This window comes from Poecile atricapillus, chromosome W (assembly GCF_030490865.1).
Source record: "Poecile atricapillus isolate bPoeAtr1 chromosome W, bPoeAtr1.hap1, whole genome shotgun sequence".
NCBI classification, from domain to species: Eukaryota; Metazoa; Chordata; class Aves; order Passeriformes; family Paridae; genus Poecile; species Poecile atricapillus.
Genome location: NC_081288.1, coordinates 78066943 through 78211121, shown reverse-complemented (window position 1 = coordinate 78211121; position 144179 = coordinate 78066943).

The window sequence follows — 144179 nt, the reverse complement described above, 5'->3', positions numbered from 1 at the left end:
TCAAGGGAGAAGTTGACAAGGCTGGAGCCATGAGGGGCAAGCAAATGGAGTGGTAGGTGAAAGAAGGCCCGGAACTTCTAGGCAAGGATGGGCATAGGAAGGCCAGGCAGAAACAGGAAGGCCTAGGCAAGGCTAGGTTTCCCTGGAGGAAAGCAGTCAAGTGTGGGCAGGTCAAGTGTGGGCGTAGGCACTGGAGGGAGTGCAAGGCTAGGGAGGCAAGGCAGGGCAAGGCAAGGAAACTTTGGGGTCACCAAGGCAAGACAAATGAGAGGTACATTCAAAGACTGCTGGTACACAAAAGGGGCTAGGACAGACTTCTCTGGCTGGCCTTGATCTCACATGGGCCATCTCTAATCTGCACCTAAAACACTTGGATTACCTGCTTTCCTTGGTATACAAAAGAACTGTCATTCTGGTCCTGAAGCGCAAAGGTGAAATGGGAATTTTATGTCCAAAATTCAAGACATGTAAGGATAGGTGCCAGAAGCAAGCTGCCAGGACAGATGGGTGTGCTTGCACGTGACCTCTTTTGGGCTTCCTCTCACATGCTCCTGAAACGCTGGAGGTACGTGAAAGCCTTGAGAGTCCTAGGAGAAGCAGGCAGGGCAAGGCAAGATGAAGAAATTCCGCAAAAAGAGGGGTATTGAATTCCAGGTGGGGGACGAGTGAGCAAGGGAATGCAAGGCAAGGGAGAGGAGAGGTTCAAAGGGAACGCCAAGAAAAGTGGTGGCTTTGCCAGGCAAGACAAAGGAGAGGCAAGCAAGGCAATGAGAGTCCTAGAAGGAGAAGGAAATGAAAGATTGGAGCTGGACAAAGGGGAAGGGAAACTGGACAAAGTGGCAAGGGGGATGGTTGGTGTAAGGCACTGGACTGGTAAGAAGGGCAAGGGAAAGACATGGATGGGTCAGGAAGGAAGAGGAAAACAATGGCCAGGAATGACAAAGAAATGCAAGGTTGGATAGGAAAGGAAAGGCAAGGCAATGTAGGGAAGGGGTAGGCCAGACAATGGGTGTCTTAAGAGGAAAAGTATGCATAGCAAGGCCAAGAGAAAAGCGGTAAAGTAGTTAGCGTGGGGGATAGGTGAGTGTAGCTGAGAAAGAAAGAAAGTGCCTCATTCCAGTTTGTATGTATGTATGTGTGTGTGAGGTTTGCAGGATGTAAAGCAGAAGAAAGCAGTGACTTGATGGTGGAGTGAAAGAATGCTTCTGAATACACGTGGCAGGGTCCAAGCAAACTATTTGTCTTGGCACATCTGTGTCCCATAAACTTCTTAGTTTAGATTCAGACTGGAAGCGGGACAGAGAACACCCCTAAAATTACAGCTGAGCAAGAAAGCAGGTCGCATCAGCATGTTTTAAAGGAAGCAGTTTTTTTGTGTGAGAAGAAAATGGACATATGAGACTCCAGCAGTATCGACGTTCAGCTTAGAAGCAAAGTGCAATGATTCCGTACAAACTCTGAAAATGAAACGCAGCAATAAAAAGGCAATGGGACATGTCAGCGAAAGCTTTGTGGCCAAGCAGGGTGAGATGTTTGAAGCAGAACCACAGTTTGGTTTCACTAAGGATCCATCATGGTGGATTGCAAACATGTGCCAAGACAACACATATTCTGCAGCTGTTGCAGCTCTCCGCAGGAACACTAGCGCTTTCCCTTAGGCTCTAAAATGCAGAGAAATGGCCTGCGCAGCGCAGAAGCTATTTGTGCTGCTTGTACACCTCTTCCAACTGCTCAGTGGAAAGTATTGCGCCTGCCTTTAGACTCTGAGATCCAGAGAACACAATGGTAGAGGCAGTGGTGGAGAATGGAAGGAGAGAGTGAAGTTTGATGAGTGAGTTTGATGTGACTTATGTGGAGCACGCAGAAAATGTAGCCCCGTACTGGTTTTTACACCTGGATCCTATTTCTGTAAGACATTTCAGGTGGACATTTTATGATCAAGAAGCCAGAGTGAAAAAATTGACAGCAGGTGTCTGTGGGAAAGAAAAAGCAGCAAGGCGTCGTGTGCCATTTAAATGCTGCTATAAGAAGGGCGTACTTTAGCAGCATCTCTCTTGACACTTCTATCTGTGTAATCTCTAGCTGCTTGGACACAGCGACACTGAAAATAATTGTACTGCAAATACCAAGTTACACAGGGAAAAAGGGTAGGTCAGCAAATGCCTTCTGTCCTGGCACATCTCTCAGTCAGAACTCCAGCTGAAAAATTTTGCTGTAATGATGGACTTTGCCATTTGGAGAGAATTTATACAGTTGGGAAGAAGCATTCAAAGCCCTAGTGCAATTCGTCTATTTTACGGACTGCAAAGGCACTCTAAAGGCCAGCACTAGCTTTTTGTTGGACTTTTTCTTTTTGAGTAGCTGCTGGACGTTTTGAAGCGGTTTGGGATCTGCTAGAGTGCAAGGTAATACATAGAGTTTGAGGAAAGTGATATACACATTTTATATCTCCAGGGAGGTGGATGCAGTTCAGTGTGTGCGAGTTACATGTTGAGCAGCTGATCACACAGAAAAGAAGAGGCTGCGCTGCAATTGCCTTTTCATTTGCAGCTTATAAACTGCACAGCCCACAATGAAACAATTCCACTTCCTTCTGTGCTACATACAGGATCACATTCTCTCAGTCTCTAAGAGCCAGGACCCCCAGCGGAGCTCTTCCCTGCGCTGCTTTTACACCAATGAGGCCGGAGCCGCAAACAGCTTGGCTTTTTCCCTGGCACCGGCTGCCAGCGCTCATCAAAATAACCACACGATGGCGCTGTCGACTAACAAAAGAAGGAAACGCACCGAGGCCAGCTCCAAAGGACAGAGCCGAGTTGGAAACGTCCCTGCTCTCAAATTAACTGTGCCAGGAAAAAAAGACTTTGCTGATATTCCCCCTCCAAGTGTGCAAACACTTTTGCATCACACTCAAAGGGCAACACGAAATCCTCTGCCCTAACAAACATTTTCACTCTCGCAGAGTCCGGTAACAAACTCAAAGACATCCGCTCAACAAATGTGCCAGCTGAGAGAGAAAGTTCTTTGCTGCCTACAATTTCAGCTTCATCCATCAAACAATGAACACGCACCCTGCTATTGGCACTTTTCTTTTCTGCTCTACGCTCCTAAGCTTTCAGTCTCAGAGTCAAGATCCAAGCAGCATGGCAACAGGGACTACTCACACACTAAAGCTACAAGGACAAAAAGCTCAACAACTTGGTGTCTAGATTCCCACTGTCAGTTCAACAGCTCTAACCCACAGGGAAACCTCTTGGGAAAAACCTTTACATTCACTGAGACCACCCAAAGTGCCCATCCAAACTTAATTTCTTTGCCAAAGAGAAGAACAAGAAGCTCATTTCAAGAGAAAGGGCATCCCCTCCTCCAAAATCCAAAACATCCAGTGACTGATCCCATACAATGGTGTCAGAACACTCTTACTAGAGGCAGACAGCCTTCCAAAGATGGATACTGGCTCAATGACTGTACAAATTGAGGGAGTGCTTCCAAATATGCCGGCACAAGAAGCTGCTGTCGTCCTTGAGCTGCGCGACACAGCTTCTTATCTGCACCTCCAACTCTGGGGCTACGTGCTTTCCTTCCCATGAGAAAGCATTGCCATTCTCCTTCAGGAACTTACCAAGCCAAACTGTATGCCATGTCCTGTACTATGTCCAACAATGGCTCCTGCACAGAAGGGTCTACAACATAAATATCTTGCTGGACTATACCTCCTCATGGTACCTTTAACGCCTGCCCTATTACATTGTCACTATATCTTTTACTTGCCAAGGAAAGGCACTCAGAGTCACTTGGCCTTGCCTTGCCTTTGATGCTGTGGCTAGTCTACTCTTGTTTTGCTTGCTTGCTTATGTGTGCCTTGCCTGGCAAGACCTAGAAAGACCTTCCTTGCTTTGCTTTGCCTTGCCTACCGCTCTTTGCAATGCAAACCAAGTGTAGGCGCAATTGTAGGCAAGTCAAGGGAGAAGCTGACAAGGCTGGAGCCATGAGGGGCAAGCAAATGGAGTGGTAGGTGAGAGAAGGCCCAGAACTTCTAGGCAAGGATGGGCATAGGAAGGCCAGGCAGAAACAGGAAGGCCTAGGCAAGGCTAGGTTTCCCCGGAGGAAAGCAGTCAAGTGTGGGCAGGTCAAGTGTGGGCGTAGGCACTGGAGGGAGTGCAAGGCTAGGGAGGCAAGGCAGGGCAAGGCAAGGAAACTTTGGGGTCACCAAGGCAAGACAAATGAGAGGTACATTCAAAGACTGCTGGTACACAAAAGGGGCTAGGACAGACTTCTCTGGCTGGCCTTGATCTCACATGGGCCATCTCTAATCTGCACCTAATACACTTGGATTAGCTGCTTTCCTTGGTATACAAAAGAACTGTCATTCTGGTCCTGAAGCGCAAAGGTGAAATGTGAATTTTATGTCCAAAATTCAAGACATGTAAGGATAGGTGCCAGAAGCAAGCTGCCAGGACAGATGGGTGTGCTTGCACGTGACCTCTTTTGGGCTTCCTCTCACATGCTCCTGAAACGCTGGAGGTACGTGAAAGCCTTGAGAGTCCTAGGAGAAGCAGGCAGGGCAAGGCAAGATGAAGAAATGCCGCAAAAAGAGGGGTATTGAATTCCAGGTGGGGGACGAGTGAGCAAGGTAATGCAAGGCAAGGGAGAGGAGAGGTTCAAAGGTAACGCCAAGAAAAGTGGTGGCTTTGCCAGGCAAGACAAAGGAGAGGCAAGCAAGGCAATGAGAGTCCTAGAAGGAGAAGGAAATGAAAGATTGGAGCTGGACAAAGGGGAAGGGAAACTGGACAAAGTGGCAAGGGGGATGGGTGGTGCAAGGCACTGGACTGGTAGGAAGGGCAAGGGAAAGACATGGATGGGTCAGGAAGGAAGAGGAAAACAATGGCCAGGAATGACAAAGAAATGCAAGGTTGGATAGGAAAGGAAAGGCAAGGCAATGTAGGGAAGGGGTAGGCCAGACAATGGGTGTCTTAAGAGGAAAAGTATGCATAGCAAGGCCAAGAGAAAAGCGGTAAAGAAGTTAGCGTGGGGAATAGGTGAGTGTAGCTGAGAAAGAAAGAAAGAAAGTGCCTCATTCCAGTATGTATGTATGTGTGTGTGAAGTTTGCAGGATGTAAAGCAGAAGAAAGCAGTGACTTGATGGTGGAGTGAAAGGATGCTTTTGAATACACGTGGCAAGGTCCAAGCAAACTATTTGTCTTGGCACATCTGTGTCCCATAAACTTCTTAGTTTAGATTCAGACTGTAAGCGGGACAGAGAACACCCCTAAAATTACAGCTGAGCAAGAAAGCAGGTCGCATCAGCATGTTTTAAAGGAAGCAGTTTCTTTGTGTGAGAAGAAAATGGACATATGAGACTCCAGCAGTATCGACGTTCAGCTTGGAAGCAAAGTGCAATGATTCCGTACAAACTCTGAAAATGAAACGCAGCAATAAAAAGGCAATGGGACATGTCAGCGAAAGCTTTGTGGCCAAGCAGGGTGAGATGTTTGAAGCAGAACCACAGTTTGGTTTCACTAAGGATCCATCATGGTGGATTGCAAACATGTGCCAAGACAACACATATTCTGCAGCTGTTGCAGCTCTCCGCAGGAACACTAGCGCTTTCCCTTAGACACTAAAATGCAGAGAAATGGCCTGCGCAGCGCAGAAGCTATTTGTGCTGCTTGTACACCTCTTCCAACTGCTCAGTGGAAACTATTACGCCTGCCTTTAGACTCTGAGATCCAGAGAACACAATGGTAGAGGCAGTGGTGGAGAATGGAAGGAGAGAGTGAAGTTTGATGAGTGAGTTTGATGTGACTTATGTGGAGCACGCAGAAAATGTAGCCCCGTACTGGTTTTTACACCTGGATCCTATTTCTGTAAGACATTTCAGGTGGACATTTTATGATCAAGAAGCCAGAGTGAAAAAATTGACAGCAGGTGTCTGTGGGAAAGAAAAAGCAGCAAGGCGTCGTGTGCCATTTAAATGCTGCTATAAGAAGGGCGTACTTTAGCAGCATCTCTCTTGACACTTCTATCTGTGTAATCTCTAGCTGCTTGGACACAGCGACACTGAAAATAATTGTACTGCAAATACCAAGTTACACAGGGAAAAAGGGTAGGTCAGCAAATGCCTTCTGTCCTGGCACATCTCTCAGTCAGAACTCCAGCTGAAAAATTTTGCTGTAATGATGGACTTTGCCATTTGGAGAGAATTTATACAGTTGGGAAGAAGCATTCAAAGCCCTAGTGCAATTCGTCTATTTTACGGACTGCAAAGGATCTCTAAAGGCCAGCACTAGCTTTTTGTTGGATTTTTTCTTTTTGAGTAGCTCCTGGACGTTTTGAAGCGGTTTGGGATCTGCTAGAGTGCAAGGTAATACATAGAGTTTGAGGAAAGTGATATACACATTTTATATCTCCAGGGAGGTGGATGCAGTTCAGTGTGTGCGAGTTACATGTTGAGCAGCTGATCACACAGAAAAGAAGAGGCTGCGCTGCAATTGCCTTTTCATTTGCAGCTTATAAACTGCACAGCCCACAATGAAACAATTCCACTTCCTTCTGTGCTACATACAGGATCACATTCTCTCAGTCTCTAAGAGCCAGGACCCCCAGCGGAGCTCTTCCCTGCGCTGCTCCTACACCAATGAGGCCGGAGCCGCAAACAGCTTGGCTTTTTCCCTGGCACCGGCTGCCAGCGCTCATCAAAATAACCACACGATGGCGCTGTCGACTAACAAAAGAAGGCAACGCACCGAGGCCAGCTCCAAAGGACAGAGCCGAGTTGGAAACGTCCCTGCTCTCAAATTAACTGTGCCAGGAAAAAAAGACTTTGCTGATCTTCCCCCTCCAAGTGTGCAAACACTTTTGCATCACACTCAAAGGGCAACACGAAATCCTCTGCCCTAACAAACATTTTCACTCTCGCAGAGTCCGGTAACAAACTCAAAGACATCCGCTCAACAAATGTGCCAGCTGAGAGAGAAAGTTCTTTGCTGACTACAATTTCAACTTCATCCATCAAACAATGAACACGCACCCTGCTATTGGCACTTTTCTGCTCTACGCTCCTAAGCTTTCAGTCTCAGAGTCAAGATCCAAGCAGCATGGCAACAGGGACTACTCACACACTAAAGCTCAACAAAGCTCAACAACTTGGTGTCTAGATTCCCACTGTCAGTTCAACAGCTCTAACCCACAGGGAAACCTCTTGGGAAAAACCTTTACATTCACTGAGACCACCCAAAGTGCCCATCCAAACTTAATTTCTTTGCCAAAGAGAAGAACAAGAAGCTCATTTCAAGAGAAATGGCATCCCCTCCTCCAAAATCCAAAACATCCAGTGACTGATCCCATACAATGGTGTCAGAACACTCTTACTAGAGGCAGACAGCCTTCCAAAGATGGATACTGGCTCAATGACTGTACAAATTGAGGGAGTGCTTCCAAATATGCCGGCACAAGAAGCTGCTGTCGTCCTTGAGCTGCGCGACACAGCTTCTTATCTGCACCTCCAACTCTGGGGCTACGTGCTTTCCTTCCCATGAGAAAGCATTGCCATTCTCCTTCAGGAACTTACCAAGCCAAGCTGTATGCCATGTCCTGTACTATGTCCAACAATGGCTCCTGCAGAGAAGGGTCTACGACATAAATATCTTGCTGGACTATACCTCCTCATGGTACCTTTAACGCCTGCCCTATTACATTGTCACTATATCTTTTACTTGCCAAGGAAAGGCACTCAGAGTCACTTGGCCTTGCCTTGCCTTTGATGCTGTGGCTAGTCTACTCTTGTTTTGCTTGCTTGCTTATGTGTGCCTTGCCTGGCAAGACCTAGAAAGACCTTCCTTGCTTTGCTTTGCCTTGCCTACCGCTCTTTGCAATGCAAACCAAGTGTAGGCGCAATTGTAGGCAAGTCAAGGGAGAAGCTGACAAGGCTGGAGCCATGAGGGGCAAGCAAATGGAGTGGTAGGTGAGAGAAGGCCCAGAACTTCTAGGCAAGGATGGGCATAGGAAGGCCAGGCAGAAACAGGAAAGCCTAGGCAAGGCTAGGTTTCCCTGGAGGAAAGCAGTAGGCAGGTCAAGTGTGGGCATAGGCACTGGAGGGAGTGCAAGGCTAGGGAGGCAAGGCAGGTTAAGGCAAGGAAACTTTGGGGTCACCAAGGCAAGACAAATGAGAGGTACATTCAAAGACTGCTGGTACACAAAAGGGGCTAGGACAGACTTCTCTGGCTGGCCTTGATCTCACATGGGCCATCTCTAATCTGCACCTAAACCACTTGGATTACCTGCTTTCCTTGGTATACAAAAGAACTGTCATTCTGGTCCTGAAGCGCAAAGGTGAAATGTGAATTTTATGTCCAAAATTCAAGACATGTAAGGATAGGTGCCAGAAGCAAGCTGCCAGGACAGATGGGTGTGCTTGCACGTGACCTCTTTTGGGCTTCCTCTCACATGCTCCTGAAACGCTGGAGGTACGTGAAAGCCTTGAGAGTCCTAGGAGAAGCAGGGGGGGGGGGGGGGGGGGGGGGGGGGGGGGGGGGGGGGGGGGGGGGGCAGGGCAAGGCAAGATGAAGAAATTCCGCAAAAAGAGGGGTATTGAATTCCAGGTGGGGGACGAGTGAGCAAGGAATGCAAGGCAAGGGAGAGGAGAGGTTCAAAGGTAACGCCAAGAAAAGTGGTGGCTTTGCCAGGCAAGACAAAAGAGAGGCAAGCAAGGCAATGAGAGTCCTAGAAGGAGAAGGAAATGAAAGATTGGAGCTGGACAAAGGGGAAGGGAAACTGGACAAAGTGGCAAGGGGGATGGGTGGTGCAAGGCACTGGACTGGTAGGAAGGGCAAGGGAAAGACATGGATGGGTCAGGAAGGAAGAGGAAAACAATGGCCAGGAATGACAAAGAAATGCAAGGTTGGATAGGAAAGGAAAGGCAAGGCAATGTAGGGAAGGGGTAGGCCAGACAATGGGTGTCTTAAGAGGAAAAGTATGCATAGCAAGGCCAAGAGAAAAGCGGTAAAGAAGTTAGCGTGGGGGATAGGTGAGTGTAGCTGAGAAAAAAAGTGCCTCATTCCAGTATGTATGTATGTATGTGTGTGTGAAGTTTGCAGGATGTAAAGCAGAAGAAAGCAGTGACTTGATGGTGGAGTGAAAGGATGCTTTTGAATACACGTGGCAAGGTCCAAGCAAACTATTTGTCTTGGCACATCTATGTCCCATAAACTTCTTAGTTTAGATTCAGACTGGAAGCGGGACAGAGAACACCCCTAAAATTACAGCTGAGCAAGAAAGCAGGTCGCATCAGCATGTTTTAAAGGAAGCAGTTTTTTTGTGTGAGAAGAAAATGGACATATGAGACTCCAGCAGTATCGACGTTCAGCTTAGAAGCAAAGTGCAATGATTCCGTACAAACTCTGAAAATGAAACGCAGCAATAAAAAGGCAATGGGACATGTCAGCGAAAGCTTTGTGGCCAAGCAGGGTGAGATGTTTGAAGCAGAACCACAGTTTGGTTTCACTAAGGATCCATCATGGTGGATTGCAAACATGTGCCAAGACAACACATATTCTGCAGCTGTTGCAGCTCTCCGCAGGAACACTAGCGCTTTCCCTTAGACTCTAAAATGCAGAGAAATGGCCTGCGCAGCGCAGAAGCTATTTGTGCTGCTTGTACACCTCTTCCAACCCCTCAGTGGAAACTATTGCGCCTGCCTTTAGACTCTGAGATCCAGAGAACACAATGGTAGAGGCAGTGGTGGAGAATGGAAGGAGAGAGTGAAGTTTGATGAGTGAGTTTGATGTGACTTATGTGGAGCACGCAGAAAATGTAGCCCCGTACTGGTTTTTACACCTGGAGCCTATTTCTGTAAGACATTTCAGGTGGACATTTTTGATCAAGAAGCCAGAGTGAAAAAATTGACAGCAGGTCTCTCTGGGAAAGAAAAAGCAGCAAGGCGTCGTGTGCCATTTAAATGCTGCTATAAGAAGGGCGTACTTTAGCAGCATCTCTCTTGACACTTCTATCTGTGTAATCTCTAGCTGCTTGGACACAGCGACACTGAAAATAATTGTACTGCAAATACCAAGTTACACAGGGAAAAAGGGTAGGTCAGCAAATGCCTTCTGTCCTGGCACATCTCTCAGTCAGAACTCCAGCTGAAAAATTTTGCTGTAATGATGGACTTTGCCACTTGGAGAGAATTTATATAGTTGGGAAGAAGCATTCAAAGCCCTAGTGCATTTCGTCTATTTTACGGACTGCAAGGGCACTCTAAAGGCCAGCACTAGCTTTTTGTTGGACTTTTTCTTTTTGAGTAGCTGCTGGACGTTTTGAAGCGGTTTGGGATCTGCTAGAGTGCAAGGTAATACATAGAGTTTGAGGAAAGTGATATACACATTTTATATCTCCAGGGAGGTGGATGCAGTTCAGTGTGTGCGAGTTACATGTTGAGCAGCGGATCACACAGAAAAGAAGAGGCTGCGCTGCAATTGCCTTTTCATTTGCAGCTTATAAACTACACAGCCCACAATGAAACAATTCCACTTCCTTCTGTGCTACATACAGGATCACATTCTCTCAGTCTCTAAGAGCCAGGACCCCCAGCGGAGCTCTTCCCTGCGCTGCTCCTACACCAATGAGGCCGGAGCCGCAAACAGCTTGGCTTTTTCCCTGGCACCGTCTGCCAGCGCTCATCAAAATAACCACACGATGGCGCTGTCGACTAACAAAAGAAGGAAACGCACCGAGGCCAGCTCCAAAGGACAGAGCCGAGTTGGAAACGTCCCTGCTCTCAAATTAACTGTGCCAGGAAAAAAAGACTTTGCTGATCTTCCCCCTCCAAGTGTGCAAACACTTTTGCACCACACTCAAAGGGCGACACGAAATCCTCTGCTCTAACAAACATTTTCACTCTCGCAGAATCCAGTAACAAACTCAAAGACATCCGCTCACCAAATGTGCCAGCTGAGAGAGAAAGTTCTTTGCTGCCTACAATTTCAACTTCACCCATCAAACAATGAACACACACCCTGCTATTGGCACTTTTCTTTTCAGCTCTACGCTCCTAAGCTTTCAGTCTCAGAGTCAAGATCCAAGCAGCATGGCAACAGGGACTACTCACACACTAAAGCTACAAGGACAAAAAGCTCAACAACTTGCTGTCTAGATTCCCACTGTCAGTTCAACATCTCTAACCCACAGGGAAACCTCTTGGGAAAAACCTTTAAATTCACTGAGACCACCCAAAGTGCCCATCCAAACTTAATTTCTTTGCCAAAGAGAAGAACAAGAAGCTCATTTCAAGAGAAATGGCATCCCCTCCTCCAAAATCCAAAACATCCTGTGACTGATCCCATACAATGGTGTCAGAACACTCTTACTAGAGGCAGACAGCCTTCCAAAGATGGATACTGACTCAATGACTGTACAAATTGAGGGAGTGCTTCCAAATATGCCGGCACAAGAAGCTGCTGTCGTCCTTGAGCTGCGCGACACAGCTTCTTATCTGCACCTCCAACTCTGGGGCTACGTGCTTTCCTTCCCATGAGAAAGCATTGCCATTCTCCTTCAGGAACTTACCAAGCCAAGCTGTATGCCATGTCCTGTACTATGTCCAACAATGGCTCCTGCACAGAAGGGTCTACGACATAAATATCTTGCTGGACTATACCTCCTCATGGTACCTTTAACGCCTGCCCTATTACATTGTCACTATATCTTTTTCTTGCCAAGGAAAGGCACTCAGAGTCACTTGGCCTTGCCTTGCCTTTGATGCTGTGGCTAGTCTACTCTTGTTTTGCTTGCTTGCTTATGTGTGCCTTGCCTGGCAAGACCTAGAAAGACCTTCCTTGCTTTGCTTTGCCTTGCCTACCGCTCTTTGCAATGCAAACCAAGTGTAGGCGCAATTGTAGGCAAGTCAAGGGAGAAGCTGACAAGGCTGGAGCCATGAGGGGCAAGCAAATGGAGTGGTAGGTGAGAGAAGGCCCAGAACTTCTAGGCAAGGATGGGCATAGGAAGGCCAGGCAGAAACAGGAAAGCCTAGGCAAGGCTAGGTTTCCCTGGAGGAAAGCAGTAGGCAGGTCAAGTGTGGGCATAGGCACTGGAGGGAGTGCAAGGCTAGGGAGGCAAGGCAGGTTAAGGCAAGGAAACTTTGGGGTCACCAAGGCAAGACAAATGAGAGGTACATTCAAAGACTGCTGGTACACAAAAGGGGCTAGGACAGACTTCTCTGTCTGGCCTTGATCTCACATGGGCCATCTCTAATCTGCACCTAAACCACTTGGATTACCTGCTTTCCTTGGTATACAAAAGAACTGTCATTCTGGTCCTGAAGCGCAAAGGTGAAATGTGAATTTTATGTCCAAAATTCAAGACATGTAAGGATAGGTGCCAGAAGCAAGCTGCCAGGACAGATGGGTGTGCTTGCACGTGACCTCTTTTGGGCTTCTTCTCACATGCTCCTGAAACGCTGGAGGTACGTGAAAGCCTTGAGAGTCCTAGGAGAAGCAGGCAGGGCAAGGCAAGATGAAGAAATTCCGCAAAAAGAGGGGTATTGAATTCCAGGTGGGGGACGAGTGAGCAAGGGAATGCAAGGCAAGGGAGAGGAGAGGTTCAAAGGTAACGCCAAGAAAAGTGGTGGCTTTGCCAGGCAAGACAAAAGAGAGGCAAGCAAGGCAATGAGAGTCCTAGAAGGAGAAGGAAATGAAAGATTGGAGCTGGACAAAGGGGAAGGGAAACTGGACAAAGTGGCAAGGGGGATGGGTGGTGCAAGGCACTGGACTGGTAGGAAGGGCAAGGGAAAGACATGGATGGGTCAGGAAGGAAGAGGAAAACAATGGCCAGGAATGACAAAGAAATGCAAGGTTGGATAGGAAAGGAAAGGCAAGGCAATGTAGGGAAGGGGTAGGCCAGACAATGGGTGTCTTAAGAGGAAAAGTATGCATAGCAAGGCCAAGAGAAAAGCGGTAAAGAAGTTAGCGTGGGGGATAGGTGAGTGTAGCTGAGAAAAAAAGTGCCTCATTCCAGTATGTATGTATGTATGTGTGTGTGAAGTTTGCAGGATGTAAAGCAGAAGAAAGCAGTGACTTGATGGTGGAGTGAAAGGATGCTTTTGAATACACGTGGCAAGGTCCAAGCAAACTATTTGTCTTGGCACATCTATGTCCCATAAACTTCTTAGTTTAGATTCAGACTGGAAGCGGGACAGAGAACACCCCTAAAATTACAGCTGAGCAAGAAAGCAGGTCGCATCAGCATGTTTTAAAGGAAGCAGTTTTTTTGTGTGAGAAGAAAATGGACATATGAGACTCCAGCAGTATCGACGTTCAGCTTAGAAGCAAAGTGCAATGATTCCGTACAAACTCTGAAAATGAAACGCAGCAATAAAAAGGCAATGGGACATGTCAGCGAAAGCTTTGTGGCCAAGCAGGGTGAGATGTTTGAAGCAGAACCACAGTTTGGTTTCACTAAGGATCCATCATGGTGGATTGCAAACATGTGCCAAGACAACACATATTCTGCAGCTGTTGCAGCTCTCCGCAGGAACACTAGCGCTTTCCCTTAGACTCTAAAATGCAGAGAAATGGCCTGCGCAGCGCAGAAGCTATTTGTGCTGCTTGTACACCTCTTCCAACCCCTCAGTGGAAACTATTGCGCCTGCCTTTAGACTCTGAGATCCAGAGAACACAATGGTAGAGGCAGTGGTGGAGAATGGAAGGAGAGAGTGAAGTTTGATGAGTGAGTTTGATGTGACTTATGTGGAGCACGCAGAAAATGTAGCCCCGTACTGGTTTTTACACCTGGAGCCTATTTCTGTAAGACATTTCAGGTGGACATTTTTGATCAAGAAGCCAGAGTGAAAAAATTGACAGCAGGTCTCTCTGGGAAAGAAAAAGCAGCAAGGCGTCGTGTGCCATTTAAATGCTGCTATAAGAAGGGCGTACTTTAGCAGCATCTCTCTTGACACTTCTATCTGTGTAATCTCTAGCTGCTTGGACACAGCGACACTGAAAATAATTGTACTGCAAATACCAAGTTACACAGGGAAAAAGGGTAGGTCAGCAAATGCCTTCTGTCCTGGCACATCTCTCAGTCAGAACTCCAGCTGAAAAATTTTGCTGTAATGATGGACTTTGCCACTTGGAGAGAATTTATATAGTTGGGAAGAAGCATTCAAAGCCCTAGTGCATTTCGTCTATTTTACGGACTGCAAGGGCACTCTAAAGGCCAGCACTAGCTTTTTGTTGGACTTTTTCTTTTTGAGTAGCTGCTGGACGTTTTGAAGCGGTTTGGGATCTGCTAGAGTGCAAGGTAATACATAGAGTTTGAGGAAAGTGATATACACATTTTATATCTCCAGGGAGGTGGATGCAGTTCAGTGTGTGCGAGTTACATGTTGAGCAGCGGATCACACAGAAAAGAAGAGGCTGCGCTGCAATTGCCTTTTCATTTGCAGCTTATAAACTACACAGCCCACAATGAAACAATTCCACTTCCTTCTGTGCTACATACAGGATCACATTCTCTCAGTCTCTAAGAGCCAGGACCCCCAGCGGAGCTCTTCCCTGCGCTGCTCCTACACCAATGAGGCCGGAGCCGCAAACAGCTTGGCTTTTTCCCTGGCACCGTCTGCCAGCGCTCATCAAAATAACCACACGATGGCGCTGTCGACTAACAAAAGAAGGAAACGCACCGAGGCCAGCTCCAAAGGACAGAGCCGAGTTGGAAACGTCCCTGCTCTCAAATTAACTGTGCCAGGAAAAAAAGACTTTGCTGATCTTCCCCCTCCAAGTGTGCAAACACTTTTGCACCACACTCAAAGGGCGACACGAAATCCTCTGCTCTAACAAACATTTTCACTCTCGCAGAATCCAGTAACAAACTCAAAGACATCCGCTCACCAAATGTGCCAGCTGAGAGAGAAAGTTCTTTGCTGCCTACAATTTCAACTTCACCCATCAAACAATGAACACACACCCTGCTATTGGCACTTTTCTTTTCAGCTCTACGCTCCTAAGCTTTCAGTCTCAGAGTCAAGATCCAAGCAGCATGGCAACAGGGACTACTCACACACTAAAGCTACAAGGACAAAAAGCTCAACAACTTGCTGTCTAGATTCCCACTGTCAGTTCAACATCTCTAACCCACAGGGAAACCTCTTGGGAAAAACCTTTAAATTCACTGAGACCACCCAAAGTGCCCATCCAAACTTATATTCTTTGCCAAAGAGAAGAACAAGAAGCTCATTTCAAGAGAAATGGCATCCCCTCCTCCAAAATCCAAAACATCCTGTGACTGATCCCATACAATGGTGTCAGAACACTCTTACTAGAGGCAGACAGCCTTCCAAAGATGGATACTGACTCAATGACTGTACAAATTGAGGGAGTGCTTCCAAATATGCCGGCACAAGAAGCTGCTGTCGTCCTTGAGCTGCGCGACACAGCTTCTTATCTGCACCTCCAACTCTGGGGCTACGTGCTTTCCTTCCCATGAGAAAGCATTGCCATTCTCCTTCAGGAACTTACCAAGCCAAGCTGAATGCCATGTCCTGTACTATGTCCAACAATGGCTCCTGCACAGAAGGGTCTACGACATAAATATCTTGCTGGACTATACCTCCTCATGGTACCTTTAACGCCTGCCCTATTACATTGTCACTATATCTTTTTCTTGCCAAGGAAAGGCACTCAGAGTCACTTGGCCTTGCCTTGCCTTTGATGCTGTGGCTAGTCTACTCTTGTTTTGCTTGCTTGCTTATGTGTGCCTTGCCTGGCAAGACCTAGAAAGACCTTCCTTGCTTTGCTTTGCCTTGCCTACCGCTCTTTGCAATGCAAACCAAGTGTAGGCGCAATTGTAGGCAAGTCAAGGGAGAAGCTGACAAGGCTGGAGCCATGAGGGGCAAGCAAATGGAGTGGTAGGTGAGAGAAGGCCCAGAACTTCTAGGCAAGGATGGGCATAGGAAGGCCAGGCAGAAACAGGAAGGCCTAGGCAAGGCTAGGTTTCCCTGGAGGAAAGCAGTAGGCAGGTCAAGTGTGGGCATAGGCACTGGAGGGAGTGCAAGGCTAGGGAGGCAAGGCAGGTTAAGGCAAGGAAACTTTGGGGTCACCAAGGCAAGACAAATGAGAGGTACATTCAAAAACTGCTGGTACACAAAAGGGGCTAGGACAGACTTCTCTGGCTGGCCTTGATCTCACATGGGCCATCTCTAATCTGCACCTAAACCACTTGGATTACCTGCTTTCCTTGGTATACAAAAGAACTGTCATTCTGGTCCTGAAGCGCAAAGGTGAAATGTGAATTTTATGTCCAAAATTCAAGACATGTAAGTATAGGTGCCAGAAGCAAGCTGCCAGGACAGATGGGTGTGCTTGCACGTGACCTCTTTTGGGCTTCCTCTCACATGTTCCTGAAACGCTGGAGGTACGTGAAAGCCTTGAGAGTCCTAGGAGAAGCAGGCAGGGCAAGGCAAGATGAAGAAATTCCGCAAAAAGAGGGGTATTGAATTCCAGGTGGGGGACGAGTGAGCAAGGGAATGCAAGGCAAGGGAGAGGAGAGGTTCAAAGGTAACGCCAAGAAAAGTGGTGGCTTTGCCAGGCAAGACAAAAGAGAGGCAAGCAAGGCAATGAGAGTCCTAGAAGGAGAAGGAAATAAAAGATTGGAGCTGGACAAAGGGGAAGGGAAACTGGACAAAGTGGCAAGGGGGATGGGTGGTGCAAGGCACTGGACTGGTAGGAAGGGCAAGGGAAAGACATGGATGGGTCAGGAAGGAAGAGGAAAACAATGGCCAGGAATGACAAAGAAATGCAAGGTTGGATAGGAAAGGAAAGGCAAGGCAATGTAGGGAAGGGGTAGGCCAGACAATGGGTGTCTTAAGAGGAAAAGTATGCATAGCAAGGCCAAGAGAAAAGCGGTAAAGAAGTTAGCGTGGGGGATAGGTGAGTGTAGCTGAGAAAAAAAGTGCCTCATTCCAGTATGTATGTATGTATGTGTGTGTGAAGTTTGCAGGATGTAAAGCAGAAGAAAGCAGTGACTTGATGGTGGAGTGAAAGGATGCTTTTGAATACACGTGGCAAGGTCCAAGCAAACTATTTGTCTTGGCACATCTGTGTCCCATAAACTTCTTAGTTTAGATTCAGACTGTAAGCGGGACAGAGAACACCCCTAAAATTACAGCTGAGCAAGAAAGCAGGTCGCATCAGCATGTTTTAAAGGAAGCAGTTTTTTTGTGTGAGAAGAAAATGGACATATGAGACTCCAGCAGTATCGACGTTCAGCTTAGAAGCAAAGTGCAATGATTCCGTACAAACTCTGAAAATGAAACGCAGCAATAAAAAGGCAATGGGACATGTCAGCGAAAGCTTTGTGGCCAAGCAGGGTGAGATGTTTGAAGCAGAACCACAGTTTGGTTTCACTAAGGATCCATCATGGTGGATTGCAAACATGTGCCAAGACAACACATATTCTGCAGCTGTTGCAGCTCTCCGCAGGAACACTAGCGCTTTCCCTTAGACTCTAAAATGCAGAGAAATGGCCTGCGCAGCGCAGAAGCTATTTGTGCTGCTTGTACACCTCTTCCAACCCCTCAGTGGAAACTATTGCGCCTGCCTTTAGACTCTGAGATCCAGAGAACACAATGGTAGAGGCAGTGGAGAATGGAAGGAGAGAGTGAAGTTTGATGAGTGAGTTTGATGTGACTTATGTGGAGCACGCAGAAAATGTAGCCCCGTACTGGTTTTTACACCTGGAGCCTATTTCTGTAAGACATTTCAGGTGGACATTTTTGATCAAGAAGCCAGAGTGAAAAAATTGACAGCGGGTCTCTCTGGGAAAGAAAAAGCAGCAAGGCGTCGTGTGCCATTTAAATGCTGCTATAAGAAGGGCGTACTTTAGCAGCATCTCTCTTGACACTTCTATCTGTGTAATCTCTAGCTGCTTGGACACAGCGACACTGAAAATAATTGTACTGCAAATACCAAGTTACACAGGGAAAAAGGGTAGGTCAGCAAATGCCTTCTGTCCTGGCACATCTCTCAGTCAGAACTCCAGCTGAAAAATTTTGCTGTAATGATGGACTTTGCCACTTGGAGAGAATTTATATAGTTGGGAAGAAGCATTCAAAGCCCTAGTGCATTTCGTCTATTTTACGGACTGCAAGGGCACTCTAAAGGCCAGCACTAGCTTTTTGTTGGACTTTTTCTTTTTGAGTAGCTGCTGGACGTTTTGAAGCGGTTTGGGATCTGCTAGAGTGCAAGGTAATACATAGAGTTTGAGGAAAGTGATATACACATTTTATATCTCCAGGGAGGTGGATGCAGTTCAGTGTGTGCGAGTTACATGTTGAGCAGCTGATCACACAGAAAAGAAGAGGCTGCGCTGCAATTGCCTTTTCATTTGCAGCTTATAAACTGCACAGCCCACAATGAAACAATTCCACTTCCTTCTGTGCTACATACAGGATCACATTCTCTCCGTCTCTAAGAGCCAGGACCCCCAGCGGAGCTCTTCCCTGCGCTGCTCCTACACCAATGAGGCCGGAGCCGCAAACAGCTTGGCTTTTTCCCTGGCACCGTCTGCCAGCGCTCATCAAAATAACCACACGATGGCGCTGTCGACTAACAAAAGAAGGAAACGCACCGAGGCCAGCTCCAAAGGACAGAGCCGAGTTGGAAACGTCCCTGCTCTTAAATTTACTGTGCCAGGAAAAAAAGACTTTGCTGATCTTCCCCCTCCAAGTGTGCAAACACTTTTGCACCACACTCAAAGGGCAACACGAAATCCTCTGCCCTAACAAACATTTTCACTCTCGCAGAGTCCGGTAACAAACTCAAAGACATCCGCTCAACAAATGTGCCAGCGGAGAGAGAAAGTTCTTTGCTGCCTACAATTTCAGCTTCACCCATCAAACAATGAACACACACCCTGCTATTGGCACTTTTCTTTTCAGCTCTACGCTCCTAAGCTTTCAGTCTCAGAGTCAAGATCCAAGCAGCATGGCAACAGGGACTACTCACACACTAAAGCTACAAGGACAAAAAGCTCAACAACTTGCTGTCTAGATTCCCACTGTCAGTTCAACAGCTCTAACCCACAGGGAAACCTCTTGGGAAAAACCTTTACATTCACTGAGACCACCCAAAGTGCCCATCCAAACTTAATTTCTTTGCCAAAGAGAAGAACAAGAAGCTCATTTCAAGAGAAATGGCATCCCCTCCTCCAAAATCCAAAACATCCAGTGACTGATCCCATACAATGGTGTCAGAACACTCTTACTAGAGGCAGACAGCCTTCCAAAGATGGATACTGACTCAATGACTGTACAAATTGAGGGAGTGCTTCCAAATATGCCGGCACAAGAAGCTGCTGTCGTCCTTGAGCTGCGCGACACAGCTTCTTATCTGCACCTCCAACTCTGGGGCTACGTGCTTTCCTTCCCATGAGAAAGCATTGCCATTCTTCTTCAGGAACTTACCAAGCCAAGCTGTATGCCATGTCCTGTACTATGTCCAACAATGGCTCCTGCAGAGAAGGGTCTACGACATAAATATCTTGCTGGACTATACCTCCTCATGGTACCTTTAACGCCTGCCCTATTACATTGTCACTATATCTTTTACTTGCCAAGGAAAGGCACTCAGAGTCACTTGGCCTTGCCTTGCCTTTGATGCTGTGGCTAGTCTACTCTTGTTTTGCTTGCTTGCTTATGTGTGCCTTGCCTGGCAAGACCTAGAAAGACCTTCCTTGCTTTGCTTTGCCTTGCCTACCGCTCTTTGCAATGCAAACCAAGTGTAGGCGCAATTGTAGGCAAGTCAAGGGAGAAGCTGACAAGGCTGGAGCCATGAGGGGCAAGCAAATGGAGTGGTAGGTGAGAGAAGGCCCAGAACTTCTAGGCAAGGATGGGCATAGGAAGGCCAGGCAGAAACAGGAGGGGTTAGGCAAGGCTAGGTTTCCCTGGAGGAAAGCAGTAGGCAGGTCAAGTGTGGGCGTAGGCACTGGAGGGAGTGCAAGGCTAGGGAGGCAAGGCAGGGCAAGGCAAGGAAACTTTTGGGTCACCAAGGCAAGACAAATGAGAGGTACATTCAAAGACTGCTGGTACACAAAAGGGGCTAGGACAGACTTCTCTGTCTGGCCTTGATATCACATGGGCCATCTCTAATCTGCACCTAAAACACTTGGATTACCTGCTTTCCTTGGTATACAAAAGAACTGTCATTCTGGTCCTGAAGCGCAAAGGTGAAATGTGAATTTTATGTCCAAAATTCAAGACATGTAAGGATAGGTGCCAGAAGCAAGCTGCCAGGACAGATGGGTGTGCTTGCACTTGACCTCTTTTGGGCTTCCTCTCACATGCTCCTGAAACGCTGGAGGTACGTGAAAGCCTTGAGAGTCCTAGGAGAAGCAGGCAGGGCGAGGCAAGATGAAGAAATTCCGCAAAAAGAGGGGTATTGAATTCCAGGTGGGGGACGAGTGAGCAAGGGAATGCAAGGCAAAGGAGAGGAGAGGTTCAAAGGTAACGCCAAGAAAAGTGGTGGCTTTGCCAGGCAAGACAAAGGAGAGGCAAGCAAGGCAATGAGAGTCCTAGAAGGAGAAGGAAATGAAAGATTGGAGCTGGACAAAGGGGAAGGGAAACTGGACAAAGTGGCAAGGGGGATGGGTGGTGCAAGGCACTGGACTGGTAGGAAGGGCAAGGGAAAGACATGGATGGGTCAGGAAGGAAGAGGAAAACAATGGCCAGGAATGACAAAGAAATGCAAGGTTGGATAGGAAAGGAAAGGCAAGGCAATGTAGGGAAGGGGTAGGCCAGACAATGGGTGTCTTAAGAGGAAAAGTATGCATAGCAAGGCCAAGAGAAAAGCGGTAAAGAAGTTAGCGTGGGGGATAGGTGAGTGTAGCTGAGAAAGAAAGAAAGAAAGAAAGTGCCTCATTCCAGTATGTATGTATGTATGTGTGTGTGAAGTTTGCAGGATGTAAAGCAGAGACTTGATGGTGGAGTGAAAGGATGCTTTTGAATACACGTGGCAAGATCCAAGCAAACTATTTGTCTTGGCACATCTGTGTCCCATAAACTTCTTAGTTTAGATTCAGACTGTAAGCAGGACAGAGAACACCCCTAAAATTACAGCTGAGCAAGAAAGCAGGTCGCATCAGCATGTTTTAAAGGAAGCAGTTTTTTTGTGTGAGAAGAAAATGGACATATGAGACTCCAGCAGTATCGACGTTCAGCTTAGAAGCAAAGTGCAATGATTCCGTACAAACTCTGAAAATGAAACGCAGCAATAAAAAGGCAATGGGACATGTCAGCGAAAGCTTTGTGGCCAAGCAGGGTGAGATGTTTGAAGCAGAACCACAGTTTGGTTTCACTAAGGATCCATCATGGTGGATTGCAAACATGTGCCAAGACAACACATATTCTGCAGCTGTTGCAGCTCTCCGCAGGAACACTAGCGCTTTCCCTTAGACTCTAAAATGCAGAGAAATGGCCTGCGCAGCGCAGAAGCTATTTGTGCTGCTTGTACACCTCTTCCAACCCCTCAGTGGAAACTATTGCGCCTGCCTTTAGACTCTGAGATCCAGAGAACACAATGGTAGAGGCAGTGGAGAATGGAAGGAGAGAGTGAAGTTTGATGAGTGAGTTTGATGTGACTTATGTGGAGCACGCAGAAAATGTAGCCCCGTACTGGTTTTTACACCTGGAGCCTATTTCTGTAAGACACTTCAGGTGGACATTTTTGATCAAGAAGCCAGAGTGAAAAAATTGACAGCAGGTCTCTCTGGGAAAGAAAAAGCAGCAAGGCGTCGTGTGCCATTTAAATGCTGCTATAAGAAGGGCGTACTTTAGCAGCATCTCTCTTGACACTTCTATCTGTGTAATCTCTAGCTGCTTGGACACAGCGACACTGAAAATAATTGTACTGCAAATACCAAGTTACACAGGGAAAAAGGGTAGGTCAGCAAATGCCTTCTGTCCTGGCACATCTCTCAGTCAGAACTCCAGCTGAAAAATTTTGCTGTAATGATGGACTTTGCCACTTGGAGAGAATTTATATAGTTGGGAAGAAGCATTCAAAGCCCTAGTGCATTTCGTCTATTTTACGGACTGCAAAGGCACTCTAAAGGCCAGCACTAGCTTTTTGTTGGACTTTTTCTTTTTGAGTAGCTGCTGGACGTTTTGAAGCGGTTTGGGATCTGCTAGAGTGCAAGGTAATACATAGAGTTTGAGGAAAGTGATATACACATTTTATATCTCCAGGGAGGTGGATGCAGTTCAGTGTGTGCGAGTTACATGTTGAGCAGCTGATCACACAGAAAAGAAGAGGCTGCGCTGCAATTGCCTTTTCATTTGCAGCTTATAAACTGCACAGCCCACAATGAAACAATTCCACTTCCTTCTGTGCTACATACAGGATCACATTCTCTCCGTCTCTAAGAGCCAGGACCCCCAGCGGAGCTCTTCCCTGCGCTGCTCCTACACCAATGAGGCCGGAGCCGCAAACAGCTTGGCTTTTTCCCTGGCACCGTCTGCCAGCGCTCATCAAAATAACCACACGATGGCGCTGTCGACTAACAAAAGAAGGAAACGCACCGAGGCCAGCTCCAAAGGACAGAGCCGAGTTGGAAACGTCCCTGCTCTCAAATTAACTGTGCCAGGAAAAAAAGACTTTGCTGATCTTCCCCCTCCAAGTGTGCAAACACTTTTGCACCACACTCAAAGGGCAACACAAAATCCTCTGCCCTAACAAACATTTTCACTCTCGCAGAGTCCGGTAACAAACTCAAAGACATCCGCTCAACAAATGTGCCAGCGGAGAGAGAAAGTTCTTTGCTGCCTACAATTTCAGCTTCACCCATCAAACAATGAACACACACCCTGCTATTGGCACTTTTCTTTTCAGCTCTACGCTCCTAAGCTTTCAGTCTCAGAGTCAAGATCCAAGCAGCATGGCAACAGGGACTACTCACACACTAAAGCTACAAGGACAAAAAAGCTCAACAACTTGGTGTCTAGATTCCCACTGTCAGTTCAACAGCTCTAACCCACAGGGAAACCTCTTGGGAAAAACCTTTAAATTCCCTGAGACCACCCAAAGGGCCCATCCAAACTTAATTTCTTTGCCAAAGAGAAGAACAAGAAGCTCATTTCAAGAGAAATGGCATCCCCTCCTCCAAAATCCAAAACATCCAGTGACTGATCCCATACAATGGTGTCAGAACACTCTTACTAGAGGCAGACAGCCTTCCAAAGATGGATACTGACTCAATGACTGTACAAATTGAGGGAGTGCTTCCAAATATGCCGGCACAAGAAGCTGCTGTCGTCCTTGAGCTGCGCGACACAGCTTCTTATCTGCACCTCCAACTCTGGGGCTACGTGCTTTCCTTCCCATGAGAAAGCATTGCCATTCTTCTTCAGGAACTTACCAAGCCAAACTGTATGCCATGTCCTGTACTATGTCCAACAATGGCTCCTGCACAGAAGGGTCTATGACATAAATATCTTGCTGGACTATACCTCCTCATGGTACCTTTAACGCCTGCCCTATTACATTGTCACTATATCTTTTACTTGCCAAGGAAAGGCACTCAGAGTCACTTGGCCTTGCCTTGCCTTTGATGCTGTGGCTAGTCTACTCTTGTTTTGCTTGCTTGCTTATGTGTGCCTTGCCTGGCAAGACCTAGAAAGACCTTCCTTGCTTTGCTTTGCCTTGCCTACTGCTCTTTGCAATGCAAACCAAGTGTAGGCGCAATTGTAGGCAAGTCAAGGGAGAAGCTGACAAGGCTGGAGCCATGAGGGGCAAGCAAATGGAGTGGTAGGTGAGAGAAGGCCCAGAACTTCTAGGCAAGGATGGGCATAGGAAGGCCAGGCAGAAACAGGAGGGGCTAGGCAAGGCTAGGTTTCCCTGGAGGAAAGCAGTAGGCAGGTCAAGTGTGGGCATAGGCACTGGAGGGAGTGCAAGGCTAGGGAGGCAAGGCAGGGCAAGGCAAGGAAACTTTTGGGTCACCAAGGCAAGACAAATGAGAGGTACATTCAAAGACTGCTGGTACACAAAAGGGGCTAGGACAGACTTCTCTGTCTGGCCTTGATCTCACATGGGCCATCTCTAATCTGCACCTAAAACACTTGGATTTCCTGCTTTCCTTGGTATACAAAAGAACTGTCATTCTGGTCCTGAAGCGCAAAGGTGAAATGTGAATTTTATGTCCAAAATTCAAGACATGTAAGGATAGGTGCCAGAAGCAAGCTGCCAGGACAGATGGGTGTGTTTGCTCGTGACCTCTTTTGGGCTTCCTCTCACATGCTCCTGAAACGCTGGAGGTACGTGAAAGCCTTGAGAGTTCTAGGAGAAGCAGGCAGGGCAAGGCAAGATGAAGAAATGCCGCAAAAAGAGGGGTATTGAATTCCAGGTGGGGGACGAGTGAGCAAGGGAATGCAAGGCAAGGGAGAGGAGAGGTTCAAAGGTAACGCCAAGAAAAGTGGTGGCTTTGCCAGGCAAGACAAAGGAGAGGCAAGCAAGGCAATGAGAGTCCTAGAAGGAGAAGGAAATGAAAGATTGGAGCTGGACAAAGGGGAAGGGAAACTGGACAAAGTGGCAAGGGGGATGGGTGGTGCAAGGCACTGGACTGGTAGGAAGGGCAAGGGAAAGACATGGATGGGTCAGGAAGGAAGAGGAAAACAATGGCCAGGAATGACAAAGAAATGCAAGGTTGGATAGGAAAGGAAAGGCAAGGCAATGTAGGGAAGGGGTAGGCCAGACAATGGGTGTCTTAAGAGGAAAAGTATGCATAGCAAGGCCAAGAGAAAAGCCGTAAAGAAGTTAGCGTGGGGGATAGGTGAGTGTAGCTGAGAAAGAAAGAAAGAAAGAAAGAAAGTGCCTCATTCCAGTATGTATGTATGTATGTGTGTGTGAAGTTTGCAGGATGTAAAGCAGAGACTTGATGGTGGAGTGAAAGGATGCTTTTGAATACACGTGGCAAGGTCCAAGCAAACTATTTGTCTTGGCACATCTGTGTCCCATAAACTTCTTAGTTTAGATTCAGACTGTAAGCGGGACAGAGAACACCCCTAAAATTACAGCTGAGCAAGAAAGCAGGTCGCATCAGCATGTTTTAGAGGAAGCAGTTTTTTTGTGTGAGAAGAAAATGGACATATGAGACTCCAGCAGTATCGACGTTCAGCTTAGAAGCAAAGTGCAATGATTCCGTACAAACTCTGAAAATGAAACGCAGCAATAAAAAGGCAATGGGACATGTCAGCGAAAGCTTTGTGGCCAAGCAGGGTGAGATGTTTGAAGCAGAACCACAGTTTGGTTTCACTAAGGATCCATCATGGTGGATTGCAAACATGTGCCAAGACAACACATATTCTGCAGCTGTTGCAGCTCTCCGCAGGAACACTAGCGCTTTCCCTTAGACTCTAAAATGCAGAGAAATGGCCTGCGCAGCGCAGAAGCTATTTGTGCTGCTTGTACACCTCTTCCAACCCCTCAGTGGAAACTATTGCGCCTGCCTTTAGACTCTGAGATCCAGAGAACACAATGGTAGAGGCAGTGGTGGAGAATGGAAGGAGAGAGTGAAGTTTGATGAGTGAGTTTGATGTGACTTATGTGGAGCACGCAGAAAATGTAGCCCCGTACTGGTTTTTACACCTGGAGCCTATTTCTGTAAGACATTTCAGGTGGACATTTTTGATCAAGAAGCCAGAGTGAAAAAATTGACAGCAGGTCTCTCTGGGAAAGAAAAAGCAGCAAGGCGTCGTATGCCATTTAAATGCTGCTATAAGAAGGGCGTACTTTAGCAGCATCTCTCTTGACACTTCTATCTGTGTAATCTCTAGCTGCTTGGACACAGCGACACTGAAAATAATTGTACTGCAAATACCAAGTTACACAGGGAAAAAGGGTAGGTCAGCAAATGCCTTCTGTCCTGGCACATCTCTCAGTCAGAACTCCAGCTGAAAAATTTTGCTGTAATGATGGACTTTGCCACTTGGAGAGAATTTATATAGTTGGGAAGAAGCATTCAAAGCCCTAGTGCATTTCGTCTATTTTACGGACTGCAAAGGCACTCTAAAGGCCAGCACTAGCTTTTTGTTGGACTTTTTCTTTTTGAGTAGCTGCTGGACGTTTTGAAGCGGTTTGGGATCTGCTAGAGTGCAAGGTAATACATAGAGTTTGAGGAAAGTGATATACACATTTTATATCTCCAGGGAGGTGGATGCAGTTCAGTGTGTGCGAGTTACATGTTGAGCAGCTGATCACACAGAAAAGAAGAGGCTGCGCTGCAATTGCCTTTTCATTTGCAGCTTATAAACTGCACAGCCCACAATGAAACAATTCCACTTCCTTCTGTGCTACATACAGGATCACATTCTCTCAGTCTCTAAGAGCCAGGACCCCCAGCGGAGCTCTTCCCTGCGCTGCTCCTACACCAATGAGGCCGGAGCCGCAAACAGCTTGGCTTTTTCCCTGGCACCGTCTGCCAGCGCTCATCAAAATAACCACACGATGGCGATGTCGACTAACAAAAGAAGGAAACGCACCGAGGCCAGCTCCAAAGGACAGAACCGAGTTGGAAACGTCCCTGCTCTCAAATTAACTGTGCCAGGAAAAAAAGACTTTGCTGATCTTCCCCCTCCAAGTGTGCAAACACTTTTGCACCACACTCAAAGGGCAACACGAAATCCTCTGCCCTAACAAACATTTTCACTCTAGCAGAGTCCGGTAACAAACTCAAAGACATCTGCTCAACAAATGTGCCAGCGGAGAGAGAAAGTTCATTGCTGCCTACAATTTCAACTTCACCCATCAAACAACGAACACACACCCTGCTATTGGCACTTTTCTTTTCAGCTCTACGCTCCTAAGCTTTCAGTCTCAGAGTCAAGATCCAAGCAGCACGGCAACAGGGACTACTCACACACTAAAGCTACAAGGACAGAAAGCTCAACAACTTGCTGTCTAGATTCCCACTGTCAGTTCAACAGCTCTAACCCACAGGGAAACCTCTTGGGAAAAACCTTTAAATTCACTGAGACCACCCAAAGTGCCCATCCAAACTTAATTTCTTTGCCAAAGAGAAGAACAAGAAGCTCATTTCAAGAGTAATGGCATCCCCTCCTCCAAAATCCAAAACATCCAGTGACTGATCCCATACAATGGTGTCAGAACACTCTTACTAGAGGCAGACAGCCTTCCAAAGATGGATACTGACTCAATGACTGTACAAATTGAGGGAGTGCTTCCAAATATGCCGGCACAAGAAGCTGCTGTCGTCCTTGAGCTGCGCGACACAGCTTCTTATCTGCACCTCCAACTCTGGGGCTGCGTGCTTTCCTTCCCATGAGAAAGCATTGCCATTCTCCTTCAGGAACTTACCAAGCCAAGCTGTATGCCATGTCCTGTACTATGACCAACAATGGCTCCTGCACAGAAGGGTCTACGACATAAATATCTTGCTGGACTATACCTCCTCATGGTACCTTTAACGCCTGCCCTATTACATTGTCACTATATCTTTTACTTGCCAAGGAAAGGCACTCAGAGTCACTTGGCCTTGCCTTGCTTTTGATGCTGTGGCTAGTCTACTCTTGTTTTGCTTGCTTGCTTATGTGTGCCTTGCCTGGCAAGACCTAGAAAGACCTTCCTTGCTTTGCTTTGCCTTGCCTACCGCACTTTGCAATGCAAACCAAGTGTAGGCGCAATTGTAGGCAAGTCAAGGGAGAAGCTGACAAGGCTGGAGCCATGAGGGGCAAGCAAATGGAGTGGTAGGTGAGAGAAGGCCCAGAACTTCTAGGCAAGGATGGGCATAGGAAGGCCAGGCAGAAACAGGAGGGGCTAGGCAAGGCTAGGTTTCCCTGGAAGAAAGCAGTAGGCAGGTCAAGTGTGGGCGTAGGCACTGGAGGGAGTGCAAGGCTAGGGAGGCAAGGCAGGGCAAGGCAAGGAAACTTTTGGGTCACCAAGGCAAGACAAATGAGAGGTACATTCAAAGACTGCTGGTACACAAAAGGGGCTAGGACAGACTTCTCTGTCTGGCCTTGATCTCACATGGGCCATCTCTAATCTGCACCTAAAACACTTGGATTACCTGTTTTCCTTGGTATACAAAAGAACTGTCATTCTGGTCCTGAAGCGCAAAGGTGAAATGTGAATTTTATGTCCAAAATTCAAGACATGTAAGGATAGGTGCCAGAAGCAAGCTGCCAGGACAGATGGGTGTGCTTGCACGTGACCTCTTTTGGGCTTCCTCTCACATGCTCCTGAAACGCTGGAGGTACGTGAAAGCCTTGAGAGTCCTAGGAGAAGCAGGCAGGGCAAGGCAAGATGAAGAAATTCCGCAAAAAGAGGGGTATTGAATTCCAGGTGGGGGACGAGTGAGCAAGAGAATGCAAGGCAAGGGAGAGGAGAGGTTCAAAGGTAACGCCAAGAAAAGTGGTGGCTTTGCCAGGCAAGACAAAGGAGAGGCAAGCAAGGCAATGAGAGTCCTAGAAGGAGAAGGAAATGAAAGATTGGAGCTGGACAAAGGGGAAGGGAAACTGGACAAAGTGGCAAGGGGGATGGGTGGTGCAAGGCACTGGACTGGTAGGAAGGGCAAGGGAAAGACATGGATGGGTCAGGAAGGAAGAGGAAAACAATGGCCAGGAATGACAAAGAAATGCAAGGTTGGATAGGAAAGGAAAGGCAAGGCAATGTAGGGAAGGGGTAGGCCAGACAATGGGTGTCTTAAGAGGAAAAGTATGCATAGCAAGGCCAAGAGAAAAGCCGTAAAGAAGTTAGCGTGGGGGATAGGTGAGTGTAGCTGAGAAAGAAAGAAAGAAAGAAAGAAAGTGCCTCATTCCAGTATGTATGTATGTATGTGTGTGTGAAGTTTGCAGGATGTAAAGCAGAGACTTGATGGTGGAGTGAAAGGATGCTTTTGAATACACGTGGCAAGGTCCAAGCAAACTATTTGTCTTGGCACATCTGTGTCCCATAAACTTCTTAGTTTAGATTCAGACTGTAAGCGGGACAGAGAACACCCCTAAAATTACAGCTGAGCAAGAAAGCAGGTCGCATCAGCATGTTTTAGAGGAAGCAGTTTTTTTGTGTGAGAAGAAAATGGACATATGAGACTCCAGCAGTATCGACGTTCAGCTTAGAAGCAAAGTGCAATGATTCCGTACAAACTCTGAAAATGAAACGCAGCAATAAAAAGGCAATGGGACATGTCAGCGAAAGCTTTGTGGCCAAGCAGGGTGAGATGTTTGAAGCAGAACCACAGTTTGGTTTCACTAAGGATCCATCATGGTGGATTGCAAACATGTGCCAAGACAACACATATTCTGCAGCTGTTGCAGCTCTCCGCAGGAACACTAGCGCTTTCCCTTAGACTCTAAAATGCAGAGAAATGGCCTGCGCAGCGCAGAAGCTATTTGTGCTGCTTGTACACCTCTTCCAACCCCTCAGTGGAAACTATTGCGCCTGCCTTTAGACTCTGAGATCCAGAGAACACAATGGTAGAGGCAGTGGTGGAGAATGGAAGGAGAGAGTGAAGTTTGATGAGTGAGTTTGATGTGACTTATGTGGAGCACGCAGAAAATGTAGCCCCGTACTGGTTTTTACACCTGGAGCCTATTTCTGTAAGACATTTCAGGTGGACATTTTTGATCAAGAAGCCAGAGTGAAAAAATTGACAGCAGGTCTCTCTGGGAAAGAAAAAGCAGCAAGGCGTCGTATGCCATTTAAATGCTGCTATAAGAAGGGCGTACTTTAGCAGCATCTCTCTTGACACTTCTATCTGTGTAATCTCTAGCTGCTTGGACACAGCGACACTGAAAATAATTGTACTGCAAATACCAAGTTACACAGGGAAAAAGGGTAGGTCAGCAAATGCCTTCTGTCCTGGCACATCTCTCAGTCAGAACTCCAGCTGAAAAATTTTGCTGTAATGATGGACTTTGCCACTTGGAGAGAATTTATATAGTTGGGAAGAAGCATTCAAAGCCCTAGTGCATTTCGTCTATTTTACGGACTGCAAAGGCACTCTAAAGGCCAGCACTAGCTTTTTGTTGGACTTTTTCTTTTTGAGTAGCTGCTGGACGTTTTGAAGCGGTTTGGGATCTGCTAGAGTGCAAGGTAATACATAGAGTTTGAGGAAAGTGATATACACATTTTATATCTCCAGGGAGGTGGATGCAGTTCAGTGTGTGCGAGTTACATGTTGAGCAGCTGATCACACAGAAAAGAAGAGGCTGCGCTGCAATTGCCTTTTCATTTGCAGCTTATAAACTGCACAGCCCACAATGAAACAATTCCACTTCCTTCTGTGCTACATACAGGATCACATTCTCTCCGTCTCAAAGAGCCTGGACCCCCAGCGGAGCTCTTCCCTGCGCTGTTCCTACACCAATGAGGCCGGAGCCGCAAACAGCTTGGCTTTTTCCCTGGCACCGTCTGCCAGCGCTCATCAAAAAAACCACACGATGGCGCTGTCGACTAACAAAAGAAGGAAACGCACCGAGGCCAGCTCCAAAGGACAGAGCCGAGTTGGAAACGTCCCTGCTCTCAAATTAACTGTGCCAGGAAAAAAAGACTTTGCTGATCTTCCCCCTCCAAGTGTGCAAACACTTTTGCACCACACTCAAAGGGCAACACGAAATCCTCTGCCCTAACAAACATTTTCACTCTCGCAGAGTCCGGTAACAAACTCAAAGACATCCACTCAACAAATGTGCCAGCGGAGAGAGAAAGTTCTTTGCTGCCTACAATTTCAGCTTCACCCATCAAACAATGAACACACACCCTGCTATTGGCACTTTTCTTTTCAGCTCTGCGCTCTTAAGCTTTCAGTCTCAGAGTCAAGATCCAAGCAGCACGGCAACAGGGACTACTCACACACTAAAGCTACAAGGACAAAAAGTTCAACCACTTGGTGTCTAGATTCCCACTGTCAGTTCAACAGCTCTAACCCACAGGGAAACCTCTTGGGAAAAACCTTTAAATTCACTGAGACCACCCAAAGTGCCCATCCAAACTTAATTTCTTTGCCAAAGAGAAGAACAAGAAGCTCATTTCAAGAGAAATGGCATCCCCTCCTCCAAAATCCAAAACATCCAGTGACTGATCCCATACAATGGTGTCAGAACACTCTTACTAGAGGCAGACAGCCTTCCAAAGATGGATACTGACTCAATGACTGTACAAATTGAGGGAGTGCTTCCAAATATGCTGGCACAAGAAGCTGCTGTCGTCCTTGAGCTGCGCGACACAGCTTCTTATCTGCACCTCCAACTCTGGGGCTACGTGCTTTCCTTCCCATGAGAAAGCATTGCCATTCTCCTTCAGGAACTTACCAAGCCAAACTATGCCATGTCCTGTACTATGTCCAACAATGGCTCCTGCACAGAAGGGTCTACGACATAAATATCTTGCTGGACTATACCTCCTCATGGTACCTTTAACGCCTGCCCTATTACATTGTCACTATATCTTTTACTTGCCAAGGAAAGGCACTCAGAGTCACTTGGCCTTGCCTTGCCTTTGATGCTGTGGCTAGTCTACTCTTGTTTTGCTTGCTTGCTTATGTGTGCCTTGCCTGGCAAGACCTAGAAAGACCTTCCTTGCTTTGCTTTGCCTTGCCTACCGCTCTTTGCAATGCAAACCAAGTGTAGGCGCAATTGTAGGCAAGTCAAGGGAGAAGCTGACAAGGCTGGAGCCATGAGGGGCAAGCAAATGGAGTGGTAGGTGAGAGAAGGCCCAGAACTTCTAGGCAAGGATGGGCATAGGGAGGCCAGGCAGAAACAGGAGGGGCTAGGCAAGGCTAGGTTTCCCTGGAGGAAAGCAGTAGGCAGGTCAAGTGTGGGCGTAGGCACTGGAGGGAGTGCAAGGCTAGGGAGGCAAGGCAGGGCAAGGCAAGGAAACTTTTGGGTCACCAAGGCAAGACAAATGAGAGGTACATTCAAAGACTGCTGGTACACAAAAGGGGCTAGGACAGACTTCTCTGTCTGGCCTTGATCTCACATGGGCCATCTCTAATCTGCACCTAAAACACTTGGATTACCTGCTTTCCTTGGTATACAAAAGAACTGTCATTCTGGTCCTGAAGCGCAAAGGTGAAATGTGAATTTTATGTCCAAAATTCAAGACATGTAAGGATAGGTGCCAGAAGCAAGCTGCCAGGACAGATGGGTGTGCTTGCACGTGACCTCTTTTGGGCTTCCTCTCACATGCTCCTGAAACGCTGGAGGTACGTGAAAGCCTTGAGAGTCCTAGGAGAAGCAGGCAGGGCAAGGCAAGATGAAGAAATTCCGCAAAAAGAGGGGTATTGAATTCCAGGTGGGGGACGAGTGAGCAAGGGAATGCAAGGCAAGGGAGAGGAGAGGTTCAAAGGTAACGCCAAGAAAAGTGGTGCCTTTGCCAGGCAAGACAAAGGAGAGGCAAGCAAGGCAATGAGAGTCCTAGAAGGAGAAGGAAATGAAAGATTGGAGCTGGACAAAGGGGAAGGGAAACTGGACAAAGTGGCAAGGGGGATGGGTGGTGCAAGGCACTGGACTGGTAGGAAGGGCAAGGGAAAGACATGGATGGGTCAGGAAGGAAGAGGAAAACAATGGCCAGGAATGACAAAGAAATGCAAGGTTGGATAGGAAAGGAAAGGCAAGGCAATGTAGGGAAGGGGTAGGCCAGACAATGGGTGTCTTAAGAGGAAAAGTATGCATAGCAAGGCCAAGAGAAAAGCGGTAAAGAAGTTAGCGTGGGGGATAGGTGAGTGTAGATGAGAAAGAAAGAAAGAAAGAAAGAAAGAAAGAAAGTGCCTCATTCCAGTATGTATGTATGTATGTGTGTGTGAAGTTTGCAGGATGTAAAGCAGAGACTTGATGGTGGAGTGAAAGGATGCTTTTGAATACACGTGGCAAGGTCCAAGCAAACTATTTGTCTTGGCACATCTGTGTCCCATAAACTTCTTAGTTTAGATTCAGACTGTAAGCGGGACAGAGAACACCCCTAAAATTACAGCTGAGCAAGAAAGCAGGTCGCATCAGCATGTTTTAGAGGAAGCAGTTTTTTTGTGTGAGAAGAAAATGGACATATGAGACTCCAGCAGTATCGACGTTCAGCTTAGAAGCAAAGTGCAATGATTCCGTACAAACTCTGAAAATGAAACGCAGCAATAAAAAGGCAATGGGACATGTCAGCGAAAGCTTTGTGGCCAAGCAGGGTGAGATGTTTGAAGCAGAACCACAGTTTGGTTTCACTAAGGATCCATCATGGTGGATTGCAAACATGTGCCAAGACAACACATATTCTGCAGCTGTTGCAGCTCTCCGCAGGAACACTAGCGCTTTCCCTTAGACTCTAAAATGCAGAGAAATGGCCTGTGCAGCGCAGAAGCTATTTGTGCTGCTTGTACACCTCTTCCAACCCCTCAGTGGAAACTATTGCGCCTGCCTTTAGACTCTGAGATCCAGAGAACACAATGGTAGAGGCAGTGGTGGAGAATGGAAGGAGAGAGTGAAGTTTGATGAGTGAGTTTGATGTGACTTATGTGGAGCACGCAGAAAATGTAGCCCCGTACTGGTTTTTACACCTGGAGCCTATTTCTGTAAGACATTTCAGGTGGACATTTTTGATCAAGAAGCCAGAGTGAAAAAATTGACAGCAGGTCTCTCTGGGAAAGAAAAAGCAGCAAGGCGTCGTATGCCATTTAAATGCTGCTATAAGAAGGGCGTACTTTAGCAGCATCTCTCTTGACACTTCTATCTGTGTAATCTCTAGCTGCTTGGACACAGCGACACTGAAAATAATTGTACTGCAAATACCAAGTTACACAGGGAAAAAGGGTAGGTCAGCAAATGCCTTCTGTCCTGGCACATCTCTCAGTCAGAACTCCAGCTGAAAAATTTTGCTGTAATGATGGACTTTGCCACTTGGAGAGAATTTATATAGTTGGGAAGAAGCATTCAAAGCCCTAGTGCATTTCGTCTATTTTACGGACTGCAAAGGCACTCTAAAGGCCAGCACTAGCTTTTTGTTGGACTTTTTCTTTTTGAGTAGCTGCTGGACGTTTTGAAGCGGTTTGGGATCTGCTAGAGTGCAAGGTAATACATAGAGTTTGAGGAAAGTGATATACACATTTTATATCTCCAGGGAGGTGGATGCAGTTCAGTGTGTGCGAGTTACATGTTGAGCAGCTGATCACACAGAAAAGAAGAGGCTGTGCTGCAATTGCCTTTTCATTTGCAGCTTATAAACTGCACAGCCCACAATGAAACAATTCCACTTCCTTCTGTGCTACATACAGGATCACATTCTCTCCGTCTCAAAGAGCCTGGACCCCCAGCGGAGCTCTTCCCTGCGCTGTTCCTACACCAATGAGGCCGGAGCCGCAAACAGCTTGGCTTTTTCCCTGGCACCGTCTGCCAGCGCTCATCAAAAAAACCACACGATGGCGCTGTCGACTAACAAAAGAAGGAAACGCACCGAGGCCAGCTCCAAAGGACAGAGCCGAGTTGGAAACGTCCCTGCTCTCAAATTAACTGTGCCAGGAAAAAAAGACTTTGCTGATCTTCCCCCTCCAAGTGTGCAAACACTTTTGCACCACACTCAAAGGGCAACACGAAATCCTCTGCCCTAACAAACATTTTCACTCTCGCAGAGTCCGGTAACAAACTCAAAGACATCCACTCAACAAATGTGCCAGCGGAGAGAGAAAGTTCTTTGCTGCCTACAATTTCAGCTTCACCCATCAAACAATGAACACACACCCTGCTATTGGCACTTTTCTTTTCAGCTCTGCGCTCTTAAGCTTTCAGTCTCAGAGTCAAGAACCAAGCAGCATGGCAACAGGGACTACTCACACACTAAAGCTACAAGGACAAAAAGCTCAACAACTTGGTGTCTAGATTCCCACTGTCAGTTCAACAGCTCTAACCCACAGGGAAACCTCTTGGGAAAAACCTTTAAATTCACTGAGACCACCCAAAGTGCCCATCCAAACTTAATTTCTTTGCCAAAGAGAAGAACAAGAAGCTCATTTCAAGAGAAATGGCATCCCCTCCTCCAAAATCCAAAACATCCAGTGACTGATCCCATACAATGGTGTCAGAACACTCTTACTAGAGGCAGACAGCCTTCCAAAGATGGATACTGACTCAATGACTGTACAAATTGAGGGAGTGCTTCCAAATATGCCGGCACAAGAAGCTGCTGTCGTCCTTGAGCTGCGCGACACAGCTTCTTATCTGCACCTCCAACTCTGGGGCTGCGTGCTTTCCTTCCCATGAGAAAGCATTGCCATTCTCCTTCAGGAACTTACCAAGCCAAACTGTATGCCATGTCCTGTACTATGTCCAACAATGGCTCCTGCACAGAAGGGTCTACGACATAAATATCTTGCTGGACTATACCTCCTCATGGTACCTTTAACGCCTGCCCTATTACATTGTCACTATATCTTTTACTTGCCAAGGAAAGGCACTCAGAGTCACTTGGCCTTGCCTTGCCTTTGATGCTGTGGCTAGTCTACTCTTGTTTTGCTTGCTTGCTTATGTGTGCTTTGCCTGGCAAGACCTAGAAAGACCTTCCTTGCTTTGCTTTGCCTTGCCTACCGCTCTTTGCAATGCAAACCAAGTGTAGGCGCAATTGTAGGCAAGTCAAGGGAGAAGCTGACAAGGCTGGAGCCATGAGGGGCAAGCAAATGGAGTGGTAGGTGAGAGAAGGCCCAGAACTTCTAGGCAAGGATGGGCATAGGAAGGCCAGGCAGAAACAGGAGGGGCTAGGCAAGGCTAGGTTTCCCTGGAGGAAAGCAGTAGGCAGGTCAAGTGTGGGCGTAGGCACTGGAGGGAGTGCAAGGCTAGGGAGGCAAGGCAGGGCAAGGCAAGGAAACTTTTGGGTCACCAAGGCAAGACAAATGAGAGGTACATTCAAAGACTGCTGGTACACAAAAGGGGCTAGGACAGACTTCTCTGTCTGGCCTTGATCTCACATGGGCCATCTCTAATCTGCACCTAAAACACTTGGATTACCTGCTTTCCTTGGTATACAAAAGAACTGTCATTCTGGTCCTGAAGCGCAAAGGTGAAATGTGAATTTTATGTCCAAAATTCAAGACATGTAAGGATAGGTGCCAGAAGCAAGCTGCCAGGACAGATGGGTGTGCTTGCACGTGACCTCTTTTGGGCTTCCTCTCACATGCTCCTGAAACGCTGGAGGTACGTGAAAGCCTTGAGAGTCCTAGGAGAAGCAGGCAGGGCAAGGCAAGATGAAGAAATTCCGCAAAAAGAGGGGTATTGAATTCCAGGTGGGGGACGAGTGAGCAAGGGAATGCAAGGCAAGGGAGAGGAGAGGTTCAAAGGTAACGCCAAGAAATGTGGTGCCTTTGCCAGGCAAGACAAAGGAGAGGCAAGCAAGGCAATGAGAGTCCTAGAAGGAGAAGGAAATGAAAGATTGGAGCTGGACAAAGGGGAAGGGAAACTGGACAAAGTGGCAAGGGGGATGGGTGGTGCAAGGCACTGGACTGGTAGGAAGGGCAAGGGAAAGACATGGATGGGTCAGGAAGGAAGAGGAAAACAATGGCCAGGAATGACAAAGAAATGCAAGGTTGGATAGGAAAGGAAAGGCAAGGCAATGTAGGGAAGGGGTAGGCCAGACAATGGGTGTCTTAAGAGGAAAAGTATGCATAGCAAGGCCAAGAGAAAAGCGGTAAAGAAGTTAGCGTGGGGGATAGGTGAGTGTAGATGAGAAAGAAAGAAAGAAAGAAAGAAAGAAAGTGCCTCATTCCAGTATGTATGTATGTATGTGTGTGTGAAGTTTGCAGGATGTAAAGCAGAGACTTGATGGTGGAGTGAAAGGATGCTTTTGAATACACGTGGCAAGGTCCAAGCAAACTATTTGTCTTGGCACATCTGTGTCCCATAAACTTCTTAGTTTAGATTCAGACTGTAAGCGGGACAGAGAACACCCCTAAAATTACAGCTGAGCAAGAAAGCAGGTCGCATCAGCATGTTTTAGAGGAAGCAGTTTTTTTGTGTGAGAAGAAAATGGACATATGAGACTCCAGCAGTATCGACGTTCAGCTTAGAAGCAAAGTGCAATGATTCCGTACAAACTCTGAAAATGAAACGCAGCAATAAAAAGGCAATGGGACATGTCAGCGAAAGCTTTGTGGCCAAGCAGGGTGAGATGTTTGAAGCAGAACCACAGTTTGGTTTCACTAAGGATCCATCATGGTGGATTGCAAACATGTGCCAAGACAACACATATTCTGCAGCTGTTGCAGCTCTCCGCAGGAACACTAGCACTTTCCCTTAGACTCTAAAATGCAGAGAAATGGCCTGTGCAGCGCAGAAGCTATTTGTGCTGCTTGTACACCTCTTCCAACCCCTCAGTGGAAACTATTGCGCCTGCCTTTAGACTCTGAGATCCAGAGAACACAATGGTAGAGGCAGTGGAGAATGGAAGGAGAGAGTGAAGTTTGATGAGTGAGTTTGATGTGACTTATGTGGAGCACGCAGAAAATGTAGCCCCGTACTGGTTTTTACACCTGGAGCTTATTTCTGTAAGACACTTCAGGTGGACATTTTTGATCAAGAAGCCAGAGTGAAAAAATTGACAGCAGGTCTCTCTGGGAAAGAAAAAGCAGCAAGGCGTCGTGTGCCATTTAAATGCTGCTATAAGAAGGGCGTACTTTAGCAGCATCTCTCTTGACACTTCTATCTGTGTAATCTCTAGCTGCTTGGACACAGCGACACTGAAAATAATTGTACTGCAAATACCAAGTTACACAGGGAAAAAGGGTAGGTCAGCAAATGCCTTCTGTCCTGGCACATCTCTCAGTCAGAACTCCAGCTGAAAAATTTTGCTGTAATGATGGACTTTGCCACTTGGAGAGAATTTATATAGTTGGGAAGAAGCATTCAAAGCCCTAGTGCATTTCGTCTATTTTACGGACTGCAAAGGCACTCTAAAGGCCAGCACTAGCTTTTTGTTGGACTTTTTCTTTTTGAGTAGCTGCTGGACGTTTTGAAGCGGTTTGGGATCTGCTAGAGTGCAAGGTAATACATAGAGTTTGAGGAAAGTGATATACACATTTTATATCTCCAGGGAGGTGGATGCAGTTCAGTGTGTGCGAGTTACATGTTGAGCAGCTGATCACACAGAAAAGAAGAGGCTGCGCTGCAATTGCCTTTTCATTTGCAGCTTATAAACTGCACAGCCCACAATGAAACAATTCCACTTCCTTCTGTGCTACATACAGGATCCCATTCTCTCAGTCTCTAAGAGCCAGGACCCCCAGCGGAGCTCTTCCCTGCGCTGCTCCTACACCAATGAGGCCGGAGCCGCAAACAGCTTGGCTTTTTCCCTGGCACCGTCTGCCAGCGCTCATCAAAATAACCACACGATGGCGCTGTCGACTAACAAAAGAAAGAAACGCACCGAGGCCAGCTCCAAAGGACAGAGCCGAGTTGGAAACGTCCCTGCTCTCAAATTAACTGTGCCAGGAAAAAAAGACTTTGCTGATCTTCCCCCTCCAAGTGTGCAAACACTTTTGCACCACACTCAAAGGGCAACACAAAATCCTCTGCCCTAACAAACATTTTCACTCTCGCAGAGTCCGGTAACAAACTCAAAGACATCCGCTCAACAAATGTGCCAGCGGAGAGAGAAAGTTCTTTGCTGCCTACAATTTCAGCTTCACCCATCAAACAATGAACACACACCCTGCTATTGGCACTTTTCTTTTCAGCTCTACGCTCCTAAGCTTTCAGTCTCAGAGTCAAGATCCAAGCAGCATGGCAACAGGGACTACACACACACTAAAGCTACAAGGACAAAAAGCTCAACAACTTGCTGTCTAGATTCCCACTGTCAGTTCAACAGCTCTAACCCACAGGGAAACCTCTTGGGAAAAACCTTTGAATTCACTGAGACCACCCAAAGTGCCCATCCAAACTTAATTTCTTTGCCAAAGAGAAGAACAAGAAGCTCATTTCAAGAGAAATGGCATCCCCTCCTCCATAATCCAAAACATACAGTGACTGATCCCATACAATGGTGCCAGAACACTCTTACTAGAGGCAGACAGCCTTCCAAAGATGGATACTGACTCAATGACTGTACAAATTGAGGGAGTGCTTCCAAATATGCCGGCACAAGAAGCTGCTGTCGTCCTTGAGCTGCGCGACACAGCTTCTTATCTGCACCTCCAACTCTGGGGCTACGTGCTTTCCTTCCCATGAGAAAGCATTGCCATTCTCCTTCAGGAACTTACCAAGCCAAACTGTATGCCATGTCCTGTACTATGTCCAACAATGGCTCCTGCACAGAAGGGTCTACGACATAAATATCTTGCTGGACTATACCTCCTCATGGTACCTTTAACGCCTGCCCTATTACATTGTCACTATATCTTTTACTTGCCAAGGAAAGGCACTCAGAGTCACTTGGCCTTGCCTTGCCTTTGATGCTGTGGCTAGTCTACTCTTGTTTTGCTTGCTTGCTTATGTGTGCCTTGCCTGGCAAGACCTAGAAAGACCTTCCTTGCTTTGCTTTGCCTTGCCTACCGCTCTTTGCAATGCAAACCAAGTGTAGGCGCAATTGTAGGCAAGTCAAGGGAGAAGCTGACAAGGCTGGAGCCATGAGGGGCAAGCAAATGGAGTGGTAGGTGAGAGAAGGCCCAGAACTTCTAGGCAAGGATGGGCATAGGAAGGCCAGGCAGAAACAGGAGGGGCTAGGCAAGGCTAGGTTTCCCTGGAGGAAAGCAGTAGGCAGGTCAAGTGTGGGCGTAGGCACTGGAGGGAGTGCAAGGCTAGGGAGGCAAGGCAGGGCAAGGCAAGGAAACTTTTGGGTCACCAAGGCAAGACAAATGAGAGGTACATTCAAAGACTGCTGGTACACAAAATGGGCTAGGACAGACTTCTCTGGCTGGCCTTGATCTCACATGTGCCATCTCTAATCTGCACCTAAAACACTTGGATTACCTGCTTTCCTTGGTATACAAAAGAACTGTCATTCTGGTCCTGAAGCGCAAAGGTGAAATGTGAATTTTATGTCCAAAATTCAAGACATGTAAGGATAGGTGCCAGAAGCAAGCTGCCAGGACAGATGGGTGTGCTTGCACGTGACCTCTTTTGGGCTTCCTCTCACATGCTCCTGAAACGCTGGAGGTACGTGAAAGCCTTGAGAGTCCTAGGAGAAGCAGGCAGGGCAAGGCAAGATGAAGAAATTCCGCAAAAAGAGGGGTATTGAATTCCAGGTGGGGGACGAGTGAGCAAGGGAATGCAAGGCAAGGGAGAGGAGAGGTTCAAAGGTAACGCCAAGAAATGTGGTGCCTTTGCCAGGCAAGACAAAGGAGAGGCAAGCAAGGCAATGAGAGTCCTAGAAGGAGAAGGAAATGAAAGATTGGAGCTGGACAAAGGGGAAGGGAAACTGGACAAAGTGGCAAGGGGGATGGGTGGTGCAAGGCACTGGACTGGTAGGAAGGGCAAGGGAAAGACATGGATGGGTCAGGAAGGAAGAGGAAAACAATGGCCAGGAATGACAAAGAAATGCAAGGTTGGATAGGAAAGGAAAGGCAAGGCAATGTAGGGAAGGGGTAGGCCAGACAATGGGTGTCTTAAGAGGAAAAGTATGCATAGCAAGGCCAAGAGAAAAGCGGTAAAGAAGTTAGCGTGGGGGATAGGTGAGTGTAGATGAGAAAGAAAGAAAGAAAGAAAGAAAGAAAGTGCCTCATTCCAGTATGTATGTATGTATGTGTGTGTGAAGTTTGCAGGATGTAAAGCAGAGACTTGATGGTGGAGTGAAAGGATGCTTTTGAATACACGTGGCAAGGTCCAAGCAAACTATTTGTCTTGGCACATCTGTGTCCCATAAACTTCTTAGTTTAGATTCAGACTGTAAGCGGGACAGAGAACACCCCTAAAATTACAGCTGAGCAAGAAAGCAGGTCGCATCAGCATGTTTTAGAGGAAGCAGTTTTTTTGTGTGAGAAGAAAATGGACATATGAGACTCCAGCAGTATCGACGTTCAGCTTAGAAGCAAAGTGCAATGATTCCGTACAAACTCTGAAAATGAAACGCAGCAATAAAAAGGCAATGGGACATGTCAGCGAAAGCTTTGTGGCCAAGCAGGGTGAGATGTTTGAAGCAGAACCACAGTTTGGTTTCACTAAGGATCCATCATGGTGGATTGCAAACATGTGCCAAGACAACACATATTCTGCAGCTGTTGCAGCTCTCCGCAGGAACACTAGCACTTTCCCTTAGACTCTAAAATGCAGAGAAATGGCCTGTGCAGCGCAGAAGCTATTTGTGCTGCTTGTACACCTCTTCCAACCCCTCAGTGGAAACTATTGCGCCTGCCTTTAGACTCTGAGATCCAGAGAACACAATGGTAGAGGCAGTGGAGAATGGAAGGAGAGAGTGAAGTTTGATGAGTGAGTTTGATGTGACTTATGTGGAGCACGCAGAAAATGTAGCCCCGTACTGGTTTTTACACCTGGAGCTTATTTCTGTAAGACACTTCAGGTGGACATTTTTGATCAAGAAGCCAGAGTGAAAAAATTGACAGCAGGTCTCTCTGGGAAAGAAAAAGCAGCAAGGCGTCGTGTGCCATTTAAATGCTGCTATAAGAAGGGCGTACTTTAGCAGCATCTCTCTTGACACTTCTATCTGTGTAATCTCTAGCTGCTTGGACACAGCGACACTGAAAATAATTGTACTGCAAATACCAAGTTACACAGGGAAAAAGGGTAGGTCAGCAAATGCCTTCTGTCCTGGCACATCTCTCAGTCAGAACTCCAGCTGAAAAATTTTGCTGTAATGATGGACTTTGCCACTTGGAGAGAATTTATATAGTTGGGAAGAAGCATTCAAAGCCCTAGTGCATTTCGTCTATTTTACGGACTGCAAAGGCACTCTAAAGGCCAGCACTAGCTTTTTGTTGGACTTTTTCTTTTTGAGTAGCTGCTGGACGTTTTGAAGCGGTTTGGGATCTGCTAGAGTGCAAGGTAATACATAGAGTTTGAGGAAAGTGATATACACATTTTATATCTCCAGGGAGGTGGATGCAGTTCAGTGTGTGCGAGTTACATGTTGAGCAGCTGATCACACAGAAAAGAAGAGGCTGCGCTGCAATTGCCTTTTCATTTGCAGCTTATAAACTGCACAGCCCACAATGAAACAATTCCACTTCCTTCTGTGCTACATACAGGATCCCATTCTCTCAGTCTCTAAGAGCCAGGACCCCCAGCGGAGCTCTTCCCTGCGCTGCTCCTACACCAATGAGGCCGGAGCCGCAAACAGCTTGGCTTTTTCCCTGGCACCGTCTGCCAGCGCTCATCAAAATAACCACACGATGGCGCTGTCGACTAACAAAAGAAAGAAACGCACCGAGGCCAGCTCCAAAGGACAGAGCCGAGTTGGAAACGTCCCTGCTCTCAAATTAACTGTGCCAGGAAAAAAAGACTTTGCTGATCTTCCCCCTCCAAGTGTGCAAACACTTTTGCACCACACTCAAAGGGCAACACAAAATCCTCTGCCCTAACAAACATTTTCACTCTCGCAGAGTCCGGTAACAAACTCAAAGACATCCGCTCAACAAATGTGCCAGCGGAGAGAGAAAGTTCTTTGCTGCCTACAATTTCAGCTTCACCCATCAAACAATGAACACACACCCTGCTATTGGCACTTTTCTTTTCAGCTCTACGCTCCTAAGCTTTCAGTCTCAGAGTCAAGATCCAAGCAGCATGGCAACAGGGACTACACACACACTAAAGCTACAAGGACAAAAAGCTCAACAACTTGCTGTCTAGATTCCCACTGTCAGTTCAACAGCTCTAACCCACAGGGAAACCTCTTGGGAAAAACCTTTGAATTCACTGAGACCACCCAAAGTGCCCATCCAAACTTAATTTCTTTGCCAAAGAGAAGAACAAGAAGCTCATTTCAAGAGAAATGGCATCCCCTCCTCCATAATCCAAAACATACAGTGACTGATCCCATACAATGGTGCCAGAACACTCTTACTAGAGGCAGACAGCCTTCCAAAGATGGATACTGACTCAATGACTGTACAAATTGAGGGAGTGCTTCCAAATATGCCGGCACAAGAAGCTGCTGTCGTCCTTGAGCTGCGCGACACAGCTTCTTATCTGCACCTCCAACTCTGGGGCTACGTGCTTTCCTTCCCATGAGAAAGCATTGCCATTCTCCTTCAGGAACTTACCAAGCCAAACTGTATGCCATGTCCTGTACTATGTCCAACAATGGCTCCTGCACAGAAGGGTCTACGACATAAATATCTTGCTGGACTATACCTCCTCATGGTACCTTTAACGCCTGCCCTATTACATTGTCACTATATCTTTTACTTGCCAAGGAAAGGCACTCAGAGTCACTTGGCCTTGCCTTGCCTTTGATGCTGTGGCTAGTCTACTCTTGTTTTGCTTGCTTGCTTATGTGTGCCTTGCCTGGCAAGACCTAGAAAGACCTTCCTTGCTTTGCTTTGCCTTGCCTACCGCTCTTTGCAATGCAAACCAAGTGTAGGCGCAATTGTAGGCAAGTCAAGGGAGAAGCTGACAAGGCTGGAGCCATGAGGGGCAAGCAAATGGAGTGGTAGGTGAGAGAAGGCCCAGAACTTCTAGGCAAGGATGGGCATAGGAAGGCCAGGCAGAAACAGGAGGGGCTAGGCAAGGCTAGGTTTCCCTGGAGGAAAGCAGTAGGCAGGTCAAGTGTGGGCGTAGGCACTGGAGGGAGTGCAAGGCTAGGGAGGCAAGGCAGGGCAAGGCAAGGAAACTTTTGGGTCACCAAGGCAAGACAAATGAGAGGTACATTCAAAGACTGCTGGTACACAAAATGGGCTAGGACAGACTTCTCTGGCTGGCCTTGATCTCACATGTGCCATCTCTAATCTGCACCTAAAACACTTGGATTACCTGCTTTCCTTGGTATACAAAAGAACTGTCATTCTGGTCCTGAAGCGCAAAGGTGAAATGTGAATTTTATGTCCAAAATTCAAGACATGTAAGGATAGGTGCCAGAAGCAAGCTGCCAGGACAGATGGGTGTGCTTGCACGTGACCTCTTTTGGGCTTCCTCTCACATGCTCCTGAAACGCTGGAGGTACGTGAAAGCCTTGAGAGTCCTAGGAGAAGCAGGCAGGGCAAGGCAAGATGAAGAAATTCCGCAAAAAGAGGGGTATTGAATTCCAGGTGGGGGACGAGTGAGCAAGGGAATGCAAGGCAAGGGAGAGGAGAGGTTCAAAGGTAACGCCAAGAAATGTGGTGCCTTTGCCAGGCAAGACAAAGGAGAGGCAAGCAAGGCAATGAGAGTCCTAGAAGGAGAAGGAAATGAAAGATTGGAGCTGGACAAAGGGGAAGGGAAACTGGACAAAGTGGCAAGGGGGATGGGTGGTGCAAGGCACTGGACTGGTAGGAAGGGCAAGGGAAAGACATGGATGGGTCAGGAAGGAAGAGGAAAACAATGGCCAGGAATGACAAAGAAATGCAAGGTTGGATAGGAAAGGAAAGGCAAGGCAATGTAGGGAAGGGGTAGGCCAGACAATGGGTGTCTTAAGAGGAAAAGTATGCATAGCAAGGCCAAGAGAAAAGCGGTAAAGAAGTTAGCGTGGGGGATAGGTGAGTGTAGATGAGAAAGAAAGAAAGAAAGAAAGAAAGAAAGTGCCTCATTCCAGTATGTATGTATGTATGTGTGTGTGAAGTTTGCAGGATGTAAAGCAGAGACTTGATGGTGGAGTGAAAGGATGCTTTTGAATACACGTGGCAAGGTCCAAGCAAACTATTTGTCTTGGCACATCTGTGTCCCATAAACTTCTTAGTTTAGATTCAGACTGTAAGCGGGACAGAGAACACCCCTAAAATTACAGCTGAGCAAGAAAGCAGGTCGCATCAGCATGTTTTAGAGGAAGCAGTTTTTTTGTGTGAGAAGAAAATGGACATATGAGACTCCAGCAGTATCGACGTTCAGCTTAGAAGCAAAGTGCAATGATTCCGTACAAACTCTGAAAATGAAACGCAGCAATAAAAAGGCAATGGGACATGTCAGCGAAAGCTTTGTGGCCAAGCAGGGTGAGATGTTTGAAGCAGAACCACAGTTTGGTTTCACTAAGGATCCATCATGGTGGATTGCAAACATGTGCCAAGACAACACATATTCTGCAGCTGTTGCAGCTCTCCGCAGGAACACTAGCACTTTCCCTTAGACTCTAAAATGCAGAGAAATGGCCTGTGCAGCGCAGAAGCTATTTGTGCTGCTTGTACACCTCTTCCAACCCCTCAGTGGAAACTATTGCGCCTGCCTTTAGACTCTGAGATCCAGAGAACACAATGGTAGAGGCAGTGGAGAATGGAAGAAGAGAGTGAAGTTTGATGAGTGAGTTTGATGTGACTTATGTGGAGCACGCAGAAAATGTAGCCCCGTACTGGTTTTTACACCTGGAGCTTATTTCTGTAAGACACTTCAGGTGGACATTTTTGATCAAGAAGCCAGAGTGAAAAAATTGACAGCAGGTCTCTCTGGGAAAGAAAAAGCAGCAAGGCGTCGTGTGCCATTTAAATGCTGCTATAAGAAGGGCGTACTTTAGCAGCATCTCTCTTGACACTTCTATCTGTGTAATCTCTAGCTGCTTGGACACAGCGACACTGAAAATAATTGTACTGCAAATACCAAGTTACACAGGGAAAAAGGGTAGGTCAGCAAATGCCTTCTGTCCTGGCACATCTCTCAGTCAGAACTCCAGCTGAAAAATTTTGCTGTAATGATGGACTTTGCCACTTGGAGAGAATTTATATAGTTGGGAAGAAGCATTCAAAGCCCTAGTGCATTTCGTCTATTTTACGGACTGCAAAGGCACTCTAAAGGCCAGCACTAGCTTTTTGTTGGACTTTTTCTTTTTGAGTAGCTGCTGGACGTTTTGAAGCGGTTTGGGATCTGCTAGAGTGCAAGGTAATACATAGAGTTTGAGGAAAGTGATATACACATTTTATATCTCCAGGGAGGTGGATGCAGTTCAGTGTGTGCGAGTTACATGTTGAGCAGCTGATCACACAGAAAAGAAGAGGCTGCGCTGCAATTGCCTTTTCATTTGCAGCTTATAAACTGCACAGCCCACAATGAAACAATTCCACTTCCTTCTGTGCTACATACAGGATCCCATTCTCTCAGTCTCTAAGAGCCAGGACCCCCAGCGGAGCTCTTCCCTGCGCTGCTCCTACACCAATGAGGCCGGAGCCGCAAACAGCTTGGCTTTTTCCCTGGCACCGTCTGCCAGCGCTCATCAAAATAACCACACGATGGCGCTGTCGACTAACAAAAGAAAGAAACGCACCGAGGCCAGCTCCAAAGGACAGAGCCGAGTTGGAAACGTCCCTGCTCTCAAATTAACTGTGCCAGGAAAAAAAGACTTTGCTGATCTTCCCCCTCCAAGTGTGCAAACACTTTTGCACCACACTCAAAGGGCAACACAAAATCCTCTGCCCTAACAAACATTTTCACTCTCGCAGAGTCCGGTAACAAACTCAAAGACATCCGCTCAACAAATGTGCCAGCGGAGAGAGAAAGTTCTTTGCTGCCTACAATTTCAGCTTCACCCATCAAACAATGAACACACACCCTGCTATTGGCACTTTTCTTTTCAGCTCTACGCTCCTAAGCTTTCAGTCTCAGAGTCAAGATCCAAGCAGCATGGCAACAGGGACTACACACACACTAAAGCTACAAGGACAAAAAGCTCAACAACTTGCTGTCTAGATTCCCACTGTCAGTTCAACAGCTCTAACCCACAGGGAAACCTCTTGGGAAAAACCTTTGAATTCACTGAGACCACCCAAAGTGCCCATCCAAACTTAATTTCTTTGCCAAAGAGAAGAACAAGAAGCTCATTTCAAGAGAAATGGCATCCTTTCCTCCATAATCCAAAACATACAGTGACTGATCCCATACAATGGTGCCAGAACACTCTTACTAGAGGCAGACAGCCTTCCAAAGATGGATACTGACTCAATGACTGTACAAATTGAGGGAGTGCTTCCAAATATGCCGGCACAAGAAGCTGCTGTCGTCCTTGAGCTGCGCGACACAGCTTGTTATCTGCACCTCCAACTCTGGGGCTACGTGCTTTCCTTCCCATGAGAAAGCATTGCCATTCTCCTTCAGGAACTTACCAAGCCAAGCTGTATGCCATGTCCTGTACTATGTCCAACAATGGCTCCTGCACAGAAGGGTCTACGACATAAATATCTCTCTGGACTATACCTCCTCATGGTACCTTTAACGCCTGCCCTATTACATTGTCACTATATCTTTTACTTGCCAAGGAAAGGCACTCAGAGTCACTTGGCCTTGCCTTGCCTTTGATGCTGTGGCTAGTCTACTCTTGTTTTGCTTGCTTGCTTATGTGTGCCTTGCCTGGCAAGACCTAGAAAGACCTTCCTTGCTTTGCTTCGTCTTGCCTACCGCTCTTTGCAATGCAAACCAAGTGTAGGCGCAATTGTAGGCAAGTCAAGGGAGAAGTTGACTAGGCTGGAGCCATGAGGGGCAAGCAAATGGAGTGGTGGGTGAGAGAAGGTCCAGATCTTCTAGGCAAGGATGGGCATAGGAAGGCCTGGCAGAAACAGGAAGGCCTAGGCAAGGCTAGGTTTCCCTGGAGGAAAGCAGTCAAGTGTGGGCAGGTCAAGGGTGGGCGTAGGCACTGGAGGGAGTGCAAGGCTAGGGAGGCAAGGCAGGGCAAGGCAAGGAAACTTTTGGGTCACCAAGGCAAGACAAATGAGAGGTACATTCAAAGACTGCTGGTACACAAAAGGGGCTAGGACAGACTTCTCTGGCTGGCCTTGATCTCACATGGGCCATCTCTAATCTGCACCTAAAACACTTGGATTACCTGCTTTCCTTGGTATACAAAAGAACTGTCATTCTGGTCCTGAAGCGCAAAGGTGAAATGTGAATTTTATGTCCAAAATTCAAGACATGTAAGGATAGGTGCCAGAAGCAAGCTGCCAGGACAGATGGGTGTGCTTGCACGTGACCTCTTTTGGGCTTCCTCTCACATGCTCCTGAAACGCTGGAGGTACGTGAAAGCCTTGAGAGTCCTAGGAGAAGCAGGCAGGGCAAGGCAAGATGAAGAAATTCCGCAAAAAGAGGGGTATTGAATTCCAGGTGGGGGACGAGTGAGCAAGGGAATGCAAGGCAAGGGAGAGGAGAGGTTCAAAGGTAACGCCAAGAAAAGTGGTGGCTTTGCCAGGCAAGACAAAGGAGAGGCAAGCAAGGCAATGAGAGTCCTAGAAGGAGAAGGAAATGAAAGATTGGTGCTGGACAAATGGGAAGGGAAACTGGACAAAGTGGCAAGGGGGATGGGTGGTGCAAGGCACTGGACTGGTAGGAAGGGCAAGGGAAAGACATGGATGGGTCAGGAAGGAAGAGGAAAACAATGGCCAGGAATGACAAAGAAATGCAAGGTTAGATAGGAAAGGAAAAGCAAGGCAATGTAGGGAAGGGGTAGGCCAGACAATGGGTGTCTTAAGAGGAAAAGTATGCATAGCAAGGCCAAGAGAAAAGCGGTAAAGAAGTTAGCGTGGGGGATAGGTGAGTGTAGCTGAGAAAGAAAGAAACAAAGTGCCTCATTCCAGTATGTATGTATGTGTGTGTGAAGTTTGCAGGATGTAAAGCAGAAGAAAGCAGTGACTTGATGGTGGAGTGAAAGGATGCTTTTGAATACACGTGGCAAGGTCCAAGCAAACTATTTGTCTTGGCACATCTGTGTCCCATAAACTTCTTAGTTTAGATTCAGACTGTAAGCGGGACAGAGAACACCCCTAAAATTACAGCTGAGCAAGAAAGCAGGTCGCATCAGCATGTTTTAAAGGAAGCAGTTTTTTTGTGTGAGAAGAAAATGGACATATGAGACTCCAGCAGTATCGACGTTCAGCTTAGAAGCAAAGCGCAATGATTCCGTACAAACTCTGAAAATGAAACGCAGCAGTAAAAAGGCAATGGGACATGTCAGCGAGAGTTTTGTGGCCAAGCAGGGTGAGATGTTTGAAGCAGAACCACAGTTTGGTTTCACTAAGGATCCATCATGGTGGATTGCAAACATGTGCCAAGACAACACATATTCTGCAGCTGTTGCAGCTCTCCGCAGGAACACTAGCGCTTTCCCTTAGACTCTAAAATGCAGAGAAATGGCCTGCGCAGCGCAGAAGCTATTTGTGCTGCTTGTACACCTCTTCCAACCCCTCAGTGGAAACTATTGCGCCTGCCTTTAGACTCTGAGATCCAGAGAACACAATGGTAGAGGCAGTGGAGAATGGAAGGAGAGAGTGAAGTTTGATGAGTGAGTTTGATGTGACTTATGTGGAGCACGCAGAAAATGTAGCCCCGTACTGGTTTTTACACCTGGAGCCTATTTCTGTAAGACATTTCAGGTGGACATTTTTGATCAAGAAGCCAGAGTGAAAAAATTGACAGCAGGTCTCTCTGGGAAAGAAAAAGCAGCAAGGCGTCGTGTGCCATTTAAATGCTGCTATAAGAAGGGCGTACTTTAGCAGCATCTCTCTTGACACTTCTATCTGTGTAATCTCTAGCTGCTTGGACACAGCGACACTGAAAATAATTGTACTGCAAATACCAAGTTACACAGGGAAAAAGGGTAGGTCAGCAAATGCCTTCTGTCCTGGCACATCTCTCAGTCAGAACTCCAGCTGAAAAATTTTGCTGTAATGATGGACTTTGCCACTTGGAGAGAATTTATATAGTTGGGAAGAAGCATTCAAAGCCTTAGTGCGTTTCGTCTATTTTACGGACTGCAAAGGCACTATAAAGGCCAGCACTAGCTTTTTGTTGGACTTTTTCTTTTTGAGTAGCTGCTGGACGTTTTGAAGCAGTTTGGGATCTGCTAGAGTGCAAGGTAATACATAGAGTTTGAGGAAAGTGATATACACATTTTATATCTCCAGGGAGGTGGATGCAGTTCAGTGTGTGCGAGTTACATGTTGAGCAGCTGATCACACAGAAAAGAAGAGGCTGCGCTGCAATTGCCTTTTCATTTGCAGCTTATAAACTGCACAGCCCACAATGAAACAATTCCACTTCCTTCTGTGCTACATACAGGATCACATTCTCTCAGTCTCTAAGAGCCAGGACCCCCAGCGGAGCTCTTCCCTGCGCTGCTCCTACACCAATGAGGCCGGAGCCGCAAACAGCTTGGCTTTTTCCCTGGCACCGTCTGCCAGCGCTCATCAAAATAACCACACGATGGCGCTGTCGACTAACAAAAGAAGGAAACGCACCGAGGCCAGCTCCAAAGGACAGAGCCGAGTTGGAAACGTCCCTGCTCTCAAATTAACTGTGCCAGGAAAAAAAGATTTTGCTGATCTTCCCCCTCCAAGTGTGCAAACACTTTTGCACCACACTCAAAGGGCAACACGAAATCCTCTGCCCTAACAAACATTTTCACTCTCGCAGAGTCCGGTAACAAACTCAAAGACATCCGCTCAACAAATGTGCCAGCGGAGAGAGAAAGTTCTTTGCTGCCTACAATTTCAACTTCACCCATCAAACAATGAACACACACCCTGCTATTGGCACTTTTCTTTTCAGCTCTACGCTCCTAAGCTTTCAGTCTCAGAGTCAAGATCCAAGCAGCATGGCAACAGGGACTACTCACACACTAAAGCTACAAGGACAAAAAGCTCAACAACTTGCTGTCTAGATTCCCACTGTCAGTTCAACAGCTCTAACCCACAGGGAAACCTCTTGGGAAAAACCTTTACATTCACTGAGACCACCCAAAGTGCCCATCCAAACTTAATTTCTTTGCCAAAGAGAAGAACAAGAAGCTCATTTCAAGAGAAATGGCATCCCCTCCTCCAAAATCCAAAACATCCAGTGACTGATCCCATACAATGGTGCCAGAACACTCTTACTAGAGGCAGACAGCCTTCCAAAGATGGATACTGACTCAATGACTGTACAAATTGAGGGAGTGCTTCCAAATATGCTGGCACAAGAAGCTGCTGTCGTCCTTGAGCTGCGCGACACAGCTTCTTATCTGCACCTCCAACTCTGGGGCTACATGCTTTCCTTCCCATGAGAAAGCATTGCCATTCTCCTTCAGGAACTTACCAAGCCAAGATGTATGCCATGTCCTGTACTATGTCCAACAATGGCTCCTGCACAGAAGGGTCTACGACATAAATATCTCGCTGGACTATACCTTCTCATGGTACCTTTAACGCCTGCCCTATTACATTGTCACTATATCTTTTACTTGCCAAGGAAAGGCACTCAGAGTCACTTGGCCTTGCCTTGCCTTTGATGCTGTGGCTAGTCTACTCTTGTTTTGCTTGCTTGCTTATGTGTGCCTTGCCTGGCAAGACCTAGAAAGACCTTCCTTGCTTTGCTTTGCCTTGCCTACCGCTCTTTGCAATGCAAACCAAGTGTAGGCGCAATTGTAGGCAAGTCAAGGGAGAAGCTGACAAGGCTGGAGCCATGAGGGGCAAGCAAATGGAGTGGTAGGTGAGAGAAGGCCCAGAACTTCTAGGCAAGGATGGGCATAGGAAGGCCAGGCAGAAACAGGAAGGCCTAGGCAAGGCTAGGTTTCCCTGGAGGAAAGCAGTCAAGTGTGGGCAGGTCAAGTGTGGGCGTAGGCACTGGAGGGAGTGCAAAGCTAGGGAGGCAAGGCAGGGCAAGGCAAGGAAACTTTTGGGTCACCAAGGCAAGACAAATGAGAGGTACATTCAAAGACTGCTGGTACACAAAAGGGGCTAGGACAGACATCTCTGGCTGGCCTTGATCTCACATGGGCCATCTCTAATCTGCACCTAAAACACTTGGATTACCTGCTTTCCTTGGTATACAAAAGAACTGTCATTCTGGTCCTGAAGCGCAAAGGTGAAATGTGAATTTTATGTCCAAAATGCAAGACATGTAAGGATAGGTGCCAGAAGCAAGCTGCCAGGACAGATGGGTGTGCTTGCACGTGACCTCTTTTGGGCTTCCTCTCACATGCTCCTGAAACGCTGGAGGTACGTGAAAGCCTTGAGAGTCCTAGGAGAAGCAGGCAGGGCAAGGCAAGATGAAGAAATTCCGCAAAAAGAGGGGTATTGAATTCCAGGTGGGGGACGAGTGAGCAAGGGAATGCAAGGCAAGGGAGAGGAGAGGTTCAAAGGTAACGCCAAGAAAAGTGGTGGCTTTGCCAGGCAAGACAAAGGAGAGGCAAGCAAGGCAATGAGAGTCCTAGAAGGAGAAGGAAATGAAAGATTGGAGCTGGACAAAGGGGAAGGGAAACTGGACAAAGTGGCAAGGGGGATGGGTGGTGCAAGGCACTGGACTGGTAGGAAGGGCAAGGGAAAGACATGGATGGGTCAGGAAGGAAGAGGAAAACAATGGCCAGGAATGACAAAGAAATGCAAGGTTGGATAGGAAAGGAAAGGCAAGGCAATGTAGGGAAGGGGTAGGCCAGACAATGGGTGTCTTAAGAGGAAAAGTATGCATAGCAAGGCCAAGAGAAAAGCGGTAAAGAAGTTAGCGTGGGGGATAGGTGAGTGTAGCTGAGAAAGAAAGAAAGAAAGTGCCTCATTCCAGTATGTATGTATGTATGTGTGTGTGAAGTTTGCAGGATGTAAAGCAGAGACTTGATGGTGGAGTGAAAGGATGCTTTTGAATACACGTGGCAAGGTCCAAGCAAACTATTTGTCTTGGCACATCTGTGTCCCATAAACTTCTTAGTTTAGATTCAGACTGTAAGCGGGACAGAGAACACCCCTAAAATTACAGCTGAGCAAGAAAGCAGGTCGCATCAGCATGTTTTAAAGGAAGCAGTTTTTTTGTGTGAGAAGAAAATGGACATATGAGACTCCAGCAGTATCGACGTTCAGCTTAGAAGCAAAGTGCAATGATTCCGTACAAACTCTGAAAATGAAACGCAGCAATAAAAAGGCAATGGGACATGTCAGCGAAAGCTTTGTGGCCAAGCAGGGTGAGATGTTTGAAGCAGAACCACAGTTTGGTTTCACTAAGGATCCATCATGGTGGATTGCAAACATGTGCCAAGACAACACATATTCTGCAGCTGTTGCAGCTCTCCGCAGGAACACTAGCGCTTTCCCTTAGACTCTAAAATGCAGAGAAATGGCCTGCGCAGCGCAGAAGCTATTTGTGCTGCTTGTACACCTCTTCCAACCCCTCAGTGGAAACTATTGCGCCTGCCTTTAGACTCTGAGATCCAGAGAACACAATGGTAGAGGCAGTGGAGAATGGAAGGAGAGAGTGAAGTTTGATGAGTGAGTTTGATGTGACTTATGTGGAGCACGCAGAAAATGTAGCCCCGTACTGGTTTTTACACCTGGAGCCTATTTCTGTAAGACATTTCAGGTGGACATTTTTGATCAAGAAGCCAGAGTGAAAAAATTGACCGCGGGTCTCTCTAGGAAAGAAAAAGCAGCAAGGCGTCGTGTGCCATTTAAATGCTGCTATAAGAAGGGCGTACTTTAGCAGCATCTCTCTTGACACTTCTATCTGTGTAATCTCTAGCTGCTTGGACACAGCGACACTGAAAATAATTGTACTGCAAATACCAAGTTACACAGGGAAAAAGGGTAGGTCAGCAAATGCCTTCTGTCCTGGCACATCTCTCAGTCAGTACTGCAGCTGAAAAATTTTGCTGTAATGATGGACTTTGCCACCTGGAGAGAATTTATATAGTTGGGAAGAAGCATTCAAAGCCCTAGTGCATTTCGTCTGTTTTACAGACTGCAAGGGCACTATAAAGGCCAGCACTAGCTTTTTGTTGGACTTTTTGAGTAGCTGCTGGACGTTTTGAAGCGGTTTGGGATCTGCTAGAGTGCAAGGTAATACATAGAGTTTGAGGAAAGTGTTATACACATTTTATATCTCCAGGGAGGTGGATGCAGTTCAGTGTGTGCGAGTTACATGTTGAGCAGCGGATCACACAGAAAAGAAGAGGCTGCGCTGCAATTGCCTTTTCATTTGCAGCTTATAAACTGCACAGCCCACAATGAAACAATTCCACTTCCTTCTGTGCTACATACAGGATCACATTCTCTCAGTCTCTAAGAGCCAGGACCCCCAGCGGAGCTCTTCCCTGCGCTGCTCCTACACCAATGAGGCCGGAGCCGCAAACAGCTTGGCTTTTTCCCTGGCACCGTCTGCCAGCGCTCATCAAAATAACCACACGATGGCGCTGTCGACTAACAAAAGAAGGAAACGCACCGAGGCCAGCTCCAAAGGACAGAGCCGAGTTGGAAACGTCCCTGCTCTCAAATTAACTGTGCCAGGAAAAAAAGACTTTGCTGATCTTCCCCCTCCAAGTGTGCAAACACTTTTGCACCACACTCAAAGGGCAACACAAAATCCTCTGCCCTAACAAACATTTTCACTCTCGCAGAGTCCGGTAACAAACTCAAAGACATCCGCTCAACAAATGTGCCAGCGGAGAGAGAAAGTTCTTTGCTGCCTACAATTTCAGCTTCACCCATCAAACAATGAACACACACCCTGCTATTGGCACTTTTCTTTTCAGCTCTACGCTCCTAAGCTTTCAGTCTCAGAGTCAAGATCCAAGCAGCATGGCAACAGGGACTACTCACACACTAAAGCTACAAGGACAAAAAAGCTCAACAACTTGGTGTCTAGATTCCCACTGTCAGTTCAACAGCTCTAACCCACAGGGAAACCTCTTGGGAAAAACCTTTAAATTCACTGAGACCACCCAAAGTGCCCATCCAAACTTAATTTCTTTGCCAAAGAGAAGAACAAGAAGCTCATTTCAAGAGAAATGGCATCCCCTCCTCCAAAATCCAAAACATCCAGTGACTGATCCCATACAATGGTGTCAGAACACTCTTACTAGAGGCAGACAGCCTTCCAAAGATGGATACTGACTCAATGACTGTACAAATTGAGGGAATGCTTCCAAATATGCCGGCACAAGAAGCTGCTGTCGTCCTTGAGCTGCGCGACACAGCTTCTTATCTGCACCTCCAACTCTGGGGCTACGTGCTTTCCTTCCCATGAGAAAGCATTGCCATTCTCCTTCAGGAACTTACCAAGCCAAGCTGTATGCCATGTCCTGTACTATGTCCAACAATGGCTCCTGCACAGAAGGGTCTACGACATAAATATCTTGCTGGACTATACCTCGTCATGGTACCTTTAACGCCTGCCCTATTACATTGTCACTATATCTTTTACTTGCCAAGGAAAGGCACTCAGAGTCACTTGGCCTTGCCTTGCCTTTGATGCTGTGGCTAGTCTACTCTTGTTTTGCTTGCTTGCTTATGTGTGCCTTGCCTGGCAAGACCTAGAAAGACCTTCCTTGCTTTGCTTTGCCTTGCCTACCGCTCTTTGCAATGCAAACCAAGTGTAGGCGCAATTGTAGGCAAGTCAAGGGAGAAGTTGACAAGGCTGGAGCCATGAGGGGCAAGCAAATGGAGTGGTAGGTGAGAGAAGGCCCAGAACTTCTAGGCAAGGATGGGCATAGGAAGGCCAGGCAGAAACAGGAAGGCCTAGGCAAGGCTAGGTTTCCCTGGAGGAAAGCAGTCAAGTGTGGACAGGTCAAGGGTGGGCGTAGGCACTGGAGGGAGTGCAAGGCTAGGGAGGCAAGGCAGGGCAAGGCAAGGAAACTTTTGGGTCACCAAGGCAAGACAAATGAGAGGTACATTCTAAGACTGCTGGTACACAAAAGGGGCTAGGACAGACTTCTCTGGCTGGACGTGATCTCACATGGGCCATCTCTAATCTGCACCTAAAACACTTGGATTACCTGCTTTCCTTGGTATACAAAAGAACTGTCATTCTGGTCCTGAAGCGCAAAGGTGAAATGTGAATTTTATGTCCAAATTTCAAGACATGTAAGGATAGGTGCCAGAAGCAAGCTGCCAGGACAGATGGGTGTGCTTGCACGTGACCTCTTTTGGGCTTCTTCTCACATGCTCCTGAAACGCTGGAGGTACGTGAAAGCCTTGAGAGTCCTAGGAGAAGCAGGCAGGGCAAGGCAAGATGAAGAAATGCCGCAAAAAGAGGGGTATTGAATTCCAGGTGGGGGACGAGTGAGCAAGGGAATGCAAGGCAAGGGAGAGGAGAGGTTCAAAGGTAACGCCAAGAAAAGTGGTGCCTTTGCCAGGCAAGACAAAGGAGAGGCAAGCAAGGCAATGAGAGTCCTAGAAGGAGAAGGAAATGAAAGATTGGAGCTGGACAAAAGGGAAGGGAAACTGGACAAAGTGGCAAGGGGGATGGGTGGTGCAAGGCACTGGACTGGTAGGAAGGGCAAAAGAAAGACATGGATGGGTAAGGAAGGAAGAGGAAAACAATGGCCAGGAATGACAAAGAAATGCAAAGTTGGATAGGAAAGGAAAGGCAAGGCAATGTAGGGAAGGGGTAGGCCAGACAATGGGTGTCTTAAGAGGAAAAGTATGCATAGCAAGGCCAAGAGAAAAGCGGTAAAGAAGTTAGCGTGGGTAATAGGTGAGTGTAGCTGAGAAAGAAAGAAAGTGCCTCATTCCAGTTTGTATGTATGTATGTGTGTGTGAAGTTTGCAGGATGTAAAGCAGAAGGAAGCAGTGACTTGATGGTGGCGTGAAAGGATGCTTTTGAATACACGTGGCAAGGTCCAAGCAAACTATTTGTCTTGGCACATCTGTGTCCCATAAACTTCTTAGTTTAGATTCAAACTGTAAGCGGGACAGAGAACACCCCTAAAATTACAGCTGAGCAAGAAAGCAGGTCGCATCAGCATGTTTTAAAGGAAGCAGTTTTTTTGTGTGAGAAGAAAATGGACATACGAGACTCCAGCAGTATCGACGTTCAGCTTAGAAGCAAAGTGCAATGATTCCGTACAAACTCTGAAAAAGAAACGCAGCAATAAAAAGGCAATGGGACATGTCAGCGAAAGCTTTGTGGCCAAGCAGGGTGAGATGTTTGAAGCAGAACCACAGTTTGGTTTCACTAAGGATCCATCATGGTGGATTGCAAACATGTGCCAAGACAACACATATTCTGCAGCTGTTGCAGCTCTCCGCAGGAACACTAGCGCTTTCCCTTAGACTCTAAAATGCAGAGAAATGGCCTGCGCAGCGCAGAAGCTATTTGTGCTGCTTGTACACCTCTTCCAACCCCTCAGTGGAAACTATTGCGCCTGCCTTTAGACTCTGAGATCCAGAGAACACAATGGTAGAGGCAGTGGAGAATGGAAGGAGAGAGTGAAGTTTGATGAGTGAGTTTGATGTGACTTATGTGGAGCACGCAGAAAATGTAGCCCCGTACTGGTTTTTACACCTGGAGCCTATTTCTGTAAGACATTTCAGGTGGACATTTTTGATCAAGAAGCCAGAGTGAAAAAATTGACAGCGGGACTCTCTAGGAAAGAAAAAGCAGCAAGGCTTCGTGTGCCATTTAAATGCTGCTATAAGAAGGGCGTACTTTAGCAGCATCTCTCTTGACACTTCTATCTGTGTAATCTCTAGCTGCTTGGACACAGCGACACTGAAAATAATTGTACTGCAAATACCAAGTTACACAGGGAAAAAGGGTAGGTCAGCAAATGCCTTCTGTCCTGGCACATCTCTCAGTCAGAACTCCAGCTGAAAAATTTTGCTGTAATGATGGACTTTGCCACTTGGAGAGAATTTATATAGTTGGGAAGAAGCATTCAAAGCCCTAGTGCATTTCGTCTATTTTACGGACTGCAAAGGTACTATAAAGGCCAGCACTAGCATTTTGTTGGACTTTTTCTTTTTGAGTAGCTGCTGGACGTTTTGAAGCGGTTTGGGATCTGCTAGAGTGCAAGGTAATGCATAGAGTTTGAGGAAAGTGATATACACATTTTATATCTCCAGGGAGGTGGATGCAGTTCAGTGTGTGCGAGTTACATGTTGAGCAGCTGATCACACAGAAAAGAAGAGGCTGCGCTGCAATTGCCTTTTCATTTGCAGCTTATAAACTGCACAGCCCACAATGAAACAATTCCACTTCCTTCTGTGCTACATACAGGATCACATTCTCTCAGTCTCTAAGAGCCAGGACCCCCAGCGGAGCTCTTCCCTGCGCTGCTCCTACACCAATGAGGCCGGAGCCGCAAACAGCTTGGCTTTTTCCCTGGCACCGTCTGCCAGCGCTCATCAAAATAACCACACGATGGCGCTGTCGACTAACAAAAGAAGGAAACGCACCGAGGCCAGCTCCAAAGGACAGAGCCGAGTTGGAAACGTCCCTGCTCTCAAATTAACTGTGCCAGGAAAAAAAGACTTTGCTGATCATCCCCCTCCAAGTGTGCAAACACTTTTGCACCACACTCAAAGGGCAACACGAAATCCTCTGCCCTAACAAACATTTTCACTCTCGCAGAGTCCGGTAACAAACTCAAAGACATCCGCTCAACAAATGTGCCAACGGAGAGAGAAAGTTCTTTGCTGCCTACAATTTCAGCTTCACCCATCAAACAATGAACACACACCCTGCTATTGGCACTTTTCTTTTCAGCTCTACGCTCCTAAGCTTTCAGTCTCAGAGTCAAGATCCAAGCAGCATGGCAACAGGGACTACACACACACTAAAGCTACAAGGACAAAAAGCTCAACAACTTGGTGTCTAGATTCCCACTGTCAGTTCAACAGCTCTAACCCACAGGGAAACCTCTTGGGAAAAACCTTTAAATTCACTGAGACCACCCAATGTGCCCATCCAAACTTAATTTCTTTGCCAAAGAGAAGAACAAGAAGCTCATTTCAAGAGAAATGGCATCCCCTCCTCCAAAATCCAAAACATCCAGTGACTGATCCCATACAATGGTGTCAGAACACTCTTACTAGAGGCAGACAGCCTTCCAAAGATGGATACTGACTCAATGACTGTACAAATTGAGGGAGTGCTTCCAAATATGCCGGCACAAGAAGCTGCTGTCGTCCTTGAGCTGCGCGACACAGCTTCTTACCTGCACCTCCAACTCTGGGGCTACGTGCTTTCCTTCCCATGAGAAAGCATTGCCATTCTCCTTCAGGAACTTACCAAGCCAAACTGTATGCCATGTCCTGTACTATGTCCAACAATGGCTCCTGCACAGAAGGGTCTACGACATAAATATCTTGCTGGACTATACCTCGTCATGGTACCTTTAACGCCTGCCCTATTACATTGTCACTATATCTTTTACTTGCCAAGGAAAGGCACTCAGAGTCACTTGGCCTTGCCTTGCCTTTGATGCTGTGGCTAGTCTACTCTTGTTTTGCTTGCTTGCTTATGTGTGCCTTGCCTGGCAAGACCTAGAAAGACCTTCCTTGCTTTGCTTTGCCTTGCCTACCGCTCTTTGCAATGCAAACCAAGTGTAGGCGCAATTGTAGGCAAGTCAAGGGAGAAGCTGACAAGGCTGGAGCCATGAGGGGCAAGCAAATGGAGTGGTAGGTGAGAGAAGGCCCAGAACTTCTAGGCAAGGATGGGCATAGGAAGGCCAGGCAGAAACAAGAGGGGCTAGGCAAGGCTAGGTTTCCCTGGAGGAAAACAGTAGGCAGGTCAAGTGTGGGCGTAGGCACTGGAGGGAGTGCAAGGCTAGGGAGGCAAGGCAGGGCAAGGCAAGGAAACTTTTGGGTCACCAAGGCAAGACAAATGAGAGGTACATTCAAAGACTGCTGGTACACAAAAGGGGCTAGGACAGACTTCTCTGGCTGGCCTTGATCTCACATGGGCCATCTCTAATCTGCACCTAAAACACTTGGATTACCTGCTTTCCTTGGTATACAAAAGAACTGTCATTCTGGTCCTGAAGCGCAAAGGTGAAATGTGAATTTTATGTCCAAAATTCAAGACATGTAAGGATAGGTGCCAGAAGCAAGCTGCCAGGACAGATGGGTGTGCTTGCACGTGACCTCTTTTGGGCTTCCTCTCACATGCTCCTGAAACGCTGGAGGTACGTGAAAGCCTTGAGAGTCCTAGGAGAAGCAGGCAGGGCAAGGCAAGATGAAGAAATTCCGCAAAAAGAGGGGTATTGAATTCCAGGTGGGGGACGAGTGAGCAAGGTAATGCAAGGCAAGGGAGAGGAGAGGTTCAAAGGTAACGCCAAGAAAAGTGGTGGCTTTGCCAGGCAAGACAAAGGAGAGGCAAGCAAGGCAATGAGAGTCCTAGAAGGAGAAGGAAATGAAAGATTGGAGCTGGACAAAGGGAAGGGAAACTGGACAAAGTGGCAAGGGGGATGGGTGGTGCAAGGCACTGGACTGGTAGGAAGGGCAAGGGAAAGACATGGATGGGTCAGGAAGGAAGAGGAAAACAATGGCCAGGAATGACAAAGAAATGCAAGGTTGGATAGGAAAGGAAAGGCAAGGCAATGTAGGGAAGGGGTAGGCCAGACAATGGGTGTCTTAAGAGGAAAAGTATGCATAGCAAGGCCAAGAGAAAAGCGGTAAAGAAGTTAGCGTGGGGCATAGGTGAGTGTAGCTGAGAAAGAAAGAAAGAAAGAAAGTGCCTCATTCCAGTATGTATGTATGTATGTGTGTGTGAAGTTTGCAGGATGTAAAGCAGAGACTTGATGGTGGAGTGAAAGGATGCTTTTGAATACACGTGGCAAGGTCCAAGCAAACTATTTGTCTTGGCACATCTGTGTCCCATAAACTTCTTAGTTTAGATTCAGACTGTAAGCGGGACAGAGAACACCCCTAAAATTACAGCTGAGCAAGAAAGCAGGTCGCATCAGCATGTTTTAAAGGAAGCAGTTTTTTTGTGTGAGAAGAAAATGGACATATGAGACTCCAGCAGTATCGACGTTCAGCTTAGAAGCAAAGTGCAATGATTCCGTACAAACTCTGAAAATGAAACGCAGCAATAAAAAGGCAATGGGACATGTCAGCGAAAGCTTTGTGGCCAAGCAGGGTGAGATGTTTGAAGCAGAACCACAGTTTGGTTTCACTAAGGATCCATCATGGTGGATTGCAAACATGTGCCAAGACAACACATATTCTGCAGCTGTTGCAGCTCTCCGCAGGAACACTAGCGCTTTCCCTTAGACTCTAAAATGCAGAGAAATGGCCTGCGCAGCGCAGAAGCTATTTGTGCTGCTTGTACACCTCTTCCAACCCCTCAGTGGAAACTATTGCGCCTGCCTTTAGACTCTGAGATCCAGAGAACACAATGGTAGAGGCAGTGGAGAATGGAAGGAGAGAGTGAAGTTTGATGAGTGAGTTTGATGTGACTTATGTGGAGCACGCAGAAAATGTAGCCCCGTACTGGTTTTTACACCTGGAGCCTATTTCTGTAAGACATTTCAGGTGGACATTTTTGATCAAGAAGCCAGAGTGAAAAAATTGACAGCAAGTGTCTGTGGGAAAGAAAAAACAGCAAGGCGTCGTGTGCCATTTAAATGCTGCTATAAGAAGGGCGTACTTTAGCAGCATCTCTCTTGACACTTCTATCTGTGTAATCTCTAGCTGCTTGGACACAGCGACACTGAAAATAATTGTACTGCAAATACCAAGTTACACAGGGAAAAAGGGTAGGTCAGCAAATGCCTTCTGTCCTGGCACATCTCTCAGTCAGAACTCCAGCTGAAAAATTTTGCTGTAATGATGGACTTTGCCACTTGGAGAGAATTTATATAGTTGGGAAGAAGCATTCAAAGCCCTAGTGCATTTCGTCTATTTTACGGACTGCAAAGGCACTATAAAGGCCAGCACTAGCTTTTTGTTGGACTTTTTCTTTTTGAGTAGCTGCTGGACGTTTTGAAGCGGTTTGGGATCTGCTAGAGTGCAAGGTAATACATAGAGTTTGAGGAAAGTGATATACACATTTTATATCTCCAGGGAGGTGGATGCAGTTCAGTGTGTGCGAGTTACATGTTGAGCAGCTGATCACACAGAAAAGAAGAGGCTGCGCTGCAATTGCCTTTTCATTTGCAGCTTATAAACTGCACAGCCCACAATGAAACAATTCCACTTCCTTCTGTGCTACATACAGGATCACATTCTCTCAGTCTCTAAGAGCCAGGACCCCCAGCGGAGCTCTTCCCTGTGCTGCTCCTACACCAATGAGGCCGGAGCCGCAAACAGCTTGGCTTTTTCCCTGGCACCGTCTGCCAGCGCTCATCAAAATAACCACACGATGGCGCTGTCGACTAACAAAAGAAGGAAACGCACCGAGGCCAGCTCCAAAGGACAGAGCCCAGTTGGAAACGTCCCTGCTCTCAAATTAACTGTGCCAGGAAAAAAAGACTTTGCTGATCTTCCCCCTCCAAGTGTGCAAACACTTTTGCACCACACTCAAAGGGCAACACGAAATCCTCTGCCCTAATAAACATTTTCACTCTCGCAGAGTCCGGTAACAAACTCAAAGACATCCGCTCAACAAATGTGCCAGCGGAGAGAGAAAGTTCTTTGCTGCCTACAATTTCAGCTTCATCCATCAAACAATGAACACACACCCTGCTATTGGCACTTTTCTTTTCAGCTCTACGCTCCTAAGCTTTCAGTCTCAGAGTCAAGATCCAAGCAGCATGGCAACAGGGACTACTCACACACTAAAGCTACAAGGACAAAAAGCTCAACAACTTGGTGTCTAGATTCCCACTGTCAGTTCAACAGCTCTAACCCACAGGGAAACCTCTTGGGAAAAACCTTTAAATTCACTGAGACCACCCAAAGTGCCCATCCAAACTTAATTTCTTTGCCAAAGAGAAGAACAAGAAGCTCATTTCAAGAGAAATGGCATCCCCTCCTCCAAAATCCAAAACATCCAGTGACTGATCCCATACAATGGTGTCAGAACACTCTTACTAGAGGCAGACAGCCTTCCAAAGATGGATACTGACTCAATGACTGTACAAATTGAGGGAGTGCTTCCAAATATGCCGGCACAAGAAGCTGCTGTCGTCCTTGAGCTGCGCGACACAGCTTCTTATCTGCACCTCCAACTCTGGGGCTACGTGCTTTCCTTCCCATGAGAAAGCATTGCCATTCTCCTTCAGGAACTTACCAAGCCAAGCTGTATGCCATGTCCTGTACTATATCCAACAATGGCTCCTGCACAGAAGGGTCTACGACATAAATATCTTGCTGGACTATACCTCCTCATGGTACCTTTAACGCCTGCCCTATTACATTGTCACTATATCTTTTACTTGCCAAGGAAAGGCACTCAGAGTCACTTGGCCTTGCCTTGCCTTTGATGCTGTGGCTAGTCTACTCTTGTTTTGCTTGCTTGCTTATGTGTGCCTTGCCTGGTAAGACCTAGAAAGACCTTCCTTGCTTTGCTTTGCCTTGCCTACCGCTCTTTGCAATGCAAACCAAGTGTAGGAGCAATTGTAGGCAAGTCAAGGGAGAAGTTGACAAGGCTGGAGCCATGAGGGGCAAGCAAATGGAGTGGTAGGTGAGAGAAGGCCCAGAACTTCTAGGCAAAGATGGGCATAGGAAGGCCAGGCAGAAACAGGAGGGGCTAGGCAAGGCTAGGTTTCCCTGGAGGAAAGCAGTCAAGTGTGGGCAGGTCAAGTGTGGGCGTAGGCACTGGAGGGAGTGCAAGGCTAGGGAGGCAAGGCAGGGCAAGGCAAGGAAACTTTTGGGTCACCAAGGCAAGACAAATGAGAGGTACATTCAAAGACTGCTGGTACACAAAAGGGGCTAGGACAGACTTCTCTGGCTGGCCTTGATCTCACATGGGCCATCTCTAATCTGCACCTAATACACTTGGATTACCTGCTTTCCTTGGTATACAAAAGAACTGTCATTCTGGTCCTGAAGCGCAAAGGTGAAATGTGAATTTTATGTCCAAAATTCAAGACATGTAAGGATAGGTGCCAGAAGCAAGCTGCCAGGACAGATGGGTGTGCTTGCACGTGACCTCTTTTGGGCTTCCTCTCACATGCTCCTGAAACGCTGGAGGTACGTGAAAGCCTTGAGAGTCCTAGGAGAAGCAGGCAGAGCAAGGCAAGATGAAGAAATTCCGCAAAAAGAGGGGTATTGAATTCCAGGTGGGGGACGAGTGAGCAAGGGAATGCAAGGCAAGGGAGAGGAGAGGTTCAAAGGTAACGCCAAGAAAAGTGGTGGCTTTGCCAGGCAAGACAAAGGAGAGGCAAGCAAGGCAATGAGAGTCCTAGAAGGAGAAGGAAATGAAAGATTGGAGCTGGACAAAGTGGCAAGGGGGATGGGTGGTGCAAGGCACTGGACTGGTAGGAAGGGCAAGGGAAAGACATGGATGGGTCAGGAAGGAAGAGGAAAACAATGGCCAGGAATGACAAAGAAATGCAAGGTTGGATAGGAAAGGAAAGGCAAGGCAATGTAGGGAAGGGGTAGGCCAGACAATGGGTGTCTTAAGAGGAAAAGTATGCATAGCAAGGCCAAGAGAAAAGCGGTAAAGAAGTTAGCGTGGGGCATAGGTGAGTGTAGCTGAGAAAGAAAGAAAGAAAGAAAGTGCCTCATTCCAGTTTGTATGTATATATGTGTGTGTGAAGTTTGCAGGATGTAAAGCAGAGACTTGATGGTGGAGTGAAAGGATACTTTTGAATACACGTGGCAAGGTCCAAGCAAACTATTTGTCTTGGCACATCTGTGTCCCATAAACTTCTTAGTTTAGATTCAGACTGTAAGCGGGACAGAGAACACCCCTAAAATTACAGCTGAGCAAGAAAGCAGGTCGCATCAGCATGTTTTAAAGGAAGCAGTTTTTTTGTGTGAGAAGAAAATGGACATATGAGACTCCAGCAGTATCGACGTTCAGCTTAGAAGCAAAGTGCAATGATTCCGTACAAACTCTGAAAATGAAACGCAGCAATAAAAAGGCAATGGGACATGTCAGCGAAAGCTTTGTGGCCAAGCAGGGTGAGATGTTTGAAGCAGAACCACAGTTTGGTTTCACTAAGGATCCATCATGGTGGATTGCAAACATGTGCCAAGACAACACATATTCTGCAGCTGTTGCAGCTCTCCGCAGGAACACTAGCGCTTTCCCTTAGACTCTAAAATGCAGAGAAATGGCCTGCGCAGCGCAGAAGCTATTTGTGCTGCTTGTACACCTCTTCCAACCCCTCAGTGGAAACTATTGCGCCTGCCTTTAGACTCTGAGATCCAGAGAACACAATGGTAGAGGCAGTGGAGAATGGAAGGAGAGAGTGAAGTTTGATGAGTGAGTTTGATGTGACTTATGTGGAGCACGCAGAAAATGTAGCCCCGTACTGGTTTTTACACCTGGAGCCTATTTCTGTAAGACATTTCAGGTGGACATTTTTGATCAAGAAGCCAGAGTGAAAAAATTGACAGCAAGTGTCTGTGGGAAAGAAAAAACAGCAAGGCGTCGTGTGCCATTTAAATGCTGCTATAAGAAGGGCGTACTTTAGCAGCATCTCTCTTGACACTTCTATCTGTGTAATCTCTAGCTGCTTGGACACAGCGACACTGAAAATAATTGTACTGCAAATACCAAGTTACACAGGGAAAAAGGGTAGGTCAGCAAATGCCTTCTGTCCTGGCACATCTCTCAGTCAGAACTCCAGCTGAAAAATTTTGCTGTAATGATGGACTTTGCCACTTGGAGAGAATTTATATAGTTGGGAAGAAGCATTCAAAGCCCTAGTGCATTTCGTCTATTTTACGGACTGCAAAGGCACTATAAAGGCCAGCACTAGCTTTTTGTTGGACTTTTTCTTTTTGAGTAGCTGCTGGACGTTTTGAAGCGGTTTGGGATCTGCTAGAGTGCAAGGTAATACATAGAGTTTGAGGAAAGTGATATACACATTTTATATCTCCAGGGAGGTGGATGCAGTTCAGTGTGTGCGAGTTACATGTTGAGCAGCTGATCACACAGAAAAGAAGAGGCTGCGCTGCAATTGCCTTTTCATTTGCAGCTTATAAACTGCACAGCCCACAATGAAACAATTCCACTTCCTTCTGTGCTACATACAGGATCACATTCTCTCAGTCTCTAAGAGCCAGGACCCCCAGCGGAGCTCTTCCCTGTGCTGCTCCTACACCAATGAGGCCGGAGCCGCAAACAGCTTGGCTTTTTCCCTGGCACCGTCTGCCAGCGCTCATCAAAATAACCACACGATGGCGCTGTCGACTAACAAAAGAAGGAAACGCACCGAGGCCAGCTCCAAAGGACAGAGCCCAGTTGGAAACGTCCCTGCTCTCAAATTAACTGTGCCAGGAAAAAAAGACTTTGCTGATCTTCCCCCTCCAAGTGTGCAAACACTTTTGCACCACACTCAAAGGGCAACACGAAATCCTCTGCCCTAATAAACATTTTCACTCTCGCAGAGTCCGGTAACAAACTCAAAGACATCCGCTCAACAAATGTGCCAGCGGAGAGAGAAAGTTCTTTGCTGCCTACAATTTCAGCTTCATCCATCAAACAATGAACACACACCCTGCTATTGGCACTTTTCTTTTCAGCTCTACGCTCCTAAGCTTTCAGTCTCAGAGTCAAGATCCAAGCAGCATGGCAACAGGGACTACTCACACACTAAAGCTACAAGGACAAAAAGCTCAACAACTTGGTGTCTAGATTCCCACTGTCAGTTCAACAGCTCTAACCCACAGGGAAACCTCTTGGGAAAAACCTTTAAATTCACTGAGACCACCCAAAGTGCCCATCCAAACTTAATTTCTTTGCCAAAGAGAAGAACAAGAAGCTCATTTCAAGAGAAATGGCATCCCCTCCTCCAAAATCCAAAACATCCAGTGACTGATCCCATACAATGGTGTCAGAACACTCTTACTAGAGGCAGACAGCCTTCCAAAGATGGATACTGACTCAATGACTGTACAAATTGAGGGAGTGCTTCCAAATATGCCGGCACAAGAAGCTGCTGTCGTCCTTGAGCTGCGCGACACAGCTTCTTATCTGCACCTCCAACTCTGGGGCTACGTGCTTTCCTTCCCATGAGAAAGCATTGCCATTCTCCTTCAGGAACTTACCAAGCCAAGCTGTATGCCATGTCCTGTACTATATCCAACAATGGCTCCTGCACAGAAGGGTCTACGACATAAATATCTTGCTGGACTATACCTCCTCATGGTACCTTTAACGCCTGCCCTATTACATTGTCACTATATCTTTTACTTGCCAAGGAAAGGCACTCAGAGTCACTTGGCCTTGCCTTGCCTTTGATGCTGTGGCTAGTCTACTCTTGTTTTGCTTGCTTGCTTATGTGTGCCTTGCCTGGTAAGACCTAGAAAGACCTTCCTTGCTTTGCTTTGCCTTGCCTACCGCTCTTTGCAATGCAAACCAAGTGTAGGAGCAATTGTAGGCAAGTCAAGGGAGAAGTTGACAAGGCTGGAGCCATGAGGGGCAAGCAAATGGAGTGGTAGGTGAGAGAAGGCCCAGAACTTCTAGGCAAAGATGGGCATAGGAAGGCCAGGCAGAAACAGGAGGGGCTAGGCAAGGCTAGGTTTCCCTGGAGGAAAGCAGTCAAGTGTGGGCAGGTCAAGTGTGGGCGTAGGCACTGGAGGGAGTGCAAGGCTAGGGAGGCAAGGCAGGGCAAGGCAAGGAAACTTTTGGGTCACCAAGGCAAGACAAATGAGAGGTACATTCAAAGACTGCTGGTACACAAAAGGGGCTAGGACAGACTTCTCTGGCTGGCCTTGATCTCACATGGGCCATCTCTAATCTGCACCTAATACACTTGGATTACCTGCTTTCCTTGGTATACAAAAGAACTGTCATTCTGGTCCTGAAGCGCAAAGGTGAAATGTGAATTTTATGTCCAAAATTCAAGACATGTAAGGATAGGTGCCAGAAGCAAGCTGCCAGGACAGATGGGTGTGCTTGCACGTGACCTCTTTTGGGCTTCCTCTCACATGCTCCTGAAACGCTGGAGGTACGTGAAAGCCTTGAGAGTCCTAGGAGAAGCAGGCAGGGCAAGGCAAGATGAAGAAATTCCGCAAAAAGAGGGGTATTGAATTCCAGGTGGGGGACGAGTGAGCAAGGGAATGCAAGGCAAGGGAGATGAGAGGTTCAAAGGTAACGCCAAGAAAAGTGGTGGCTTTGCCAGGCAAGACAAAGGAGAGGCAAGCAAGGCAATGAGAGTCCTAGAAGGAGAAGGAAATGAAAGATTGGAGCTGGACAAAGTGGCAAGGGGGATGGGTGGTGCAAGGCACTGGACTGGTAGGAAGGGCAAGGGAAAGACATGGATGGGTCAGGAAGGAAGAGGAAAACAATGGCCAGGAATGACAAAGAAATGCAAGGTTGGATAGGAAAGGAAAGGCAAGGCAATGTAGGGAAGGGGTAGGCCAGACAATGGGTGTCTTAAGAGGAAAAGTATGCATAGCAAGGCCAAGAGAAAAGCGGTAAAGAAGTTAGCGTGGGGCATAGGTGAGTGTAGCTGAGAAAGAAAGAAAGAAAGAAAGTGCCTCATTCCAGTTTGTATGTATATATGTGTGTGTGAAGTTTGCAGGATGTAAAGCAGAGACTTGATGGTGGAGTGAAAGGATACTTTTGAATACACGTGGCAAGGTCCAAGCAAACTATTTGTCTTGGCACATCTGTGTCCCATAAACTTCTTAGTTTAGATTCAAACTGTAAGCGGGACAGAGAACACCCCTAAAATTACAGCTGAGCAAGAAAGCAGGTCGCATCAGCATGTTTTAAAGGAAGCAGTTTTTTTGTGTGAGAAGAAAATGGACATATGAGACTCCAGCAGTATCGACGTTCAGCTTAGAAGCAAAGTGCAATGATTCCGTACAAACTCTGAAAATGAAACGCAGCAATAAAAAGGCAATGGGACATGTCAGCGAAAGCTTTGTGGCCAAGCAGGGTGAGATGTTTGAAGCAGAACCACAGTTTGGTTTCACTAAGGATCCATCATGGTGGATTGCAAACATGTGCCAAGACAACACATATTCTGCAGCTGTTGCAGCTCTCCGCAGGAACACTAGCGCTTTCCCTTAGACTCTAAAATGCAGAGAAATGGCCTGCGCAGCGCAGAAGCTATTTGTGCTGCTTGTACACCTCTTCCAACCCCTCAGTGGAAACTATTGCGCCTGCCTTTAGACTCTGAGATCCAGAGAACACAATGGTAGAGGCAGTGGAGAATGGAAGGAGAGAGTGAAGTTTGATGAGTGAGTTTGATGTGACTTATGTGGAGCACGCAGAAAATGTAGCCCCGTACTGGTTTTTACACCTGGAGCCTATTTCTGTAAGACATTTCAGGTGGACATTTTTGATCAAGAAGCCAGAGTGAAAAAATTGACAGCGGGTCTCTCTAGGAAAGAAAAAGCAGCAAGGCGTCGTGTGCCATTTAAATGCTGCTATAAGAAGGGCGTACTTTAGCAGCATCTCTCTTGACACTTCTATCTGTGTAATCTCTAGCTGCTTGGACACAGCGACACTGAAAATAATTGTACTGCAAATACCAAGTTACACAGGGAAAAAGGGTAGGTCAGCAAATGCCTTCTGTCCTGGCACATCTCTCAGTCAGAACTCCAGCTGAAAAATTTTGCAGTAATGATGGACTTTGCCACCTGGAGAGAATTTATATAGTTGGGAAGAAGCATTCAAAGCCCTAGTGCATTTCGTCTATTTAACGGACTGCAAGGGCACTATAAAGGCCAGCACTAGCTTTTTGTTGGACTTTTTGAGTAGCTGCTGGACGTTTTGAAGCGGTTTGGGATCTGCTAGAGTGCAAGGTAATACATAGAGCTTGAGGAAAGTGATATACACATTTTATATCTCCAGGGAGGTGGATGCAGTTCAGTGTGTGCGAGTTACATGTTGAGCAGCTGATCACACAGAAAAGAAGAGGCTGCGCTGCAATTGCCTTTTCATTTGCAGCTTATAAACTGCACAGCCCACAATGAAACAATTCCACTTCCTTCTGTGCTACATACAGGATCACATTCTCTCAGTCTCTAAGAGCCAGGACCCCCAGCGGAGCTCTTCCCTGCGCTGCTCCTACACCAATGAGGCCGGAGCCGCAAACAGCTTGGCTTTTTCCCTGGCACCGTCTGCCAGCGCTCATCAAAATAACCACACGATGGCGCTGTCGACTAACAAAAGAAGGAAACGCACCGAGGCCAGCTCCAAAGGACAGAGCCCAGTTGGAAACGTCCCTGCTCTCAAATTAACTGTGCCAGGAAAAAAAGACTTTGCTGATCTTCCCCCTCCAAGTGTGCAAACACTTTTGCACCACACTCAAAGGGCAACACGAAATCCTCTGCCCTAACAAACATTTTCACTCTCGCAGAGTCCGGTAACAAACTCAAAGACATCCGCTCAACAAATGTGCCAGCGGAGAGAGAAAGTTCTTTGCTGCCTACAATTTCAGCTTCACCCATCAAACAATGAACACACACCCTGCTATTGGCACTTTTCTTTTCAGCTCTACGCTCCTAAGCTTTCAGTCTCAGAGTCAAGATCCAAGCAGCATGGCAACAGGGACTACTCACACACTAAAGCTACAAGGACAAAAAGCTCAACAACTTGGTGTCTAGATTCCCACTGTCAGTTCAACAGCTCTAACCCACAGGGAAACCTCTTGGGAAAAACCTTTAAATTCACTGAGACCACCCAAAGTGCCCATCCAAACTTAATTTCTTTGCCAAAGAGAAGAACAAGAAGCTCATTTCAAGAGAAAGGGCATCCCCTCCTCCAAAATCCAAAACATCCAGTGACTGATCCCATACAATGGTGTCAGAACACTCTTACTAGAGGCAGACAGCCTTCCAAAGATGGATACTGACTCAATGACTGTACAAATTGAGGGAGTGCTTCCAAATATGCCGGCACAAGAAGCTGCTGTCGTCCTTGAGCTGCGCGACACAGCTTCTTATCTGCACCTCCAACTCTGGGGCTACGTGCTTTCCTTCCCATGAGAAAGCATTGCCATTCTCCTTCAGGAACTTACCAAGCCAAACTGTATGCCATGTCCTGTACTATGTCCAACAATGGCTCCTGCACAGAAGGGTCTACGACATAAATATCTCTCTGGACTATACCTCCTCATGGTACCTTTAACGCCTGCCCTATTACATTGTCACTATATCTTTTACTTGCCAAGGAAAGGCACTCAGAGTCACTTGGCCTTGCCTTGCCTTTGATGCTGTGGCTAGTCTACTCTTGTTTTGCTTGCTTGCTTATGTGTGCCTTGCCTGGCAAGACCTAGAAAGACCTTCCTTGCTTTGCTTTGCCTTGCCTACCGCTCTTTGCAATGCAAACCAAGTGTAGGCGCAATTGTAGGCAAGTCAAGGGAGAAGCTGACAAGGCTGGAGCCATGAGGGGCAAGCAAATGGAGTGGTAGGTGAGAGAAGGCCCAGAACTTCTAGGCAAGGATGGGCATAGGAAGGCCAGGCAGAAACAGGAAGGCCTAGGCAAGGCTAGGTTTCCCTGGAGGAAAGCAGTCCAGTGTGGGCAGGTCAAGTGTGGGCGTAGGCACTGGAGGGAGTGCAAGGCTAGGGAGGCAAGGCAGGGCAAGGCAAGGAAACTTTTGGGTCACCAAGGCAAGACAAATGAGAGGTACATTCAAAGACTGCTGGTACACAAAAGGGGCTAGGACAGACTTCTCTGTCTGGCCTTGATCTCACATGGGCCATCTCTAATCTGCACCTAAAACACTTGGATTACCTGCTTTCCTTGGTATACAAAAGAACTGTCATTCTGGTCCTGAAGCGCAAAGGTGAAATGTGAATTTTATGTCCAAAATTCAAGACATGTAAGGATAGGTGCCAGAAGCAAGCTGCCAGGACAGATGGGTGTGCTTGCACGTGACCTCTTTTGGGCTTCCTCTCACATGCTCCTGAAACGCTGGAGGTACGTGAAAGCCTTGAGAGTCCTAGGAGAAGCAGGCAGGGCAAGGCAAGATGAAGAAATTCCGCAAAAAGAGGGGTATTGAATTCCAGGTGGGGGACGAGTGAGCAAGGGAATGCAAGGCAAGGGAGAGGAGAGGTTCAAAGGTAACGCCAAGAAAAGTGGTGGCTTTGCCAGGCAAGACAAAGGAGAGGCAAGCAAGGCAATGAGAGTCCTAGAAGGAGAAGGAAATGAAAGATTGGAGCTGGACAAAGGGGAAGGGAAACTGGACAAAGTGGCAAGGGGGATGGGTGGTGCAAGGCACTGGACTGGTAGGAAGGGCAAGGGAAAGACATGGATGGGTCAGGAAGGAAGAGGAAAACAATGGCCAGGAATGACAAAGAAATGCAAGGTTGGATAGGAAAGGAAAGGCAAGGCAATGTAGGGAAGGGGTAGGCCAGACAATGGGTGTCTTAAGAGGAAAAGTATGCATAGCAAGACCAAGAGAAAAGCGGTAAAGAAGTTAGCGTGGGGGATAGGTGAGTGTAGCTGAGAAAGAAAGAAAGAAAGAAAGTGCCTCATTCCAGTTTGTATGTATGTATGTGTGTGTGAAGTTTGCAGGATGTAAAGCAGAGTCTTGATGGTGGAGTGAAAGGATGCTTTTGAATACACGTGGCAAGGTCCAAGCAAACTATTTGTCTTGGCACATCTGTGTCCCATAAACTTCTTAGTTTAGATTCAGACTGTAAGCGGGACAGAGAACACCCCTAAAATTACAGCTGAGCAAGAAAGCAGGTCGCATCAGCATGTTTTAAAGGAAGCAGTTTTTTTGTGTGAGAAGAAAATGGACATATGAGACTCCAGCAGTATCGACGTTCAGCTTAGAAGCAAAGTGCAATGATTCCGTACAAACTCTGAAAATGAAACGCAGCAATAAAAAGGCAATGGGACATGTCAGCGAAAGCTTTGTGGCCAAGCAGGGTGAGATGTTTGAAGCAGAACCACAGTTTGGTTTCACTAAGGATCCATCATGGTGGATTGCAAACATGTGCCAAGACAACACATATTCTGCAGCTGTTGCAGCTCTCCGCAGAAACACTAGCGCTTTCCCTTAGACTCTAAAATGCAGAGAAATGGCCTGCGCAGCGCAGAAGCTATTTGTGCTGCTTGTACACCTCTTCCAACCCCTCAGTGGAAACTATTGCGCCTGCCTTTAGACTCTGAGATCCAGAGAACACAATGGTAGAGGCAGTGGAGAATGGAAGGAGAGAGTGAAGTTTGATGAGTGAGTTTGATATGACTTATGTGGAGCACGCAGAAAATGTAGCCCCGTACTGGTTTTTACACCTGGAGCCTATTTCTGTAAGACATTTCAGGTGGATATTTTTGATCAAGAAGCCAGAGTGAAAAAATTGACAGCGGGTCTCTCTAGGAAAGAACAAGCAGCAAGGCGTCGTGTGCCATTTAAATGCTGCTATAAGAAGGGCGTACTTTAGCAGCATCTCTCTTGACACTTCTATCTGTGTAATCTCTAGCTGCTTGGACACATCAACAATGAAAATAATTGTACTGCAAATACCAAGTTACACAGGGAAAAAGGGTAGGTCAGCAAATGCCTTCTGTCCTGGCACATCTCTCAGTCAGAACTCCAGCTGAAAAATTTTGCTGTAATGATGGACTTTGCCACCTGGAGAGAATTTATATAGTTGGGAAGAAGCATTCAAAGCCCTAGTGCATTTCGTCTATTTTACGGACTGCAAGGGCACTATAAAGGCCAGCACTAGCTTTTTGTTGGACTTTTTCTTTTTGAGTAGCTGCTGGACGTTTTGAAGCGGTTTGGGATCTGCTAGAGTGCAAGGTAATACATAGAGCTTGAGGAAAGTGATATACACATTTTATATCTCCAGGGAGGTGGATGCAGTTCAGTGTGTGCGAGTTACATGTTGAGCAGCTGATCACACAGAAAAGAAGAGGCTGCGCTGCAATTGCCTTTTCATTTGCAGCTTATAAACTGCACAGCCCACAATGAAACAATTCCACTTCCTTCTGTGCTACATACAGGATCACATTCTCTCAGTCTCTAAGAGCCAGGACCCCCAGCGGAGCTCTTCCCTGTGCTGCTCCTACACCAATGAGGCCGGAGCCGCAAACAGCTTGGCTTTTTCCCTGGCACCGTCTGCCAGCGCTCATCAAAATAACCACACGATGGCGCTGTCGACTAACAAAAGAAGGAAACACACCGAGGCCAGCTCCAAAGGACAGAGCCCAGTCGGAAACGTCCCTGCTCTCAAATTAACTGTGCCAGGAAAAAAAGACTTTGCTGATCTTCCCCCTCCAAGTGTGCAAACACTTTTGCACCACACTCAAAGGGCAACACGAAATCCTCTGCCCTAACAAACATTTTCACTCTCGCAGAGTCCGGTAACAAACTCAAAGACATCCGCTCAACAAATGTGCCAGCGGAGAGAGAAAGTTCTTTGCTGCCTACAATTTCAACTTCACCCATCAAACAATGAACACACACCCTGCTATTGGCACTTTTCTTTTCAGCTCTACGCTCCTAAGCTTTCAGTCTCAGAGTCAAGATCCAAGCAGCATGGCAACAGGGACTACTCACACACTAAAGCTACAAGGACAAAAAGCTCAACAACTTGCTGTCTAGATTCCCACTGTCAGTTCAACAGCTCTAACCCACAGGGAAACCTCTTGGGAAAAACCTTTAAATTCACTGAGACCACCCAAAGTGCCCATCCAAACTTAATTTCTTTGCCAAAGAGAAGAACAAGAAGCTCATTTCAAGAGAAAGGGCATCCCCTCCTCCAAAATCCAAAACATCCAGTGACTGATCCCATACAATGGTGTCAGAACACTCTTACTAGAGGCAGACAGCCTTCCAAAGATGGATACTGACTCAATGACTGTACAAATTGAGGGAGTGCTTCCAAATATGCCGGCACAAGAAGCTGCTGTCGTCCTTGAGCTGCGCGACACAGCTTCTTATCTGCACCTCCAACTCTGGGGCTACGTGCTTTCCTTCCCATGAGAAAGCATTGCCATTCTCCTTCAGGAACTTACCAAGCCAAACTGTATGCCATGTCCTGTACTATGTCCAACAATGGCTCCTGCACAGAAGGGTCTACGACATAAATATCTCTCTGGACTATACCTCCTCATGGTACCTTTAACGCCTGCCCTATTACATTGTCACTATATCTTTTACTTGCCAAGGAAAGGCACTCAGAGTCACTTGGCCTTGCCTTGCCTTTGATGCTGTGGCTAGTCTACTCTTGTTTTGCTTGCTTGCTTATGTGTGCCTTGCCTGGCAAGACCTAGAAAGACCTTCCTTGCTTTGCTTTGCCTTGCCTACCGCTCTTTGCAATGCAAACCAAGTGTAGGAGCAATTGTAGGCAAGTCAAGGGAGAAGCTGACAAGGCTGGAGCCATGAGGGGCAAGCAAATGGAGTGGTAGGTGAGAGAAGGCCCAGAACTTCTAGGCAAGGATGGGCATAGGAAGGCCAGGTAGAAACAGGAAGGCCTAGGCAAGGCTAGGTTTCCCTGGAGGAAAGCAGTCAAGTGTGGGCAGGTCAAGTGTGGGCGTAGGCACTGGAGGGAGTGCAAGGCTAGGGAGGCAAGGCAGGGCAAGGCAAGGAAACTTTTGGGTCACCAAGGCAAGACAAATGAGAGGTACATTCAAAGACTGCTGGTACACAAAAGGGGCTAGGACAGACTTCTCTGGCTGGCCTTGATCTCACATGGGCCATCTCTAATCTGCACCTAAAACACTTGGATTGCCTGCTTTCCTTGGTATACAAAAGAACTGTCATTCTGGTCCTGAAGCGCAAAGGTGAAATGTGAATTTTATGTCCAAAATTCAAGACATGTAAGGATAGGTGCCAGAAGCAAGCTGCCAGGACAGATGGGTGTGCTTGCACGTGACCTCTTTTGGGCTTCCTCTCACATGCTCCTGAAACGCTGGAGGTACGTGAAAGCCTTGAGAGTCCTAGGAGAAGCAGGCAGGGCAAGGCAAGATGAAGAAATTCCGCAAAAAGAGGGGTATTGAATTCCAGGTGGGGGACGAGTGAGCAAGGGAATGCAAGGCAAGGGAGAGGAGAGGTTCAAAGGTAACGCCAAGAAAAGTGGTGGCTTTGCCAGGCAAGACAAAGGAGAGGCAAGCAAGGCAATGAGAGTCCTAGAAGGAGAAGGAAATGAAAGATTGGAGCTGGACAAAGGGGAAGGGAAACTGGACAAAGTGGCAAGGGGGATGGGTGGTGCAAGGCACTGGACTGGTAGGAAGGGCAAGGGAAAGACATGGATGGGTCAGGAAGGAAGAGGAAAACAATGGCCAGGAATGACAAAGAAATGCAAGGTTGGATAGGAAAGGAAAGGCAAGGCAATGTAGGGAAGGGGTAGGCCAGACAATGGGTGTCATAAGAGGAAAAGTATGCATAGCAAGGCCAAGAGAAAAGCGGTAAAGAAGTTAGCGTGGGGGATAGGTGAGTGTAGCTGAGAAAGAAAGAAAGAAAGAAAGTGCCTCATTCCAGTTTGTATGTATGTATGTGTGTGTGAAGTTTGCAGGATGTAAAGCAGAGACTTGATGGTGGAGTGAAAGGATGCTTTTGAATACACGTGGCAAGGTCCAAGCAAACTATTTGTCTTGGCACATCTGTGTCCCATAAACTTCTTAGTTTAGATTCAGACTGTAAGCGGGACAGAGAACACCCCTAAAATTACAGCTGAGCAAGAAAGCAGGTCGCATCAGCATGTTTTAAAGGAAGCAGTTTTTTTGTGTGAGAAGAAAATGGACATATGAGACTCCAGCAGTATCGACGTTCAGCTTAGAAGCAAAGTGCAATGATTCCGTACAAACTCTGAAAATGAAACGCAGCAATAAAAAGGCAATGGGACATGTCAGCGAAAGCTTTGTGGCCAAGCAGGGTGAGATGTTTGAAGCAGAACCACAGTTTGGTTTCACTAAGGATCCATCATGGTGGATTGCAAACATGTGCCAAGACAACACATATTCTGCAGCTGTTGCAGCTCTCCGCAGAAACACTAGCGCTTTCCCTTAGACTCTAAAATGCAGAGAAATGGCCTGCGCAGCGCAGAAGCTATTTGTGCTGCTTGTACACCTCTTCCAACCCCTCAGTGGAAACTATTGCGCCTGCCTTTAGACTCTGAGATCCAGAGAACACAATGGTAGAGGCAGTGGAGAATGGAAGGAGAGAGTGAAGTTTGATGAGTGAGTTTGATGTGACTTATGTGGAGCATGCAGAAAATGTAGCCCCGTACTGGTTTTTACACCTGGAGCCTATTTCTGTAAGACATTTCAGGTGGACATTTTTGATCAAGAAGCCAGAGTGAAAAAATTGACAGCGGGTCTCTCTAGGAAAGAAAAAGCAGCAAGGCGTCGTGTGCCATTTAAATGCTGCTATAAGAAGGGCGTACTTTAGCAGCATCTCTCTTGACACTTCTATCTGTGTAATCTCTAGCTGCTTGGACACAGCGACACTGAAAATAATTGTACTGCAAATACCAAGTTACACAGGGAAAAAGGGTAGGTCAGCAAATGCCTTCTGTCCTGGCACATCTCTCAGTCAGAACTCCAGCTGAAAAATTTTGCTGTAATGATGGACTTTGCCACCTGGAGAGAATTTATATAGTTGGGAAGAAGCATTCAAAGCCCTAGTGCATTTCGTCTATTTTACGGACTGCAAGGGCACTATAAAGGCCAGCACTAGCTTTTTGTTGGACTTTTTCTTTTTGAGTAGCTGCTGGACGTTTTGAAGCGGTTTGGGATCTGCTAGAGTGCAAGGTAATACATAGAGCTTGAGGAAAGTGATATACACATTTTATATCTCCAGGGAGGTGGATGCAGTTCAGTGTGTGCGAGTTACATGTTGAGCAGCTGATCACACAGAAAAGAAGAGGCTGCGCTGCAATTGCCTTTTCATTTGCAGCTTATAAACTGCACAGCCCACAATGAAACAATTCCACTTCCTTCTGTGCTACATACAGGATCACATTCTCTCAGTCTCTAAGAGCCAGGACCCCCAGCGGAGCTCTTCCCTGCGCTGCTCCTACACCAATGAGGCCGGAGCCGCAAACAGCTTGGCTTTTTCCCTGGCACCGTCTGCCAGCGCTCATCAAAATAACCACACGATGGCGCTGTCGACTAACAAAAGAAGGAAACGCACCGAGGCCAGCTCCAAAGGACAGAGCCGAGTTGGAAACGTCCCTGCTCTCAAATTAACTGTGCCAGGAAAAAAAGACTTTGCTGATCTTCCCCCTCCAAGTGTGCAAACACTTTTGCACCACACTCAAAGGGCAACACGAAATCCTCTGCCCTAACAAACATTTTCACTCTCGCAGAGTCCGGTAACAAACTCAAAGACATCCGCTCAACAAATGTGCCAGCTGAGAGAGAAAGTTCTTTGCTGCCTACAATTTCAGCTTCACCCATCAAACAATGAACACACACCCTGCTATTGGCACTTTTCTTTTCAGCTCTACGCTCCTAAGCTTTCAGTCTCAGAGTCAAGATCCAAGCAGCATGGCAACAGGGACTACTCACACACTAAAGCTACAAGGACAAAAAGCTCAACAACTTGGTGTCTAGATTCCCACTGTCAGTTCAACAGCTCTAACCCACAGGGAAACCTCTTGGGAAAAACCTTTAAATTCACTGAGACCACCCAAAGTGCCCATCCAAACTTAATTTCTTTGCCAAAGAGAAGAACAAGAAGCTCATTTCAAGAGAAAGGGCATCCCCTCCTCCAAAATCCAAAACATCCAGTGACTGATCCCATACAATGGTGTCAGAACACTCTTACTAGAGGCAGACAGCCTTCCAAAGATGGATACTGACTCAATGACTGTACAAATTGAGGGAGTGCTTCCAAATATGCCGGCACAAGAAGCTGCTGTCGTCCTTGAGCTGCGCGACACAGCTTCTTATCTGCACCTCCAACTCTGGGGCTACGTGCTTTCCTTCCCATGAGAAAGCATTGCCATTCTCCTTCAGGAACTTACCAAGCCAAACTGTATGCCATGTCCTGTACTATGTCCAACAATGGCTCCTGCACAGAAGGGTCTACGACATAAATATCTCTCTGGACTATACCTCCTCATGGTACCTTTAACGCCTGCCCTATTACATTGTCACTATATCTTTTACTTGCCAAGGAAAGGCACTCAGAGTCACTTGGCCTTGCCTTGCCTTTGATGCTGTGGCTAGTCTACTCTTGTTTTGCTTGCTTGCTTATGTGTGCCTTGCCTGGCAAGACCTAGAAAGACCTTCCTTGCTTTGCTTTGCCTTGCCTACCGCTCTTTGCAATGCAAACCAAGTGTAGGAGCAATTGTAGGCAAGTCAAGGGAGAAGCTGACAAGGCTGGAGCCATGAGGGGCAAGCAAATGGAGTGGTAGGTGAGAGAAGGCCCAGAACTTCTAGGCAAGGATGGGCATAGGAAGGCCAGGTAGAAACAGGAAGGCCTAGGCAAGGCTAGGTTTCCCTGGAGGAAAGCAGTCAAGTGTGGGCAGGTCAAGTGTGGGCGTAGGCACTGGAGGGAGTGCAAGGCTAGGGAGGCAAGGCAGGGCAAGGCAAGGAAACTTTTGGGTCACCAAGGCAAGACAAATGAGAGGTACATTCAAAGACTGCTGGTACACAAAAGGGGCTAGGACAGACTTCTCTGGCTGGCCTTGATCTCACATGGGCCATCTCTAATCTGCACCTAAAACACTTGGATTGCCTGCTTTCCTTGGTATACAAAAGAACTGTCATTCTGGTCCTGAAGCGCAAAGGTGAAATGTGAATTTTATGTCCAAAATTCAAGACATGTAAGGATAGGTGCCAGAAGCAAGCTGCCAGGACAGATGGGTGTGCTTGCACGTGACCTCTTTTGGGCTTCCTCTCACATGCTCCTGAAACGCTGGAGGTACGTGAAAGCCTTGAGAGTCCTAGGAGAAGCAGGCAGGGCAAGGCAAGATGAAGAAATTCCGCAAAAAGAGGGGTATTGAATTCCAGGTGGGGGACGAGTGAGCAAGGGAATGCAAGGCAAGGGAGAGGAGAGGTTCAAAGGTAACGCCAAGAAAAGTGGTGGCTTTGCCAGGCAAGACAAAGGAGAGGCAAGCAAGGCAATGAGAGTCCTAGAAGGAGAAGGAAATGAAAGATTGGAGCTGGACAAAGGGGAAGGGAAACTGGACAAAGTGGCAAGGGGGATGGGTGGTGCAAGGCACTGGACTGGTAGGAAGGGCAAGGGAAAGACATGGATGGGTCAGGAAGGAAGAGGAAAACAATGGCCAGGAATGACAAAGAAATGCAAGGTTGGATAGGAAAGGAAAGGCAAGGCAATGTAGGGAAGGGGTAGGCCAGACAATGGGTGTCATAAGAGGAAAAGTATGCATAGCAAGGCCAAGAGAAAAGCGGTAAAGAAGTTAGCGTGGGGGATAGGTGAGTGTAGCTGAGAAAGAAAGAAAGAAAGAAAGTGCCTCATTCCAGTTTGTATGTATGTATGTGTGTGTGAAGTTTGCAGGATGTAAAGCAGAGACTTGATGGTGGAGTGAAAGGATGCTTTTGAATACACGTGGCAAGGTCCAAGCAAACTATTTGTCTTGGCACATCTGTGTCCCATAAACTTCTTAGTTTAGATTCAGACTGTAAGCGGGACAGAGAACACCCCTAAAATTACAGCTGAGCAAGAAAGCAGGTCGCATCAGCATGTTTTAAAGGAAGCAGTTTTTTTGTGTGAGAAGAAAATGGACATATGAGACTCCAGCAGTATCGACGTTCAGCTTAGAAGCAAAGTGCAATGATTCCGTACAAACTCTGAAAATGAAACGCAGCAATAAAAAGGCAATGGGACATGTCAGCGAAAGCTTTGTGGCCAAGCAGGGTGAGATGTTTGAAGCAGAACCACAGTTTGGTTTCACTAAGGATCCATCATGGTGGATTGCAAACATGTGCCAAGACAACACATATTCTGCAGCTGTTGCAGCTCTCCGCAGAAACACTAGCGCTTTCCCTTAGACTCTAAAATGCAGAGAAATGGCCTGCGCAGCGCAGAAGCTATTTGTGCTGCTTGTACACCTCTTCCAACCCCTCAGTGGAAACTATTGCGCCTGCCTTTAGACTCTGAGATCCAGAGAACACAATGGTAGAGGCAGTGGAGAATGGAAGGAGAGAGTGAAGTTTGATGAGTGAGTTTGATGTGACTTATGTGGAGCATGCAGAAAATGTAGCCCCGTACTGGTTTTTACACCTGGAGCCTATTTCTGTAAGACATTTCAGGTGGACATTTTTGATCAAGAAGCCAGAGTGAAAAAATTGACAGCGGGTCTCTCTAGGAAAGAAAAAGCAGCAAGGCGTCGTGTGCCATTTAAATGCTGCTATAAGAAGGGCGTACTTTAGCAGCATCTCTCTTGACACTTCTATCTGTGTAATCTCTAGCTGCTTGGACACAGCGACACTGAAAATAATTGTACTGCAAATACCAAGTTACACAGGGAAAAAGGGTAGGTCAGCAAATGCCTTCTGTCCTGGCACATCTCTCAGTCAGAACTCCAGCTGAAAAATTTTGCTGTAATGATGGACTTTGCCACCTGGAGAGAATTTATATAGTTGGGAAGAAGCATTCAAAGCCCTAGTGCATTTCGTCTATTTTACGGACTGCAAGGGCACTATAAAGGCCAGCACTAGCTTTTTGTTGGACTTTTTCTTTTTGAGTAGCTGCTGGACGTTTTGAAGCGGTTTGGGATCTGCTAGAGTGCAAGGTAATACATAGAGCTTGAGGAAAGTGATATACACATTTTATATCTCCAGGGAGGTGGATGCAGTTCAGTGTGTGCGAGTTACATGTTGAGCAGCTGATCACACAGAAAAGAAGAGGCTGCGCTGCAATTGCCTTTTCATTTGCAGCTTATAAACTGCACAGCCCACAATGAAACAATTCCACTTCCTTCTGTGCTACATACAGGATCACATTCTCTCAGTCTCTAAGAGCCAGGACCCCCAGCGGAGCTCTTCCCTGCGCTGCTCCTACACCAATGAGGCCGGAGCCGCAAACAGCTTGGCTTTTTCCCTGGCACCGTCTGCCAGCGCTCATCAAAATAACCACACGATGGCGCTGTCGACTAACAAAAGAAGGAAACGCACCGAGGCCAGCTCCAAAGGACAGAGCCGAGTTGGAAACGTCCCTGCTCTCAAATTAACTGTGCCAGGAAAAAAAGACTTTGCTGATCTTCCCCCTCCAAGTGTGCAAACACTTTTGCACCACACTCAAAGGGCAACACGAAATCCTCTGCCCTAACAAACATTTTCACTCTCGCAGAGTCCGGTAACAAACTCAAAGACATCCGCTCAACAAATGTGCCAGCTGAGAGAGAAAGTTCTTTGCTGCCTACAATTTCAGCTTCACCCATCAAACAATGAACACACACCCTGCTATTGGCACTTTTCTTTTCAGCTCTACGCTCCTAAGCTTTCAGTCTCAGAGTCAAGATCCAAGCAGCATGGCAACAGGGACTACTCACACACTAAAGCTACAAGGACAAAAAGCTCAACAACTTGGTGTCTAGATTCCCACTGTCAGTTCAACAGCTCTAACCCACAGGGAAACCTCTTGGGAAAAACCTTTAAATTCACTGAGACCACCCAAAGTGCCCATCCAAACTTAATTTCTTTGCCAAAGAGAAGAACAAGAAGCTCATTTCAAGAGAAAGGGCATCCCCTCCTCCAAAATCCAAAACATCCAGTGACTGATCCCATACAATGGTGTCAGAACACTCTTACTAGAGGCAGACAGCCTTCCAAAGATGGATACTGACTCAATGACTGTACAAATTGAGGGAGTGCTTCCAAATATGCCGGCACAAGAAGCTGCTGTCGTCCTTGAGCTGCGCGACACAGCTTCTTATCTGCACCTCCAACTCTGGGGCTACGTGCTTTCCTTCCCATGAGAAAGCATTGCCATTCTCCTTCAGGAACTTACCAAGCCAAACTGTATGCCATGTCCTGTACTATGTCCAACAATGGCTCCTGCACAGAAGGGTCTACGACATAAATATCTCTCTGGACTATACCTCCTCATGGTACCTTTAACGCCTGCCCTATTACATTGTCACTATATCTTTTACTTGCCAAGGAAAGGCACTCAGAGTCACTTGGCCTTGCCTTGCCTTTGATGCTGTGGCTAGTCTACTCTTGTTTTGCTTGCTTGCTTATGTGTGCCTTGCCTGGCAAGACCTAGAAAGACCTTCCTTGCTTTGCTTTGCCTTGCCTACCGCTCTTTGCAATGCAAACCAAGTGTAGGCGCAATTGTAGGCAAGTCAAGGGAGAAGCTGACAAGGCTGGAGCCATGAGGGGCAAGCAAATGGAGTGGTAGGTGAGAGAAGGCCCAGAACTTCTAGGCAAGGATGGGCATAGGAAGGCCAGGCAGAAACAGGAAGGCCTAGGCAAGGCTAGGTTTCCCTGGAGGAAAGCAGTCAAGTGTGGGCAGGTCAAGTGTGGGCGTAGGCACTGGAGGGAGTGCAAGGCTAGGGAGGCAAGGCAGGGCAAGGCAAGGAAACTTTGGGGTCACCAAGGCAAGACAAATGAGAGGTACATTCAAAGACTGCTGGTACACAAAAGGGGCTAGGACAGACTTCTCTGTCTGGCCTTGATCTCACATGGGCCATCTCTAATCTGCACCTAAAACACTTGGATTACCTGCTTTCCTTGGTATACAAAAGAACTGTCATTCTGGTCCTGAAGCGCAAAGGTGAAATGTGAATTTTATGTCCAAAATTCAAGACATGTAAGGATAGGTGCCAGAAGCAAGCTGCCAGGACAGATGGGTGTGCTTGCACGTGACCTCTTTTGGGCTTCCTCTCACATGCTCCTGAAACGCTGGAGGTACGTGAAAGCCTTGAGAGTCCTAGGAGAAGCAGGCAGGGCAAGGCAAGATGAAGAAATTCCGCAAAAAGAGGGGTATTGAATTCCAGGTGGGGGACGAGTGAGCAAGGGAATGCAAGGCAAGGGAGAGGAGAGGTTCAAAGGTAACGCCAAGAAAAGTGGTGGCTTTGCCAGGCAAGACAAAGGAGAGGCAAGCAAGGCAATGAGAGTCCTAGAAGGAGAAGGAAATGAAAGATTGGAGCTGGACAAAGGGGAAGGGAAACTGGACAAAGTGGCAAGGGGGATGGGTGGTGCAAGGCACTGGACTGGTAGGAAGGGCAAGGGAAAGACATGGATGGGTCAGGAAGGAAGAGGAAAACAATGGCCAGGAATGACAAAGAAATGCAAGGTTGGATAGGAAAGGAAAGGCAAGGCAATGTAGGGAAGGGGTAGGCCAGACAATGGGTGTCATAAGAGGAAAAGTATGCATACAAGGCCAAGAGAAAAGCGGTAAAGAAGTTAGCGTGGGGGATAGGTGAGTGTAGCTGAGAAAGAAAGAAAGAAAGAAAGTGCCTCATTCCAGTTTGTATGTATGTATGTGTGTGTGAAGTTTGCAGGATGTAAAGCAGAGACTTGATGGTGGAGTGAAAGGATGCTTTTGAATACACGTGGCAAGGTCCAAGCAAACTATTTGTCTTGGCACATCTGTGTCCCATAAACTTCTTAGTTTAGATTCAGACTGTAAGCGGGACAGAGAACACCCCTAAAATTACAGCTGAGCAAGAAAGCAGGTCGCATCAGCATGTTTTAAAGGAAGCAGTTTTTTTGTGTGAGAAGAAAATGGACATATGAGACTCCAGCAGTATCGACGTTCAGCTTAGAAGCAAAGTGCAATGATTCCGTACAAACTCTGAAAATGAAACGCAGCAATAAAAAGGCAATGGGACATGTCAGCGAAAGCTTTGTGGCCAAGCAGGGTGAGATGTTTGAAGCAGAACCACAGTTTGGTTTCACTAAGGATCCATCATGGTGGATTGCAAACATGTGCCAAGACAACACATATTCTGCAGCTGTTGCAGCTCTCCGCAGGAACACTAGCGCTTTCCCTTAGACTCTAAAATGCAGAGAAATGGCCTGCGCAGCGCAGAAGCTATTTGTGCTGCTTGTACACCTCTTCCAACCCCTCAGTGGAAACTATTGCGCCTGCCTTTAGACTCTGAGATCCAGAGAACACAATGGTAGAGGCAGTGGAGAATGGAAGGAGAGAGTGAAGTTTGATGAGTGAGTTTGATGTGACTTATGTGGAGCACGCAGAAAATGTAGCCCCGTACTGGTTTTTACACCTGGAGCCTATTTCTGTAAGACATTTCAGGTGGACATTTTTGATCAAGAAGCCAGAGTGAAAAAATTGACAGCGGGTCTCTCTAGGAAAGAAAAAGCAGCAAGGCGTCGTGTGCCATTTAAATGCTGCTATAAGAAGGGCGTACTTTAGCAGCATCTCTCTTGACACTTCTATCTGTGTAATCTCTAGCTGCTTGGACACAGCCACACTGAAAATAATTGTACTGCAAATACCAAGTTACACAGGGAAAAAGGGTAGGTCAGCAAATGCCTTCTGTCCTGGCACATCTCTCAGTCAGAACTCCAGCTGAAAAATTTTGCTGTAATGATGGACTTTGCCACCTGGAGAGAATTTATATAGTTGGGAAGAAGCATTCAAAGCCCTAGTGCATTTCGTCTATTTTACGGACTGCAAGGGCACTATAAAGGCCAGCACTAGCTTTTTGTTGGACTTTTTCTTTTTGAGTAGCTGCTGGACGTTTTGAAGCGGTTTGGGATCTGCTAGAGTGCAAGGTAATACATAGAGCTTGAGGAAAGTGATATACACATTTTATATCTCCAGGGAGGTGGATGCAGTTCAGTGTGTGCGAGTTACATGTTGAGCAGCTGATCACACAGAAAAGAAGAGGCTGCGCTGCAATTGCCTTTTCATTTGCAGCTTATAAACTGCACAGCCCACAATGAAACAATTCCACTTCCTTCTGTGCTACATACAGGATCACATTCTCTCAGTCTCTAAGAGCCAGGACCCCCAGCGGAGCTCTTCCCTGTGCTGCTCCTACACCAATGAGGCCGGAGCCGCAAACAGCTTGGCTTTTTCCCTGGCACCGTCTGCCAGCGCTCATCAAAATAACCACACGATGGCGCTGTCGACTAACAAAAGAAGGAAACACACCGAGGCCAGCTCCAAAGGACAGAGCCCAGTCGGAAACGTCCCTGCTCTCAAATTAACTGTGCCAGGAAAAAAAGACTTTGCTGATCTTCCCCCTCCAAGTGTGCAAACACTTTTGCACCACACTCAAAGGGCAACACGAAATCCTCTGCCCTAACAAACATTTTCACTCTCGCAGAGTCCGGTAACAAACTCAAAGACATCCGCTCAACAAATGTGCCAGCGGAGAGAGAAAGTTCTTTGCTGCCTACAATTTCAGCTTCACCCATCAAACAATGAACACACACCCTGCTATTGGCACTTTTCTTTTCAGCTCTACGCTCCTAAGCTTTCAGTCTCAGAGTCAAGATCCAAGCAGCATGGCAACAGGGACTACTCACACACTAAAGCTACAAGGACAAAAAGCTCAACAACTTGGTGTCTAGATTCCCACTGTCAGTTCAACAGCTCTAACCCACAGGGAAACCTCTTGGGAAAAACCTTTAAATTCACTGAGACCACCCAAAGTGCCCATCCAAACTTAATTTCTTTGCCAAAGAGAAGAACAAGAAGCTCATTTCAAGAGAAAGGGCATCCCCTCCTCCAAAATCCAAAACATCCAGTGACTGATCCCATACAATGGTGTCAGAACACTCTTACTAGAGGCAGACAGCCTTCCAAAGATGGATACTGACTCAATGACTGTACAAATTGAGGGAGTGCTTCCAAATATGCCGGCACAAGAAGCTGCTGTCGTCCTTGAGCTGCGCGACACAGCTTCTTATCTGCACCTCCAACTCTGGGGCTACGTGCTTTCCTTCCCATGAGAAAGCATTGCCATTCTCCTTCAGGAACTTACCAAGCCAAACTGTATGCCATGTCCTGTACTATGTCCAACAATGGCTGCTGCACAGAAGGGTCTACGACATAAATATCTCTCTGGACTATACCTCCTCATGGTACCTTTAACGCCTGCCCTATTACATTGTCACTATATCTTTTACTTGCCAAGGAAAGGCACTCAGAGTCACTTGGCCTTGCCTTGCCTTTGATGCTGTGGCTAGTCTACTCTTGTTTTGCTTGCTTGCTTATGTGTGCCTTGCCTGGCAAGACCTAGAAAGACCTTCCTTGCTTTGCTTTGCCTTGCCTACCGCTCTTTGCAATGCAAACCAAGTGTAGGCGCAATTGTAGGCAAGTCAAGGGAGAAGCTGACAAGGCTGGAGCCATGAGGGGCAAGCAAATGGAGTGGTAGGTGAGAGAAGGCCCAGAACTTCTAGGCAAGGATGGGCATAGGAAGGCCAGGCAGAAACAGGAAGGCCTAGGCAAGGCTAGGTTTCCCTGGAGGAAAGCAGTCCAGTGTGGGCAGGTCAAGTGTGGGCGTAGGCACTGGAGGGAGTGCAAGGCTAGGGAGGCAAGGCAGGGCAAGGCAAGGAAACTTTTGGGTCACCAAGGCAAGACAAATGAGAGGTACATTCAAAGACTGCTGGTACACAAAAGGGGCTAGGACAGACTTCTCTGTCTGGCCTTGATCTCACATGGGCCATCTCTAATCTGCACCTAAAACACTTGGATTACCTGCTTTCCTTGGTATACAAAAGAACTGTCATTCTGGTCCTGAAGCGCAAAGGTGAAATGTGAATTTTATGTCCAAAATTCAAGACATGTAAGGATAGGTGCCAGAAGCAAGCTGCCAGGACAGATGGGTGTGCTTGCACGTGACCTCTTTTGGGCTTCCTCTCACATGCTCCTGAAACGCTGGAGGTACGTGAAAGCCTTGAGAGTCCTAGGAGAAGCAGGCAGGGCAAGGCAAGATGAAGAAATTCCGCAAAAAGAGGGGTATTGAATTCCAGGTGGGGGACGAGTGAGCAAGGGAATGCAAGGCAAGGGAGAGGAGAGGTTCAAAGGTAACGCCAAGAAAAGTGGTGGCTTTGCCAGGCAAGACAAAGGAGAGGCAAGCAAGGCAATGAGAGTCCTAGAAGGAGAAGGAAATGAAAGATTGGAGCTGGACAAAGGGGAAGGGAAACTGGACAAAGTGGCAAGGGGGATGGGTGGTGCAAGGCACTGGACTGGTAGGAAGGGCAAGGGAAAGACATGGATGGGTCAGGAAGGAAGAGGAAAACAATGGCCAGGAATGACAAAGAAATGCAAGGTTGGATAGGAAAGGAAAGGCAAGGCAATGTAGGGAAGGGGTAGGCCAGACAATGGGTGTCATAAGAGGAAAAGTATGCATACAAGGCCAAGAGAAAAGCGGTAAAGAAGTTAGCGTGGGGGATAGGTGAGTGTAGCTGAGAAAGAAAGAAAGAAAGAAAGTGCCTCATTCCAGTTTGTATGTATGTATGTGTGTGTGAAGTTTGCAGGATGTAAAGCAGAGACTTGATGGTGGAGTGAAAGGATGCTTTTGAATACACGTGGCAAGGTCCAAGCAAACTATTTGTCTTGGCACATCTGTGTCCCATAAACTTCTTAGTTTAGATTCAGACTGTAAGCGGGACAGAGAACACCCCTAAAATTACAGCTGAGCAAGAAAGCAGGTCGCATCAGCATGTTTTAAAGGAAGCAGTTTTTTTGTGTGAGAAGAAAATGGACATATGAGACTCCAGCAGTATCGACGTTCAGCTTAGAAGCAAAGTGCAATGATTCCGTACAAACTCTGAAAATGAAACGCAGCAATAAAAAGGCAATGGGACATGTCAGCGAAAGCTTTGTGGCCAAGCAGGGTGAGATGTTTGAAGCAGAACCACAGTTTGGTTTCACTAAGGATCCATCATGGTGGATTGCAAACATGTGCCAAGACAACACATATTCTGCAGCTGTTGCAGCTCTCCGCAGGAACACTAGCGCTTTCCCTTAGACTCTAAAATGCAGAGAAATGGCCTGCGCAGCGCAGAAGCTATTTGTGCTGCTTGTACACCTCTTCCAACCCCTCAGTGGAAACTATTGCGCCTGCCTTTAGACTCTGAGATCCAGAGAACACAATGGTAGAGGCAGTGGAGAATGGAAGGAGAGAGTGAAGTTTGATGAGTGAGTTTGATGTGACTTATGTGGAGCACGCAGAAAATGTAGCCCCGTACTGGTTTTTACACCTGGAGCCTATTTCTGTAAGACATTTCAGGTGGACATTTTTGATCAAGAAGCCAGAGTGAAAAAATTGACAGCGGGTCTCTCTGGGAAAGAAAAAGCAGCAAGGCGTCGTGTGCCATTTAAATGCTGCTATAAGAAGGGCGTACTTTAGCAGCATCTCTCTTGACACTTCTATCTGTGTAATCTCTAGCTGCTTGGACACAGCCACACTGAAAATAATTGTACTGCAAATACCAAGTTACACAGGGAAAAAGGGTAGGTCAGCAAATGCCTTCTGTCCTGGCACATCTCTCAGTCAGAACTCCAGCTGAAAAATTTTGCTGTAATGATGGACTTTGCCACCTGGAGAGAATTTATATAGTTGGGAAGAAGCATTCAAAGCCCTAGTGCATTTCGTCTATTTTACGGACTGCAAGGGCACTATAAAGGCCAGCACTAGCTTTTTGTTGGACTTTTTCTTTTTGAGTAGCTGCTGGACGTTTTGAAGCGGTTTGGGATCTGCTAGAGTGCAAGGTAATACATAGAGCTTGAGGAAAGTGATATACACATTTTATATCTCCAGGGAGGTGGATGCAGTTCAGTGTGTGCGAGTTACATGTTGAGCAGCTGATCACACAGAAAAGAAGAGGCTGCGCTGCAATTGCCTTTTCATTTGCAGCTTATAAACTGCACAGCCCACAATGAAACAATTCCACTTCCTTCTGTGCTACATACAGGATCACATTCTCTCAGTCTCTAAGAGCCAGGACCCCCAGCGGAGCTCTTCCCTGTGCTGCTCCTACACCAATGAGGCCGGAGCCGCAAACAGCTTGGCTTTTTCCCTGGCACCGTCTGCCAGCGCTCATCAAAATAACCACACGATGGCGCTGTCGACTAACAAAAGAAGGAAACACACCGAGGCCAGCTCCAAAGGACAGAGCCCAGTCGGAAACGTCCCTGCTCTCAAATTAACTGTGCCAGGAAAAAAAGACTTTGCTGATCTTCCCCCTCCAAGTGTGCAAACACTTTTGCACCACACTCAAAGGGCAACACGAAATCCTCTGCCCTAACAAACATTTTCACTCTCGCAGAGTCTGGTAACAAACTCAAAGACATCCGCTCAACAAATGTGCCAGCGGAGAGAGAAAGTTCTTTGCTGCCTACAATTTCAACTTCACCCATCAAACAATGAACACACACCCTGCTATTGGCACTTTTCTTTTCAGCTCTACGCTCCTAAGCTTTCAGTCTCAGAGTCAAGATCCAAGCAGCATGGCAACAGGGACTACTCACACACTAAAGCTACAAGGACAAAAAGCTCAACAACTTGGTGTCTAGATTCCCACTGTCAGTTCAACAGCTCTAACCCACAGGGAAACCTCTTGGGAAAAACCTTTAAATTCACTGAGACCACCCAAAGTGCCCATCCAAACTTAATTTCTTTGCCAAAGAGAAGAACAAGAAGCTCATTTCAAGAGAAAGGGCATCCCCTCCTCCAAAATCCAAAACATCCAGTGACTGATCCCATACAATGGTGTCAGAACACTCTTACTAGAGGCAGACAGCCTTCCAAAGATGGATACTGACTCAATGACTGTACAAATTGAGGGAGTGCTTCCAAATATGCCGGCACAAGAAGCTGTTGTCATCCTTGAGCTGCGCGACACAGCTTCTTATCTGCACCTCCAACTCTGGGGCTACGTGCTTTCCTTCCCATGAGAAAGCATTGCCATTCTCCTTCAGGAACTTACCAAGCCAAACTGTATGCCATGTCCTGTACTATGTCCAACAATGGCTCCTGCACAGAAGGGTCTACGACATAAATATCTCTCTGGACTATACCTCCTCATGGTACCTTTAACGCCTGCCCTATTACATTGTCACTATATCTTTTACTTGCCAAGGAAAGGCACTCAGAGTCACTTGGCCTTGCCTTGCCTTTGATGCTGTGGCTAGTCTACTCTTGTTTTGCTTGCTTGCTTATGTGTGCCTTGCCTGGCAAGACCTAGAAAGACCTTCCTTGCTTTGCTTTGCCTTGCCTACCGCTCTTTGCAATGCAAACCAAGTGTAGGAGCAATTGTAGGCAAGTCAAGGGAGAAGCTGACAAGGCTGGAGCCATGAGGGGCAAGCAAATGGAGTGGTAGGTGAGAGAAGGCCCAGAACTTCTAGGCAAGGATGGGCATAGGAAGGCCAGGCAGAAACAGGAAGGCCTAGGCAAGGCTAGGTTTCCCTGGAGGAAAGCAGTCCAGTGTGGGCAGGTCAAGTGTGGGCGTAGGCACTGGAGGGAGTGCAAGGCTAGGGAGGCAAGGCAGGGCAAGGCAAGGAAACTTTTGGGTCACCAAGGCAAGACAAATGAGAGGTACATTCAAAGACTGCTGGTACACAAAAGGGGCTAGGACAGACTTCTCTGTCTGGCCTTGATCTCACATGGGCCATCTCTAATCTGCACCTAAAACACTTGGATTACCTGCTTTCCTTGGTATACAAAAGAACTGTCATTCTGGTCCTGAAGCGCAAAGGTGAAATGTGAATTTTATGTCCAAAATTCAAGACATGTAAGGATAGGTGCCAGAAGCAAGCTGCCAGGACAGATGGGTGTGCTTGCACGTGACCTCTTTTGGGCTTCCTCTCACATGCTCCTGAAACGCTGGAGGTACGTGAAAGCCTTGAGAGTCCTAGGAGAAGCAGGCAGGGCAAGGCAAGATGAAGAAATTCCGCAAAAAGAGGGGTATTGAATTCCAGGTGGGGGACGAGTGAGCAAGGGAATGCAAGGCAAGGGAGAGGAGAGGTTCAAAGGTAACGCCAAGAAAAGTGGTGGCTTTGCCAGGCAAGACAAAGGAGAGGCAAGCAAGGCAATGAGAGTCCTAGAAGGAGAAGGAAATGAAAGATTGGAGCTGGACAAAGGGGAAGGGAAACTGGACAAAGTGGCAAGGGGGATGGGTGGTGCAAGGCACTGGACTGGTAGGAAGGGCAAGGGAAAGACATGGATGGGTCAGGAAGGAAGAGGAAAACAATGGCCAGGAATGACAAAGAAATGCAAGGTTGGATAGGAAAGGAAAGGCAAGGCAATGTAGGGAAGGGGTAGGCCAGACAATGGGTGTCTTAAGAGGAAAAGTATGCATAGCAAGGCCAAGAGAAAAGCGGTAAAGAAGTTAGCGTGGGGGATAGGTGAGTGTAGCTGAGAAAGAAAGAAAGAAAGAAAGTGCCTCATTCCAGTTTGTATGTATGTATGTGTGTGTGAAGTTTGCAGGATGTAAAGCAGAGACTTGATGGCGGAGTGAAAGGATGCTTTTGAATACACATGGCAAGGTCCAAGCAAACTATTTGTCTTGGCACATCTGTGTCCCATAAACTTCTTAGTTTAGATTCAGACTGTAAGCGGGACAGAGAACACCCCTAAAATTACAGCTGAGCAAGAAAGCAGGTCGCATCAGCATGTTTTAAAGGAAGCAGTTTTTTTGTGTGAGAAGAAAATGGACATATGAGACTCCAGCAGTATCGACGTTCAGCTTAGAAGCAAAGTGCAATGATTCCGTACAAACTCTGAAAATGAAACGCAGCAATAAAAAGGCAATGGGACATGTCAGCGAAAGCTTTGTGGCCAAGCAGGGTGAGATGTTTGAAGCAGAACCACAGTTTGGTTTCACTAAGGATCCATCATGGTGGATTGCAAACATGTGCCAAGACAACACATATTCTGCAGCTGTTGCAGCTCTCCGCAGGAACACTAGCGCTTTCCCTTAGACTCTAAAATGCAGAGAAATGGCCTGCGCAGCGCAGAAGCTATTTGTGCTGCTTGTACACCTCTTCCAACCCCTCAGTGGAAACTATTGCGCCTGCCTTTAGACTCTGAGATCCAGAGAACACAATGGTAGAGGCAGTGGAGAATGGAAGGAGAGAGTGAAGTTTGATGAGTGAGTTTGATGTGACTTATGTGGAGCACGCAGAAAATGTAGCCCCGTACTGGTTTTTACACCTGGAGCCTATTTCTGTAAGACATTTCAGGTGGACATTTTTGATCAAGAAGCCAGAGTGAAAAAATTGACAGCGGGTCTCTCTAGGAAAGTAAAAGCAGCAAGGCGTCGTGTGCCATTTAAATGCTGCTATAAGAAGGGCGTACTTTAGCAGCATCTCTCTTGACACTTCTATCTGTGTAATCTCTAGCTGCTTGGACACAGCGACACTGAAAATAATTGTACTGCAAATACCAAGTTACACAGGGAAAAAGGGTAGGTCAGCAAATGCCTTCTGTCCTGGCACATCTCTCAGTCAGAACTCCAGCTGAAAAATTTTGCTGTAATGATGGACTTTGCCACCTGGAGAGAATTTATATAGTTGGGAAGAAGCATTCAAAGCCCTAGTGCATTTCGTCTATTTTACGGACTGCAAGGGCACTATAAAGGCCAGCACTAGCTTTTTGTTGGACTTTTTCTTTTTGAGTAGCTGCTGGATGTTTTGAAGCGGTTTGGGATCTGCTAGAGTGCAAGGTAATACATAGAGCTTGAGGAAAGTGATATACACATTTTATATCTCCAGGGAGGTGGATGCAGTTCAGTGTGTGCGAGTTACATGTTGAGCAGCTGATCACACAGAAAAGAAGAGGCTGCGCTGCAATTGCCTTTTCATTTGCAGCTTATAAACTGCACAGCCCACAATGAAACAATTCCACTTCCTTCTGTGCTACATACAGGATCACATTCTCTCAGTCTCTAAGAGCCAGGACCCCCAGCGGAGCTCTTCCCTGCGCTGCTCCTACACCAATGAGGCCGGAGCCGCAAACAGCTTGGCTTTTTCCCTGGCACCGTCTGCCAGCGCTCATCAAAATAACCACACGATGGCGCTGTCGACTAACAAAAGAAGGCAACGCACCGAGGCCAGCTCCAAAGGACAGAGCCCAGTTGGAAACGTCCCTGCTCTCAAATTAACTGTGCCAGGAAAAAAAGACTTTGCTGATCTTCCCCCTCCAAGTGTGCAAACACTTTTGCACCACACTCAAAGGGCAACACGAAATCCTCTGCCCTAACAAACATTTTCACTCTCGCAGAGTCCGGTAACAAACTCAAAGACATCCGCTCAACAAATGTGCCAGCGGAGAGAGAAAGTTCTTTGCTGCCTTCAATTTCAGCTTCACCCATCAAACAATGAACACACACCCTGCTATTGGCACTTTTCTTTTCAGCTCTACGCTCCTAAGCTTTCAGTCTCAGAGTCAAGATCCAAGCAGCATGGCAACAGGGACTACTCACACACTAAAGCTACAAGGACAAAAAGCTCAACAACTTGGTGTCTAGATTCCCACTGTCAGTTCAACAGCTCTAACCCACAGGGAAACCTCTTGGGAAAAACCTTTAAATTCACTGAGACCACCCAAAGTGCCCATCCAAACTTAATTTCTTTGCCAAAGAGAAGATGCTCATTTCAAGAGAAATGGCATCCCCTCCTCCAAAATCCAAAACATCCAGTGACTGATCCCATACAATGGTGTCAGAACACTCTTACTAGAGGCAGACAGCCTTCCAAAGATGGATACTGACTCAATGACTGTACAAATTGAGGGAGTGCTTCCAAATATGCCGGCACAAGAAGCTGCTGTCGTCCTTGAGCTGCGCGACACAGCTTCTTATCTGCACCTCCAACTCTGGGGCTACGTGCTTTCCTTCCCATGAGAAAGCATTGCCATTCTCCTTCAGGAACTTACCAAGCCAAACTGTATGCCATGTCCTGTACTATGTCCAACAATGGCTCCTGCACAGAAGGGTCTACGACATAAATATCTCTCTGGACTATACCTCCTCATGGTACCTTTAACGCCTGCCCTATTACATTGTCACTATATCTTTTACTTGCCAAGGAAAGGCACTCAGAGTCACTTGGCCTTGCCTTGCCTTTGATGCTGTGGCTAGTCTACTCTTGTTTTGCTTGCTTGCTTATGTGTGCCTTGCCTGGCAAGACCTAGAAAGACCTTCCTTGCTTTGCTTTGCCTTGCCTACCGCTCTTTGCAATGCAAACCAAGTGTAGGAGCAATTGTAGGCAAGTCAAGGGAGAAGCTGACAAGGCTGGAGCCATGAGGGGCAAGAAAATGGAGTGGTAGGTGAGAGAAGGCCCAGAACTTCTAGGCAAGGATGGGCATAGGAAGGCCAGGCAGAAACAGGAAGGCCTAGGCAAGGCTAGGTTTCCCTGGAGGAAAGCAGTCAAGTGTGGGCAGGTCAAGTGTGGGCGTAGGCACTGGAGGGGATGCAAGGCTAGGGAGGCAAGGCAGGGCAAGGCAAGGAAACTTTTGGGTCACCAAGGCAAGACAAATGAGAGGTACATTCAAAGACTGCTGGTACACAAAAGGGGCTAGGACAGACTTCTCTGGCTGGCCTTGATCTCACATGGGCCATCTCTAATCTGCACCTAAAACACTTGGATTACCTGCTTTCCTTGGTATACAAAAGAACTGTCATTCTGGTCCTGAAGCGCAAAGGTGAAATGTGAATTTTATGTCCAAAATTCAAGACATGTAAGGATAGGTGCCAGAAGCAAGCTGCCAGGACAGATGGGTGTGCTTGCACGTGACCTCTTTTGGGCTTCCTCTCACATGCTCCTGAAACGCTGGAGGTACGTGAAAGCCTTGAGAGTCCTAGGAGAAGCAGGCAGGGCAAGGCAAGATGAAGAAATGCAGCAAAAAGAGGGGTATTGAATTCCAGGTGGGGGACGAGTGAGCAAGGGAATGCAAGGCAAGGGAGAGGAGAGGTTCAAAGGTAACGCCAAGAAAAGTGGTGGCTTTGCCAGGCAAGACAAAGGAGAGGCAAGCAAGGCAATGAGAGTCCTAGAAGGAGAAGGAAATGATAGATTGGAGCTGGACAAAGGGGAAGGGAAACTGGACAAAGTGGCAAGGGGGATGGGTGGTGCAAGGCACTGGACTGGTAGGAAGGGCAAGGGAAAGACATGGATGGGTCAGGAAGGAAGAGGAAAACAATGGCCAGGAATGACAAAGAAATGCAAGGTTGGATAGGAAAGGAAAGGCAAGGCAATGTAGGGAAGGGGTAGGCCAGACAATGGGTGTCTTAAGAGGAAAAGTATGCATAGCAAGACCAAGAGAAAAGCGGTAAAGAAGTTAGCGTGGGGGATAGGTGAGTGTAGCTGAGAAAGAAAGAAAGAAAGAAAGTGCCTCATTCCAGTTTGTATGTATGTATGTGTGTGTGAAGTTTGCAGGATGTAAAGCAGAGACTTGATGGTGGAGTGAAAGGATGCTTTTGAATACACGTGGCAAGGTCCAAGCAAACTATTTGTCTTGGCACATCTGTGTCCCATAAACTTCTTAGTTTAGATTCAGACTGTAAGCGGGACAGAGAACACCCCTAAAATTACAGCTGAGCAAGAAAGCAGGTCGCATCAGCATGTTTTAAAGGAAGCAGTTTTTTTGTGTGAGAAGAAAATGGACATATGAGACTCCAGCAGTATCGACGTTCAGCTTAGAAGCAAAGTGCAATGATTCCGTACAAACTCTGAAAATGAAACGCAGCAATAAAAAGGCAATGGGACATGTCAGCGAAAGCTTTGTGGCCAAGCAGGGTGAGATGTTTGAAGCAGAACCACAGTTTGGTTTCACTAAGGATCCATCATGGTGGATTGCAAACATGTGCCAAGACAACACATATTCTGCAGCTGTTGCAGCTCTCCGCAGAAACACTAGCGCTTTCCCTTAGACTCTAAAATGCAGAGAAATGGCCTGCGCAGCGCAGAAGCTATTTGTGCTGCTTGTACACCTCTTCCAACCCCTCAGTGGAAACTATTGCGCCTGCCTTTAGACTCTGAGATCCAGAGAACACAATGGTAGAGGCAGTGGAGAATGGAAGGAGAGAGTGAAGTTTGATGAGTGAGTTTGATGTGACTTATGTGGAGCACGCAGAAAATGTAGCCCCGTACTGGTTTTTACACCTGGAGCCTATTTCTGTAAGACATTTCAGGTGGACATTTTTGATCAAGAAGCCAGAGTGAAAAAATTGACAGCGGGTCTCTCTAGGAAAGAAAAAGCAGCAAGGCGTCGTGTGCCATTTAAATGCTGCTATAAGAAGGGCGTACTTTAGCAGCATCTCTCTTGACACTTCTATCTGTGTAATCTCTAGCTGCTTGGACACAGCGACACTGAAAATAATTGTACTGCAAATACCAAGTTACACAGGGAAAAAGGGTAGGTCAGCAAATGCCTTCTGTCCTGGCACATCTCTCAGTCAGAACTCCAGCTGAAAAATTTTGCTGTAATGATGGACTTTGCCACCTGGAGAGAATTTATATAGTTGGGAAGAAACATACAAAGCCCTAGTGCATTTCGTCTATTTTACGGACTGCAAGGGCACTATAAAGGCCAGCACTAGCTTTTTGTTGGACTTTTTCTTTTTGAGTAGCTGCTGGATGTTTTGAAGCGGTTTGGGATCTGCTAGAGCGCAAGGTAATACATAGAGTTTGAGGAAAGTGATATACACATTTTATATCTCCAGGGAGGTGGATGCAGTTCAGTGTGTGCGAGTTACATGTTGAGCAGCTGATCACACAGAAAAGAAGAGGCTGCGCTGCAATTGCCTTTTCATTTGCAGCTTATAAACTGCACAGCCCACAATGAAACAATTCCACTTCCTTCTGTGCTACATACAGGATCACATTCTCTCAGTCTCTAAGAGCCAGGACCCCCAGCGGAGCTCTTCCCTGCGCTGCTCCTACACCAATGAGGCCGGAGCCGCAAACAGCTTGGCTTTTTCCCTGGCACCGTCTGCCAGCGCTCATCAAAATAACCACACGATGGCGCTGTCGACTAACAAAAGAAGGCAACGCACCGAGGCCAGCTCCAAAGGACAGAGCCCAGTTGGAAACGTCCCTGCTCTCAATTTAACTGTGCCAGGAAAAAAAGACTTTGCTGATCTTCCCCCTCCAAGTGTGCAAACACTTTTGCACCACACTCAAAGGGCAACACGAAATCCTCTGCCCTAACAAACATTTTCACTCTCGCAGAGTCCGGTAACAAACTCAAAGACATCCGCTCAACAAATGTGCCAGCGGAGAGAGAAAGTTCTTTGCTGCCTACAATTTCAACTTCACCCATCAAACAATGAACACACACCCTGCTATTGGCACTTTTCTTTTCATCTCTACGCTCCTAAGCTTTCAGTCTCAGAGTCAAGATCCAAGCAGCATGGCAACAGGGACTACTCACACACTAAAGCTACAAGGACAAAAAGCTCAACAACTTGGTGTCTAGATTCCCACTGTCAGTTCAACAGCTCTAACCCACAGGGAAACCTCTTGGGAAAAACCTTTAAATTCACTGAGACCACCCAAAGTGCCCATCCAAACTTAATTTCTTTGCCAAAGAGAAGAATGAGAAGCTCATTTCAAGAGAAAGGGCATCCCCTCCTCCAAAATCCAAAACATCCAGTGACTGATCCCATACAATGGTGTCAGAACACTCTTACTAGAGGCAGACAGCCTTCCAAAGATGGATACTGACTCAATGACTGTACAAATTGAGGGAGTGCTTCCAAATATGCCGGCACAAGAAGCTGCTGTCGTCCTTGAGCTGCGCGACACAGCTTCTTATCTGCACCTCCAACTCTGGGGCTACGTGCTTTCCTTCCCATGTGTCGTGGTTTTGAACTAGTAATAAACAAAAAGGGGAAAAAGAATTATTTATTTCTTGCTGTGAGATATGGATTAAAATAAGAGCAAACCAGGTATAAAACTTAAAAGGAATAAAGAAAAGTTTATTGACAAACTACAAGAATTAGAACACCAGAATAAACTTTTAGAAAAAACCTTTTCATTTCTCACTGCTCACTATTCTTTCGTTCACATGACAACAGAGATAAAAACTTTATAATTTTGATGGTTTAAACAGTTCTAGTTTTCTTATAGTCTTTTCCTCAGTTTCTGTAGAGAAACAGAAGTTCTTTTCTGTTAATTTATGGAGTTTGTCACAAGAAAACTTTTTGTTATAGTTTTTCGTTTCTCTGATATCAGTTGTTCAGAGTTACTGTTATTAAAGCCCACCCCTCCCATTCCACATCACTCTGAAAATGTGTTATGGGTCATGAGTTTGAAGATAGCATTTTTAAGGATAAGTTAGTCAAAGGCAAAAAAGTATTCTTCATCTGCTTCTGTGAGCTTCACTAAGAAACAGTTTTTCTCATTGCCTCTCAAGGCTTCAAATTTCTCAGCACTTCACTATACCACAATTACTTCACTTTTTACTCAAATTTACACTTTGAACACCTTATTCCTCTCCATACTCTATTATGAATTAAAGGGGTTTTTTTCAAGACTTTATTGTCCATCTCCATAGTTTTAACAGAAAGATATTTCAGCTTAATTAAAGCATCTTCTTAATTCTCTACCTTTCTTGAAGTCTCTTTTCTTTCTTGCCACTAGTAGTTTATAAAGTCTCTTTTCATGTTGATTACTCTCTTTTTCTCTCTCTGGATGAAAATATTAATTCGCAAGTTTCATCTGGATAAGAAAGAGTTAAAATCTTGCCCAGGCTTTTGTAGATAGTTCTGTGATCTCTGCCGGAGCAGCAGCTGGAGCTGTCTTCGATAGAAGATTCTTCATGGCTGCTCTGCAGTGTGGTTACTGTCTCAGCCTGCTGCAGGTCCAGAGCTTTTCTTCTTTACTCGGCAGTTTTCTAGTAAATTCTATCACAGCAAAACCTGCAGCTATGCCAGGAACCGGCCTGGCCCGGCTCAGCCCGGGGCAAGCCCCCCGCCGGTCCCCATCTCCCGGCCGAGAGAACGACAGGCCCAGCCCGGCCCCCCAACGAGGCCGCATGGCCTGGGCAGGGAACGGGAGGCTTGGAGCTCCGCCACCCTTCACAGCCAATAAACAAAGAGCACCACAGACTTCTGGTTGGACACTCTAAGGTGGGGTTCACAAGTTGATTCTACTTTTCAATGGCTAAAACTGCTGTCAATTCTCAGCAATGACCGATAATTGGTCAAGAGAAAAGACTCCCAGGAGACCTCAGCAACTATAACTTTCTTAAAGGTAAACTAACCCCATGGCACCATGAGAAAGCATTGCCATTCTCCTTCAGGAACTTACCAAGCCAAGCTGTATGCCATGTCCTGTACTATGTCCAACAATGGCTCCTGCACAGAAGGCTCTACGACATAAATATCTCTCTGGACTATATCTCCTCATGGTACCTTTAACGCTTGCCCTATTACATTGTCACTATATCTTTTACTTGCCAAGGAAAGGCACTCAGAGTCACTTGGCCTTGCCTTGCCTTTGATGCTGTGGCTAGTCTACTCTTGTTTTGCTTGCTTGCTTATGTGTGCCTTGCCTGGCAAGACCTAGAAAGGCCTTCCTTGCTTTGCTTTGCCTTGCCTACCGCTCTTTGCAATGCAAACCAAGTGTAGGCGCAATTGTAGGCAAGTCAAGGGAGAGGCTGACAAGGCTGGAGCCATGAGGGGCAAGCAAATGGAGTGGTAGGTGAGAGAAGGCCCAGAACTTCTAGGCAAGGATGGGCATAGGAAGGCCAGGCAGAAACAGGAAGGCCTAGGCAAGGCTAGGTTTCCCCGGAAGAAAGCAGTAGGCAGGTCAAGTGTGGGCGTAGGCACTGGAGGGAGTGCAAGGCTAGGGAGGCAAGGCAGGGCAAGGCAAGGAAACTTTTGGGTCACCAAGGCAAGACAAATGAGAGGTACATTCAAAGACTGCTGGTACACAAAAGGGGCTAGGACAGACTTCTCTGGCTGGCCTTGATCTCACATGGGCCATCTCTAATCTGCACCTAAAACACTTGGATTACCTGCTTTCCTTGGTATACAAAAGAACTGTCATTCTGGTCCTGAAGCGCAAAGGTGAAATGTGAATTTTATGTCCAAAATTCAAGACATGTAAGGATAGGTGCCAGAAGCAAGCTGCCAGGACAGATGGGTGTGCTTGCACGTGACCTCTTTTGGGCTTCCTCTCACATGCTCCTGAAACGCTGGAGGTACGTGAAAGCCTTGAGAGTCCTAGGAGAAGCAGGCAGGGCAAGGCAAGATGAAGAAATTCCGCAAAAAGAGGGGTATTGAATTCCAGGTGGGGGACGAGTGAGCAAGGGAATGCAAGGCAAGGGAGAGGAGAGGTTCAAAGGTAACGCCAAGAAAAGTGGTGGCTTTGCCAGGCAAGACAAAGGAGAGGCAAGCAAGGCAATGAGAGTCCTAGAAGGAGAAGGAAATGAAAGATTGGAGCTGGACAAAGGGGAAGGGAAACTGGACAAAGTGGCAAGGGGGATGGGTGGTGCAAGGCACTGGACTGGTAGGAAGGGCAAGGGAAAGACATGGATGGGTCAGGAAGGAAGAGGAAAACAATGGCCAGGAATGACAAAGAAATGCAAGGTTGGATAGGAAAGGAAAGGCAAGGCAATGTAGGGAAGGGGTAGGCCAGACAATGGGTGTCTTAAGAGGAAAAGTATGCATAGCAAGGCCAAGAGAAAAGCGGTAAAGAAGTTAGCGTGGGGAATAGGTGAGTGTAGCTGAGAAAGAAAGAAAGAAAGTGCCTCATTCCAGTATGTATGTATGTGGGTGTGAAGTTTGCAGGATGTAAAGCAGAAGAAAGCAATGACTTGATGGTGGAGTGAAAGGATGCTTTTGAATACACGTGGCAAGGTCCAAGCAAACTATTTGTCTTGGCACATCTGTGTCCCATAAACTTCTTAGTTTAGATTCAGACTGTAAGCGGGACAGAGAACACCCCTAAAATTACAGCTGAGCAAGAAAGCAGGTCGCATCAGCATGTTTTAAAGGAAGCAGTTTTTTTGTGTGAGAAGAAAATGGACATATGAGACTCCAGCAGTATCGACGTTCAGCTTAGAAGCAAAGTGCAATGATTCCGTACAAACTCTGAAAATGAAACGCAGCAATAAAAAGGCAATGGGACATGTCAGCGAAAGCTTTGTGGCCAAGCAGGGTGAGATGTTTGAAGCAGAACCACAGTTTGGTTTCACTAAGGATCCATCATGGTGGATTGCAAACATGTGCCAAGACAACACATATTCTGCAGCTGTTGCAGCTCTCCGCAGGAACACTAGCGCTTTCCCTTAGACTCTAAAATGCAGAGAAATGGCCTGCGCAGCGCAGAAGCTATTTGTGCTGCTTGTACACCTCTTCCAACCCCTCAGTGGAAACTATTGCGCCTGCCTTTAGACTCTGAGATCCAGAGAACACAATGGTAGAGGAAGTGGTGGAGAATGGAAGGAGAGAGTGAAGTTTGATGAGTGAGTTTGATGTGACTTATGTGGAGCACGCAGAAAATGTAGCCCCGTACTGGTTTTTACACCTGGAGCCTATTTCTGTAAGACATTTCAGGTGGACATTTTTGATCAAGAAGCCAGAGTGAAAAAATTGACAGCAGGTCTCTCTGGGAAAGAAAAAGCAGCAAGGCATCGTGTGCCATTTAAATGCTGCTATAAGAAGGGCGTACTTTAGCAGCATCTCTCTTGACACTTCTATCTGTGTAATCTCTAGCTGCTTGGACACAGCCACACTGAAAATAATTGTACTGCAAATACCAAGTTACACAGGGAAAAAGGGTAGGTCAGCAAATGCCTTCTGTCCTGGCACATCTCTCAGTCAGAACTCCAGCTGAAAAATTTTGCTGTAATGATGGACTTTGCCACTTGGAGAGAATTTATATAGTTGGGAAGAAACATTCAAAGCCCTAGTGCATTTCGTCTATTTTACGGACTGCAAAGGCACTATGAAGGCCAGCCCTAGCTTTTTGTTGGACTTTTTCTTTTTGAGTAGCTGCTGGACGTTTTGAAGCGGTTTGGGATCTGCTAGAGTGCAAGGTAATACATAGAGTTTGAGGAAAGTGATATACACATTTTATATCTCCAGGGAGGTGGATGCAGTTCAGTGTGTGCGAGTTACATGTTGAGCAGCTGATCACACAGAAAAGAAGAGGCTGCGCTGCAATTGCCTTTTCATTTGCAGCTTATAAACTGCACAGCCCACAATGAAACAATTCCACTTCCTTCTGTGCTACATACAGGATCACATTCTCTCAGTCTCTAAGAGCCAGGACCCCCAGCGGAGCTCTTCCCTGCGCTGCTCCTACACCAATGAGGCCGGAGCCGCAAACAGCTTGGCTTTTTCCCTGGCACCGTCTGCCAGCGCTCATCAAAATAACCACACGATGGCGCTGTCGACTAACAAAAGAAGGAAACGCACCGAGGCCAGCTCCAAAGGACAGAGCCGAGTTGGAAACGTCCCTGCTCTCAAATTAACTGTGCCAGGAAAAAAAGACTTTGCTGATCTTCCCCCTCCAAGTGTGCAAACACTTTTGCACCACACTCAAAGGGCAACACGAAATCCTCTGCCCTAACAAACATTTTCACTCTCGCAGAGTCCGGTAACAAACTCAAAGACATCCGCTCAACAAATGTGCCAGCGGAGAGAGAAAGTTCTTTGCTGCCTACAATTTCAACTTCACCCATCAAACAATGAACACACACCCTGCTATTGGCACTTTTCTTTTCAGCTCTACGTTCCTAAGCTTTCAGTCTCAGTGTCAAGATCCAAGCAGCATGGCAACAGGGACTACTCACACACTAAAGCTACAAGGACAAAAAGCTCAACAACTTGGTGTCTAGATTCCCACTGTCAGTTCAACAGCTCTAACCCACAGGGAAACCTCTTGGGAAAAACCTTTAAATTCACTGAGACCACCCAAAGTGCCCATCCAAACTTAATTTCTTTGCCAAAGAGAAGAACAAGAAGCTTATTTCAAGAGAAAGGGCATCCCCTCCTCCAAAATCCAAAACATCCAGTGACTGATCCCATACAATGGTGTCAGAACACTCTTACTAGAGGCAGACAGCCTTCCAAAGATGGATACTGACTCAATGACTGTACAAATTGAGGGAGTGCTTCCAAATATGCCGGCACAAGAAGCTGCTGTCGTCCTTGAGCTGCGCGACACAGCTTCTTATCTGCACCTCCAACTCTGGGGCTACGTGCTTTCCTTCCCATGTGTCGTGGTTTTGAACTAGTAATAAACAAAAAGGGGAAAAAGAATTATTTATTTCTTGCTGTGAGATATGGATTAAAATAAGAGCAAACCAGGTATAAAACTTAAAAGGAATAAAGAAAAGTTTATTGACAAACTACAAGAATTAGAACACCAGAATAAACTTTTAGAAAAAACCTTTTCATTTCTCACTGCTCACTATTCTTTCGTTCACATGACAACAGAGATAAAAATTTTATAATTTTGATGGTTTAAACAGTTCTAGTTTTCTTATAGTCTTTTCCTCAGTTTCTGTAGAGAAACAGAAGTTCTTTTCTGTTAATTTATGGAGTTTGTCACAAGAAAACTATTTTTGTTATAGTTTTTCGTTTCTCTGATATCAGTTGTTCAGAGTTACTGTTATTAAAGCCCACCCCTCCCATTCCACATCACTCTGAAAATGTGTTATGGGTCATGAGTTTGAAGATAGCATTTTTAAGGATAAGTTAGTCAAAGGCAAAAAAGTATTCTTCATCTGCTTCTGTGAGCTTCACTAAGAAACAGTTTTTCTCATTGCCTCTCAAGGCTTCAAATTTCTCAGCACTTCACTATACCACAATTACTTCACTTTTTACTCAAATTTACACTTTGAACACCTTATTCCTCTCCATACTCTATTATGAATTAAAGGGGTTTTTTTCAAGACTTTATTGTCCATCTCCATAGTTTTAACAGAAAGATATTTCAGCTTAATTAAAGCATCTTCTTAATTCTCTACCTTTCTTGAAGTCTCTTTTCTTTCTTGCCACTAGTAGTTTATAAAGTCTCTTTTCATGTTGATTACTCTCTTTTTCTCTCTCTGGATGAAAATATTAATTCGCAAGTTTCATCTGGATAAGAAAGAGTTAAAATCTTGCCCAGGCTTTTGTAGATAGTTCTGTGATCTCTGCCGGAGCAGCAGCTGGAGCTGTCTTCGATAGAAGATTCTTCATGGCTGCTCTGCAGTGTGGTTACTGTCTCAGCCTGCTGCAGGTCCAGAGCTTTTCTTCTTTACTCGGCAGTTTTCTAGTAAATTCTATCACAGCAAAACCTGCAGCTATGCCAGGAACCGGCCTGGCCCGGCTCAGCCCGGGGCAAGCCCCCCGCCGGTCCCCATCTCCCGGCCGAGAGAACGACAGGCCCAGCCCGGCCCCCCAACGAGGCCGCATGGCCTGGGCAGGGAACGGGAGGCTTGGAGCTCCGCCACCCTTCACAGCCAAGAAACAAAGAGCACCACAGACTTCTGGTTGGACACTTTAAGGTGGGGTTCACAAGTTGATTCTACTTTTCAATGGCTAAAACTGCTGTCAATTCTCAGCAATGACCGATAATTGGTCAAGAGAAAAGACTCCCAGGAGACCTCAGCAACTTTAACTTTCTTAAAGGTAAACTAACCCCATGGCACCATGAGAAAGCATTGCCATTCTCCTTCAGGAACTTACCAAGCCAAGCTGTATGCCATGTCCTGTACTATGTCCAACAATGGCTCCTGCACAGAAGGGTCTACGACATAAATATCTCTCTGGACTATACCTCCTCATGGTACCTTCAACGCTTGCCCTATTACATTGTCACTATATCTTTTACTTGCCAAGGAAAGGCACTCAGAGTCACTTGGCCTTGCCTTGCCTTTGATGCTGTGGCTAGTCTACTCTTGTTTTGCTTGCTTGCTTATGTGTGCCTTGCCTGGCAAGACCTAGAAAGACCTTCCTTGCTTTGCTTTGCCTTGCCTACCGCTCTTTGCAATGCAAACCAAGTGTAGGCGCAATTGTAGGCAAGTCAAGGGAGAGGCTGACAAGGCTGGAGCCATGAGGGGCAAGCAAATGGAGTGGTAGGTGAGAGAAGGCCCAGAACTTCTAGGCAAGGATGGGCATAGGAAGGCCAGGCAGAAACAGGAAGGCCTAGGCAAGGCTAGGTTTCCCCGGAAGAAAGCAGTAGGCAGGTCAAGTGTGGGCGTAGGCACTGGAGGGAGTGCAAGGCTAGGGAGGCAAGGCAGGGCAAGGCAAGGAAACTTTTGGGTCACCAAGGCAAGACAAATGAGAGGTACATTCAAAGACTGCTGGTACACAAAAGGGGCTAGGACAGACTTCTCTGGCTGGCCTTGATCTCACATGGGCCATCTCTAATCTGCACCTAAAACACTTGGATTACCTGCTTTCCTTGGTATACAAAAGAACTGTCATTCTGGTCCTGAAGCGCAAAGGTGAAATGTGAATTTTATGTCCAAAATTCAAGACATGTAAGGATAGGTGCCAGAAGCAAGCTGCCAGGACAGATGGGTGTGCTTGCACGTGACCTCTTTTGGGCTTCCTCTCACATGCTCCTGAAACGCTGGAGGTACGTGAAAGCCTTGAGAGTCCTAGGAGAAGCAGGCAGGGCAAGGCAAGATGAAGAAATTCCGCAAAAAGAGGGGTATTGAATTCCAGGTGGGGGACGAGTGAGCAAGGGAATGCAAGGCAAGGGAGAGGAGAGGTTCAAAGGTAACGCCAAGAAAAGTGGTGGCTTTGCCAGGCAAGACAAAGGAGAGGCAAGCAAGGCAATGAGAGTCCTAGAAGGAGAAGGAAATGAAAGATTGGAGCTGGACAAAGGGGAAGGGAAACTGGACAAAGTGGCAAGGGGGATGGGTGGTGCAAGGCACTGGACTGGTAGGAAGGGCAAGGGAAAGACATGGATGGGTCAGGAAGGAAGAGGAAAACAATGGCCAGGAATGACAAAGAAATGCAAGGTTGGATAGGAAAGGAAAGGCAAGGCAATGTAGGGAAGGGGTAGGCCAGACAATGGGTGTCATAAGAGGAAAAGTATGCATACAAGGCCAAGAGAAAAGCGGTAAAGAAGTTAGCGTGGGGGATAGGTGAGTGTAGCTGAGAAAGAAAGAAAGAAAGAAAGAAAGAAAGAAAGAAAGAAAGAAAGAAAGAAAGAAAGAAAGAAAGAAAGAAAGAAAGAAAGAAAGAAAGAAAGTGCCTCATTCCAGTATGTATGTATGTATGTATGTGTGTGTGAAGTTTGCAGGATGTAAAGTAGAGACTTGATGGTGGAGTGAAAGGATGCTTTTGAATACACGTGGCAAGGTCCAAGCAAACTATTTGTCTTGGCACATCTGTGTCCCATAAACTTCTTAGTTTAGATTCAGACTGTAAGCGGGACAGAGAACACCCCTAAAATTACAGCTGAGCAAGAAAGCAGGTCGCATCAGCATGTTTTAAAGGAAGCAGTTTTTTTGTGCGAGAAGAAAATAGACATATGAGACTCCAGCAGTATCGACGTTCAGCTTAGAAGCAAAGTGCAATGATTCCGTACAAACTCTGAAAATGAAACGCGGCAATAAAAAGGCAATGGGACATGTCAGCGAAAGCTTTGTGGCCAAGCAGGGTGAGATGTTTGAAGCAGAACCACAGTTTGGTTTCACTAAGGATCCATCGTGGTGGATTGCAAACATGTGCCAAGACAACACATATTCTGCAGCTGTTGCAGCTCTCCGCAGGAACACTAGCGCTTTCCCTTAGACTCTAAAATGCAGAGAAATGGCCTGCGCAGCGCAGAAGCTATTTGTGCTGCTTGTACACCTCTTCTAACCCCTCAGTGGAAACTATTGCGCCTGCCTTTAGACTCTGAGATCCAGAGAACACAATGGTAGAGGCAGTGGAGAATGGAAGGAGAGAGTGAAGTTTGATGAGTGAGTTTGATGTGACTTATGTGGAGCACGCAGAAAATGTAGCCCCGTACTGGTTTTTACACCTGGAGCCTATTTCTGTAAGACATTTCAGGTGGACATTTTTGATCAAGAAGCCAGAGTGAAAAAATTGACAGCGGGTCTCTCTAGGAAAGAAAAAGCAGCAAGGCGTCGTGTGCCATTTAAATGCTGCTATAAGAAGGGCGTACTTTAGCAGCATCTCTCTTGACACTTCTATCTGTGTAATCTCTAGCTGCTTGGACACAGCGACACTGAAAATAATTGTACTGCAAATACCAAGTTACACAGGGAAAAAGGGTAGGTCAGCAAATGCCTTCTGTCCTGGCACATCTCTCAGTCAGAACTCCAGCTGAAAAATTTTGCTGTAATGATGGACTTTGCCACTTGGAGAGAATTTATATAGTTGGGAAGAAGCATTCAAAGCCCTAGTGCATTTCGACTATTTTACGGACTGCAAAGGCACTATAAAGACCAGCACTAGCTTTTTGTTGGACTTTTTCTTTTTGAGTAGCTGCTGGACGTTTTGAAGTGGTTTGGGATCTGCTAGAGTGCAAGGTAATACATAGAGTTTGAGGAACGTGATATACACATTTTATATCTCCAGGGAGGTGGATGCAGTTCAGTGTGTGCGAGTTACATGTTGAGCAGCTGATCACACAGAAAAGAAGAGGCTGCGCTGCAATTGCCTTTTCATTTGCAGCTTATAAACTGCACAGCCCACAATGAAACAATTCCACTTCCTTCTGTGCTACATACAAGATCACATTCTCTCAGTCTCTAAGAGCCAGGACCCCCAGCGGAGCTCTTCCCTGCGCTGCTCCTACACCAATGAGGCCGGAGCCGCAAACAGCTTGGCTTTTTCCCTGGCACCGTCTGCCAGCGCTCATCAAAATAACCACACGATGGCGCTGTCGACTAACAAAAGAAGGAAACGCACCGAGGCCAGCTCCAAAGGACAGAGCCGAGTTGGAAACGTCCCTGCTCTCAAATTAACTGTGCCAGGAAAAAAAGACTTTGCTGATCTTCCCCCTCCAAGTGTGCAAACACTTTTGCACCACACTCAAAGGGCAACACAAAATCCTCTGCCCTAACAAACATTTTCACTCTCGCAGAGTCCGGTAACAAACTCAAAGACATCCGCTCAACAAATGTGCCAGCGGAGAGAGAAAGTTCTTTGCTGCCTACAATTTCAACTTCACCCATCAAACAATGAACACACACCCTGCTATTGGCACTTTTCTTTTCAGCTCTACGCTCCTAAGCTTTCAGTCTCAGAGTCAAGATCCAAGCAGCATGGCAACAGGGACTACTCACACACTAAAGCTACAAGGACAAAAAGCTCAACAACTTGGTGTCTAGATTCCCACTGTCAGTTCAACAGCTCTAACCCACAGGGAAACCTCTTGGGAAAAACCTTTAAATTCACTGAGACCACCCAAAGTGCCCATCCAAACTTAATTTCTTTGCCAAAGAGAAGAACGAGAAGCTCATTTCAAGAGAAAGGGCATCCCCTCCTCCAAAATCCAAAACATCCAGTGACTGATCCCATACAATGGTGTCAGAACACTCTTACTAGAGGCAGACAGCCTTCCAAAGATGGATACTGACTCAATGACTGTACAAATTGAGGGAGTGCTTCCAAATATGCCGGCACAAGAAGCTGCTGTCATCCTTGAGCTGCGCGACACAGCTTCTTATCTGCACCTCCAACTCTGGGGCTACGTGCTTTCCTTCCCATGAGAAAGCATTGCCATTCTCCTTCAGGAACTTACCAAGCCAAGCTGTATGCCATGTCCTGTACTATGTCCAACAATGGCTCCTGCACAGAAGGGTCTACGACATAAATATCTTGCTGGACTATACCTCCTCATGGTACCTTTAACGCCTGCCCTATTACATTGTCACTATATCTTTTACTTGCCAAGGAAAGGCACTCAGAGTCACTTGGCCTTGCCTTGCCTTTGATGCTGTGGCTAGTCTACTCTTGTTTTGCTTGCTTGCTTATCTGTGCCTTGCCTGGCAAGACCTAGAAAGACCTTCCTTGCTTTGCTTTGCCTTGCCTACCGCTCTTTGCAATGCAAACCAAGTGTAGGCGCAATTGTAGGCAAGTCAAGGGAGAAGCTGACAAGGCTGGAGCCATGAGGGGCAAGCAAATAGAGTGGTAGGTGAGAGAAGGCCCAGAACTTCTTGGCAAGGATGGGCATAGGAAGGCCAGGCAGAAACAGGAAGGCCTAGGCAAGGCTAGGTTTCCCTGGAGGAAAGCAGTCAAGTGTGGGCAGGTCAAGTGTGGGCGTAGGCACTGGAGGGAGTGCAAGGCTAGGGAGGCAAGGCAGGGCAAGGCAAGGAAACTTTTGGGTCACCAAGGCAAGACAAATGAGAGGTACATTCAAAGACTGCTGGTACACAAAAGGGGCTAGGACAGACTTCTCTGGCTGGCCTTGATCTCACATGGGCCATCTCTAATCTGCACCTAAAACACTTGGATTACCTGCTTTCCTTGGTATACAAAAGAACTGTCATTCTGGTCCTGAAGCGCAAAGGTGAAATGTGAATTTTATGTCCAAAATTCAAGACATGTAAGGATAGGTGCCAGAAGCAAGCTGCCAGGACAGATGGGTGTGCTTGCACGTGACCTCTTTTGGGCTTCCTCTCACATGCTCCTGAAACGCTGGAGGTACGTGAAAGCCTTGAGAGTCCTAGGAGAAGCAGGCAGGGCAAGGCAAGATGAAGAAATTCCGCAAAAAGAGGGGTATTGAATTCCAGGTGGGGGACGAGTGAGCAAGGGAATGCAAGGCAAGGGAGAGGAGAGGTTCAAAGGTAACGCCAAGAAAAGTGGTGGCTTTGCCAGGCAAGACAAAGGAGAGGCAAGCAAGGCAATGAGAGTCCTAGAAGGAGAAGGAAATGAAAGATTGGAGCTGGACAAAGGGGAAAGGAAACTGGACAAAGTGGCAAGGGGGATGGGTGGTGCAAGGCACTGGACTGGTAGGAAGGGCAAGGGAAAGACATGGATGGGTCAGGAAGGAAGAGGAAAACAATGGCCAGGAATGACAAAGAAATGCAAGGTTGGATAGGAAAGGAAAGGCAAGGCAATGTAGGGAAGGGGTAGGCCAGACAATGGGTGTCTTAAGAGGAAAAGTATGCATAGCAAGGCCAAGAGAAAAGCGGTAAAGAAGTTAGCGTGGGGGATAGGTGAGTGTAGCTGAGAAAGAAAGAAAGAAAGAAAATGCCTCATTCCAGTATGTATGTATGTATGTGTGTGTGAAGTTTGCAGGATGTAAAGTAGAGACTTGATGGTGGAGTGAAAGGATGCTTTTGAATACACGTGGCAAGGTCCAAGCAAACTATTTGTCTTGGCACATCTGTGTCCCATAAACTTCTTAGTTTAGATTCAGACTGTAAGCGGGACAGAGAACACCCCTAAAATTACAGCTGAGCAAGAAAGCAGGTCGCATCAGCATGTTTTAAAGGAAGCAGTTTTTTTGTGCGAGAAGAAAATAGACATATGAGACTCCAGCAGTATCGACGTTCAGCTTAGAAGCAAAGTGCAATGATTCCGTACAAACTCTGAAAATGAAACGCGGCAATAAAAAGGCAATGGGACATGTCAGCGAAAGCTTTGTGGCCAAGCAGGGTGAGAGGTTTGAAGCAGAACCACAGTTTGGTTTCACTAAGGATCCATCGTGGTGGATTGCAAACATGTGCCAAGACAACACATATTCTGCAGCTGTTGCAGCTCTCCGCAGGAACACTAGCGCTTTCCCTTAGACTCTAAAATGCAGAGAAATGGCCTGCGCAGCGCAGAAGCTATTTGTGCTGCTTGTACACCTCTTCTAACCCCTCAGTGGAAGCTATTGCGCCTGCCTTTAGACTCTGAGATCCAGAGAACACAATGGTAGAGGCAGTGGAGAATGGAAGGAGAGAGTGAAGTTTGATGAGTGAGTTTGATGTGACTTATGTGGAGCACGCAGAAAATGTAGCCCCGTACTGGTTTTTACACCTGGAGCCTATTTCTGTAAGACATTTCAGGTGGACATTTTTGATCAAGAAGCCAGAGTGAAAAAATTGACAGCGGGTCTCTCTAGGAAAGAAAAAGCCGCAAGGCGTCGTGTGCCATTTAAATGCTGCTATAAGAAGGGCGTACTTTAGCAGCATCTCTCTTGACACTTCTATCTGTGTAATCTCTAGCTGCTTGGACACAGCGACACTGAAAATAATTGTACTGCAAATACCAAGTTACACAGGGAAAAAGGGTAGGTCAGCAAATGCCTTCTGTCCTGGCACATCTCTCAGTCAGAACTCCAGCTGAAAAATTTTGCTGTAATGATGGACTTTGCCACTTGGAGAGAATTTATATAGTTGGGAAGAAGCATTCAAAGCCCTAGTGCATTTCGACTATTTTACGGACTGCAAAGGCACTATAAAGACCAGCACTAGCTTTTTGTTGGACTTTTTCTTTTTGAGTAGCTGCTGGACGTTTTGAAGTGGTTTGGGATCTGCTAGAGTGCAAGGTAATACATAGAGTTTGAGGAACGTGATATACACATTTTATATCTCCAGGGAGGTGGATGCAGTTCAGTGTGTGCGAGTTACATGTTGAGCAGCTGATCACACAGAAAAGAAGAGGCTGCGCTGCAATTGCCTTTTCATTTGCAGCTTATAAACTGCACAGCCCACAATGAAACAATTCCCCTTCCTTCTGTGCTACATACAAGATCACATTCTCTCAGTCTCTAAGAGCCAGGACCCCCAGCGGAGCTCTTCCCTGCGCTGCTCCTACACCAATGAGGCCGGAGCCGCAAACAGCTTGGCTTTTTCCCTGGCACCGTCTGCCAGCGCTCATCAAAATAACCACACGATGGCGCTGTCGACTAACAAAAGAAGGAAACGCACCGAGGCCAGCTCCAAAGGACAGAGCCGAGTTGGAAACGTCCCTGCTCTCAAATTAACTGTGCCAGGAAAAAAAGACTTTGCTGATCTTCCCCCTCCAAGTGTGCAAACACTTTTGCACCACACTCAAAGGGCAACACAAAATCCTCTGCCCTAACAAACATTTTCACTCTCGCAGAGTCCGGTAACAAACTCAAAGACATCCGCTCAACAAATGTGCCAGCGGAGAGAGAAAGTTCTTTGCTGCCTACAATTTCAACTTCACCCATCAAACAATGAACACACACCCTGCTATTGGCACTTTTCTTTTCAGCTCTACGCTCCTAAGCTTTCAGTCTCAGAGTCAAGATCCAAGCAGCATGGCAACAGGGACTACTCACACACTAAAGCTACAAGGACAAAAAGCTCAACAACTTGGTGTCTAGATTCCCACTGTCAGTTCAACAGCTCTAACCCACAGGGAAACCTCTTGGGAAAAACCTTTAAATTCACTGAGACCACCCAAAGTGCCCATCCAAACTTAATTTCTTTGCCAAAGAGAAGAACGAGAAGCTCATTTCAAGAGAAAGGGCATCCCCTCCTCCAAAATCCAAAACATCCAGTGACTGATCCCATACAATGGTGTCAGAACACTCTTACTAGAGGCAGACAGCCTTCCAAAGATGGATACTGACTCAATGACTGTACAAATTGAGGGAGTGCTTCCAAATATGCCGGCACAAGAAGCTGCTGTCATCCTTGAGCTGCGCGACACAGCTTCTTATCTGCACCTCCAACTCTGGGGCTACGTGCTTTCCTTCCCATGAGAAAGCATTGCCATTCTCCTTCAGGAACTTACCAAGCCAAGCTGTATGCCATGTCCTGTACTATGTCCAACAATGGCTCCTGCACAGAAGGGTCTACGACATAAATATCTTGCTGGACTATACCTCCTCATGGTACCTTTAACGCCTGCCCTATTACATTGTCACTATATCTTTTACTTGCCAAGGAAAGGCACTCAGAGTCACTTGGCCTTGCCTTGCCTTTGATGCTGTGGCTAGTCTACTCTTGTTTTGCTTGCTTGCTTATCTGTGCCTTGCCTGGCAAGACCTAGAAAGACCTTCCTTGCTTTGCTTTGCCTTGCCTACCGCTCTTTGCAATGCAAACCAAGTGTAGGCGCAATTGTAGGCAAGTCAAGGGAGAAGCTGACAAGGCTGGAGCCATGAGGGGCAAGCAAATAGAGTGGTAGGTGAGAGAAGGCCCAGAACTTCTTGGCAAGGATGGGCATAGGAAGGCCAGGCAGAAACAGGAAGGCCTAGGCAAGGCTAGGTTTCCCTGGAGGAAAGCAGTCAAGTGTGGGCAGGTCAAGTGTGGGCGTAGGCACTGGAGGGAGTGCAAGGCTAGGGAGGCAAGGCAGGGCAAGGCAAGGAAACTTTTGGGTCACCAAGGCAAGACAAATGAGAGGTACATTCAAAGACTGCTGGTACACAAAAGGGGCTAGGACAGACTTCTCTGGCTGGCCTTGATCTCACATGGGCCATCTCTAATCTGCACCTAAAACACTTGGATTACCTGCTTTCCTTGGTATACAAAAGAACTGTCATTCTGGTCCTGAAGCGCAAAGGTGAAATGTGAATTTTATGTCCAAAATTCAAGACATGTAAGGATAGGTGCCAGAAGCAAGCTGCCAGGACAGATGGGTGTGCTTGCACGTGACCTCTTTTGGGCTTCCTCTCACATGCTCCTGAAACGCTGGAGGTACGTGAAAGCCTTGAGAGTCCTAGGAGAAGCAGGCAGGGCAAGGCAAGATGAAGAAATTCCGCAAAAAGAGGGGTATTGAATTCCAGGTGGGGGACGAGTGAGCAAGGGAATGCAAGGCAAGGGAGAGGAGAGGTTCAAAGGTAACGCCAAGAAAAGTGGTGGCTTTGCCAGGCAAGACAAAGGAGAGGCAAGCAAGGCAATGAGAGTCCTAGAAGGAGAAGGAAATGAAAGATTGGAGCTGGACAAAGGGGAAAGGAAACTGGACAAAGTGGCAAGGGGGATGGGTGGTGCAAGGCACTGGACTGGTAGGAAGGGCAAGGGAAAGACATGGATGGGTCAGGAAGGAAGAGGAAAACAATGGCCAGGAATGACAAAGAAATGCAAGGTTGGATAGGAAAGGAAAGGCAAGGCAATGTAGGGAAGGGGTAGGCCAGACAATGGGTGTCTTAAGAGGAAAAGTATGCATAGCAAGGCCAAGAGAAAAGCGGTAAAGAAGTTAGCGTGGGGGATAGGTGAGTGTAGCTGAGAAAGAAAGAAAGAAAGAAAATGCCCCATTCCAGTATGTATGTATGTATGTGTGTGTGAAGTTTGCAGGATGTAAAGTAGAGACTTGATGGTGGAGTGAAAGGATGCTTTTGAATACACGTGGCAAGGTCCAAGCAAACTATTTGTCTTGGCACATCTGTGTCCCATAAACTTCTTAGTTTAGATTCAGACTGTAAGCGGGACAGAGAACACCCCTAAAATTACAACTGAGGAAGAAAGCAGGTTGCATCAGCATGTTTTAGAGGAAGCAGTTTTTTTGTGTGAGATTAAAATGGACATATGAGACTCCAGCAGTATCGACGTTCAGCTTAGAAGCAAAGTGCAATGATTCCGTACAAACTCTGAAAATGAAACGCAGCAATAAAAAGGCAATGGGACATGTCAGCGAAAGCTTTGTGGCCAAGCAGGGTGAGATGTTTGAAGCAGAACCACAGTTTGGTTTCACTAAGGATCCATCATGGTGGATTGCAAACATGTGCCAAGACAACACATATTCTGCAGCTGTTGCAGCTCTCCGCAGGAACACTAGCGCTTTCCCTTAGACTCTAAAATGCAGAGAAATGGCCTGCGCAGCGCAGAAGCTATTTGTGCTGCTTGTACACCTCTTCCAACCCCTCAGTGGAAACTATTGCGCCTGCCTTTAGACTCTGAGATCCAGAGAACACAATGGTAGAGGCAGTGGAGAATGGAAGGAGAGAGTGAAGTTTGATGAGTGAGTTTGATGTGACTTATGTGGAGCACGCAGAAAATGTAGCCCCGTACTGGTTTTTACACCTGGAGCCTATTTCTGTAAGACACTTCAGGTGGACATTTTTGATCAAGAATCCAGAGTGAAAAAATTGAAAGCAGGTCTCTCTAGGAAAGAAAAAGCAGCAAGGCGTCGTGTGCCATTTAAATGCTGCTATAAGAAGGGCATACTTTAGCAGCATCTCTCTTGACACTTCTATCCGTGTAATCTCTAGCTGCTTGGACACAGCGACACTGAAAATAATTGTACTGCAAATACCAAATTACAAAGGGAAAAAGGGTAGGTCAGCAAATGCCTTCTGTCCTGGCACATCTCTCAGTCAGAACTCCAGCTGAAAAATTTTGCTGTAATGATGGACTTTGCCACTTGGAGAGAATTTATATAGTTGGGAAGAAGCATTCAAAGCCCTAGTGCATTTTGTCTATTTTACGGACTGCAAAGGCACTATAAAGGCCAGCACTAGCTTTTTGTTGGACTTTTTGAGTAGCTGCTGGACGTTTTGAAGCAGTTTGGGATCTGCTAGAGTGCAAGGTAATACATAGAGTTTGAGGAAAGTGATATACACATTTTATATCTCCAGGGAGGTGGATGCAGTTCAGTGTGTGCGAGTTACATGTTGAGCAGCTGATCACACAGAAAAGAAGAGGCTGCACTGCAATTGCCTTTTCATTTGCAGCTTATAAACTGCACAGCCCACAATGAAACAATTCCACTTCCTTCTGTGCTACATACAGGATCCCATTCTCTCAGTCTCTAAGAGCCAGGACCCCCAGCGGAGCTCTTCCCTGCGCTGCTCCTACACCAATGAGGCCGGAGCCGCAAACAGCTTGGCTTTTTCCCTGGCACCGTCTGCCAGCGCTCATCAAAATAACCACACGATGGCGCTGTCGACTAACAAAAGAAGGAAACGCACCGAGGCCAGCTCCAAAGGACAGAGCCGAGTTGGAAACGTCCCTGCTCTCAAATTAACTGTGCCAGGAAAAAAAGACTTTGCTGATCTTCCCCCTCCAAGTGTGCAAACACTTTTGCACCACACTCAAAGGGCAACACGAAATCCTCTGCCCTAACAAACATTTTCACTCTCGCAGAGTCCGGTAACAAACTCAAAGACATCCGCTCAACAAATGTGCCATCTGAGAGAGAAAGTTCTTTGCTGCCTACAATTTCAGCTTCACCCATCAAACAATAAACACACACCCTGCTATTGGCACTTTTCTTTTCTGCTCTACGCTCCTAAGCTTTCAGTCTCAGAGTCAAGATCCAAGCAGCATGGCAACAGGGACTACTCACACACTAAAGCTACAAGGACAGAAAGCTCAACAACTTGCTGTCTAGATTCCCACTGTCAGTTCAACAGCACTAACCCACAGGGAAACCTCTTGGGAAAAACCTTTAAATTCACTGAGACCACCCAAAGTGCCCATCCAAACTTAATTTCTTTGCCAAAGAGAAGAACAAGGAGCTCATTTCAAGAGAAATGGCATCCCCTCCTCCAAAATCCAAAACATCCAGTGACTGATCCCATACAATGGTGTCAGAACACTCTTACTAGAGGCAGACAGCCTTCCAAAGATGGATACTGACTCAATGACTGTACAAATTGAGGGAGTGCTTCCAAATATGCCGGCACAAGAAGCTGCTGTCGTCCTTGAGCTGCGTGACACAGCTTCTTATCTGCACCTCCAACTCTGGGGCTACGTGCTTTCCTTCCCATGAGAAAGCATTGCCATTCTCCTTCAGGAACTTACCAAGCCAAGCTGTATGCCATGTCCTGTACTATGTCCAACAATGGCTCCTGCACAGAAGGGTCTACGACATAAATATCTTGCTGGACTATACCTCCTCATGGTACCTTTAACGCCTGCCCTATTACATTGTCACTATATCTTTTACTTGCCAAGGAAAGGCACTCAGAGTCACTTGGCCTTGCCTTGCCTTTGATGCTGTGGCTAGTCTACTCTTGTTTTGCTTGCTTGCTTATGTGTGCCTTGCCTGGCAAGACCTAGAAAGACCTTCCTTGCTTTGCTTTGCCTTGTCTACCGCTCTTTGCAATGCAAACCAAGTGTAGGCGCAATTGTAGGCAAGTCAAGGGAGAAGCTGACAAGGCTGGAGCCATGAGGGGCAAGCAAATGGAGTGGTAGGTGAGAGAAGGCCCAGAACTTCTAGGCAAGGATGGGCATAGGAAGGCCAGGCAGAAACAGGAAGGCCTAGGCAAGGCTAGGTTTCCCTGGAGGAAAGCAGTAGGCAGGTCAGGTGTGGGCGTAGGCACTGGAGGGAGTGCAAGGCTAGGGAGGCAAGGCAGGGCAAGGCAAGGAAACTTTTGGGTCACCAAGGCAAGACAAATGAGAGGTACATTCAAAGACTGCTGGTACACAAAAGGGGCTAGGACAGACTTCTCTGTCTGGCCTTGATCTCATATGGGCCATCTCTAATCTGCACCTAAAACCCTTGGATAACCTGCTTTCCTTGGTATACAAAAGAACTGTCATTCTGGTCCTGAAGCGCAAAGGTGAAATGTGAATTTTATGTCCAAAATTCAAGACATGTAAGGATAGGTGCCAGAAGCGAGCTGCCAGGACAGATGGGTGTGCTTGCACGTGACCTCTTTTGGGCTTCCTCTCACATGCTCCTGAAACGCTGGAGGTACGTGAAAGCCTTGAGAGTCCTAGGAGAAGCAGGCAGGGCAAGGCAAGATGAAGAAATTCCGCAAAAAGAGGGGTATTGAATTCCAGGTGGGGGACGAGTGAGCAAGGTAATGCAAGGCAAGGGAGAGGAGAGGTTCAAAGGTAACGCCAAGAAAAGTGGTGGCTTTGCCAGGCAAGACAAAGGAGAGGCAAGCAAGGCAATGAGAGTCCTAGAAGGAGAAGGAAATGAAAGATTGGAGCTGGACAAAGGGGAAGGGAAACCGGACAAAGTGGCAAGGGGGATGGGTGGTGCAAGGCACTGGACTGGTAGGAAGGGCAAGGGAAAGACATGGATGGGTCAGGAAGGAAGAGGAAAACAATGGCCAGGAATGACAAAGAAATGCAAGGTTGGATAGGAAAGGAAAGGCAAGGCAATGTAGGGAAGGGGTAGGCCAGACAATGGGTGTCTTAAGAGGAAAAGTATGCATAGCAAGGCCAAGAGAAAAGCGGTAAAGAAGTTAGCGTGGGGGATAGGTGAGTGTAGCTGAGAAAGAAAGAAAATGCCTCATTCCAGTTTGTATGTATGTATGTGTGTGTGAAGTTTGCAGGATGTAAAGCAGAAGAAAGCAGTGACTTGATGGTGGAGTGAATGGATGCTTTTGAATACACGTGGCAAGGTCCAAGCAAACTATTTGTCTTGGCACATCTGTGTCCCATAAACTTCTTAGTTTAGATTCAGACTGTAAGCGGGACAGAGAACACCCCTAAAATTACAGCTGAGCAAGAAAGCAGGTCGCATCAGCATGTTTTAAAGGAAGCAGTTTTTTTGTGTGAGAAGAAAATGGACATATGAGACTCCAGCAGTATCGACGTTCAGCTTAGAAGCAAAGTGCAATGATTCCGTACAAACTCTGAAAATGAAACGCAGCAATAAAAAGGCAATGGGACATGTCAGCGAAAGCTTTGTGGCCAAGCAGGGTGAGATGTTTGAAGCAGAACCACAGTTTGGTTTCACTAAGGATCCATCATGGTGGATTGCAAACATGTGCCAAGACAACACATATTCTGCAGCTGTTGCAGCTCTCCGCTTTCCCTTAGACTCTAAAATGCAGAGAAATGGCCTGCGCAGCGCAGAAGCTATTTGTGCTGCTTGTACACCTCTTCCAACCCCTCAGTGGAAGCTATTGCGCCTGCCTTTAGACTCTGAGATCCAGAGAACACAATGGTAGAGGCAGTGGAGAATGGAAGGAGAGAGTGAAGTTTGATGAGTGAGTTTGATGTGACTTATGTGGAGCATGCAGAAAATGTAGCCCCGTACTGGTTTTTACACCTGGAGCCTATTTCTGTAAGACATTTCAGGTGGACATTTTTGATCAAGAAGCCAGAGTGAAAAAATTGACAGCAGGTGTCTCTGGGAAAGAAAAAGCAGCAAGGCGTCGTGTGCCATTTAAATGCTGCTATAAGAAGGGCGTACTTTAGCAGCATCTCTCTTGACACTTCTATCTGTGTAATCTCTAGCTGCTTGGACACAGCAACACTGAAAATAATTGTACTGCAAATACCAAGTTACACAGGGAAAAAGGGTAGGTCAGCAAATGCCTTCTGTCCTGGCACATCTCTCAGTCAGAACTCCAGCTGAAAAATTTTGCTGTAATGATAGACTTTGCCACTTGGAGAGAATTTATATAGTTGGGAAGAAACATTCAAAGCCCTAGTGCATTTCGTCTATTTTACGGACTGCAAAGGCACTATAAAGCCCAGCACTAGCTTTTTGTTGGACTTTTTGAGTAGCTGCTGGACGTTTTGAAGCGGTTTGGGATCTGCTAGAGTGCAAGGTAATACATAGAGTTTGAGGAAAGTGATATACACATTTTATATCTCCAGGGAGGTGGATGCAGTTCAGTGTGTGCGAGTTACATGTTGAGCAGCTGATCACACAGAAAAGAAGAGGCTGCGCTGCAATTGCCTTTTCATTTGCAGCTTATAAACTGCACAGCCCACAATGAAACAATTCCACTTCCTTCTGTGCTACATACAGGATCACATTCTCTCAGTCTCTAAGAGCCAGGACCCCCAGCGGAGCTCTTCCCTGCGCTGCTCCTACACCAATGAGGCCGGAGCCGCAAACAGCTTGGCTTTTTCCCTGGCACCGGCTGCCAGCGCTCATCAAAATAACCACACGATGGCGCTGTCGACTAACAAAAGAAGGCAACGCACCGAGGCCAGCTCCAAAGGACAGAGCCCAGTTGGAAACGTCCCTGCTCTCAAATTAACTGTGCCAGGAAAAAAAGACTTTGCTGATCTTCCCCCTCCAAGTGTGCAAACATTTTTGCACCACACTCAAAGGGCAACACGAAATCCTCTGCCCTAACAAACATTTTCACTCTCGCAGAGTCCGGTAACAAACTCAAAGACATCCGCTCAACAAATGTGCCAGCTGAGAGAGAAAGTTCTTTGCTGCCTACAATTTCAACTTCACCCATTAAACAATGAACACACACCCTGCTATTAGCACTTTTCTTTTCTGCTCTACGCTCCTAAGCTTTCAGTCTCAGAGTCAAGATCCAAGCAGCATGGCAACAGGGACTACTCACACACTAAAGCTACAAGGACAAAAAGCTCAACAACTTGGTGTCTAGATTCCCACTGTCAGTTCAACAGCTCTAACCCACAGGGAAACCTCTTGGGAAAAACCTTTAAATTCACTGAGACCACCCAAAGTGCCACTCCAAACTTAATTTCTTTGCCAAAGCGAATAACAAGAAGCTCATTTCAGGAGAAATGGCATCCCCTCCTCCAAAATCCAAAACATCCAGTGACTGATCCCATACAATGGTGTCAGAACACTCTTACTAGAGGCAGACAGCCTTCCAAAGATGGATACTGACTCAATGACTGTACAAATTGAGGGAGTGCTTCCAAATATGCCGGCACAAGAAGCTGCTGTCGTCCTTGAGCTGCGCGACACAGCTTCTTATCTGCACCTCCAACTCTGGGGCTACGTGCTTTCCTTCCCATGAGAAAGCATTGCCATTCTCCTTCAAGAACTTACCAAGCCAAACTGTATGCCATGTCCTGTACTATGTCCAACAATGGCTCCTGCACAGAAGGGTCTACGACATGAATATCTTGCTGGACTATACCTCTTCATGGTACCTTTAACGCCTGCCCTATTACATTGTCACTATATCTTTTACTTGCCAAGGAAAGGCACTCAGAGTCACTTGGCCTTGCCTTGCCTTTGATGCTGTGGCTAGTCTACTCTTGTTTTGCTTGCTTGCTTATGTGTGCCTTGCCTGGCAAGACCTAGAAAGACCTTCCTTGCTTTGCTTTGCCTTGCCTACCGCTCTTTGCAATGCAAACCAAGTGTAGGCGCAATTATTGGCGAGTCAAGGGAGAAACTGACAAGGCTGGAGCCATGAGGGGCAAGCAAATGGAGTGGTAGGTGAGAGAAGGCCCAGAACTTCTAGGCAAGGATGGGCATAGGAAGGCCAGGCAGAAACTGGAAGGCCTAGGCAAGGCTAGGTTTCCCTGGAGGAAAGCAGTCAAGTGTGGGCAGGTCAAGTGTGGGCGTAGGCACTGGAGGGAGTGCAAGGCTAGGGAGGCAAGGCAGGGCAAGGCAAGGAAACTTTGGGGTCACCAAGGCAAGACAAATGAGAGGTACATTCAAAGACTGCTGGTACACAAAAGGGGCTAGGACAGACTTCTCTGTCTGGCCTTGATCTCATATGGGCCATCTCTAATCTGCACCTAAAACACTTGGATTACCTGCTTTCCTTGGTATACAAAAGAACTGTCATTCTGGTCCTGAAGCGCAAAGGTGAAATGTGAATTTTATGTCCAAAATTCAAGACATGTAAGGATAGGTGCCAGAAGCAAGCTGCCAGGACAGATGGGTGTGCTTGCACGTGACCTCTTTTGGGCTTCCTCTCACATGCTCCTGAAACGCTGGAGGTACGTGAAAGCCTTGAGAGTCCTAGGAGAAGCAGGCAGGGCAAGGCAAGATGAAGAAATTCCGCAAAAAGAGGGGTATTGAATTCCAGGTGGGGGACGAGTGAGCAAGGGAATGCAAGGCAAGGGAGAGGAGAGGTTCAAAGGTAACGCCAAGAAAAGTGGTGGCTTTGCCAGGCAAGACAAAGGAGAGGCAAGCAAGGCAATGAGAGTCCTAGAAGGAGAAGGAAATGAAAGATTGGAGCTGGACAAAGGGGAAGGGAAACTGGACAAAGTGGCAAGGGGGATGGGTGGTGCAAGGCACTGGACTGGTAGGAAGGGCAAGGGAAAGACATGGATGGGTCAGGAAGGAAGAGGAAAACAATGGCCAGGAATGACAAAGAAATGCAAGGTTGGATAGGAAAGGAAAGGCAAGGCAATGTAGGGAAGGGGTAGGCCAGACAATGGGTGTCTTAAGAGGAAAAGTATGCATAGCAAGGCCAAGAGAAAAGCGGTAAAGAAGTTAGCGTGGGGGATAGGTGAGTGTAGCTGAGAAAGAAAGAAAATGCCTCATTCCAGTTTGTATGTATGTATGTGTGTGTGAAGTTTGCAGGATGTAAAGCAGAAGAAAGCAGTGACTTGATGGTGGAGTGAAAGGATGCTTTTGAATACACGTGGCAAGGTCCAAGCAAACTATTTGTCTTGGCACATCTGTGTCCCATAAACTTCTTAGTTTAGATTCAGACTGTAAGCGGGACAGAGAACACCCCTAAAATTACAGCTGAGCAAGAAAGCAGGTCGCATCAGCATGTTTTAAAGGAAGCAGTTTTTTTGTGTGAGAAGAAAATGGACATATGAGACTCCAGCAGTATCGACGTTCAGCTTAGAAGCAAAGTGCAATGATTCCGTACAAACTCTGAAAATGAAACGCAGCAATAAAAAGGCAATGGGACATGTCAGCGAAAGCTTTGTGGCCAAGCAGGGTGAGATGTTTGAAGCAGAACCACAGTTTGGTTTCACTAAGGATCCATCATGGTGGATTGCAAACATGTGCCAAGACAACACATATTCTGCAGCTGTTGCAGCTCTCCGCAGGAACACTAGCGCTTTCCCTTAGACTCTAAAATGCAGAGAAATGGCCTGCGCAGCGCAGAAGCTATTTGTGCTGCTTGTACACCTCTTCCAACCCCTCAGTGGAAGCTATTGCGCCTGCCTTTAGACTCTGAGATCCAGAGAACACAATGGTAGAGGCAGTGGAGAATGGAAGGAGAGAGTGAAGTTTGATGAGTGAGTTTGATGTGACTTATGTGGAGCATGCAGAAAATGTAGCCCCGTACTGGTTTTTACACCTGGAGCCTATTTCTGTAAGACATTTCAGGTGGACATTTTTGATCAAGAAGCCAGAGTGAAAAAATTGACAGCAGATGTCTCTGGGAAAGAAAAAGCAGCAAGGCGTCGTGTGCCATTTAAATGCTGCTATAAGAAGGGCGTACTTTAGCAGCATCTCTCTTGACACTTCTATCTGTGTAATCTCTAGCTGCTTGGACACAGCAACACTGAAAATAATTGTACTGCAAATACCAAGTTACACAGGGAAAAAGGGTAGGTCAGCAAATGCCTTCTGTCCTGGCACATCTCTCAGTCAGAACTCCAGCTGAAAAATTTTGCTGTAATGATGGACTTTGCCACTTGGAGAGAATTTATATAGTTGGGAAGAAGCATTCAAAGCCCTAGTGCATTTTGTCTATTTTACGGACTGCAAAGGCACTATAAAGGCCAGCACTAGCTTTTTGTTGGACTTTTTGAGTAGCTGCTGGACGTTTTGAAGCAGTTTGGGATCTGCTAGAGTGCAAGGTAATACATAGAGTTTGAGGAAAGTGATATACACATTTTATATCTCCAGGGAGGTGGATGCAGTTCAGTGTGTGCGAGTTACATGTTGAGCAGCTGATCACACAGAAAAGAAGAGGCTGCACTGCAATTGCCTTTTCATTTGCAGCTTATAAACTGCACAGCCCACAATGAAACAATTCCACTTCCTTCTGTGCTACATACAGGATCACATTCTCTCAGTCTCTAAGAGCCAGGACCCCCAGCGGAGCTCTTCCCTGCGCTGCTCCTACACCAATGAGGCCGGAGCCGCAAACAGCTTGGCTTTTTCCCTGGCACCGTCTGCCAGCGCTCATCAAAATAACCACACGATGGCGCTGTCGACTAACAAAAGAAGGAAACGCACCGAGGCCAGCTCCAAAGGACAGAGCCGAGTTGGAAACGTCCCTGCTCTCAAATTAACTGTGCCAGGAAAAAAAGACTTTGCTGATCTTCCCCCTCCAAGTGTGCAAACACTTTTGCACCACACTCAAAGGGCAACACGAAATCCTCTGCCCTAACAAACATTTTCACTCTCGCAGAGTCCGGTAACAAACTCAAAGACATCCGCTCAACAAATGTGCCAGCTGAGAGAGAAAGTTCTTTGCTGCCTACAATTTCAGCTTCACCCATCAAACAATAAACACACACCCTGCTATTGGCACTTTTCTTTTCTGCTCTACGCTCCTAAGCTTTCAGTCTCAGAGTCAAGATCCAAGCAGCATGGCAACAGGGACTACTCACACACTAAAGCTACAAGGACAGAAAGCTCAACAACTTGCTGTCTAGATTCCCACTGTCAGTTCAACAGCACTAACCCACAGGGAAACCTCTTGGGAAAAACCTTTAAATTCACTGAGACCACCCAAAGTGCCCATCCAAACTTAATTTCTTTGCCAAAGAGAAGAACAAGGAGCTCATTTCAAGAGAAATGGCATCCCCTCCTCCAAAATCCAAAACATCCAGTGACTGATCCCATACAATGGTGTCAGAACACTCTTACTAGAGGCAGACAGCCTTCCAAAGATGGATACTGACTCAATGACTGTACAAATTGAGGGAGTGCTTCCAAATATGCCGGCACAAGAAGCTGCTGTCGTCCTTGAGCTGCGTGACACAGCTTCTTATCTGCACCTCCAACTCTGGGGCTACGTGCTTTCCTTCCCATGAGAAAGCATTGCCATTCTCCTTCAGGAACTTACCAAGCCAAGCTGTATGCCATGTCCTGTACTATGTCCAACAATGGCTCCTGCACAGAAGGGTCTACGACATAAATATCTTGCTGGACTATACCTCCTCATGGTACCTTTAACGCCTGCCCTATTACATTGTCACTATATCTTTTACTTGCCAAGGAAAGGCACTCAGAGTCACTTGGCCTTGCCTTGCCTTTGATGCTGTGGCTAGTCTACTCTTGTTTTGCTTGCTTGCTTATGTGTGCCTTGCCTGGCAAGACCTAGAAAGACCTTCCTTGCTTTGCTTTGCCTTGTCTACCGCTCTTTGCAATGCAAACCAAGTGTAGGCGCAATTGTAGGCAAGTCAAGGGAGAAGCTGACAAGGCTGGAGCCATGAGGGGCAAGCAAATGGAGTGGTAGGTGAGAGAAGGCCCAGAACTTCTAGGCAAGGATGGGCATAGGAAGGCCAGGCAGAAACAGGAAGGCCTAGGCAAGGCTAGGTTTCCCTGGAGGAAAGCAGTAGGCAGGTCAGGTGTGGGCGTAGGCACTGGAGGGAGTGCAAGGCTAGGGAGGCAAGGCAGGGCAAGGCAAGGAAACTTTTGGGTCACCAAGGCAAGACAAATGAGAGGTACATTCAAAGACTGCTGGTACACAAAAGGGGCTAGGACAGACTTATCTGGCTGGCCTTGATCTCACATGGGCCATCTCTAATCTGCACCTAAAACCCTTGGATAACCTGCTTTCCTTGGTATACAAAAGAACTGTCATTCTGGTCCTGAAGCGCAAAGGTGAAATGTGAATTTTATGTCCAAAATTCAAGACATGTAAGGATAGGTGCCAGAAGCGAGCTGCCAGGACAGATGGGTGTGCTTGCACGTGACCTCTTTTGGGCTTCCTCTCACATGCTCCTGAAACGCTGGAGGTACGTGAAAGCCTTGAGAGTCCTAGGAGAAGCAGGCAGGGCAAGGCAAGATGAAGAAATTCCGCAAAAAGAGGGGTATTGAATTCCAGGTGGGGGACGAGTGAGCAAGGTAATGCAAGGCAAGGGAGAGGAGAGGTTCAAAGGTAACGCCAAGAAAAGTGGTGGCTTTGCCAGGCAAGACAAAGGAGAGGCAAGCAAGGCAATGAGAGTCCTAGAAGGAGAAGGAAATGAAAGATTGGAGCTGGACAAAGGGGAAGGGAAACCGGACAAAGTGGCAAGGGGGATGGGTGGTGCAAGGCACTGGACTGGTAGGAAGGGCAAGGGAAAGACATGGATGGGTCAGGAAGGAAGAGGAAAACAATGGCCAGGAATGACAAAGAAATGCAAGGTTGGATAGGAAAGGAAAGGCAAGGCAATGTAGGGAAGGGGTAGGCCAGACAATGGGTGTCTTAAGAGGAAAAGTATGCATAGCAAGGCCAAGAGAAAAGCGGTAAAGAAGTTAGCGTGGGGGATAGGTGAGTGTAGCTGAGAAAGAAAGAAAATGCCTCATTCCAGTTTGTATGTATGTATGTGTGTGTGAAGTTTGCAGGATGTAAAGCAGAAGAAAGCAGTGACTTGATGGTGGAGTGAATGGATGCTTTTGAATACACGTGGCAAGGTCCAAGCAAACTATTTGTCTTGGCACATCTGTGTCCCATAAACTTCTTAGTTTAGATTCAGACTGTAAGCGGGACAGAGAACACCCCTAAAATTACAGCTGAGCAAGAAAGCAGGTCGCATCAGCATGTTTTAAAGGAAGCAGTTTTTTTGTGTGAGAAGAAAATGGACATATGAGACTCCAGCAGTATCGACGTTCAGCTTAGAAGCAAAGTGCAATGATTCCGTACAAACTCTGAAAATGAAACGCAGCAATAAAAAGGCAATGGGACATGTCAGCGAAAGCTTTGTGGCCAAGCAGGGTGAGATGTTTGAAGCAGAACCACAGTTTGGTTTCACTAAGGATCCATCATGGTGGATTGCAAACATGTGCCAAGACAACACATATTCTGCAGCTGTTGCAGCTCTCCGCTTTCCCTTAGACTCTAAAATGCAGAGAAATGGCCTGCGCAGCGCAGAAGCTATTTGTGCTGCTTGTACACCTCTTCCAACCCCTCAGTGGAAGCTATTGCGCCTGCCTTTAGACTCTGAGATCCAGAGAACACAATGGTAGAGGCAGTGGAGAATGGAAGGAGAGAGTGAAGTTTGATGAGTGAGTTTGATGTGACTTATGTGGAGCATGCAGAAAATGTAGCCCCGTACTGGTTTTTACACCTGGAGCCTATTTCTGTAAGACATTTCAGGTGGACATTTTTGATCAAGAAGCCAGAGTGAAAAAATTGACAGCAGGTGTCTCTGGGAAAGAAAAAGCAGCAAGGCGTCGTGTGCCATTTAAATGCTGCTATAAGAAGGGCGTACTTTAGCAGCATCTCTCTTGACACTTCTATCTGTGTAATCTCTAGCTGCTTGGACACAGCAACACTGAAAATAATTGTACTGCAAATACCAAGTTACACAGGGAAAAAGGGTAGGTCAGCAAATGCCTTCTGTCCTGGCACATCTCTCAGTCAGAACTCCAGCTGAAAAATTTTGCTGTAATGATAGACTTTGCCACTTGGAGAGAATTTATATAGTTGGGAAGAAACATTCAAAGCCCTAGTGCATTTCGTCTATTTTACGGACTGCAAAGGCACTATAAAGCCCAGCACTAGCTTTTTGTTGGACTTTTTGAGTAGCTGCTGGACGTTTTGAAGCGGTTTGGGATCTGCTAGAGTGCAAGGTAATACATAGAGTTTGAGGAAAGTGATATACACATTTTATATCTCCAGGGAGGTGGATGCAGTTCAGTGTGTGCGAGTTACATGTTGAGCAGCTGATCACACAGAAAAGAAGAGGCTGCGCTGCAATTGCCTTTTCATTTGCAGCTTATAAACTGCACAGCCCACAATGAAACAATTCCACTTCCTTCTGTGCTACATACAGGATCACATTCTCTCAGTCTCTAAGAGCCAGGACCCCCAGCGGAGCTCTTCCCTGCGCTGCTCCTACACCAATGAGGCCGGAGCCGCAAACAGCTTGGCTTTTTCCCTGGCACCGGCTGCCAGCGCTCATCAAAATAACCACACGATGGCGCTGTCGACTAACAAAAGAAGGCAACGCACCGAGGCCAGCTCCAAAGGACAGAGCCCAGTTGGAAACGTCCCTGCTCTCAAATTAACTGTGCCAGGAAAAAAAGACTTTGCTGATCTTCCCCCTCCAAGTGTGCAAACATTTTTGCACCACACTCAAAGGGCAACACGAAATCCTCTGCCCTAACAAACATTTTCACTCTCGCAGAGTCCGGTAACAAACTCAAAGACATCCGCTCAACAAATGTGCCAGCTGAGAGAGAAAGTTCTTTGCTGCCTACAATTTCAACTTCACCCATTAAACAATGAACACACACCCTGCTATTAGCACTTTTCTTTTCTGCTCTACGCTCCTAAGCTTTCAGTCTCAGAGTCAAGATCCAAGCAGCATGGCAACAGGGACTACTCACACACTAAAGCTACAAGGACAAAAAGCTCAACAACTTGGTGTCTAGATTCCCACTGTCAGTTCAACAGCTCTAACCCACAGGGAAACCTCTTGGGAAAAACCTTTAAATTCACTGAGACCACCCAAAGTGCCACTCCAAACTTAATTTCTTTGCCAAAGCGAATAACAAGAAGCTCATTTCAGGAGAAATGGCATCCCCTCCTCCAAAATCCAAAACATCCAGTGACTGATCCCATACAATGGTGTCAGAACACTCTTACTAGAGGCAGACAGCCTTCCAAAGATGGATACTGACTCAATGACTGTACAAATTGAGGGAGTGCTTCCAAATATGCCGGCACAAGAAGCTGCTGTCGTCCTTGAGCTGCGCGACACAGCTTCTTATCTGCACCTCCAACTCTGGGGCTACGTGCTTTCCTTCCCATGAGAAAGCATTGCCATTCTCCTTCAAGAACTTACCAAGCCAAACTGTATGCCATGTCCTGTACTATGTCCAACAATGGCTCCTGCACAGAAGGGTCTACGACATGAATATCTTGCTGGACTATACCTCTTCATGGTACCTTTAACGCCTGCCCTATTACATTGTCACTATATCTTTTACTTGCCAAGGAAAGGCACTCAGAGTCACTTGGCCTTGCCTTGCCTTTGATGCTGTGGCTAGTCTACTCTTGTTTTGCTTGCTTGCTTGCTTATGTGTGCCTTGCCTGGCAAGACCTAGAAAGACCTTCCTTGCTTTGCTTTGCCTTGCCTACCGCTCTTTGCAATGCAAACCAAGTGTAGGCGCAATTATTGGCGAGTCAAGGGAGAAACTGACAAGGCTGGAGCCATGAGGGGCAAGCAAATGGAGTGGTAGGTGAGAGAAGGCCCAGAACTTCTAGGCAAGGATGGGCATAGGAAGGCCAGGCAGAAACTGGAAGGCCTAGGCAAGGCTAGGTTTCCCTGGAGGAAAGCAGTCAGGTGTGGGCAGGTCAAGTGTGGGCGTAGGCACTGGAGGGAGTGCAAGGCTAGGGAGGCAAGGCAGGGCAAGGCAAGGAAACTTTGGGGTCACCAAGGCAAGACAAATGAGAGGTACATTCAAAGACTGCTGGTACACAAAAGGGGCTAGGACAGACTTCTCTGTCTGGCCTTGATCTCATATGGGCCATCTCTAATCTGCACCTAAAACACTTGGATTACCTGCTTTCCTTGGTATACAAAAGAACTGTCATTCTGGTCCTGAAGCGCAAAGGTGAAATGTGAATTTTATGTCCAAAATTCAAGACATGTAAGGATAGGTGCCAGAAGCAAGCTGCCAGGACAGATGGGTGTGCTTGCACGTGACCTCTTTTGGGCTTCCTCTCACATGCTCCTGAAACGCTGGAGGTACGTGAAAGCCTTGAGAGTCCTAGGAGAAGCAGGCAGGGCAAGGCAAGATGAAGAAATTCCGCAAAAAGAGGGGTATTGAATTCCAGGTGGGGGACGAGTGAGCAAGGGAATGCAAGGCAAGGGAGAGGAGAGGTTCAAAGGTAACGCCAAGAAAAGTGGTGGCTTTGCCAGGCAAGACAAAGGAGAGGCAAGCAAGGCAATGAGAGTCCTAGAAGGAGAAGGAAATGAAAGATTGGAGCTGGACAAAGGGGAAGGGAAACTGGACAAAGTGGCAAGGGGGATGGGTGGTGCAAGGCACTGGACTGGTAGGAAGGGCAAGGGAAAGACATGGATGGGTCAGGAAGGAAGAGGAAAACAATGGCCAGGAATGACAAAGAAATGCAAGGTTGGATAGGAAAGGAAAGGCAAGGCAATGTAGGGAAGGGGTAGGCCAGACAATGGGTGTCTTAAGAGGAAAAGTATGCATAGCAAGGCCAAGAGAAAAGCGGTAAAGAAGTTAGCGTGGGGGATAGGTGAGTGTAGCTGAGAAAGAAAGAAAATGCCTCATTCCAGTTTGTATGTATGTATGTGTGTGTGAAGTTTGCAGGATGTAAAGCAGAAGAAAGCAGTGACTTGATGGTGGAGTGAAAGGATGCTTTTGAATACACGTGGCAAGGTCCAAGCAAACTATTTGTCTTGGCACATCTGTGTCCCATAAACTTCTTAGTTTAGATTCAGACTGTAAGCGGGACAGAGAACACCCCTAAAATTACAGCTGAGCAAGAAAGCAGGTCGCATCAGCATGTTTTAAAGGAAGCAGTTTTTTTGTGTGAGAAGAAAATGGACATATGAGACTCCAGCAGTATCGACGTTCAGCTTAGAAGCAAAGTGCAATGATTCCGTACAAACTCTGAAAATGAAACGCAGCAATAAAAAGGCAATGGGACATGTCAGCGAAAGCTTTGTGGCCAAGCAGGGTGAGATGTTTGAAGCAGAACCACAGTTTGGTTTCACTAAGGATCCATCATGGTGGATTGCAAACATGTGCCAAGACAACACATATTCTGCAGCTGTTGCAGCTCTCCGCAGGAACACTAGCGCTTTCCCTTAGACTCTAAAATGCAGAGAAATGGCCTGCGCAGCGCAGAAGCTATTTGTGCTGCTTGTACACCTCTTCCAACCCCTCAGTGGAAGCTATTGCGCCTGCCTTTAGACTCTGAGATCCAGAGAACACAATGGTAGAGGCAGTGGAGAATGGAAGGAGAGAGTGAAGTTTGATGAGTGAGTTTGATGTGACTTATGTGGAGCATGCAGAAAATGTAGCCCCGTACTGGTTTTTACACCTGGAGCCTATTTCTGTAAGACATTTCAGGTGGACATTTTTGATCAAGAAGCCAGAGTGAAAAAATTGACAGCAGATGTCTCTGGGAAAGAAAAAGCAGCAAGGCGTCGTGTGCCATTTAAATGCTGCTATAAGAAGGGCGTACTTTAGCAGCATCTCTCTTGACACTTCTATCTGTGTAATCTCTAGCTGCTTGGACACAGCAACACTGAAAATAATTGTACTGCAAATACCAAGTTACACAGGGAAAAAGGGTAGGTCAGCAAATGCCTTCTGTCCTGGCACATCTCTCAGTCAGAACTCCAGCTGAAAAATTTTGCTGTAATGATAGACTTTGCCACTTGGAGAGAATTTATATAGTTGGGAAGAAACATTCAAAGCCCTAGTGCATTTCGTCTATTTTACGGACTGCAAAGGCACTATAAAGCCCAGCACTAGCTTTTTGTTGGACTTTTTGAGTAGCTGCTGGACGTTTTGAAGCGGTTTGGGATCTGCTAGAGTGCAAGGTAATACATAGAGTTTGAGGAAAGTGATATACACATTTTATATCTCCAGGGAGGTGGATGCAGTTCAGTGTGTGCGAGTTACATGTTGAGCAGCTGATCACACAGAAAAGAAGAGGCTGCGCTGCAATTGCCTTTTCATTTGCAGCTTATAAACTGCACAGCCCACAATGAAACAATTCCACTTCCTTCTGTGCTACATACAGGATCACATTCTCTCAGTCTCTAAGAGCCAGGACCCCCAGCGGAGCTCTTCCCTGCGCTGCTCCTACACCAATGAGGCCGGAGCCGCAAACAGCTTGGCTTTTTCCCTGGCACCGGCTGCCAGCGCTCATCAAAATAACCACACGATGGCGCTGTCGACTAACAAAAGAAGGAAACGCACCGAGGCCAGCTCCAAAGGACAGAGCCCAGTTGGAAACGTCCCTGCTCTCAAATTAACTGTGCCACGAAAAAAAGACTTTGCTGATCTTCCCCCTCCAAGTGTGCAAACATTTTTGCACCACACTCAAAGGGCAACACGAAATCCTCTGCCCTAACAAACATTTTCACTCTCGCAGAGTCCGGTAACAAACTCAAAGACATCCGCTCAACAAATGTGCCAGCTGAGAGAGAAAGTTCTTTGCTGCCTACAATTTCAACTTCACCCATTAAACAATGAACACACACCCTGCTATTAGCACTTTTCTTTTCTGCTCTACGCTCCTAAGCTTTCAGTCTCAGAGTCAAGATCCAAGCAGCATGGCAACAGGGACTACTCACACACTAAAGCTACAAGGACAGAAAGCTCAACAACTTGCTGTCTAGATTCCCACTGTCAGTTCAACAGCTCTAACCCACAGGGAAACCTCTTGGGAAAAACCTTTAAATTCACTGAGACCACCCAAAGTGCCACTCCAAACTTAATTTCTTTGCCAAAGCGAATAACAAGAAGCTCATTTCAGGAGAAATGGCATCCCCTCCTCCAAAATCCAAAACATCCAGTGACTGATCCCATACAATGGTGTCAGAACACTCTTACTAGAGGCAGACAGCCTTCCAAAGATGGATACTGACTCAATGACTGTACAAATTGAGGGAGTGCTTCCAAATATGCCGGCACAAGAAGCTGCTGTCGTCCTTGAGCTGCGCGACACAGCTTCTTATCTGCACCTCCAACTCTGGGGCTACGTGCTTTCCTTCCCATGAGAAAGCATTGCCATTCTCCTTCAAGAACTTACCAAGCCAAACTGTATGCCATGTCCTGTACTATGTCCAACAATGGCTCCTGCACAGAAGGGTCTACGACATGAATATCTTGCTGGACTATACCTCCTCATGGTACCTTTAACGCCTGCCCTATTACATTGTCACTATATCTTTTACTTGCCAAGGAAAGGCACTCAGAGTCACTTGGCCTTGCCTTGCCTTTGATGCTGTGGCTAGTCTACTCTTGTTTTGCTTGCTTGCTTGCTTATGTGTGCCTTGCCTGGCAAGACCTAGAAAGACCTTCCTTGCTTTGCTTTGCCTTGCCTACCGCTCTTTGCAATGCAAACCAAGTGTAGGCGCAATTGTTGGCGAGTCAAGGGAGAAACTGACAAGGCTGGAGCCATGAGGGGCAAGCAAATGGAGTGGTAGGTGAGAGAAGGCCCAGAACTTCTAGGCAAGGATGGGCATAGGAAGGCCAGGCAGAAACTGGAAGGCCTAGGCAAGGCTAGGTTTCCCTGGAGGAAAGCAGTCAAGTGTGGGCAGGTCAAGTGTGGGCGTAGGCACTGGAGGGAGTGCAAGGCTAGGGAGGCAAGGCAGGGCAAGGCAAGGAAACTTTGGGGTCACCAAGGCAAGACAAATGAGAGGTACATTCAAAGACTGCTGGTACACAAAAGGGGCTAGGACAGACTTCTCTGTCTGGCCTTGATCTCATATGGGCCATCTCTAATCTGCACCTAAAACACTTGGATTACCTGCTTTCCTTGGTATACAAAAGAACTGTCATTCTGGTCCTGAAGCGCAAAGGTGAAATGTGAATTTTATGTCCAAAATTCAAGACATGTAAGGATAGGTGCCAGAAGCAAGCTGCCAGGACAGATGGGTGTGCTTGCACGTGACCTCTTTTGGGCTTCCTCTCACATGCTCCTGAAACGCTGGAGGTACGTGAAAGCCTTGAGAGTCCTAGGAGAAGCAGGCAGGGCAAGGCAAGATGAAGAAATTCCGCAAAAAGAGGGGTATTGAATTCCAGGTGGGGGACGAGTGAGCAAGGGAATGCAAGGCAAGGGAGAGGAGAGGTTCAAAGGTAACGCCAAGAAAAGTGGTGGCTTTTCCAGGCAAGACAAAGGAGAGGCAAGCAAGGCAATGAGAGTCCTAGAAGGAGAAGGAAATGAAAGATTGGAGCTGGACAAAGGGGAAGGGAAACTGGACAAAGTGGCAAGGGGGATGGGTGGTGCAAGGCACTGGACTGGTAGGAAGGGCAAGGGAAAGACATGGATGGGTCAGGAAGGAAGAGGAAAACAATGGCCAGGAATGACAAAGAAATGCAAGGTTGGATAGGAAAGGAAAGGCAAGGCAATGTAGGGAAGGGGTAGGCCAGACAATGGGTGTCTTAAGAGGAAAAGTATGCATAGCAAGGCCAAGAGAAAAGCGGTAAAGAAGTTAGCGTGGGGGATAGGTGAGTGTAGCTGAGAAAGAAAGAAAATGCCTCATTCCAGTTTGTATGTATGTATGTGTGTGTGAAGTTTGCAGGATGTAAAGCAGAAGAAAGCAGTGACTTGATGGTGGAGTGAATGGATGCTTTTGAATACACGTGGCAAGGTCCAAGCAAACTATTTGTCTTGGCACATCTGTGTCCCATAAACTTCTTAGTTTAGATTCAGACTGTAAGCGGGACAGAGAACACCCCTAAAATTACAGCTGAGCAAGAAAGCAGGTCGCATCAGCATGTTTTAAAGGAAGCAGTTTTTTTGTGTGAGAAGAAAATGGACATATGAGACTCCAGCAGTATCGACGTTCAGCTTAGAAGCAAAGTGCAATGATTCCGTACAAACTCTGAAAATGAAACGCAGCAATAAAAAGGCAATGGGACATGTCAGCGAAAGCTTTGTGGCCAAGCAGGGTGAGATGTTTGAAGCAGAACCACAGTTTGGTTTCACTAAGGATCCATCATGGTGGATTGCAAACATGTGCCAAGACAACACATATTCTGCAGCTGTTGCAGCTCTCCGCAGGAACACTAGCGCTTTCCCTTAGACTCTAAAATGCAGAGAAATGGCCTGCGCAGCGCAGAAGCTATTTGTGCTGCTTGTACACCTCTTCCAACCCCTCAGTGGAAACTATTGCGCCTGCCTTTAGACTCTGAGATCCAGAGAACACAATGGTAGAGGCAGTGGAGAATGGAAGGAGAGAGTGAAGTTTGATGAGTGAGTTTGATGTGACTTATGTGGAGCACGCAGAAAATGTAGCCCCGTACTGGTTTTTACACCTGGAGCCTATTTCTGTAAGACATTTCAGGTGGACATTTTTGATCAAGAAGCCAGAGTGAAAAAATTGACAGCAGGTCTCTCTGGGAAAGAAAAAGCAGCAAGGCGTCGTGTGCCATTTAAATGCTGCTATAAGAAGGGCATACTTTAGCAGCATCTCTCTTGACACTTCTATCTGTGTAATCTCTAGCTGCTTGGACACAGCGACACTGAAAATAATTGTACTGCAAATACCAAGTTACACAGGGAAAAAGGGTAGGTCAGCAAATGCCTTCTGTCCTGGCACATCTCTCAGTCAGAACTCCAGCTGAAAAATTTTGCTGTAATGATGGACTTTGCCACTTGGAGAGAATTTATATAGTTGGGAAGAAACATTCAAAGCCCTAGTGCATTTCGTCTATTTTACGGACTGCAAAGGCACTATGAAGGCCAGCCCTAGCTTTTTGTTGGACTTTTTCTTTTTGAGTAGCTGCTGGACGTTTTGAAGCGGTTTGGGATCTGCTAGAGTGCAAGGTAATACATAGAGTTTGAGGAAAGTGATATACACATTTTATATCTCCAGGGAGGTGGATGTAGTTCAGTGTGTGCGAGTTACATGTTGAGCAGCTGATCACACAGAAAAGAAGAGGCTGCGCTGCAATTGCCTTTTCATTTGCAGCTTATAAACTGCACAGCCCACAATGAAACAATTCCACTTTCTTCTGTGCTACATACAGGATCACATTCTCTCAGTCTCTAAGAGCCAGGACCCCCAGCGGAGCTCTTCCCTGCGCTGCTCCTACACCAATGAGGCTGGAGCCGCAAACAGCTTGGCTTTTTCCCTGGCACCGGCTGCCAGCGCTCATCAAAATAACCACACGATGGCGCTGTCGACTAACAAAAGAAGGAAACGCACCGAGGCCAGCTCCAAAGGACAGAGCCGAGTTGGAAACGTCCCTGCTCTCAAATTAACTGTGCCAGGAAAAAAAGACTTTGCTGATCTTCCCCCTCCAAGTGTGCAAACACTTTTGCACCACACTCAAAGGGCAACACGAAATCCTCTGCCCTAACAAACATTTTCACTCTCGCAGAGTCCGGTAACAAACTCAAAGACATCCGCTCAACAAATGTGCCAGCTGAGAGAGAAAGTTCTTTGCTGCCTACAATTTCAACTTCACCCATCAAACAATGAACACACACCCTGCTATTAGCACTTTTCTTTTCTGCTCTACGCTCCTAAGCTTTCAGTCTCAGAGTCAAGATCCAAGCAGCATGGCAACAGGGACTACTCACACACTAAAGCTACAAGGACAAAAAGCTCAACAACTTGCTGTCTAGATTCCCACTGTCAGTTCAACAGCTCTAACCCACAGGGAAACCTCTTGGGAAAAACCTTTACATTCACTGAGACCACCCAAAGTGCCCATCCAAACTTAATTTCTTTGCCAAAGCGAATAACAAGAAGCTCATTTCAGGAGAAATGGAGTCCCCTCCTCCAAAATCCAAAACATCCAGTGACTGATCCCATACAATGGTGTCAGAACACTCTTACTAGAGGCAGACAGCCTTCCAAAGATGGATACTGACTCAATGACTGTACAAATTGAGGGAGTGCTTCCAAATATGCCGGCACAAGAAGCTGCTGTCGTCCTTGAGCTGCGCGACACAGCTTCTTATCTGCACCTCCAACTCTGGGGCTACGTGCTTTCCTTCCCATGAGAAAGCATTGCCATTCTCCTTCAGGAACTTACCAAGCCAAGCTGTATGCCATGTCCTGTACTATGTCCAACAATGGCTCCTGCACAGAAGGGTCTACGACATAAATATCTTGCTGGACTATACCTCCTCATGGTACCTTTAACGCCTGCCCTATTACATTGTCACTATATCTTTTACTTGCCAAGGAAAGGCACTCAGAGTCACTTGGCCTTGCCTTGCCTTTGATGCTGTGGCTAGTCTACTCTTGTTTTGTTTGCTTGCTTATGTGTGCCTTGCCTGGCAAGACCTAGAAAGACCTTCCTTGCTTTGCTTTGCCTTGTCTACCGCTCTTTGCAATGCAAACCAAGTGTAGGCGCAATTGTAGGCGAGTCAAGGGAGAAACTTACAAGGCTGGAGCCATGAGGGGCAAGCAAATGGAGTGGTAGGTGAGAGAAGGCCCAGAACTTCTAGGCAAGGATGGGCATAGGAAGGCCAGGCAGAAACTGGAAGGCCTAGGCAAGGCTAGGTTTCCCTGGAGGAAAGCAGTCAAGTGTGGGCAGGTCAAGTGTGGGCGTAGGCACTGGAGGGAGTGCAAGGCTAGGGAGGCAAGGCAGGGCAAGGCAAGGAAACTTTGGGGTCACCAAGGCAAGACAAATGAGAGGTACATTCAAAGACTGCTGGTACACAAAAGGGGCTAGGACAGACTTCTCTGTCTGGCCTTGATCTCATATGGGCCATCTCTAATCTGCACCTAATACACTTGGATTACCTGCTTTCCTTGGTATACAAAAGAACTGTCATTCTGGTCCTGAAGCGCAAAGGTGAAATGTGAATTTTATGTCCAAAATTCAAGACATGTAAGAATAGGTGCCAGAAGCAAGCTGCCAGGACAGATGGGTGTGCTTGCACGTGACCTCTTTTGGGCTTCCTCTCACATGCTCCTGAAACGCTGGAGGTACGTGAAAGCCTTGAGAGTCCTAGGAGAAGCAGGCAGGGCAAGGCAAGATGAAGAAATTCCGCAAAAAGAGGGGTATTGAATTCCAGGTGGGGGACGAGTGAGCAAGGGAATGCAAGGCAAGGGAGAGGAGAGGTTCAAAGGTAACGCCAAGAAAAGTGGTGGCTTTTCCAGGCAAGACAAAGGAGAGGCAAGCAAGGCAATGAGAGTCCTAGAAGGAGAAGGAAATGAAAGATTGGAGCTGGACAAAGGGGAAGGGAAACTGGACAAAGTGGCAAGGGGGATGGGTGGTGCAAGGCACTGGACTGGTAGGAAGGGCAAGGGAAAGACATGGATAGGTCAGGAAGGAAGAGGAAAACAATGGCCAGGAATGACAAAGAAATGCAAGGTTGGATAGGAAAGGAAAGGCAAGGCAATGTAGGGAAGGGGTAGGCCAGACAATGGGTGTCTTAAGAGGAAAAGTATGCATAGCAAGGCCAAGAGAAAAGCGGTAAAGAAGTTAGCGTGGGGGATAGGTGAGTTTAGCTGAGAAAGAAAGAAAATGCCTCATTCCAGTTTGTATGTATGTATGTGTGTGTGAAGTTTGCAGGATGTAAAGCAGAAGAAAGCAGTGACTTGATGGTGGAGTGAATGGATGCTTTTGAATACACGTGGCAAGGTCCAAGCAAACTATTTGTCTTGGCACATCTGTGTCCCATAAACTTCTTAGTTTAGATTCAGACTGTAAGCGGGACAGAGAACACCCCTAAAATTACAGCTGAGCAAGAAAGCAGGTCGCATCAGCATGTTTTAAAGGAAGCAGTTTTTTTGTGTGAGAAGAAAATGGACATATGAGACTCCAGCAGTATCGACGTTCAGCTTAGAAGCAAAGTGCAATGATTCCGTACAAACTCTGAAAATGAAACGCAGCAATAAAAAGGCAATGGGACATGTCAGCGAAAGCTTTGTGGCCAAGCAGGGTGAGATGTTTGAAGCAGAACCACAGTTTGGTTTCACTAAGGATCCATCATGGTGGATTGCAAACATGTGCCAAGACAACACATATTCTGCAGCTGTTGCAGCTCTCCGCAGGAACACTAGCGCTTTCCCTTAGACTCTAAAATGCAGAGAAATGGCCTGCGCAGCGCAGAAGCTATTTGTGCTGCTTGTACACCTCTTCCAACCCCTCAGTGGAAACTATTGCGCCTGCCTTTAGACTCTGAGATCCAGAGAACACAATGGTAGAGGCAGTGGAGAATGGAAGGAGAGAGTGAAGTTTGATGAGTGAGTTTGATGTGACTTATGTGGAGCACGCAGAAAATGTAGCCCCGTACTGGTTTTTACACCTGGAGCCTATTTCTGTAAGACATTTCAGGTGGACATTTTTGATCAAGAAGCCAGAGTGAAAAAATTGACAGCAGGTCTCTCTGGGAAAGAAAAAGCAGCAAGGCGTCGTGTGCCATTTAAATGCTGCTATAAGAAGGGCATACTTTAGCAGCATCTCTCTTGACACTTCTATCTGTGTAATCTCTAGCTGCTTGGACACAGCGACACTGAAAATAATTGTACTGCAAATACCAAGTTACACAGGGAAAAAGGCTAGGTCAGCAAATGCCTTCTGTCCTGGCACATCTCTCAGTCAGAACTCCAGCTGAAAAATTTTGCTGTAATGATGGACTTTGCCACTTGGAGAGAATTTATATAGTTGGGAAGAAACATTCAAAGCCCTAGTGCATTTCGTCTATTTTACGGACTGCAAAGGCACTATGAAGGCCAGCCCTAGCTTTTTGTTGGACTTTTTCTTTTTGAGTAGCTGCTGGACGTTTTGAAGTGGTTTGGGATCTGCTAGAGTGCAAGGTAATACATAGAGTTTGAGGAACGTGATATACACATTTTATATCTCCAGGGAGGTGGATGTAGTTCAGTGTGTGCGAGTTACATGTTGAGCAGCTGATCACACAGAAAAGAAGAGGCTGCGCTGCAATTGCCTTTTCATTTGCAGCTTATAAACTGCACAGCCCACAATGAAACAATTCCACTTCCTTCTGTGCTACATACAGGATCACATTCTCTCAGTCTCTAAGAGCCAGGACCCCCAGCGGAGCTCTTCCCTGCGCTGCTCCTACACCAATGAGGCCGGAGCCGCAAACAGCTTGGCTTTTTCCCTGGCACCGGCTGCCAGCGCTCATCAAAATAACCACACGATGGCGCTGTCGACTAACAAAAGAAGGAAACGCACCGAGGCCAGCTCCAAAGGACAGAGCCGAGTTGGAAACGTCCCTGCTCTCAAATTAACTGTGCCAGGAAAAAAAGACTTTGCTGATCTTCCCCCTCCAAGTGTGCAAACACTTTTGCACCACACTCAAAGGGCAACACGAAATCCTCTGCCCTAACAAACATTTTCACTCTCGCAGAGTCCGGTAACAAACTCAAAGACATCCGCTCAACAAATGTGCCAGCTGAGAGAGAAAGTTCTTTGCTGCCTACAATTTCAACTTCACCCATCAAACAATGAACACACACCCTGCTATTAGCACTTTTCTTTTCTGCTCTACGCTCCTAAGCTTTCAGTCTCAGAGTCAAGATCCAAGCAGCATGGCAACAGGGACTACTCACACACTAAAGCTACAAGGACAAAAAGCTCAACAACTTGCTGTCTAGATTCCCACTGTCAGTTCAACAGCTCTAACCCACAGGGAAACCTCTTGGGAAAAACCTTTACATTCACTGAGACCACCCAAAGTGCCCATCCAAACTTAATTTCTTTGCCAAAGCGAATAACAAGAAGCTCATTTCAAGAGAAATGGCATCCCCTCCTCCAAAATCCAAAACATCCAGTGACTGATCCCATACAATGGTGTCAGAACACTCTTACTAGAGGCAGACAGCCTTCCAAAGATGGATACTGACTCAATGACTGTACAAATTGAGGGAGTGCTTCCAAATATGCCGGCACAAGAAGCTGCTGTCGTCCTTGAGCTGCGCGACACAGCTTCTTATCTGCACCTCCAACTCTGGGGCTACGTGCTTTCCTTCCCATGAGAAAGCATTGCCATTCTCCTTCAGGAACTTACCAAGCCAAACTGTACGCCATGTCCTGTACTATGTCCAACAATGGCTCCTGCACAGAAGGGTCTACGACATAAATATCTTGCTGGACTATACCTCCTCATGGTACCTTTAACGCCTGCCCTATTACATTGTCACTATATCTTTTACTTGCCAAGGAAAGGCACTCAGAGTCACTTGGCCTTGCCTTGCCTTTGATGCTGTGGCTAGTCTACTCTTGTTTTGTTTGCTTGCTTATGTGTGCCTTGCCTGGCAAGACCTAGAAAGACCTTCCTTGCTTTGCTTTGCCTTGTCTACCGCTCTTTGCAATGCAAACCAAGTGTAGGCGCAATTGTAGGCGAGTCAAGGGAGAAACTTACAAGGCTGGAGCCATGAGGGGCAAGCAAATGGAGTGGTAGGTGAGAGAAGGCCCAGAACTTCTAGGCAAGGATGGGCATAGGAAGGCCAGGCAGAAACTGGAAGGCCTAGGCAAGGCTAGGTTTCCCTGGAGGAAAGCAGTCAAGTGTGGGCAGGTCAAGTGTGGGCGTAGGCACTGGAGGGAGTGCAAGGCTAGGGAGGCAAGGCAGGGCAAGGCAAGGAAACTTTGGGGTCACCAAGGCAAGACAAATGAGAGGTACATTCAAAGACTGCTGGTACACAAAAGGGGCTAGGACAGACTTCTCTGTCTGGCCTTGATCTCATATGGGCCATCTCTAATCTGCACCTAATACACTTGGATTACCTGCTTTCCTTGGTATACAAAAGAACTGTCATTCTGGTCCTGAAGCGCAAAGGTGAAATGTGAATTTTATGTCCAAAATTCAAGACATGTAAGAATAGGTGCCAGAAGCAAGCTGCCAGGACAGATGGGTGTGCTTGCACGTGACCTCTTTTGGGCTTCCTCTCACATGCTCCTGAAACGCTGGAGGTACGTGAAAGCCTTGAGAGTCCTAGGAGAAGCAGGCAGGGCAAGGCAAGATGAAGAAATTCCGCAAAAAGAGGGGTATTGAATTCCAGGTGGGGGACGAGTGAGCAAGGGAATGCAAGGCAAGGGAGAGGAGAGGTTCAAAGGTAACGCCAAGAAAAGTGGTGGCTTTTCCAGGCAAGACAAAGGAGAGGCAAGCAAGGCAATGAGAGTCCTAGAAGGAGAAGGAAATGAAAGATTGGAGCTGGACAAAGGGGAAGGGAAACTGGACAAAGTGGCAAGGGGGATGGGTGGTGCAAGGCACTGGACTGGTAGGAAGGGCAAGGGAAAGACATGGATAGGTCAGGAAGGAAGAGGAAAACAATGGCCAGGAATGACAAAGAAATGCAAGGTTGGATAGGAAAGGAAAGGCAAGGCAATGTAGGGAAGGGGTAGGCCAGACAATGGGTGTCTTAAGAGGAAAAGTATGCATAGCAAGGCCAAGAGAAAAGCGGTAAAGAAGTTAGCGTGGGGGATAGGTGAGTTTAGCTGAGAAAGAAAGAAAATGCCTCATTCCAGTTTGTATGTATGTATGTGTGTGTGAAGTTTGCAGGATGTAAAGCAGAAGAAAGCAGTGACTTGATGGTGGAGTGAATGGATGCTTTTGAATACACGTGGCAAGGTCCAAGCAAACTATTTGTCTTGGCACATCTGTGTCCCATAAACTTCTTAGTTTAGATTCAGACTGTAAGCGGGACAGAGAACACCCCTAAAATTACAGCTGAGCAAGAAAGCAGGTCGCATCAGCATGTTTTAAAGGAAGCAGTTTTTTTGTGTGAGAAGAAAATGGACATATGAGACTCCAGCAGTATCGACGTTCAGCTTAGAAGCAAAGTGCAATGATTCCGTACAAACTCTGAAAATGAAACGCAGCAATAAAAAGGCAATGGGACATGTCAGCGAAAGCTTTGTGGCCAAGCAGGGTGAGATGTTTGAAGCAGAACCACAGTTTGGTTTCACTAAGGATCCATCATGGTGGATTGCAAACATGTGCCAAGACAACACATATTCTGCAGCTGTTGCAGCTCTCCGCAGGAACACTAGCGCTTTCCCTTAGACTCTAAAATGCAGAGAAATGGCCTGCGCAGCGCAGAAGCTATTTGTGCTGCTTGTACACCTCTTCCAACCCCTCAGTGGAAACTATTGCGCCTGCCTTTAGACTCTGAGATCCAGAGAACACAATGGTAGAGGCAGTGGAGAATGGAAGGAGAGAGTGAAGTTTGATGAGTGAGTTTGATGTGACTTATGTGGAGCACGCAGAAAATGTAGCCCCGTACTGGTTTTTACACCTGGAGCCTATTTCTGTAAGACATTTCAGGTGGACATTTTTGATCAAGAAGCCAGAGTGAAAAAATTGACAGCAGGTCTCTCTGGGAAAGAAAAAGCAGCAAGGCGTCGTGTGCCATTTAAATGCTGCTATAAGAAGGGCATACTTTAGCAGCATCTCTCTTGACACTTCTATCTGTGTAATCTCTAGCTGCTTGGACACAGCGACACTGAAAATAATTGTACTGCAAATACCAAGTTACACAGGGAAAAAGGCTAGGTCAGCAAATGCCTTCTGTCCTGGCACATCTCTCAGTCAGAACTCCAGCTGAAAAATTTTGCTGTAATGATGGACTTTGCCACTTGGAGAGAATTTATATAGTTGGGAAGAAACATTCAAAGCCCTAGTGCATTTCGTCTATTTTACGGACTGCAAAGGCACTATGAAGGCCAGCCCTAGCTTTTTGTTGGACTTTTTCTTTTTGAGTAGCTGCTGGACGTTTTGAAGTGGTTTGGGATCTGCTAGAGTGCAAGGTAATACATAGAGTTTGAGGAACGTGATATACACATTTTATATCTCCAGGGAGGTGGATGTAGTTCAGTGTGTGCGAGTTACATGTTGAGCAGCTGATCACACAGAAAAGAAGAGGCTGCGCTGCAATTGCCTTTTCATTTGCAGCTTATAAACTGCACAGCCCACAATGAAACAATTCCACTTCCTTCTGTGCTACATACAGGATCACATTCTCTCAGTCTCTAAGAGCCAGGACCCCCAGCGGAGCTCTTCCCTGCGCTGCTCCTACACCAATGAGGCCGGAGCCGCAAACAGCTTGGCTTTTTCCCTGGCACCGGCTGCCAGCGCTCATCAAAATAACCACACGATGGCGCTGTCGACTAACAAAAGAAGGAAACGCACCGAGGCCAGCTCCAAAGGACAGAGCCGAGTTGGAAACGTCCCTGCTCTCAAATTAACTGTGCCAGGAAAAAAAGACTTTGCTGATCTTCCCCCTCCAAGTGTGCAAACACTTTTGCACCACACTCAAAGGGCAACACGAAATCCTCTGCCCTAACAAACATTTTCACTCTCGCAGAGTCCGGTAACAAACTCAAAGACATCCGCTCAACAAATGTGCCAGCT